The sequence below is a fragment of the Ptychodera flava genome, chromosome 13 (genome assembly GCF_041260155.1).
Source record: "Ptychodera flava strain L36383 chromosome 13, AS_Pfla_20210202, whole genome shotgun sequence".
Classification (NCBI taxonomy): Eukaryota; Metazoa; Hemichordata; class Enteropneusta; family Ptychoderidae; genus Ptychodera; species Ptychodera flava.
Genome location: NC_091940.1, coordinates 25,490,215 through 25,634,393, shown reverse-complemented (window position 1 = coordinate 25,634,393; position 144,179 = coordinate 25,490,215). Strand labels below are relative to the sequence as shown.

Genomic DNA, 144,179 nt, shown 5'->3' with positions numbered 1-144,179 from the left:
GAGATTGAACTCTTACGAAAAGAAAACCAGAGACTCAAAGAAAAGTTGAACGAAAAGAGACAACCACAAAAGAAACAGGGCTCCCCCAGCAAACCAAACAAATGTTATGCTTGCGGAGAGGAAGGACACATGTCTAAAGATTGTACATCACCGAATAAAAAAACTGTTAAGTGTTATAACTGCAATGGAGAGGGACACATAGCAAAGAGATGCCCTGAACCGAAAGCAGAAAAGAAGACTGAATCATGCAGGTTCAGACAATAAAACCAACTGGTCGCAGACATCCCTAATGCCGAAAGGCCAGACCTACACCCATTATGGCGACGAGATGTGTAAAGTCTGACAGGCTGGTTGGTGAGCCAAATGAAATGTATGCGTCTGTCAATGGAATTTCATGTAGATGTTTGATCGACACAGGGTCACAGGTTACCATGGTGAGTTCATCTTTCTACGACCAGAATTTGAAGTCATTACCAATTGACCCAGTTGAAGAATTGCTAGAGATCAGAGGGGCAGGAGGGCAGGCTGTGCCGTTCCTCGGTTGCATAGAAGTGGGTATATCATTTCCTAAAGAAGTATTCGGTGATGGGCAGGAGTTTACAGTCCTAGCATTGGTCGTGCCGGACACAGAGTACTCGAAAGAAGTGCTGGTGACAGTCGGCACTAATTTGTTAGGCCTGTACAAATACCACCACTGGAGGAAAGAGGAAACATGGCGTAGTGCAGTGCCATAGGATCTCGACAATTGGCCGCCAAGCACTACAAAGGTTAGAGGCCAGAGACAGATTCATTGGAAAGAAAGGAAATTTGGGAGTGGTGCGTGCTCTACTTTCAAGTCCCCTTAAGGTTCCTCCTAACCAAGCTGAAACTTTGTGGGGCAAGGCGAAGTCAGGCCCCCCAGGTGACAAGTATGTTGTAACCATTGAACCTAGTGGGAGATGGGACGAACATAGCGGTTGGATAAGTGGACCTATCTTAGCAGAGATGACGTGTGGGAGAAAAAGGTCAAAGGTACCAATAGTGATACAGAACAGAACTTCAAAGACTTTAGTTTTGAAACCTGGTGATCCACTGGGAGTGGCACGCGCAGTGATTGGTATCGAGTCAGAGCCCCCAGTTGTCATGGCGAGACAACACACCTGCGATACTCAGGGAGAGAAGATCATAAAGAGTGGAGGTCTTGAATTTGATATGTCTGAGTCAGTGCTGAATGGTGAGCAGATGTGTGCCGTCCAGCAGCTGTTCGATGAAAAGTCCCCTGTATTTTCAAAACATGAAGATGATTTGGACATTGCACTGTTGTAAAGCACAGGATCCCTGTCACTGATAACCAACCAGTAAGAGAACGTCATCGCCGTATACCTCCAGCCATGTACGATGAAGTGAAACGAGTTCTGAAGGGCATGCTTGATAGTGGCGCCATAAGAAAGTCGCACAGCCTGTGGGCAGCACCTGTGGTCCTCGTTCAGAAGAAAGATGGCACTACGAGGTTGTGCGTGGACTATCGTTGTTTGAATGCTCGCACCATACGGGATGCGTATCCCATCCCTCGCATAGAAGAAACTCTAGACTTACTTAAGGGTGCAAAGTGGTTCTCGTCTATAGACTTAAAGAGCGACTATTGGCAGATAGCTGTGTCAGAAGAGGATATACCAAAGATGGCATTCACGACTCCGCTTGGCTTCTTCGAGTGTTGTCGTATGCCATTCGGTTTGAAGAATGCAGGAGCTACCTTTCAGCGCACAATGGAGCAGTGCATGGATGGGTTGAACATGAAGATATGTTTGGTGTATCTTGACGACATCATTGTGTTCTCGTCAACATTTGAAGAACACCTTGACAGACTGAAAGTAGTGATGGACCGCCTCAAAGGCTACAATTTGAAGATAAAACACACAAAGTGCCAGTTCTTCTGTGATAGAGTTAGATACCTAGAGCATGTGGTGTCCGAGGATGGCGTAGAAACCGACCCAGAGAAGGTGAAAGCGCTAGAAACATGGCCAGTACCTAAGAATGTGCATGAGCTGAAATCATTTCTTGGGTTTACCAGTTATTACCGAAGATTTGTAGAGGGGTTTGCAAACATAGCGAGGCCGCTGACCAAACTCACAGCAGGACTCCCTGCAAGAAGAAAGAGGGGAAAGAAACCCACAGATAGTAAGCAAACACGACCAACATTTGTCTGGACTGAAGAGTGTCAGCAGGCATTCGACATGTTGATTCGAAAGCTAACCAACCCACCTGTTCTGGCATACACCGATTACAGTAAGCCCTTTGAGCTGCATACAGATGCCAGTACTTCAGGCCTCGGTGCAGCATTGTATCAGGAACACATTGTTGGCGGCAAGGTCGTGAAGAGACCAGTGGCCTACGCCAGTAGAAGTTTATCGCAAAGTGAGAAAAACTACCCCGCCCACAAGCTGGAATTCCTTGCGTTAAAGTGGGCGATGACGGAGAAATTCAATGAATATTTGTACGGATATTATGTAGAAGTTCTGACGGACAACAATCCCTTGACGTACATCACGACATCGGCAAAGTTGGATGCTACTGGGTACCGATGGCTAGCGGCGTTGTCAAACTATGACTTCAACCTAACATATCGGCCAGGCAGAAATAATGGAGATGCCGATGCCTTGTCAAGGAAACCCCAGACATGCAGACCAGCAGAGTTAGTCAGATTGTCTTCTGATCAATTCAAGACAGTGTGTCAGGGTCAGTTAGTGACACATTCACCATTAGTAGAAGCTGTTGCCCTCACCGCCACAGCAGTACCTGCTGCCATTGACGAGCCTATACCATGGCCGGAAGACAGTACACTGCCAGCCTTGAGAATGACAGACTGGAGGAGACTTCAACAAGAAGACCCAGTGATTGGCAGATTGTACGCGTGGAAAGCAAAGAGTGAACTTCCCACTGTGTCGGAGAGAAAGAAAGAACAGCCAGATGTTCAAATAGGTCTGAGAGAATGGAATCGACTGTGCTTTAGAAATGAAGTATTGCACAGGAGTCGTGTTGGAGCAGATGGACAGAAGCACTACCAGCTTGTACTACCCAAGGCGTACAGAGACATGGCCCTTGAAGGAGTACACGACAAGACTGGACATATGGGTCAAGAGCGCACCTTAGACTTGTTGCGTGCACGGTTTTATTGGCCACGCATGAGCCGAGATGTTAGTACCAAAGTAGAGACTTGTGCTAGATGCACACGCAGAAAGAATCCGCCAGGAGCGAAGTTGCGTGCGCCCCTAGTTAACATAAAGACCAGCCAACCCATGGAGCTTGTCTGCATGGACTTTGTGTCCTTAGAAGAGTCAAAAGGTGGCATCAAAGATGTATTGGTGATCACCGACCACTTTACGCGATATGCGGTGGCCATCCCACAAGAAACCACAGTCTGCCAAGACGACAGCAAGACATCTCCTTGATAACTTCCTGGTACATTATGGGTTCCCCAGTAGGTTACACTCAGATCAGGGTCGTAACTTCGAATCCAAGATCATCAGGGGATTATGTGAAATTGCTGGTATAGAGAAATCGAGGACTACGCCGTACCACCCACAAGGCAATGGTCAGTGCGAACGTTTTAACAGAATTTTGCTGGAGATGTTGGGAACTCTTGATAATGAAAGGAAGAAAGACTGGAAATCCTATGTGGCACCGTTAGTGCATGCCTACAATTGCACTAGAAATGACAGTACGGGTTACTCGCCCTACTATCTCATGTTTGGGCGACATCCAAAACTACCGATGGATGTGTATCTTGGTCTACAACCAGATGAACCTTGTTCAGACACGCATGAGGAGTTTTCCGATGCTCTTCGAAAGCGATTACAGTACGCATATGATATCGCGTCGAGACATGCAGAAAAGAGAGCGACTGATAACAAACAGCGCTATGATCAGAAAGTAAGAGGTGCAGTATTGGAAATTGGTGACAGCGTACTAGTGAAAAATGTCAACCTCAGAGGAAAGACAAAGATCGCAGATAGATGGGAAGAAGAACCCTATCAAGTTGTACGGAAGCTGGATCCAGATTTGCCAGTGTATGTCGTAAAGCCAATGTCTGGTAAAGGGCGACAGAGAATACTGCATCGCAATTTGCTGCTGCCGTATCATTCAAAACTGGAGGCACCAAAACTGACGAGTCCCACGAAACCTGCTGATCGTAAAAACAAACCTCGATCTATAGTTCCATGCAAGAGTAATAGTCAAGAGAAGACTGAAACTGGAAGTGCCCTTATAAAAATGAGGTCCTGGCAGGAGAGCGGCAGGAAAGCTGCAGGAGAGCGACAGGACTGTTCTGGGACTAAAGCTGCAGAGTTCCAGGGCAGATTTCTGGCCCGCAGAATCTGCCCCGCTAGCTGGGCAGATCACTTTGTTACAAATCTGTCCGGCAGAGCGGCAGCAAATTACTTGAATGGTGCAGCATCTCTGCAGGAACATTAGTGGCCTAATAATTTTGGCTGATCAGATATGTCTAACAACAAATCTGTCCCGTAGAGCGACAGAAAATGATAGGAGTGGAGCAGCATCTCTGCACTTAATGTATTTTGACTATCAGACCATGGAGGTAGCAGAGGACAGATCGACTTACATGTGTTCATAGTTGCACAGAGGCGATCAGAATTAAAGCTTAATATTTGCTGCGGTATTGTCTATCACAAATATAAAAAAAATAAAATAAAAATAAATGAAGTTTGCAGATGGTAGACATAAGCCCAAGCAATGTATGAACGTGAGCGTGGGTTTGCAGTGCTAATAGTTCATTCACAGTGTGATAATTAATAGACAGTAAAAGCTGCTATGATGTGATTGAGGCGATCGAGCTACAAACTGCTAAAAAGGGTATTCTGATGATTAACAATGCTGTTTCATGAGTACACTATAGGCAGCCACAAAAGATTCCTATGAAAATGTTTTCTTTGCCCATCAGGTTACTTTTTGAGCCAATGATAAATTAATCCGTAAGAAAATTCAAAATTAAATTCATGGCAGCAACGAAAATCTCTAGAAAATCGGCCGTAGTCCACGAAGGAAATAATAATTGATAACAATAACATTTCATTGCTTGCTTTTATTATAGGATTTACATCACGTCTGTGACAATATTTGACCTTAGCCTACAAATTATCTCATCGACAATTATTTCCAAAAACATCATTTTTACTTTGATCAGTGCAGTTACTAAATCGCCGACTTTTGAAGTTTTTAAGACAAGGAATAAATCTTGTAAATCCATTTTCATTATTGTTATTGTGTTCTCAACCCATGGATGCATGTCCGTGCACGTAATACGGGTACCTCAACTCTCCAGAGAAACACACGCGAACACAAGTTTACACAGTTGAACTGATGCGTTGGTTTTCGTATCTCACTCTGTCGCAAAGAATACAATTTTCATTGAAACTTGGGTCCCGTAAAACCGAAAAGGCACACTATAGATTTACGGTAGTAGTACCTTTGTACGATACACAGTTGTAACTTGTAGCACGGCGGCATATGGGAATGCTATACGTAGGGTTTCGCCACTATATTCCTGCTATATTCTGACATCGTGTCGCGACTTAGTAATGGCCACAGGAGCTCTCAATGTACTGTTGCTTGGATAGTCGATCGAACGCTCTAGGTTTTTTCAACGAACTTTCCGTCAGTGTACTTTTTAAACGCTTTTGAAGTCCGCTGTACTTCATGCTAGTTACACTGCAGCGATCGCGAGGACTTTGTACCGGAAGTAATAGTATCACGCATGATGACATCATAGATCATGTGAAGACTTCGTTATGATTGGTCAGATTGGTAAAACAATGAAAGGTCAAATCTCAGCGGCAATTATTGGACAGTTACGACCTTTGAATTACTGAGTAAATTGTCGCTGATTTTTCCCTATAAGTTTGACAAAATTTCGCGTAAATTTGCTGTTTGACATCGTCGTGACGACTTCATACACGCTAACTATGTATGTAAAACCTATAGGCAATGTTTACGACGCGTAAAAAAAGTCATCGTCGTCATGATCAGCTTGTGGAGATCGATCGGCTCGTCGATTTGAACAATGACCACCATAACATCCCCGTGGATCTAGGCGATCGTTTAAACTTCGGTAAGTACATTTTCGATTTGCCTTCTCTGTGACGTGAAGACGTAGTTTTTTACTGTTTTTGTTCGGCGCAATTCTCGAGTAATACTGTTCAATTGTATGAATTCTAATAAATTGGTATATAACTAGTGAGGTTGAACGTAGAGTGTACAACGATAGAGGGACAATGGTACAGTGTACACAAAAAATGGAGTACATGCCGACACTATTATCGACAATAGTATACTTCTCTCTTGCATTGGCAAAGGTAAAACTTTTGCTCATGTATACAAATTTCCCTCAATGTACGATATAAAAGGACAGATATAAAACAAAGAAGAACAATACATGTAGGAATTGTTGGATACGATTAAGTTCTCAAACTCTTGACCGAGTCTGGTACCTGCTACATGTATTCCAAAACGTACTTCTCTATGACATCAATATACATCTGTCTGCCTATAAGATCATTCTGAACGTGTGTCCTTAAAATTGAAGTTTATTTTAAAATTTTTATTAACGTATTTTGACATTTGTTTATATGTAACCTGTAGATATTTTGCTGGCATATTGTAGGGGAATCAGTAATTAATTTACAATATTTCATAACAATATTTCATTGAAGTTCTACATGAACTCTTACATCACAAAATATGCATACAATATTCTATTGCATTTAATGCTGCAACCTTTGATAAGCAACTTAGATATAAGCTCAGTACAGACCTACCTTTTTTCTAACTATGTTTCAATTTGGCTTTTAGAAAGTTCATGTAGGTATGCAATGAAGCGTACTCAAACCAAGCGAGTTTTACATGGTGAAGTCTACAATCTTAACGGAATAACTGCAGGGGATAAATCATCTGCAAATTAAATTTTGTTTTATGCCAATGATTCTACTTCTTTCCTAGTTTGAAGCAAATTGCAAGTTGAACAGATTGATACTAGACTACTGCTATAAATCACATTTTGTCATTCACAAGTTGAGGGAACATTTCTTTATTTTATGAATACATGCAAATTTCACAGTCTTCAATGTTTGATGGCTGTTGAACGAGTCAAAATTTTCAACTCCAACGAGGATTCTAACTTGCATACATAATTTTGTCATAAGTTTGATAAACTTTATATCTGACTTGAACTTTTTTATATTTTTTTCCAGCTTACACATAGGACAACTTCAAGATGACAAGTCAAGCAATAACCAAAGCTGTAACAGACAAGTACAAGTCTTTCAGAATAATCCGTCGTTGTGACAATATGAAGTTAAGGACTTTACGGACACTTGAACATTTTTTATATCGGTCATGTTGATTGGCTTTAAAAATATGGTGGATTAAATTTTATTCCTACCAAATTTTTAGCCCTTGCATTCTTTTTGGGGGGCAGCAGAGTGGTGTAGGTTGTGAGATGATGGCTTGGTAATGGCTGATTTTCAGCAGCAGTGATAAGTTTCAGGTTGTTGGAGTAAATGTTAGTCAGATTGCAGAAGGTAGGTTGATTTTTGTATGGCAGAGCAGCAGCTAGCCTGCCTGGCAGAGCAGTAGCTAGCCTGCCTGGCAGAGCAGCAGCTAATCTGCCCAGCAGAGCGGCAGCTAACCTGCCCGGCAGAGCGACAGCTAACCCGCCCGGCAGAGCGACACCTAACCAGCCCAGCAGAGCGGCAGCTATAACCGTCCAGCAGAGCGACAGCTAACCTGTCCTGCAGAGAGACATTAATCTTTCCGGGAGGGATCCAGCAAACCTAATTTGAATAGCAATGCCACGCTCTCCCGGAAAGATGGTCCTGGAGAGCTCCTGGACCACTGCGGGACCTTTTCTGGAGAGCTCCCGAAAATCTTGTCGGGAAGGCTAAAATTTTCATAAGGGTGATGTCAGTTGTGACGAAGAAGATGATGAGTACATGATAGGTCTCAACCCCTGTGCACCAGCTTTTATTCCCCATTGGATGGAGAAACAAGCACCTGTACAGAGAGTGGGAAGCAGAAATGTACCGTTGGAGGATAGTAGAACCAACAGTAGTGATGTTGTACACGAAACTAGTGTGCCTACCCTATTGGAGCCACGGGCAGTGAGCCCATTGTCAGTACCTAGTACACGGGGTGTACAAGGGCCATCATCATTTGATGTGGATACTTTTAACTATAGCCAGAACGAGTACAGACTGTCTGAAAGTACTCAGATGGGACCAGAAGTGATGAATGATTCACTGAATGTTGCAATGATAGAACCTGATGAAACGAGCGCAATGCAGCCAACGGACGATGAATCAATTGTTGATGCTATGATAGATGGCAATGTATCCCCAATCATAAGGAGATCAAAGAGACTACGCAAGAAACCCCAGTACTATGGATTTACTTAACAGTGTTGAGTAGTCTTATTGAACCTTTGTGCAAATAGTTGCATGTTTTATTTTTGAGTAAAGTAAGTGATCGTATGTGTTATGCTGATGACATACATGTCATTAAAAAAGGGGAAATCACTGTCGTATATTTATGATGTTATCCAGACTACATTGTTTGTATAAAAAGTCTTGGTATTTCTAAAGAGCCCTTTCTGCCTATATGCACATACACAGCATATAGCATTTCTCAATTTGTCTTATGTAATTGAGACAGGCACTCAGATGCCATTTAATTCTATGTGAGAAGTATTTCACTTCACTTACAAGAGTTGAGTGTAATTTTTGTGATATTCTATTGAGATGAGTATCATGCATTCCGCAAGTGTGCAAAAGTGCGGGACGCACTTTCCCGGAGCAGGGGAGAGTGTAACCAGTACATTTTGCTATGGTAATTATTTCGATACGACTAGCGAGACAATTGTTAATTATGACTCAGCTAGGAAGTTCAGTTTCAGAACTTTCGAGACTTTTTTGGTATGGCGTCAAACTTGGACGCAAGTTTGAGTGTCATTGTGCATTTTATCTAGATGTATCAGTGTTGTGAGTGCAAAGACGGACTTGCCTTTCCATGTCAGACTGTCGCCAAGTCTGACGGGTCTGCAGAAACCAGATTTCCGCGGGATAGACTGTTTTCATGGAACGAGTAGAGCTATCCTGGACAGTCGATAGAGCACGGCTCGATCACTACATGTGATACAGAAGAAGCCCTGCGCGGTGGTACCAGATGCCGACAGAGCGGAGAGGTAGTCGTTCGTCATTGAGAGTGAAAGCGGACAGTTTTCAGTAAGTTTAGTCAGATTGCTGACATTTTATGTGATCCATAGACACTGGATGTCATTGCGATAAACATTTAGTGAGACATTTCAGCGTATTCCGTCGATTGATTGATGTAAACTCTACAGAAGTATCCAGGATGTAATCGCCGATCCAACAAGGAATCCGACGGTTGCACGAAGTTTGCCGAGTACCCGAAGAGATGTAACTACAGTGTTCGTGTATATGAGACGTCGACCCGACGAGTGTTAACTTCAAGTTCTCTTCGTTGTTGCGGACTATAATGTGTGTGATCAATACGGACATTTGTCACATTCTTCATACAAGACCCCAAGTCGCATGTTGATATTCTGAGTATAGTTTCTGAGTGTTTTTATGAGTCAAGTCACAGTCCCTCTGGTCAAGTGTACCATTTTAGTAAAGTGTTGTGCGGACAGAGGTATTTCAATGTTTATTGATGAACACTTCAACGCATATAGTTTTCGATGACATAGTCTCAACTGAATGCAGTTTTGATAATTCAGTACAGAGATTTTTTACATCTTTTGAAGTCTGTATTCGATACTGATGTTTACGGTTTATCAGTACTAGAACAAAGCAGTTCTCTGACGTTGTTGTTATTGTAAACAGTGTTTGTAAACAATTTGAAGTATTTGTTTATCAACATTGCACGTGGTGCAATTAGTAATACAGAGTATATTTCATGTTATATGAGTGTGGTGGTTTCTCATTTCACACCCTGCTCCCTGTTGTTGTATACTTACAAAGCCAACGCCAAATTCGAACCAGGTGGCCCCAGCTCGAGAAATTAATTTGGCTGAGCTTCGGACCGGTTTGTTTCGATACCGTTGCCAGGAGCCGGTTACATATGTATGTATGTATGGTATTGTATGGTACTGTATGTATGTATGTATGTATGTATGTATGTATGTATGTATGTATGTATGTATGTATGTATGTATTGGCATAACTGTTCATCTTGCTTTATATTCATGAGTGCAGACGGGTCAATATTTCTAACTTTCTCGGATTGTCCCCCAAATAATGCGGAAGATAATGTATTTCGCTTTTTCAGCTACTTGCCCGTACACCGGTCATCTCAATTTCGGTCCGGCTGAGCCATTTTTCAATCCAAGAACCGGATCTTGCTACTCCTCGTTAGGCACAGCCGCTAGTTGGTCTGCATCAAAGGTGAATTATTGCGAGCCAACGTTCGTAAGTGTGAACAGTGGTCTCCTTGACGTCGAAGATGAGGATGAAAACTTTGTCATTTACGCAGAGATTGTGTCCCGCTCAACAAGGTAAGAACTGAGAGAGAGAGAGAGAGAGAGAGAGAGAGAGAGAGAGAGAGAGAGACAGACAGACAGACAGACAGACAGACAGACAGATAGATAGACAGACAAAGAGGAGAGGAAGACAGACAGAAGACAGGCACTATAGGGCATGCTGATGGTGTTTGTAGTTATAGTCATTGCTGCATTTAAAGATGGGGAATTCATTTTCTATAATCCATCCGCAGTTTTGGTATGATACTACTCAAAACATATGTCCCGGAACATTTACAGGCCGGACATTGCCACCAACCTGCTGGGGCTAGGGGTAACCGAATCCAGTATGTCAACGCATGCGTACATGTACACAGCATAATAGCGATTTGTAAACATTTCAATCTTTGCTACACTACTGTACTAATTAAAGCTGTGTACAACAAACAAACGAGCTGAGATACAGTTTGGCATGTATATCAGGACACTGCTGCATGCAGATTTGTATTTCACTGCACCTTGATGATGAAAATGGTCCGATTAAACTTTTTACCAACTTTTTAGATGATACAACGGTGCATTGAATAATTGCTTATCTGCATTCAAAGGACCCGCATGCGTCTAGATTGTGACACTTGGATCATCGTTCTTAATTCTAGATAGATATATCACGATTGTGTTAAGTCATAAGCTTCTGGAGAACTCACAAGTCCACGACTCTTTCCAACAGCAACGTTCCATGGTTAGGTCAAAACACGCGTGACCTCGACGGACAAGTGGAACTCTCTGACCGTTCGACTCTGGCCCAGTACACCAACATCAATCGCGAGGACCCCGTAGATAATAGCAAGGACTGTTTTTACATGTCCCTGGACGACGGAAGCACATGGCGAAGATACGCATGTGATGGTGTGAATAGGGCTGTATGGTGCAAGATCAGTCCAATTACACGTAAGTATACTTATCAACTGACAGGTCAAGATACATTGAACTTCTTTAACACCATAATCGAAATCAACAGCAATCTATCATCTGGCATTTCTTGCGTATTATACGAATTTTACGTACGTAACCGTGTAAATTTTATTTTTGAACTTCGCCTTAAAGGCAAGTTAAAATGGACGAGTTTGTATTTAAAATGCATTGCTCATGTTTTTGGCGTGTATGTTTCGAAGCAAAAACATTTATTTACAGAATCAAAATCATTTTAATCATATCTCTGATTGGTACTAAATGGACTGTGAACCACCCCTTCATATAATGATAGTAGAGTTAATAGGAAGAAGATTTCTTCCCCTTCTCAACCAACTCTAGAGGGCCAGTAACTGAACTTTAAATGATTTTTCACTATTTTTATTTGTATGTCAATCACAAAGCGAATGCAAAAATTAGAAAGTGAGTGCTGTTTTCGAAAGAACACCATCCATATGATTCAAGTATTCACAAAATATTCTACTCTTCAACGTTCATTTACAGCGATATGTAGCTCGGATGCGACATGTATTCGCGGAACATGCAGTTCATTAGGTGTGTGCAAATGCGAGCCGTACTGGACGGTTGACCCAGCTACCAAGACGTGCAAATGTAAGAAATGAACTTCTATCTAATTGCGTATTACCTTCCGTTTTCCTTTCAATGATGGTGTCTTGAACATATGTAGCCGATACTGGAGTCGATCGAAATGAATGGAAGATTCGATAAAAACAAATCAAATAAACAAACAGGTAGACGAACAGGGAGCCAGAGAGACGAACACGTTTTCAACAGGTGTGTTGTAAATCGCTATCGCCAAAGGGTTAAATCGAAAACTTCGTCCGGGGAAGATATATAATCGAAGTGCAGTTGTTGTGAGCATGCATGGAGTGTCAGCAGACTGTGGCTTCAGTATAGATAAGAACGTTGATATTCCTAAAATCGTCAAGAAAATAATGAGACATAACCCAACCTCTTATATTTAAAAATGCTGTAAAATTTTGTTTTCGTGACGCTAATGTAACTACATCAGCAAAACAAAAGAACTTTTATCATCTGTGGATGTAATCTTACTTACATTCAAACTTCTCATAGCTTGTAGCGACGACAGAGCTTGTGCGGCTGGTTCGTGTGTCGGCGGAGCGTGTGTTTGTGACGATCCTGGTGTTCCAGTCGATCCGATCACATTGGCCTGCACCGGTATGTAATAAGGTCTAGATATTAACACTTTGACGAAAAGACATGCAGCCTCGCAGTCCAACACAAGCTGGTTAATTCTGTCTGTGGGCCAGCACAGAAAACAACAAAACAAACCAATCAACCACCGAACTAACGGAAAAACCAACATATGTGCTTCACATAGAAATTGAGATTTATGATAAATCAATTCAAATTCAACAAATTCAAACAAAGGCTTATGGAAAACCATGAGGTACTTGTTTGTACCTCAATATGTGCGAACAAACACACACCACAGTTCAAATTAGGAGAAAGTTTGTGCTGTCCCTGCAGTGCACACAAATATATGTCGAGGCACCGCATTGTTACAGACCGTTTTCGTTTCGTCTACAGTATTTAAGGCGAAAACGAAATTACTACTCAAGATATAAAGAAAATGTCATGTTTTGCTTGAAGACTACATGTTTTTGGACCGTCTCGGCATTGCCCTCATTACGACGAGAAAACAGAGAAATGTTGTCATGCTGCAACACAAAAACGTTCCGCCATTTTCTTAAAGCTTACACCAGTCTGTGAGATTTTTTCTTGTCTTTTTATGCCCACAAAAGTTACTGAGAGACATGGTCTCTTTTGAATGCAACAAGTTTACCAAAGCAACGGTTTATTAATCGTCGGTAACGTAGTTTTGTTTTTGTCTGACGTTTCACAGCAGTTGCAACTGGTAAGCCAAAAGAATATGTTAAAATTTGAGAGTCCAACTATCTGTCCCCGGGACATATACTACTTTAATGTTGACAATTTAATATTAGTCCTGACGAGATTTATTCGTCAACTATAACATCGCATATTATATGCAATGCGTTGTTATGAAACATAATAATAAATAAATATCATCATAATAAAAATTTATAAAAATATAAATAATCATCATGATATCAAACGTCAAAGCCAGTCTTTTTATCGGTCATCGTGTTCCAACAGTAAATTAATGCTCACTTATGCCAGTTGACATATATTAAAACATTTTTATATTGTACATTCTCTTTCTTAATATTTTCCAGTACCTGATCCAGTGTGCGATGACGACGCGGACTGTTATCATGGAACTTGCTTCCTGAACAGTTGTATGTGTTTGGATGGTTGGGGTAAAGACGGTGACGGGCTGTGCACGGGTGAGTACCTAACAAATGACTGAAATGACGCGCACCTTGTACTTCCATGCGTATTTTGTCGGCCGAGTTCATATGAACTTTGTGTTTCCGTCTAGTTACGTACACGCAAACCTGAGGATATCTTGCGTCGCCATTGGAGGATTTGAATAGAACTGATAGCTACAATCAGTAATAATCTTTGGTGCCACCGTGTGTTTCAGGTGCCGCCAACTAAGCTGTTCGTGCAAAAAGGTGTTCGTGCGCAATTTTTCAGCGGGCGGGCAAATTTCAAAACTAATCAGCGGGCAGGGAGAAAAAGTTAGTATTTACTGTGGGCGGGGAAGAAATTTCATTTTTTCTGTGGTCGGGCAGAATATTTTTGACAGTGGGTAACGGAAAATACGGAGAGGGAGGGGAAAGTCGTGCTTGATAGAACTTGTGGGGAGATATAAGCGCCTAACTTAGAGGGGCGCAATGTTCTAAGGTATTAGTACTATCTGCTTTCAAGGTTTTGCGCTGTCTTTGATTGCCTAGAGGACATTAAGTGGGCAATGGGGAATGTCAGTAGTGGGGAGAGGGCAGTGGGGAGCTTGAATTGTTGTGGGGAGTGGGGAGCGGGCAGACCATAGATACTGGAGGGCTGTGGGCGTCAAAATTCAGTGGGAGGGCATTTTATTTTTCCCGTGTATGCTAGTGGGAGGGCAGTTACGAACAGCTCTAATTTCCCCTCCAAATTTTAGGTCAAGGTCAAAAAAAGTAAAATCGGTATATCAGCCTTCAAAACATGTTTTGTGATGATTTTGCGAAACTGATGAAATCTACCAGTTGGCGGCACCTGGTGTTTTCTGAACAAAACAGAACGGCAGCTACACAACTCAAGATCAGTTTCCGGTTGTGAAATGCTGTGAGCCTTGTCAAAGAGGGCGCATTGTGAAAGACACCCTTCGTCTTGTGAATACTGTGTCCAATAATGGTATTTGACAGTGGGACAGTGCTACTTCCAAGCAATGTGTTTCTGTTAATAACATGGCTGACTTACCCGTACGATTAAATTCTAAGAATGCTACTTGCTTTTCTGCTCAACCATCTCCGAAAAGCCTGAAATTGTCGAAGTCAATTTTCGTCTATTATGTCGTGAAATTGGCTCATATTGTATACTTTTAATCCGTGCATTCCAACCAGGATAAGTATCGATATGTGGAGCGTACGATTTTGTTTGCAAAGAATTGTAGACCTTGGAATGTGACATTGTTAAAAGTGTATGGAAAGATATGTGCAAATTATGGCACGCAACTTTAAATAGTCCAAACAATCCAACACAAAGACAGATTATTTTCGGTGAAAACAATTGGTCAGATTTACTCAATAACATAGTACTGGTGTACAAAAAGTATATTTATGACTGTAAACTTAAAAAAGAAGCACCAACGTTTCAGATATTGAGAATTACAGTCAAACATATTCAAAGACTAGCATTTTTTATTTCAACAAGAAAGAACACAGTGTCTATTTATAAAGATAAATGGAAGGAATTTGCCGCATAGTTCCTCCTATCTCTCTGAAAATGAACCCAGCTCTGTACAATGAATGTATCCATTTTAAATATTGTCCTTGCAGTATCTGTAGTTTTTCCTTTTTGCCTTTGGTTTAGACTTTTGTAACAGCCTTTGCCAGTCTTTGTCTTTGTTATTGATAAATAAAATAAAAATATTATAAAAAAAAGAATTGTAGACCTTAGGATTTGTGATAGAATACGGTGTTAAATCGATTGTAATTCCCAAGGTATACGTCACCACACCGACAATATTCAGTTCTTGTTATAATGCTCTCTCCCTCTCTCCCTCCCTACCTCTCTCTCTCTCCCTCTCTCTCTCCCTCTCTCTCTCTCTCTCCTCTCTCTCTCTCTCTCTCTCTCTCTCTCTCTGCAGCCTGTCTCTCAGACGCTCGCTGCGTACACGGATTCTGTGACAATGGTGTGTGTAATTGTGACGATACCTGGTGGGGTTACAGTGAAAGTGAATTGACTTGCACAGCAGGTGAGTGTAATTCCCAGTCAACCAACTGTTTTTGTTTAGTTTTGTTTTTTGTGAATTATTTATCACGAGCGACTGTCCCCCTCAACATTCATTTTTTGTGTAAAAATATCCTCCGATCATGAATTTATTATGCACAATTTATCGAAACGCTGTTTGGCCGTCCTTGTAAACTGAAACTTTCAAGTGTTTTTATCCGACCTAGAGATTTTTCTACATCGTCTCATGCACATAGGATGTCACAAAATGAAGTGAACTTTTTGCCTTTTGCTGATTGAGAAGTAAACTTTATATGAAAACTCCATTACCTGTAAGTTTTGATGTTGTTTCCACTTATTTCGTTCTATTTGTAAAACATAGTATTCTACTCCAAAAATCGTTTCGAAATGCCTGTTTTTCAGCTTGCCCATATAGTCAGTCCAGTTCGCTTCTACTGTCTGTGGTCTAATGTTATTATTGTTGTCAACAGAAGTTTAATCAGGTCTAGCATCTATTTGACGGGTGAGAAATAACATAACTTATTGTGCATTGTGTTCACAAGGGTAGCTTTTACATTAACATTGAAGAAACAGTACTTTCTGGGTCAAAAATGATGAATGCATCATTGTCAATAACTCATTGTTTCATAACTGGTGTTAACTGTGCGTGACGGACGGCTTATCATCATCTGTTATCCTTTGCTTCAGGAACACCACACAAAATAAAGCGAACTGCCAACTTTCGTAGTGGCCTATTTTACAAGGAAGGCGACGGAATGGTTGGACCGGCCGTCACGCCCTTGATACAGACGACTGCCTCGACCATCATAGGCTGCGCGAGCGCATGCACTGCAAACGACGGCTGTCAAAGTTTCCACTATCAGAATGTCGATAACCTGATTTCAACGGAGTCTGCTTGTTTCCTCTTCAACGAACTACTGACTTCTTCTGAACTTCTGCCCGACGCCGAGTATGAATATTACAGGGTAGATGGCCCGTGATCGAATCCACACATAGTCTAAGATGGACAATCAAGCAGTACACAATAAACAATAGGTGCTAAGATGAGACCCCAGAATAGACAGCCAATTCATGTTAAAATTGGTTTTCACGCAAGTTGACGTCTTTTGTGTAGTTATTCTTATTAAAAACAAAGTGGCGTCATCGTAGTTATGCATAGACAACGATTTATTCAATAAAAATGCCCTTTTTCGTAATACTAAATCGTCAGCCATAACATAAGGCAACGATAAAGTTGTTGATTTACTATCGGTGTTGCCGCAGGTTTCCACGTCGTCGAGGTTTTGGGGAGGGGGAGGGGAGAAAAGTGACATAAGGCGTGAGGTGAGAGGTCATCAGCGACACTGCACCTGGTGAAGATTTCAAGGGCTAAGGAAAAAGTCATGGTACATTCCTATCGAGTAGGAGAACAACAAACTCGTAACTTGGCGCTGAAATAAGTTGCGGGATTTGTTTTGACATTCCGTTCAGACGAGAGGGCACTCTATATTATGACCTTGCGTTGGTATTTCACACAATTCTCTTTCTTAGAAGTTTCGGCTGTCAAGGTAGAAGCAACTTAGTCATTGGAATTTGAGCAGCTTTCCAGCTTTGTCGAAAAGTGTTAGGTGATATTCTTCATAAAAGCAGCTTTACTATTTTCAGGGATGTTTCACCTGCAAGAACATATATTGTCCTGGTTGTATCGCATTAAATCGAATACAGCTAAAACACACTAGATTTCGATTAACTTCTTTTTGAAAAATAACGTGATCTATATTGTGTATGGCCATAAGAAAAATGAAATTACCTGGGAAATATATACAATGATTACCGGTTAAAAAGTACTTCTTTACAAGCTGCCTCTTCAGCAATCTGATTAAAATCAGATGTAGAGTACGGCGACGTCTACTTACACATACGCGGTATTCTCTTGCTGTCGCCTCTCACCTCTCTCTGTTATGAAAATAACGGCACTAGTGAGAGGCGACAGTAAGAGATACCGCGTATGTGTAAGTAGACGTCGCCGTACTCTACATATGATTTTAATCAGATTGCCTCTTCAGCTACCATAATTATCATCTGCTAATAAGCCACGCCAGGCTTTTGTCTTCCCGTGAACAGTGTGTGCTGTTTCTTTACAGGAAGCTGGTTCTAAATCTTGAGACGCACTTCACGATGTATATTTTACTGCATATCTTTTTAAAAAACTACTAACCTTCGTCATACACGTTGTTATATTCACCTTGTTTTTTAATTTAAATCTCAAACAACCTTTACGATTTCAATCCTGTTTCAGGAGTATTTACCTTAAAGAACGACGTTTTAAAATTAAAGACCCTTGAGAGATAAAATATGGTACATCAGAAGAAACTGGGACCAATCTCTGTTATGAAAATAACGGGGTTCTGTAGGGGCCTGTTTTGTATCTTTTTGAAAGAAACTGACTCCGTACAATACGCTGGTTTGTAAAATAGTTCACTGTGGACACAATCTTCTTCGGTCTTGTCGGAAATATATGCTGGTTATATTTTATCACTGAAGGGAAAGCTTTTGGACATGTTAGATTCAGACCATGTTTGTAACAGCTGTCTCCAAACAGCGAAATGTGGGACATATATCATACAATTTTGGATACCAGTGCAAAGGGTCAGTAGGCGTTTTAGTCGTAGCAAGAGTGTAAAAAATATTGTTTATGATTACAAATACTATGCAAAAGTATCCAATGATGAAACAGTGCATGAAGCACCTGTTGTCAAAGCCCACATTGAAAGTGAAAGTTTCTCTGGACTTTTACGTATAGGGATATGGAATTATAAAACTAAGGACATTCTTCTAGGTGAGGATGCGCTTGCCTCGCAGGATCACAGTGCATTAGTGGTCACAAGACGTCAAAAGAAAGCACAAGACGAATTTAAAGCTGTACTTAAGCGAAAAGAAATGGTGTTTGGCGTGAGAGCAATACCAGTCGAGGAATTGCCAACTCTCATTGGTGCAGAACAAATAGTTGATGACTTCGATGAGGAAGTAGAATCATCTGATGAAAGTAACAGTGCTTCAGAACACATTGACAAGGTCAATGAAATCCAAGAGGTAAATCGGTCACGTGACGATCACGATGATTCACTGGGTATCTCTAGTCTCTTTGATGAGGACAATTCAAACAATTGTGAAGCGGATGATGTAAACAGTGGGAGTGAGTATTATGATACCTCCCATGATGCATCAGCCCTTGGCAAACCGTTTGATGAGAATTCATCAGACCAGAGTGACACCAGTGATCATGAGAAAAGTGATGACGTCACTTCTAAAGTATTAAAGAACATTTAAAAAGAACTCAATACAGAAACAAGTTTATTTTTGTCATTTTGGATTATGCAACTCAGTATCCCGAGGCCTTGGCTATTCCAGACCGGAAGGCAGAAACTGTTGCTACGGCATTGACAGAAGTTTTTAGTGGTATGGGGCTACCCGGTGCAATTCTGACAGACCTGGGTACAAACTTCATGTCGCAACTTATGAATGATATGTGTGCTAAGTTGAATATCTCGAATATAAAAACCAGCCTATATCACCCACAATACTACGGGCTCACTGAGAGATTCCATGAAGCCTGAAGGCTATGTTACACTGTTTTGTAGCAGACAACTCGAAGGAATTGGACTGATATTTGCCGTGCCTTCTTTCTGCGTACACAGAAGTACCACAACAAAGTTTTAGTTTCTCATCTTTTGAGTTAATGTATGGTCGAAATATTAGTGGACCACTCGCTATCAAGGACCAGTGGGTGGAGAAAAGTTCACAGGAGGAAAATTCGGCGCAATACATAATACTGATGCCAGAAAGACTTGCAGACATGAGAAAAATTATCGAGAAGAACATGGCAAAAGCTCAAGCATGGCAAAAAGGGGGTACGATAGGGGAGCAAGGAAATGTTCTTTTAAGAATGGCAGTAAAGTACTTGTACTCTTACATTCCTCCACGCATAAGTCGGCATATCAGTGGCAAGGACCATTCATTGTGGTGAGGAAAGTCTCAAACGTTGATTATGAAATTGAGTGAGGTGGCCGTAGGTAACCTAAGCAGGTTTATCGTATCAACATGCTGAGAGCATGGAGAGAGAAAGAAACCGATGTATTTTTATTTAGTCAACACTGTTGATGCTGTTTTTAAAAAGGACATAGAATACTCTATGTACTTTACATGCTAAGATCAAAGAGAGAGACTTAGACAGATGTAGTACATCTGTCTAAGTCTCTCTCTATTTGATCTTAGCATGTAAAGTACATAGAGTATTCTATGTCCTTTTTAAAAACAGCATCAACAGTGTTGACTAAATAAAAATACATCGGTTTCTTTCTCTCTCCATGCTCTCAGCATGTTGATACGATAAACCTGCTTAGGTTACCTACTAGTAATTGCAGATTCGGTAACTGCAGATCAACGAGTGGAACCGTCATGCTTACTGCAAGAGTACAGTGATGTTTTAACTGATGTACCTAGTTGTACTGATTGGGTAGAACACGATGTTACAAATACTGACCAAAAACCAAGTTTGTCAGAAGCCATATGATCTACTTCAGGCAGCTAAACAGACAGTTAAGGATGAACTGCAGAAAATGCTGAATGCTGGAATTATTACTTAATCAAAAGTCCTTGGGCATCGCCAATTGTTTTGACAAGTAAAGGGATGACGGGGCTACATTTTGTGTTGACTATAGGAAACGCAATAGAGTTAAAGTATCTGATGCATACCCTATGCCTACACCAGATGAATTGATTGAGGAAATTCTTGGATTGATTTATATCTCGACTATCGATCTCACAAAGGGATACTGGCAAATTCCCCTCAGCAAGAGTGCAAGGGAGAAGTCTCCTTTTACCACTCCTTTTGGACTGTATGAGTTTACTATTATGCCATTTGGGATGAAAAATGTGCCAGCCACTTTTCAGAGGCTAATGGATAAGAAATGTAAGCACACATGGATGACTTGGGTCTGCAAGACCATTTATAGAAAGATAATGGCAAATATTTGGTTACCTAACTAACTTCTAGACCAACTAAATGCTATCTTGGTGGCAGTGAGGTTTCTTTTATAGGTTATGGTGTTGGGAGTTGGAAAATAAAACCGAGGGCAGTAAAGGTTAACGCTGCTGTCAATTATCCAACACCAGAGACAAAGCGTGACATGAGATCATTTTCGGGATTAGCAGGATATTACAGGAAGTTTATCCCGAACTTCTCTGAAATTGCGACCCCATCAACCCCATCGACTGAGTTAACATGTGAAAATATCCCGGCCAATGTACGATGGACTCAGAGCTGTGGGGTGCTTTGAAGAAGTTGAAAGACGCTTTAGCTTCATCACCAGTTCTGGCACTTTCAGACTATAATAATCCATTTGTAATGCAGACTTACGCATCTGATCATGGAATTGGCGCAGTTTTGTGTCAGTATGATGACAATGGAGATAAACATCTGGTTTAGCATATAAGCTGAAAACCTTTCCCAGGGAGAGAAATTACCAAACCATAGAAAGAGAGTGTTTAGCCATTGTTTGGGCTATGGAAACCTTGAATCCTTACTTATACGGGAGGGATTTGCTGTTCAAACAGATCACAATCCGTTGAATTGGTTAGACAAAATGTGCAGTAAAAATCGTAGATTGTTTTGAAGTTACACAAGCGTTTGGACGATAATAATCATCTTACAGCTACGCAGGTCATACACATGATATGCGAGAATATGAGTAGAACTGTAGAGGTCATAGCAAATGTCAGGTTGCTTTAGCAATATCTGATTCCTTTGTGTATGGCACTGTACATGTCGGGCCGGGCTTTACAGAGGAAATGGCGATCGTGGTAATTATTTTGTATATTGTCTTTTAAGTTATTACCGAAGGGTAGAATCACGATCCCTCTACAGGGACCGTGGTAGAATCCAGTCAAAAGATACAGTGTACATGAGAATATTGGCAATGTTTATTGCTAACTTTATTAACAGCTACTTATCCCGGGGATAAACACGAATGACTGATTAAAAAAGGTATGCTAAATCAGACAAAGAACCGCGACCAGTAAATTCAACGGAGAAGCAGTTGTGAGATCACACAGATCGGCCGTTGCAGTGTAAAAATAAGAAAGATGTGATGTAAAAGTATCGCATTGCAAAAATAATCGCATTACAAGAGTTCTCGAGTTAGAAAGAGAGTGTAGTTTCCAAAAGTCGTGAGCAAATGTTGACAATGTAATAAAAGTATCAGAAATTACACTTACGAATTGTATTTAACCTCATTGGCATGTGCAAACGTGAATGGTGCTAATATGAGTTTGCAGCCAAGGTATAATACGAAAAAAATGACACTGTTTGTGCATGAATAACATTCACAAGAAAATAGCTGATAGCCAGCTAATAGCCGTCTAACATTGGCTAATGGCGACTAAAACAGCTATTATCTTGAATAGCCGAATAGCCAGGGACCATATCAAAGTAGAATAGCCGAATAGCCAGGGACTTTAGTATCAAAGTAGAATAGCTGAATAGCTGCTCAACATCCCCAAGGCAGCTATTATTGTTTCAATCATGAGGTCCCGAACATAATAGCTGAATAGCCGCGAATTATTCCTTGAGTCATTGCTGTAAACCCTTGTAGCTGAATAGCGACTATATATCTCAAAGTCGGCTATTTCGGTGATCCAACTATAATAGCTGGAGAGCTGCTAATATCCTGAGTGTCGATGCTACAAACCCTCGTAGCTTAATAGCTGCTAAATGTCTAAATATTGGCTATTTTGGCAATCCAGCAATCCCTCAACTTTATGGCAGCAGCCGCAACGGTTGCCAAGAAACCAAAAACCACTTTGTCGTTGTCTTGGGGATGGGAATGGAGAGACTTGGACAACCTTCAGCGATGACATGCTGCAGAACAGTAATGACAGTTACGACGACGAGGATGAAATGAAAGTGGAAATGGCTGTCAATAAAGTGAAGTTCAATCACAGGGAACTCTGGCTCTTTGTTTGTTTGTTTGTTTGTTTATGCGTGTTTGTTTATTTGTTATATATGATTATTTCTATATACAATAAGGAACCAATAAGAGTTGTATTTGTGTTTATATTTGTCAATAAAGAACAGTGTTTGTTGTTTTGTTTGTTTGTTTACAGATATAGTCGATAAATGATACTTTAAAAAGTTTCTGATACAATCATACATATGAAATGAAGCATGATTCATTGCCACGAGGAGTAAGCACTCATGCCTTGTGTGTCTGCCACTCTATCTGAATACTCACCCCTTCTAAAGGTTGAGTGTTACTCAGTGGGTATTACATCATACTCAGTGGATAATTTTCCGATGAATGTTCTACAACATTAATTTCAATGTACAGAGCGTAAATATCGATTTGTTTTCGGAAATTTCAAGTGTTTTACTGTGCATGGGTCTTACACGCCGCTTGGAGAATTCAAACTGAACAGCTCGTTGTGCCAACGAGAATAGATGAAGTCGTTGTGACGTCACGGATTCGCATTTTCCCCGAGGGAGAAGGACAAAAACACAACGAGCGAGTATGTGCATTGATTTTTCAATAATGAATATTTCAGACATAGCTACAGGGCGCCATGCTTTTTAAAAATCTTTAATCGACGAGGATAAGTATACTGACCCGGACTAATTGTTGTTGTTGTATTCAGGTTTCCCTAAGTTCCCCTTATAAGCAAGTGACCAATTTGTCGACAAAATTGGTGGCAGATAACGCATGGCGCATCTTGCGTACTGCATGATCGTAGATATGTCACTCTTCAGTTGCAGTCGAGGTGACGAAAGTTTTCCACAGGGCGATATTTGCTTTATTGAAGTGAAATGACGGGAGTTGTGGGTTAATATTCGCTCTCTTTGGTCCAACAGAGTGAAGATAGTCAAGCGCGTCTCGTATTTCATGTAATGCTAGGTTTTTCCACAGTAGTTTTGGTGTACAGCGGTACCACAACCAACACATCCGAGACCAAAGTCGTCCCCAATCACGCACATGTGATAGAGAGACTAAAATGATGTATAACGCAATTTTGTTGAAGTGCATGCGCAGTTCTTCTTTCTGAAGCATTATGGATTTCAAAAATGTTTTATTCGGCGTCACTATTAGTTGAAATTAAAATTGTCAAAATGATGATTCGCTTCCTGTAGTTGTTAACATACTACTAGTACATATTTAGTTTGACAGTTTTCGGATAACCACCCGAAATTTTACCTTTACAAATAAATAGATGCCAAAATATACAAGGACCAGTAATAATACATACGATTATTGCCTTTGTCCACATGGAATGATATTACGGAATATTGGTCGAAGGTCCTAAATTTTGAACATACACACTCAGACGTTATATAGCGGCCCATATGGGGCCTATTTGCAGTTATCTTGAATGACTTTAAACTGGCAAACCAAGACTTCACACTTCAAGACAAGAATGTTCTGTATCTTTCGATTGGTATTCGTTTTATATTCTATGCATGGTATATTGTATCAAAATTTTGCTGTGCGAAATGTTCCGAAAGTTTTATCAATCATGCAAAACATCTACTGTCCGAAACGAATCCTCAGCAAACACACTTAGGTTACTCATATTTTCGATAAGTAAGTGAAAGAGTTTCTGTAAAAATCATGTAAAGCATTCTACATCAGAAAAAAATTTCAAATACGTTCGCAATTCAACTAGATAAATGAAGTTTTTTTAAAAAGAAGATAAAGAACTTTGCTTCCGCGATCTCTTGATATTTTCAGCGCTGCGGCGAGAGGCGACAATTTGTTATCGCCACCTGCACCCAACGTCACCTCAGCCTAACGAAAATCACTAAATATTGCAGTTGTATCACCCGATCGCACATGCGGTCACGTGTTTTATGAAAAAGCGGTGCCACTGGAAAAATACCCTATGAGCCATATCATCTTTGGTCTGGATGAGGACCGCTGGAAAACTTTTTCAATGAGTGCCGTAACATTACACACCTAGTAGCCGTAACTAATTAACATTTCGAAAGTATACGAAAACTAAGTGAGTAAAGTTGAGAGAAACACAGAATTTCAGCATTATATATGCTCTGACTCTTGAAATGTAATCATTGTCAATATTTGCAGGCAAACACGTTCTGCATCACAAGGAAATGCAGAAACTTCGCTTCGCAATGAACGTGTTTTGTCCACCTTTTCAATCTGTGATATTTGCAATAAAGCCAATGTATTAGCTATCAACAGTCTCCTCTCCCTTTGCAGGTGAAGGTTGAAGAGAATTTTGTAACCTCTGATTACTTGCCTATAGTAAGCAAATAACGGAATTTGAGCCAATAATGTCCTTTTGCTTGTAATCGTGACAAGCCTGTTTATCAATTGTGAAATCGTGGTACGGCATTCGGGCGTTGTATGGTTTTTACAAGCTTAATATTTGAGCAAATTGACTAAATGTGCGAAACTTTCAAAGAAGAGCACAGAATCAAAGTCAACAATTACTGGTGCGAGAACCAGGAATTGAGGACCCCCGCTTTAAAAGTTTTGTTCGATATACAATATTTCCAGAGCGGTGTCACTGAAATGATATTTTTGCAACGATGGTTTCTCTCTATTGATAAAACTATTCATGTAGTAAATCCAAAACGTGATTTGGAATTCCAAATCTAAGTTTATGAGCTATATGCAAAGTTCCGTTAAACTATAACAGTACCATGCGACAATTCTCGTTCGTTTGTTTTTTTTGATTCCGCAGAAGATGGTACCGTACACCAAAGCGTTGTAAGAACTGACACTATCGTGCATGGTGTTTGGATGTGTTGCCGTCACAACAACGGACTAAATCCACCATACCTAGTTTATAGTTTAATTTCAGATATCGATTGCAAAGTGTCGCCTTAATACTTGAGTAACAGCACTGTGGAGAATTGCACACGGCATTTTTCCGGTAAGTAATAAGACTCACTGTGCTTTCGCTGAGACCAAGATTTTTATTGGTGACTTCATTGGATCATAACATATTTCATTTGTAAAAGAAACAAACCATGGACCAATGATCTACACCGATCTATCTCAGTGAGAATCCTTGGGCGAAGCGTACGTCTTATTACGTCTTATTACGTATTGTCGTACACATTTCCCTTATTTTCCAACGGCGTATTAAAGTTTAAGTTTTTTCTGTGTCCGTTCAATTTCCTGACTTTTGGCTTTATCGATTCAAGACTTTGCCAGCTTTGGTTTGATGTATACGGCATAGCTTACAGGCGTCTGGTTGCCATGAAAGAAGTTATGCTTTATATGGATTTGAAATGCTATCCCAAGGTAACCTCAGCGCTGGTAACAAAACAACGGTAGCACAGCGACATGAAAGTGGCAAAGCTATGAAGAAAACAATCGATATATTGTCTGAATCCGACTAAATGGATGGCGATTTAAAGGAAACCTGTGGTATGAATCTACGTTCAGAATTTTACCAGGAGCCGACGAACAACAAAGTCGTCATAAGCGCACGCCATGTTACATTATCAGCTATATCTCATACTGTTTACCATACGCTTTACAGGTAAGTATCACATTTATTTGAACAGTTTTAACCCATTTCGTTGAGCCAATGTCTTCAGCAATACATACATACTCATTTATAGTGAATAAACCATTGATGAGAGAGAGAGAGAGAGAGAGAGAGAGAGAGAGAGAGAGAGAGAGAGAGAAGGGGGGACTGGAAGATTAGACCAAAAGTCACCGTGCGCGTGATAGGATTTTAGATATGTTAACCCTCTGAGCGCCAAAGTCAATTTTAGACACGTTTATAAAATATACCCTTGTCACTTTTTTCAGCTTTTTGTCAATTTTCTATAAAAACTGTAACCGATGAAATGTGATGTCCTTTTGGTCAAAAATTATAAACAATATCATAGAAAAACTCATAAAAATTGATAAAATGTTAGTATAATCTTGGTGGGAAAAATTACAGCACTCAAAGGGTTAAATATTCAATATTTGTGATTGCAAGACGGGTTCTCTAGTTCATAAGGGCCTTATTTTGTACAGCAATGATGAGAACGAATATGCAGGGTGATACATATTATAAATCAGACTGGCGAATTCACGAAATTTGTTTGTTTCTTTAACGCTTTGAGTGATGTAATTTTTCCCACCAAAATTTTAGTGCAACATTTTTACCAATTTTATGAATTTTTCTGTAATTTTTTATAACATTGGACCAAATGGACATCACATTTTATTGGTTACAGTTTGTTATCAAAATTTTGACAAAAATCTGAAAAGATTGACTGCAGTATATTTTCTAAAGGTGACAAAAATTGACTTTGGCGCTCAAACGGTTAAAATAGTCTTGCTCCCGCCTAAATTGTTTTGATCACTGCGGTGCCTAATATTGTATACCTGCTTCAATATTCGCAGCCGTCTACTGTGTGTGTATCCCCAACACTTGGCAAGAAGTTGATGGCGGCTGCTTTGCCTACTTCAGCGAGCCAAAACATTGGCTGGCGGCTCACTCAGACTGTATATCGAGAGGTGGTACATTGGCTAAGTACACCTCCTTATCTCAGAGCGGAATTTTTACAGGTGTTTGGTTGTTTCTTCCCCCTCTTGTATCATGTACTCCAATGTCGATATGTACTCGGAACTCGATCGACACGTGCTCTAGAAACCGTTCAAACCCAAATGACGTTCCATGCCACCGTTATTTTACTGTCTAAATCTGCAATATTTGGTCAGATCGTTTCTCAATGGTTTTTCTAATTGTAAAAAGTATGGATACTCTTGGGCCAAAAAAATGTTTATTTCTGGTAACCCGGCCAACCCTATTTAAAACTCTGCTACCCTTATTTTTTTCTCATTTTCAAAAATCATGCATTATTTTGCCCAATGTTGCTGGTTTTCTGGATGGGTCACATTAAAAAAATAAAAAGTTAGATTTAAATTTTGTCCTGACCGACCCATCCTATTAGCTAAGGGTTCGAAATCGATAAATTTGTAACGACAATATAAAACTAACTATGGAATTATTCTTCACCACTTCTGCTGTCCACTCTACAACTATAATTGCAGGAAAGAATTCCATTCTTCGTCATCGGCCCAAAGTTATCGGTGAACGATATTGTTGGGCAGTTTCAGTGGGCCAGTTTCCATATCCTGTCATATCTGTGAATTCTTTGTTACTGAATTGATTCATCTTTTATTCTATTAATTATATCATTTATTTTATCGATTATTAACATCATTGTCCGGATTATATAATATTATTTCGTACTTACATACATACGTACATGCATATATCCATCCATTCATCCATCCATAATACATACACATGCATAGATACACATGCATTGATACATATTGATGCATAGATACATGCATATATAAATACATATATATACGAAAATATAACATTTCCATACATATGTAATTTAAAGTATACTTTCGTTAATCCGTAGACAAACAGTCTCCTGCGTGGATCGGTGTCAGTAAAAGGTCTAGCGGCCAGTGGAGTTGGTTTAACGGCGATTCATTGAGCACACCTTCGCTTTGGGCAGCGGGCCAGCCGGTCTCCGACACTGAGAAAGTCTGCGTCCAGGAAGACAACGACGGACACTGGCTCAATGCCCACTGTGGTGAAGAGACTGGATATATCTGCCGTCTGGGTTACGCCCTCATCGACCAAGAGAATGCTGCAGAGCCAGCCCAATGGCTGAGAGAAGGAATTCTCTGTGAGTGAAATGCAATTATCAGTTTGTCTTCCTTGGCTTGAACAATATGTTTCTCGGAAACGGGGTAGGAGGTGTAAAGTTGTTTAGGGCCATACTTAATGGAAATCGTCTGTTATTTATCATTTTACAGGCAAAAACTCCGACCTAAATGAAAAGTGTTTTTAACCATGCACCAGCTTATTTCAGTCATTCAATCTGAGTCTAGAATATATCTCCAGGGTAGAAGGAGCGTTTTATGGAAAGGTGTTACATTTCTTGTTCGTACTATGGTTTTTAACGACGTGTCATCGTATATGGTGTTTAGAACATTCCGTCAATGGCGATACTTTATACGTTTTCATAATATATATATATATATATATATATATATATATATATATATATATATATATATATATATATATATATATATATAGAGAGAGAGAGAGAGAGAGAGAGAGAGAGAGAGAGAGAGAGAGAGAGAGAGAGAGAGAGAGAGAGAGAGAGAGAGAGAGAGAGAGAGAGAGAGAGATACATGTAGATAGATAGCAATTGGATGTTATATGGGTGACGAATAATATGGTATGATTTGGCATTTAGTGAAGTATACGCTTTGGGATTTGAACGAAAAATTGTATTTCACAATTTGTATTGTATTGTATTGTATTGTATTGTATTGTATTGTATTGTATTGTATTGTATTGTATTGTATTGTATTGTATTGTATTGTATTGTATTGTATGGGCATACTGTTTGCTTTCTTTCCGCCCGTGTGGTATACCGCACATGTCACCCTTATATCGAATGTCTTCATTAATCATCTTGCTATATATTCGTGAGTGCAGATGGGTCAAGATTTCTATATCTTTCTCGGGTTGTCACCCAAAATAATGTGGAAGATAATGTATTTCACTTTTTCAGCTACTTGCCCGTACACCGGTTATCTCAATTTCGGTCCGGCTGAGCCCTTTTTCAATCCACGAACCGGGTCTTGCTACTCTTCGTTAGGCATAGACGCTGGTTGGACTGCAGCAGGGTTCAATTGCGGGTTAACGTTCGCAAGTGTGAACGGTCGTCTCCTTGACATCGAAGATGAGGATGAAAACTATGTCATTTACGCCGAGATTGTGTCCCGCTCAACAAGGTAAGATCTGAGAGAGAGGGAGAGAGCGAGAGAGAGAGAGAGAGAGAGAGAGAGAGAGAGAGAGAGAGAGAGAGAGAGAGAGAGAGAGAGAGAGAGAGAGAGAGAGAGAGAGAGAGAGACAGACAGACAGACAGACAGACAGACAGACAGACAGACAGACAGTAGGACGGACAAAGACAGAGAAACTGATAGACAGACGGTCTGATAGATTGAAGAATTTGTTCTCAGGCATAAGTACACATGTCTAAAGGGCGCATAGACCACAGGGGCTCATAAGTGGCTATTTAAGTCAATATTACAGCGTTTTTCTTTCTTTTTCAAGAAAATATTACAGCTTTTTCAAGAGCACAACATTTGTGTAGCTGTCTTTTGTGTAGCTTGTATTGGCATGTATAGTGCGCCCTCAATGGGGAATGTGATCATATGTAAATACGACCTTTAGTTCCGTGACCTCTAGCCAATTCCTCTGGCCATGCCTTCTGGCCATGCGTACAGACGTCGCTGTGTTTACTGTACTAAATTAGTACAGTAAGCATAGCGAGGGCAGGGCAGGAAGTAGGCATGGCTAGAGGTCACGGAACTAAAGGTCACATTTACGAGGACGCACTATACATGCCAATACAAGCTACACAAAAGACAGCTACACAAATGTTGTGCTCTTCAGCTGGTTTATTTGTAACATTGAAAAAGAAAGAAAAACGCTGTAATATTGACTTAATAGCCACTTACGAGCCCCTGTCGTTGAATAGCCATTGCTGCATTTTGAAGATGGGCAATTTATTGTCGAGAATCTCTCCGCATTTTTTGTATGATAGTACTCAAAACGGATGGGTTCAATTCAATATATTTTAGAGGTTGTCCCGGAACACTTACCTGCCGGACGTTTCCACCCACCTACTAGGGCCACAGGCGGCCCAATCACTATTAATAACCTTATCATTCAGTTTTTCTCAGTTTGCTCTGTCACTGTCAGTCCCTCTCCTTTTCGTCATGCTCTGACTGATCGTAGCACAGGCGACCCATTAAGTATTAAGTAATGTAGTGTAAAATAAATAAAGAGTCACAGAAGCTAGGTTACGTTATATAACCATTTATTTTATTTTACTCCGATCATTCAGAGCATGAAGAAAGAAGAGAAAATGATAGAGAAAACTGTGAAAAACTCAGTAATACTTAATGGGTCGCCTGTGATCGTAGTAAATAAATTACTATATAGCCTAACCTATAGCCTCTTGACTCTTTATTTATTTTACACCCCATTACAAGGACGTTTATCTCTCATATGTACATCTTGTAATTAATTAGTCAACACAACTAATTATGCTAATCCGTGGACTTATCAAGGTGTGGTCTACATTGCAAAGATGGAGGTGTAAATGAATGAGGCTAGGTTAGGTTATATAAACCATTTATTTTATATACTCCAATCAGTCAGAGCATGAAGAAAAGGAGAGAAAATGATAGAGAAAACAGTGAGAAAAACTCAGTAATAGTTTTTTGGCCACCTGTGCTAGGGCTAGAGTAAACGATAAAGGTTGGAGTGTGCTGGGTAAATGTCCCGGCGGATACGTAACCGAACCAAGTATGCATCAAAGCGAACGCATGTACACCGTCACATCACACAGATGACGAACAAAATAGCGATTTGTAACCGTTTCATTCTTGCAACACTACTGTTACAGTAGTGCATAAAGCTGTGTACAACAAATACAACGAAAACAAGCTGAGATAAATTTTGGCATGTATATCAGTACACTGCTGCAGATTTGTATTTCACTGCAGCTTGATAATGAAAACGTCCCATGAAACTGTTTACCAACATTTTAGATGCAACGGTGTATTGAATAATTGCTTGTTTGCATTCAAAGGACCCGGTGTATGTCTAGATTGAGACGCTTGGAGAACCGTTCTTAATTCTAGATAGATTTATTTCCACAATCGTGTTAAATTGCAAGCTTGTGGAGAACTTACGCGTCCACGAATCTCTCCAAACAGCAACGTTCCATGGTTAGGTCAAAACATGATTGACGTCGACGGACAAGTGGAACTCTCTGACCGTTCGACTCTGGCCCAGTACACCAACATCAATCACGAGGACCCTGTGGATAATAGCAAGGACTGTTTTTACATGTCCCTGGACGACGGAAGCACATGGCGAAGACGCATATGTGATGGTGTGAATAGCAATAGGGATGTATGGTGCAAGATCGGTCCGGTGACACGTAAGTATACAACTGACAGGCCCAACAAACATTGAATTTCCATAACACTATAATCGAAATCAAGTGGGGACAAACTTGATTCTGGAAGTAATGAGCTAACTCCTATCTAGTGGTGTGGCCAGGCTATCATCGCCAAAAATCGCCAGAGTGAGAGTCAGTGTCAAGATGAACACTTACATGCAAGAACTGCTGAAAATACACATTCGATAACTGCTTGGAACGCCAGGGGTTTGAAAAAATACACAAATGACATCGGACTGAAACAGTATTTCTCTGCATTTTCTATAGCTTGTATAACAGAAACTTGGGCAAGATCCAATGATGATTTTGTGACTGGCTGCCAAACTACAAATGTTATTCGTCCTCGAGAAAACGTAAGGGAAATTATGGAAGATTTTCTGGTGGTGTGTGTATTTATGTTGCTAATTTTATTCTCGTTTTGTAAGACGCATTTTCAAAGATAACGAGAACTCTGTGTTTTTGTTCGTTAGCAGAAATGCTTTTAATACACCCCGTGATTAATTGTGTGTGGCGTGTACATCTCACCAGAGGGCGCCCCAATTTATAGAGAGGGTGAATTAGATGGCATTATTCGTTTGGAAATTGTGTTATGGACATTTGTTCTCAGTTTGAAAATGTTGATTTTATTTTTCTTGGCGACTTTAATGCTAGAGTTGGGGACTTGCAAGATTTTGAAGATGAGCACATTACTGATGATACGAATGCCACAGGTACTTCCCAGCCTGGCTATGAAATTGACCACTTTGATTTACCCAGAAAATCACGGGACAGGACTGTAAATAGATTTGGTCAATCCTAATTGAATTCTGTTATAAACAACATGTACACATAGTAAACGGGCGTTTTACCGTGACAGTGAAGGGGACTACACCTGCTATAAAATAACGGAGCAAGTTTGATTGATTATGTAATCATTAGCACGTCTTTGTTTCAATTCGTTGATGACTTTAGAGTTGACACGTTAGACATTTCCGATCATTTACCTATTCAATGCTGCTTTTGTTTTCCAAATGAGTATGACACTACAACTGACGGAGATATCAGTACAGATGTTATGCAGCTCAATGTATGGAAGAAATTTCGTTGGAATTCGCTTTTATCTGACTCCTTCAAACACAAATTACAAGACGAAGGTTTTGAATTTTTGTATAGAATTTTCAGTCAAGCTGTTCAGGACAAGGATTTGAACAAAGCTGTAACGACTTTGACTGATATATTCACAAGAGCTGGGGAGGACATGATGACTACAAGTGGAAAGAGACGTACAACAGACATACCCTCTAACAAACCATGGTGGGACAAGGAGTGTTCTCGCGCTAGAGACCGGAAGTTCGAACTTTTAAATACATTTCGTAAATCAAATAAGGGAGAAGACTTAACAAAGTACTCTGATTCCAGAAAACTATTTAAAGAATTATGTAAAATGAAAGCGGAAAACTATAAGAAGAAACACGGGACACTTTATTACATCACGCGAACGATCATACGAAATTCTGGAAGACAATTAAAGAAATAAGAAGCAATAAGTCGGTATCTACCGCTGATAACATCACAACAAATGCATGGTTTGATTATTTTAACACGCTACTAAATAATTCAGTTGTTGTCCAGGATGCCGTTTTTGAACGGAAAATTGCCCTTGATTTAGCAGACCACGATGCTTTTTGTGCTGCCTGCGACGATAATACTCTTCGGACATTAACAGAGCTATTACTATCGGGGAAGTTTCGAAGTGTATCGACGCCTTACAGAACTCTAAGTCTCCTGGTCCTGATGGACTTGTGAACGAAATGTTCAAGAACTGTAATGATGTCTTGAAACACTGTTTTTGTGAACTGTTTAATTTGATTCTTGCTTTAGGTGTATTCCCAGAGAGTTGGGGTAAAGGTATTATTTATCCCCTTCACAAAAAAGGTAGTTTTACAGACGTCAATAATTTTCGTGGCATTTCCCTTTTATCATGTATGAGCAAAATGTTTACTAAATTATTAACGAGCGTCTGGTCAAATGGGTAGAGGAACAGCATATCATTGTTGAATCACAAGCTGGTTTCCGTAAGGGCTACAGTACGATTGACAATATCTTCACGTTACAGTCTATTGTACAAAAGTATCTTTCTCAAAGAAGAGGCCGCATGTACTGTTTATTTATAGATTTCTCTAAAGCCTTCGATCGGGTGACTCACAGGTACTTGTGGCATAGACTGATATCCTATGGCTTACATGGGAATGTACTTAAAGTCCTTAGATCCATGTATAATAACATCGAGTCAAGTGTTCTGTGTAATGGCGGACTAACCGATTATTTTAACTGTAATGTGGGAACCAGACAAGGGTGCATGCTCAGTCCTCTATTATTTAGTCTTTTTATCAACGAACTTGCGTCATATATGTATATAGAAAATGGGGGGATTTCAATTAATTCGAACTTTGACAACGTTGGAATTCTCATGTTCGCTGATGATGTAACGGATGTTGCCGATTTGCCTATAAAATTACAGAGAAAGCTGAACAAACTTGAGATATTTTGTAATCAGTGGGGCATGTCGGTCAATTTAGACAAGTCAAAAATCATGGTATTTAGAAACGGTGGGATATTGAGGGGATATGAAAAATGGTTCTACATGGGTTCTCCAGTAAATGTTGTCAAACATTACAACTACTTGGGTATGCTAATGTCATCACGACTTTCATGGTCACCAGCTAAAAGTAATCTGTGCATGAAAGGAAACAAAGCTCTTTATCAGATAGAAATTGTTTTCAAGAAATTAGGAGGGCTCCCCCTCTCACAAGCATTTAAACTCTTTGACACATGTGTTGCTCCGGTAATTTGTTACGGAGCTGAAATTTGGGGCTTTGAATACTCACCTGTTATTGAGAATGTACATTTTAAGTTTTGTAGATTTCTACTTGGTGTAAATTCTAGTGTAAACCATGAAGTACTTCTTGGGGAATGTGGTAGATATCCACTGTCGTGTATTTACATGAAACGATGTATCGCCTATTGGCTAAAACTTGTAGCTATGAATAACAACCGATACCCAAAAGCTTGCTACGAAATGTTGAAAGATTTAGACCTGGCAGGCAGAGTGAATTGGGTAACTAAAGTGCGTGAGATTTTATTTCGATATGGTTTTGGTATCGTTTGGCTTGAACAAGGAGTAGGAGATCCAAAGTTATTTCTCAATCTATTTCAAGACCGTTTACGGGATTGTTATAGGCAAGAGTGGTCGGCGTCAATCAATGATTCGCCACGTCTTCGCAGCTATGTCCATTTTAAATCCATGCTCAATCCCGAACTTTATCTTTCGTGTATTAACGTTCCAAAATTCAAGGTTGATCTTGCCAAACTCCGATGTTCAAGCCATATGTTACAAATTGAAACCGGACGACACTGCAATCCTCCCATACCTGCGAATCAGAGATTTTGTCCATATTGTAGTAGTATAGGAAATTCGCTAGTAGAGGACGAATTTCACTTTGTTTTACTTTGTCCATTATACGCAGAACTGAGAGTTGATTTGATACCTTTAGGTTACAGAATACATCCAACACAAGAAAAGTTTTTTAATCTCTTAGCAAGTAACAACAATCGGGTTCTTTACAAATTGTCAATATTTATTCACAAAGCGTATAAGATTAGAGATGGCTTTATTAACCAACGAGAAACGATTTAATACTTCTCTGTGTAGTTTTTCGTAGCTGTCTTTTGTAAATAGCGTTAACATGTTTTGTCTTTCTCCTGATTTGTGTTCTGTAGCCTTAATATGCGATGGGCTGAGGCCTATGCATTTTGGAATAAACCAAACCAATAATCGAAATCAACAGTAATCTACCAATCTACCACCAAGCATATCAGGGTATGACTTTTATATGGGCACGAATTTAAATTTTGTTGTTGTTGAACTTCCGTTTAAAGGCCAGTTTGAAATGGATGTGTTTATTGTCTGATTCAATGATGCTTAGCTCATTTTTTATCGCGTGTATGTTTCACGAAGCAAAAACATTCATTTACAAATAAACAAAAGCACTTCAGTCATGTCTCTGATTGGTACTAAATGGACTGTGAACAGCCTGTGAACAACCCTGAATAGAATATAAGTAGAGTTAATTGGAGGAAGATTTCTTCCCCTTTTCAACAACCTCTAAAGGAGTAGTAACCGAACTTTTGCCTGTAATTTTTAATTTGTGTATGTCAACATCGAAGTGAAAATTTTGAAGGACAAAGCAAAAATTAGCAAGTAAGTACTTTGTTCGAAAGAACACCATTCATTAATCAGGTGTATTGACAACGAGGTTCACAAAACATCTGACTCTTCAACGTTCATTTACAGCGATATGTAGCTCGGATGCGACGTGTATTCGCGGAACATGCAGTCCATCAGGAGTCTGTAAGTGCGAGTCGTACTGGACGGTTGACCCAGCTACCAAGACGTGCAAATGTAAGAAATGAACAATCGCGTATTTCTTTCTCTGTTTTCCTTTCAATGGCGATGTCTTGAACACATATGTATTTGATATCTCTCGACATGAATGTAAGATTAAATAAAACAAATCAGATAACCAAACAAAAAAACAAGCAAGCAAGCAAACAAACAAACATACAGAGGGACAGAAGACGAACACAGTTTCAACAGGTGTGTTGTGAAAAGTGTTGCCAAAGCATTCAATCGAAAACTACGTCCGGGCACGCTCCGTGGTCCGGGTAAGATGTGTCATCGATTTAACATTATCGAAGTATTGTGACCAAGAACAGGTTGCCGCCAGACTGCGGCTACTTTATAAATTTGGACGTGATATTCTTGAAAATTGTCAACAAAATAATATGGTATAACCTGATCTTTTTGTGTTAAAAATGCGGTGAAATTTTGTTTTCATGATGCTCTAATGCAACTACATGATGGCAGCCATAACGCCAATTTATGTTTAAAACAACAAACCAAAAACGAACAAAACAAACAAAATCAGGAACGTTTATCATCTGTGGCTTTAATCTACATTCAAACTTCCCATAGCTTGTATCGACGACAGAGCTTGTGCGGCTGGTTCGTGTGTCAGCGGAGCGTGTGTTTGTGACGATCCTGGTGTTCCAGTCGACCCGATCACCTTGGCCTGCACCGGTATGTAATAAGGTTTATATTTAACACTTTGACCGAAAGACATGCAGCCTCACAGTCCAACACAAACCTGTCACAGTTTGTGGGCGAACACAGAAAACCACGAAACAAACTTATAAACCACCAAACTAACAGAAAAAAACATACTTCGTTATGGTTCAAGTAAACTTCCATTCAAACTTATGGCAAACGATCGAGGTGGTTCTATGTACATCGATCTGTGCAAACAAACCAACATATATCACACCGTCGAATTAGCAGAATTTTTTGTGCTATCCCTTTCGTGCACACACCATGCACACGTGTATGTAGAGGGACCGATGCGACATACTGTTTTCTTTTCGTCTAGAGTAATAGTCAAGAAAAAAATAAACTATTACTCAAGACTACAAGAAAATTTCGGGTTCTTCTTTGTGACTACATGTTTCCGGATCTTCACAGACTTGCCCTCATTTTCGACGACAAGCCGTAGAAATACATTTTCTCATGCAACACAAAAAAGTGAATAGAACAAGTTTACCAAAACAACGGTTTATTACATGTTCTTGGCTGATTACTTGATCGTTAACGTAGTGTTGTTATTGTATGATGTTTTACAGCAGTTGCTTTAGCTAGTACAGTAGGCCTTTACGACAGCTTATGTGGGTATAACAGATGTAGAGAGGCGCTTATATTGAAAATGTGTTGCGTGTTCAGACGCCAAAAGTTCATGTATGGCTGTTATTTCGCAAAATTTCATCCATGGCTTCATTGATTGTTTCACAGATCCTATCGAATTATCACATGGTAAAACCAAAAACCAGTAACGATGATTTTGATGATTTTCAAATTTGTGTGAATTTCATATATCATATGCCTAAAGTTGGGCCTGGGCCTGAGTTCTGGAGGCCGTTGAAACAGCGCCATCAGTGTCCTATGCTATGCTTGCTATACTGACTGACTTTAAAATCCAGTAGCCTCAACTGTGAAGTATTTTTCAATATTTTTGTTCTGTTTTGTTCTATTTGTAAAATACATTTTTGTTCTACTGCCAAAATGATTTGAAAATACCTTGTATTCGACGCGTCAAGACAACCTGTATGTGTGCAAAGACTTGAACTTTTGCTCAAATTTTCATCAAGTAAACTTTCAACCATGATTCTCTTTCAAGGGGTGACCGTGAGCAAATTTTGGTACTAGGCAAACAAATTACCAAATCTTTATCGATATTCGACATCAAAAATAGCTGCCATCCCTGTGTTATCTCTATGAGGGAAAATAAAATTCCTTATTTTCACAAAACTAACTTAAGCAGTTGAAAATTTAACAACCTACAAGTTGTAGGTCAATTTTTTTTTTAAATTTGAGATTCTAACTCTCTATCACCGAGGCACACTACCTTAATGTTTACAGTTTATGAATATTAGTCGTGGCTAAAATTTTCAACTATTACATCACATAATTATGCCCAATGCATTGTTATAGCAAGGCTAAATCCCTTTATAAAAGGAGAAGAAGAAAATGTATTAGATCTCCAGAATAAATAATGATCATGATATCAAACGTCAAAACCAGTCTTTTCATCAGCCATCATGTTCAAACAGCAATTTAATGCTCACAGATGCCAGTTGACATATATTAAAGCATTTTTTAAAATTGTGCCTTCTCTTTCGTAATGTTTTCCAGTACCTGATCCAGTGTGCGATGACGACGCCGACTGCTATCATGGAACTTGCTCCCTTAACAGTTGTATGTGTTTGGATGGTTGGGGTAAAGACGTTGGCGGGCTGTGCACGGGTAAGTAACTAACAAATGACTGAAATGACATGCATCTTGTACTTCTATACGTATTTTGTCCGTGTTAGGCTGAGTTCATATGAATTGTGTGTTTCAGTCTAATTACGTTCACGCAAACCTGAGGATATCTTGCGTCGCCATTGGAGGATTAGAATATAACTGATAGTTACAATCAGTAATATTATTTGGTGTCACCGTGTTTTCTCTCAACAAAACAGAACGGCTACACAACTCAAGATCAATTTTCATATTGAAGTCGCGTCAACTATCGTGAAATTTTGTGAGCCTTGGCAAAGAGGGCGCATTGCGAAAGAAAACCCTTCATTTACAATAAGTTCAATAACGCTCTTTGACGGAGGTACTGTCCTACCTCCAAGCGTTTACGTTAACATGGCTGACTTTATAGAAATTTACGGTCAAATTACTCGTACGATTAATTTTCAATAATGCTGCTTGCTTTTCCCATCTCCGTAAAGGGAGAAATTCGAAGTCAATGTTTTTTTTTCTATTTTCGTCTATATTATCGCGAGATTGGCTTATAAGTATATACTTTTAATCGGTGCATTCAAACAAATCAGGATCAGTGTCGCATGTCGATACGTTGCTATAGAGCACACGATTTTGTTTGCAAAGAATTGTAGACCTGAGGGTCTGTAATAGAATACGGTGTTACATCGGATGTAATTCAAGAGTTATACTTTGCCGCATCGACAACATTCAGTCCTTGTTGTAACGCGTCATCTCTCTCTCTCTCTCTCTCTCTCTCTCTCTCTCTCTCTCTCTCTCTCTCTCTCTCTCTCTCTCTCTCTCTCTCTCTCTCTCTCTCTCTCTCTCTGCAGCCTGTCTCTCAGACGCTCGCTGCGTACACGGATTCTGTGACAATGGTGTGTGTAATTGTGACGATACCTGGTGGGGTTACAGTGAAAGTGAATTGACTTGCACAGCAGGTGAGTGTAATTCCCAGTCGACTGTTTCTTTGTGTGTGTGTGTGTAAAGTATTTATCACAAGCGACTGTCCCCTTCGACATTTCATTTCCGTTAAAATATCCCCTGATCATAAATATATCATCCCTGTACAATTTATCAAACCGCTGTTTGGCCGTCCTTGTAAACTGAAACTTTCAAGTGTTTTTAACCGACATAGATTTTTTCCATATCGTCTCTAACATGCACATAGGATGTCACAACATTAATGATGTTTTCACAGCATTTTGCCTTTTTCTGAAGTAAAATTTACTTAAAAACTCCATTAGCTGTAAATTTTTATATCGTTTTCTCTTTTTTGTTCTGTTTTTAAAACATAGTATTATACTCCAAAAATCGTTTCGAAATGCCTGGTATTCAGCTTGCCCATATAGTCTGTCCAATTCACTTCTACTGTCTATGATCTAGTGTTATTATTGTTCACAACAAAATTTTAATCAGAACTAGCATCAATTTGACATGTGATAAATAACATTACTTATTGTGCATTGTGTTCACAGGGTTAGCTTTACATTAACATAGAAGAAACTGTACTTTCTGGATCAAAAATCATGAATACATTGTCAAAAGATGCAGTTGTTGTCCCGTTATACAGTCACTGTCACCTTTCATAATTTCAGTGTTCCCGTCACGTGATGTATGGCTATCCTTTTTATCCTTTGCTTCAGGAACACCACACAAAATAAAGCGAACTGCCAACTTTCGTAGTGGCTTATTTTACAAGGAAGGCGACGGAATGGTTGGACCGGCTGTCACGCCCTTGATACAGACGACTGCCTCGACCGTCGTTGGCTGTGCGCACGCATGCACTGCAAACGACGGCTGTCAAAGTTTCCATTACCAGAATGTCGATAACTTGATTTCGACGGAGTCTGCTTGTTTCCTCTTTGACGAACTGCTCACTTCTTCTGAACTTCTGCCCGACGCCGAGTATGAATATTACAGGGTAGATGACCCGTGATCACATCCACAGATAGTCTAAGATGGACAATCAACAAGTACACCATAAACAGTATGCGCTAAAACGAAACCTCAGTATAGACAGTCATTTCAGGTTGAAATGCGATTTTACGCAAGTTGACGTCTTTTGTGTAGATATTCTTATTGAAAACAAAGTGACGTCATCGCAATTATGCATAGATAACGACAACGCTTTATTCAATAAAAACATACCCTTTTTCGGAAAACTAAATTGCAGATATAACATAAACTTACAAACTTATGCCAAACAATTTCAATCATGACGATGACGTCAGCAAAGATCTCGTAACTTGGCGCTGAAATAAGTTGTGGGATTTGTTTGACATTCCGTTCACGCAAGAGGGCGCTCTATATTATTTCCTTACGTCATTAAATCCACGGGATTTTGATCAGCCTTCGAGATTTGTCGAAAACTGTTCGGTGATATTCTTCATAAAGACAGATTAATGTTGTCAAGAGTATTTCACCCACAAGAACACATATTGTCTTGGTAGTATCGCATCAAATCGAATACAGCAAAAGCATGCGCTCGATTTCGCTGCTACTTTTTTCAAAATTAACGTGATGTTAGACTAGTATTTGTATATGGAAACAAGGAAAAATAAACTTACCTGAAAAATATCTAGAATGATTACGTGTTAAAAAGTACTTCTTTACGAGCTGCCTCTTCAACTACTGCTGTTATAGTTATCATATCTGCAAACAGACCACGCTAGGCTTCTGTCTTTCCGTGAACAGTGTGTGCTGTTTCTTTACAGGAGGCAAGTTCTAAATCTTGTGACACACTTCACAATGTATATTTTACTGCATATCTTTTTGAATAAACGACTAAATACACCTTGATATATACACCTTGTTTTTTTTATCATTTAAATCTGTGACGGACAGCCTTAAAGATTTCAATCCTGTTTCAGGAGTATTTTACCTGCAAGAAAGACTTTAAAATTTATAGACCCTTGAGAGATAAAATGTGGTACTTCAAAAGTAACTGGGACAATCTCTGTTATGAAAACAACGGGGATCTGTGGGGGCCTGTTCTGTCTCTTTTTGAAACAAATGGACTCCCTATTCGTTGATTTGTAAACTAGCTCACCGTGGGCACAATCTGCTTCTGACTTGCCGGAAATATATTCATGGTATTTGGCGCACTTTATGATTTACAGGCAGACTATCGTGGTGTTTGGATTTGTTGCCGTCACAACAGCGGACTACATCCACCATACCTAGTTCATCGTTTAATTGGAAATATCGATTGTAAAGTGTCGCCTGCATATTTAAGTAACAGCACTGTTGGGAATTGCACGTGTCATTTTCCCACTAGGCAATGAAACTCACAGTGCTTTCGCTGAGACCATGATGTTATTGGTGATCTCATTGGACGGCAGCGTATTTCATTATTTGAAGGAACAAATCGTGGACCAATGGCATTCACCGATCTATCTCAGTGAGAATCCTTTGTACTCTTGTTACGTATCGTTGTTTCCGTTTCGTATATCTCGATGGAGTAATAAAGTTTTAGGTTTTTCTGTGTTGAATTTCCTGACTCTTGGCTATATCGATTCAATACTTTGCTATAGCTTTAGTTTGATGTATACTGCATAGCGTACAAGCGTTTGATTACCATGAAAGAAGTGCTTTATACGGATTTGAAATGCGATCCCGATGTATTACCTCGGCGTGGGAAACAAAAACAACGCTACGCAAAGCACCACACGAAAGTGGAAAAGTATGAGAAAAAAATCGATAATTTTTCTTAATCCGAATTAATTTTTGGCAAGTTAAAGAAAACCTGTGACATTAATCCGCATTAAGAACTTCACCAGAAGCCGACGAACAACACAATATACGAACACGCCATGTTACATTACCAGCTATATCTCATACTGTTCACTATACGCATTACAGGTTGGTACAACGTTCTTTTAGCCCATTTTGCTTCAGCAATACATAAATTCATAAATATTAATTTATAATGAATAGCTCAATTATTCTGCTTTCTTAAGTTGGAGTATTGAGAGAGAGAGAGAGAGAGAGAGAGAGAGAGAGAGAGAGAGAGAGAGAGAGAGACACACAGAATGGACTAGAAGATGACACCAAAGATCAACGTACACGTGATGAAATTTTAGATATGTTAAGTATTCAATATTTTGTAATTGCAAGACGAGTTCTTTAGTTCGTGAGGGCCACTTTTATAGCCAAGTACTGGTGAGAACGAATGTGCAAGTTGGTGCATATTATAGCCAAATAAACCAGACTAGCCTATTCCATAAAGACAATTTGATCCGTTGTTTCTGTAAAATAGTAAAAGCGTTTTGGAGTTTGACATTGGCTCAACCGGTTTCCGCTGTCTTGCTCTTGCTTCATTTTTTGGCACTTCCGCGGTGCCTAATATTGTATACCTGCTTCAATATTCGCAGCCGTCTACTGTGTGTGTATCCCCAACACTTGGCAAGAAGTTGATGGTACCTGCTTTGCCTACTTCAGCGAGCCAAAACATTGGCTGGCGGCTCACTCAGACTGTATATCGAGAGGTGGCACATTGGCTAAGTATACCTCCTCATCTCAGAGCGGAATGTTTACAGGTGTTTGGTTGTTTCTTTTTTTCCCCTCATGCATCACGTTAACATACGTACCCGCAGCTCGATTGAGACTTGATCTAGAAATCGCTCAAACTAAATGACGTTTCAAATCAGCGTATTTTACTTTCCACATCTGCAATAATTGGTCTGATCGTTTTAATTGTAAAAAGTATAAGTACTCTTACTAGGCCAAATAAAAAATGTGTATTTCCGGTAACCCGACTTTACCCTATTTAAAACTTCCTGACCCATATTTTTTTCTCATTTTCAAAAATCACCCATGATTTTACCGAATTTTGCTGTTGTTTTCTTTTATGGGTTACACTGAACTATAAAAAGTGGAAGTTCCTGACCTACCTACCCTATCGGCTTATCTTTAGTTCGTGTACGACTGCCTTCTATATTATAATCCAAACATCGCGTATTGATCTTATCCTAACGCTTGAAAACGTTTAGCTGTCGATCAATTTGTAACAATTGGAATATTCTTCACCACTTCTCATGTGCAAACTACAACTACATTAAATAATGTCATATTCTTCGTCATCGGCTCACAGTTATCGGTGGCAGATATTGTTGGACGGGGAGATAGACAATTTTACTTAATGATAATGATAGCTCATTTTGACATATCTTGGCCAGGACCGGAATGAATCCCAAAAGTTTCTATGGGGCAGTTTTTCTGTCCTATCATATCGGTTTTGTCAGATTTTATTATTAATTTCATTTATTCTATTAATTACATACATTATTGTCAGGATTAGATATTATTTTCATACATACATACATACATACACAGGGGTTTCATTAAGTTTTGAAGTAGGGGGCCATGATGGAAAAGTAGGCGGCTTGCAGTGGCCAGACCACAAAGCGGTCGGGTCGGGGAGGGTCCGGGAGGGGGTGTTCCCCCTCCCAGCCAAAGGCCGGAAACCCTGAAAAATGAGCTAAAATTCACTTTTTTACTACAGCTCACAGTCACTTGAATTTCTAGTTTTTTTAGGAGAATTATCAGCAGTATTCCAGGGCAATTTGTGTTCATATCATAAAAGCCATTTTGCCTGGGGGATTAGGCCTAAATATGAAAATTCATAATTAAAAATGATAAAATGTGGTAATGTTGACGATATTTTGAACAAAGAAAACTGACGTTTTTAGAGCCTCTATGCTTTTAGCAGGTAAACTATAATAATTTATAATTATTAATGATATAAATTTGATATGTAGATGACATTATACAGTGTTACATCTAGACAGGGGGATAGGGGATTCCCCCTCTAGCTCTGTTGAAATGTTGGCACCCCCAATTTATTTGTCAAGGAGGACCACTCCCCCAATGAAATGGTGCCAGTCACACCATAGAGGTACACGTAGAACACATGAACTGGTGAAATGCCCCTCGAAATTTTCTGGTAAAGAGGGAAAATCCCCCTCGTTGATGCCATCCTGGATGAAACACTCATATTTTAAGCACAGTAAATGAGAAACTTTTCATTAATGTATAATGTAATGCTTAAAATTAAGAACCTTGATGTTTGGTATGGAAATCTGCAGATGAAAATTTTTTATACCACTGGGGAGGTAAACAGGATAATTTATGAAACAATAATGATGAAAACGGACAATCATTACCATATTTTGCAAATAGAATCAAAGACCCTAAAGGTTAGTTGACTATATGGGTATGCAAAGTAAGAATCTTGATATAAGATGTGAAAATTTGTATGTTAATCAATATATGGATTAACCAGACGATCGTTTTTGAAGTGAATTTAGAGGTCTGATCGTATTGTAACCAATCTGAGCGACATTCTTATTGGCGTCGATAGACCGAAAAGTAGTACATATCATACGTCCAGCTGGTTATATACCTTCACATCTAAGCCTACCGCAGTGCAACGCACGTCGGCTTACTAAAATTCGAACTGTAATCGGGAAGTTTTTTCGTGAGAAAAAATCAGGTCATTGCCTTCGAAAACAGTTTAAATCCACGTAATTATCCTTCTCTTGTTTCTTGGTCCACTTCAAAACCGAGGATCGTAGAACGAAGCCTGACCTTGCTATCGCTTCCGTCTTCATTTGTTCATCGACCATTTTGAGATAGCTAAAAACGGCCGACAGGTGTAGTATGCCCGTTTTCATGGGCGTATATAAAGGTCACCACATAGGAATCAGCAATTCAGGTAGCCAATAGAATCGTTCTTTTCAAATCCGATTTTTATTGAGGCAGTATGCGCAAGATCGTGCTGCATCGTAGTACAAGGCGATCGTGGTAGTCGCTCGTCTTCTAAATTTTGTTTCAAATAAAAGCCATTAAAAAGTTTGATTACACAGCCTGTGAAACTTGTCCGTATCATTTCAGAAGGTACAAAATATTTTAGCTATTAAAGAGTTCAAATTTCCGCAAAAGTAGCCGGCGAAATCGTGTGAGTAACCGGTCAATTTCGCCGGCTGCCGGCTCTTAATGAAACCCCTGCATACATACACGTACGTACGTACGTACATACATACGTACATACTTATGCACATACATACGTGTACGTACATACTTACTACCTACCTACCTACCTACCTACCTACCTCCTACATACATACATACATACATACATACATACATACATACATACATACATACATACATACGTATGTACACACACACACACACACACACACACACACACACACACACACACACACACATGCATATGTAAAGTCTATACTTTCGGTTTTTCGCAGACAAACAGTCTCCTGCGTGGATTGGTGTCAGTAAAAGGTCTAGCGGCCAGTGGAGTTGGTTCAACGGCGATTCATTGAGCCCACCTTCGCTTTGGGCAGCGGGCCAGCCGGTTTCCGACACTGATAAAGTCTGCGTCCAGGAAGACAACGACGGACACTGGCTCAATGCTCACTGTGGTGAAGAGACTGGATATATCTGCCGTCAGGGTTACGCCCTCATCGGCCAAGAGAATGCTGCAGAGCCAGCCCAATGGCTACGAGAAGGAACTCTCTGTGAGTAAAATACAATTATCAGTTTGTGTTCCTTAGTTTGAACACCATGTCCCTCGAAAGAGGGGTTCAACGACATTTTATCATTCATTGCTGAAAGGGAGGGGCTCGTCGGCACTTGGCGTTTGCAACTTTCTTGTTTACAATCAATGTATTTTATGCATGATATGTAGACGCATCACGTCAACATAGCTGCAACATTTATAGCAGAAGCGTGGGCGGCATGAGGTTGTTGACACCATGCTTTATGGAAATCGTCAGTTATCTATCATTTTACAAGAAAAACTAAGGGAAAGGTGTTTTTAACCATGCTCCAGCTTATTTCAGTCTTTCAACCTGAGTCTAGAATATATCTCCAGGGTGGAAGGGGTGTTGAAGGGAAAAAGTAACATTTCTTCTTCATACTATGGTTTTTTCATGACGTATCATCGCGTTTTGTGTTTGGAACATGCCGACGGTGGCGATACTTTATACGTTTTCATGAGACAATATTCAATATTAGATACACATGACTGGGAAAACGGTAATAACAAAACACACATACATACATACATACATACATACATACATACATACATACATACATACATACATACATACAAAGTAGAGAAATCTGTTACTTAAGTTTCATTTTTCCTGCAATCTTTTGACAGAAGTGAAAGGATTCCTAGCAACACTCTCATTTATATGTTTGTTATATATTTATATGTTTTTATAAATGAGAGTGTTGCTAGGAATCCTTTCACTTCTGTCTGAAGATTACAGGATGCATGAAACTTAGGTAAGAGATTTCATTACTTTGTTCTTGAAGTAATTTGAGTTATTATCTATAACGCTCTGCTTAGCATCGAGCACTGTAATTTCCCACGAGGACATCTGTATACTTCGATATATATATATATATATATATATATATATATATATATATATATATATATATATATATATATATATATATATAAATGTGTGTATGTGTAATATAGATATTATAGGCGTGACGAACAGTGTGGTACAATTTGGTGTTAAGTTAAAAATAGGCTTTGAGATTTGAACAAATAATTGTATTTCACATTTCATTGTATTGAATTGTACATATGTATGGGCAAACCTGATTACCATTCTTTTCGTCTGTCTGTTTGGTATACCATACTTAATTGTTTCATCTGCCTATCGAATTTATCAATTCATCTTGCTGTATGTGCATGAGTGCAGACGGATCAATATTTTTATCTTTCTCGGGTTGTATCCCCAAAATAATGTGGAAGAAATATATATCGCTCTTTCAGCTACTTGCCCGTACACCGGTCATCTCAATTTCGGTCCGGCTGAGCCTTTTTTCAATCCACGAACGGGATCTTGCTACTCCTCGTTAGGCACGGTCGCTAGTTGGTCTGCATCAAAGGTGAGTTATTGCGAGCCAACGTTCGGAAGTGTAAACAGTGGTCTCCTTGACGTCGAAGATGAGGATGAAAACTTTGTCATTTACGCCGAGATTGTGTCCCGCTCAACAAGGTAAGAACTGAGAGAGAGAGAGAGAGAGAGAGAGAGAGAGAGAGAGAGAGAGAGAGAGAGAGAGAGAGAGAGGGGGGGGGGGCCAGGGAGACAGACAGATCCATAGCTCATTTACATAAATAGCTAGCTATAGGGCATGCTCATAGTGTTTGTCGTTGAATAGTCATTCAGTCTGCATTTTGGAGGCGGGCAATTCATTGTCCAGAACCTCTCCGTGGTTACGGTATGATACTACTCAAAACAGATAGGTTCTAGAAAAGGCAATTCAATACATTTCGGCGATTGTCTCGAACATTCACCAGCCGGACACTTCCACCCACCTGCTTGGGGCTCCCTTTTTTCCTCAATGGGCTAGGGTAAATGATTAATAAAGGTTGCTGGGCACATGTCCGAGCGTAGAAACCGAATTTTAGTATGCATCAAAGTGAACGTATGCATACATGTACACAGTACACGGACAAAATGTTAGGTGCTAATTTTGGCCTGGATTACGCACCATAACTTGACTGTCAAGGATCGGCGGTTTGTGCAAATATAGAAAATTATTCAATACACCGTTGAGTCATGTAAAGTTGCTCAAATAGTTCCGTCGGGGATTGCAATCATCAAGATGCAGTGAAATACAAATCTGCAGCTTAACTCGTTTTCGTTGTTTTTAAGTTGTTTTACACAGTTTTAATTACTACAGCAGAGTTGCAAAGAATGAAAACTGTGTTGAACAAAACAACGAAAACGAGCTAAGATTAATTTAGGCATGTATATCAGTACACTGCTGCAGATTTGTATTTCACTGCAGTTTGATGATGAAAACGTCCCACGAAACTGTTTTACCAGCTGTTTATTGATGATGCAACAGTGTCTTGAATAATTGCTTATTTGCATTCAAAGGACACGTATATGTACAGATTGAGACGCTTGAAGCATCGTTCTTAATTTTTAGACAGATTTATTTCCACAATTGTGTCCACGACTCTCTCCTACAGCAACGTTCCATGGTTAGGTCAAAACACGCTTGAAACCGACGGACAAGTGGAACTCTCTGACCGTTCGACTCTGGCCCAGTACACCAACATCAATCGCGAGGACCCCGTGGATAATAGCAAGGACTGTTTTTACATGTCCCTGAATGACGGAAGCACATGGCGAAGATACACATGTGATGGTGTGACTAGGGCTGTATGGTGCAAGATCGGGCCAGTGATACGTAAGTACACAACTGACAGACCAACAAACATAATCGAAATCAATAGTAATCTCTTATTGAGCTTGTCAGAGTATTACATAAATTTTATATGGCAATGAATTAAAAAAATGTTGTATCGTTTAACGTTAGCTTAAAAGGAACTTTTAAGTGGAGACGTTTACTGTTTGATTTAAATGCCGTGCTCATTTTTTCACGCAGATGTAACTTTCCGAGCACGCTGCCACGGTCCCTCCACTGCTGCACATGAGCAGAAAACATTCATTTGGAAATAAACGATATCAAAGCACCTATGACGTCGCTGATCGGTATTACATGGACTGAGAAAAAGTAGCGTTAAAAGGAAGAATTTTTTCTTGCCCCTTTTGACTGTTCATGGTTCACATCATCAAGAAAGTTTAAAGATGAGTTACTTAACTTTTGATGATTTCCACTATTTTTGATTTGTATGTCAATCACAAAGCGAAAATTTTACAGGCACAAAGCGAAAATTAGCAAATATTGGGTTCGAAATAATACTCTTCGTGAATCCGTCAGGTATATCGGCAACCAGGTTCACAAAACATCTGACTCTTCAACGTTCATTTACAGCGATATGTAGCTCGGATGCGACGTGTATTCGCGGAACATGCAGTCCATCAGGTGTGTGTAAATGCAAGCCGTACTGGACGGTTGATCCAGCTACCAAGACGTGCAAATGTAAGAAATGGAAACAGCACGAAAACAATTTCCCAATTAACGAAAACCACACTTTTTTGAAATATTTCCACTTAAATAACTGGTTATAATATTCAGTTCTGCTTTACTTGATAATTTCACCATAAATTTCTGATTTGATCAAAAGTGGTTGAACTTTCTTGATAGTTTAAGATATTTTTATGGAAATAACTAAATTTAATATATAATATATCCTTTAATATGATTTTCCATGGAAATATGTGCAAATATGCAAGCAACAGGCATTTCGTTATTTTTCAAGTCAAATTACACACCCACCCTTGCAAGAAATTTCCTGCAACTCTGAGCCATGTCCGTTGCAAGAAATTTCTTGCATGGATGGGTGTGTCAATTGCAAGAAATTTCTTGCATGGGTGGGTGTGCCATCGCAAGAAATTTCTTGCAAAGGACACACCTATCCCATGCAAAAAATTTCTTACAAGGGACACACCCATCGATGCAAGAAATTTCTAGCAAAGGACACACCTATCCATGCAAGAAATTTCTTACAAGGGACACACCCACCCATGCAAGAAATTTCCTGCAAGGGACACACCCACCCATGCAAGAATTTTTTACAAGGGACACATCCACCCATGCAAGAAATTTCGTGCAAGGGACACACCCACCCATGCAAGAAATTTCTTACAAGGGACACATCCACCCATGCAAGAAATTTCGTGCAAGGGACACACCCACCCATGCAAGAAATTTCTTACAAGGGACACACCCACCCATGCAAGAAATTTCTTGCAAGGAACACACCCATCAATGCAAGAAATTTCTTGCAGGGGACACACCCACCCATGCAAGAAATTTCTAGCAAGGGACACACCCACCCATGCACGAAATTTCTTACAAGGGACACACCCACCCATGCAAGAAATTTCTAGCAAGGGACACACCCACCCATGTACGAAATTTCTTACAAGGGACACACCCACCATGCAAGAAATTTCTTGCAAGGAACACACCCATCTATGCAAGAAATTTCTTGCAGGGGACACACCCATCCATGCAAGAAATTTCCTGCAAGAGACACACCCACCTGTGCAAGAAATTTCTTGCAAGGGACACACCCATCCATGCAAGAAATTTCTTGCAAAGGACACACCTATCCATGCAAGAAATTTCTTGCAAGGGACACACCCACCCATTCAGGAAGTTTCTTGCATGGATGGGTATGTCCCTTCCATAGCAGGAAATGTTTTGTCCATGTCTGAAGGCAAAAGCGGTTTTCCTAATTGTACGTTCACTTCATATTCACGAACTGTGAAGAATATTAATAAAGTACAAACATCAATCAAGAGAATAAATCTGAGGTTAAATTTTTTCATTGGGGACCAATTCTAGCAACCTTTCTGATAAAAAATGTATCAAGCATAATTCCAGACCCCACAGTGCAACTATATACTTCTGTTTACATTCAACTTGTGAAGGATATTGTTTCATTATAAACAAGACAATAAAAGATTTTTTTTTAATATTTTGCTTATGAAGTGTATCTTTTTGTGTCCTTTGCACGAAATTTCTTGCATGGATGGGTGTGTCCCTTGCAAGAAATTTCTTGCATGGATGGGTGTGTCCCTTGCAAGAAATTTCTTGCATGGATGGGTGTGTCCCTTGCAAGAAATTTCTTGCATGGATGGGTGTGTCTGTTGCAAGAAATTTCTTGCATGGATGGGTGTGTCCCTTGCAAGAAATTTCTTGCATGGGTGGGTGTGTCCCCTGCAAGACATTTCTTGCGTGGATGGGTGTGTCCCTTGCAAGAAATTTCTTGCATGGGTGGGTGTGTCCCTTGCAAGAAATTTCTTGCATGGGTGGGTGTGTCCTTTGCAAGAAATTTCTTGCATGGATGGGTGTGTCTCTTGCAAGAAATTTCTTGCATGGATGGGTGTGTCCCTTGCAAGAAATTTCTTGCATGGGTGGGTGTGTCCCCTGCAAGAAATTTCTTGCATGGATGGGTGTGTCCCTTGCAAGAAATGTCTTGCATGGATGGGTGTGTCCCTTGCAAGAAATTTCTTGCATGGATGGATGTGTCCCTTGCAAGAAATTTCTTGCATGGGTGGGTGTGTCCAAGAAATGTCTTTCAGGGGACACACCCACCCATGCAAGAAATTTCTTGCAAGGGACACACCCATCCATGCAAGAAATTTCTTGCAAGGGACACACCCCATCCATGCAAGACATTTCTTGCATGGATGGGTGTGTCCCTTGTAAGAAATTTCTTGCATGGTTGGTTGTTTCTGTTGCAAGAAATTTCTTGATTTGTATGAGAACTAACTTTGAATGACCACATAAACGAAAGAAGTCCCATGTGTTTTAGTGGAAATTCCTGTAAATCTATTTCATAATTGCCATCGATGCTTTTTATGCAACAATTATAGGCTTCACAGTACAAAACCCATTAAGTGTAAGATAACACACAAAAATTGGTTTAAAAACATAAATGTCACATTGTGATTTTTTCGTTGTGAATTTTTCTGTGATTGAGTACTGATATCAACATTTCTTTGAAATTTTTGAATTTTAATTTTAAACAAATTAGTGATCAGTTTTACATTTGTAATTTGGAAAAATGTTTACACCATTGATCAGTGTTGATTTTTTTCACCATACTTGAAAGTATGGGATTTCCTGCCAAATGCTTTAAAATTAATGTTTTCCTCATAAATATCAGCAATGGAATATGCAAAGGCAACTAAAGCAAAATTACTTCTCCAAATCTGAACATCTTCATAATTTAACTGATATTTTTACTTTTTTAAAATGAAAATTCATGAAATTTCAGGTTTTCGGCTAAAGGGAAATCGTTTTCGTGCTGTTTGGACTTCTATCTGTTTTCTTTCAATGAGTGTTTCTTGAACACGTATAGGCGATACTGGAGTCTTCCGACATGAATGAAAGATTGCAGTGGTTTGCTTTGACACGTTGGCATTAGACGAACTAGATATATTGTCTAAATCGAGGTGTTACCAACACTGTAGATAAAACAAATCGGATAAATAAACAAACAAACAAACAAGCAGACGAACAGAGAGGCAGAGCGACGAGGTGTGTTGTAAATCAGTATCGCCAAAGCATTCGATCGAAAACTACGACCTGGGAAGATGTGCAAATGATTTAACATTATCAAAGTGCAGTTGTTGTTACTATGTATAGATTGCTTCTAGACTGTGGCTACTCTATAAATTTGAACATGACGTTTTCGAAAATTGTCAAAAAATAATTTCTTATAACAGGACATTTTTGTTTTAAAGAATGCCATGAAATTTTGTTTTCGTGACGCTCTTATAATGCAACTAGATGATCTTTGCCATAATGCTAATTTGTGCTTAAAAACAAACCAAAAACAAACAAACAAACAAACAAACAAAAATACGAACTTTTGTCATCTATGGCTGTGATCTTATGTATATTCAAACTTCCTGTAGCTTGTATTGACGACAGAGCTTGTGGGGCTGGTTCGTGTGTCGGCGGAGCGTGTGTTTGTGACGATCCTGGTGTTCCAGTCGACCCTATCACCTTGGCCTGCACCGGTATGTAATAAGGTATATATTAACACTTTGACGAAAAGACATGCAGCCTCACAGTCAAACAGCTAGTTTTATGTCTGTGGGCCAACACAGAAAACAACAAAACAAACTAATAAACCACCTAGCCCTGCGTACCGAGCTGTGTGTTCCCGGTGTTCTACGCCCCTCCCACCACATAACCACCACCACCGTCACGGTATAACGGCGGGAACGCAGCACGGTATGCAGGGCTAATAAACCACCATACTCAGAAAACCCCAAAACATACTTCACATAGAAATTTAGATTTCTGATACAAGTAAACTTCCATTCAAACATATGGCAAATCGTGGAGGTGGTTCTATATACCTCAATGTGTGCAAACAGCCTTACATCAAATCAGCAGAATTGTTGTGCTGTCCCTCCGTGCAAACACATGAATGGGGAGGGAACGGGCCGGGATGCTACAGACCGCTTTCTTTTGAGTAACACTCAAGACGAAAAGGAAAGTGTTACCTAACACGAACACAAAAGTTAGGGTTCTATTTTATTTAATTTATTCGGATCATCTCAGGATTGCCCTCCTTTTATGACGAGAAAGCTTAGAAATAAATTCATGCTGTAGCACAAAAAAGTTCGTGTTCTTTTTCTGCCCGCACAAGTTACTGTGAGACATTCTTAGTCTCTTTTCCACGGAACAATTTTACGCAAACAAATTTTGAATACACGTTCCTGGCTGCTTACTTGATCGGTAGTGTTGTCTTTGTATGATGTGTTACAGCAGTTGCTTTAGCTAGTACACAGGTCTTTGCAATGGCTTTTATACGTTATGTCCTGTTCGTGACAGAGCGGCGCTTCTGTTGGAAATTTGTGCCGTGTTCAGACGCCGAAAGTATTCATACACAAAATTTCAGCGAAAGGGTTCATTTGATTGTTCCCAAGATCCAAACTTTCATATTTCATGCAGGCTACTGAGTTCTGGAGGCCATTGAAACAGCGCCATCAGTGTCCTATGCTTCATATGCTGTGCTAAGCTATGCATTGCTGAACTGTTACGTATTTTTCAGTATGTTCATCGTCGTAAACGACGTGCCTCTTTGCGGCAACAGCTTAACGCTACCCGTTTTGCGCAGGTCATTATGCTCTGGCTGGCGATAATGGAAAATATCCAGTATTCGACGTGCCAACACAACCTGTATGTGTACTACGTCCGAATTTAAGGGACGATTCAGAATTTACTTCCAGGGGGGGGGGTGGAGGATTTTCAGGGGGGGGGGCACCCATTTTCCCCAAGAAAATTTAGGGGGGCCAGACAAAAATACCACAATCTTTTAGGGGGGGGCCAAGGAATAAAAACATCAATTCAATATTTGCCTAGAATTTCTGATCTCTACAAAAGAGAACCATAGACGCTACCTGGGTGACAGATAAACTCAACATGTTTAGTTAAACTCCTTTAGCTGCCAAATTCGGTAATATTCACAGTGGTTTGTTTTATGCATCTATAGCAGTATCTTGTTCTCCTCCCTGAAGCGTTATGAAATGTCCAGTATTTAGCATGTCAATACAAACCATACAGTGAACAGTCAGGGTTGTTTTTGTTGAAAAGAGATCTCAGATCAAGTCCAGACTAGAATTCATTTATCAACAATAACAATGGTCATTTATGTTCACACTGGTATGTTGCTAAATACAGCATTGGGTGTTCTATGTAGTGATAGAATAACAAACAAATGCTGATACACAGAAATGAACATTGAACAAATGCTAAAAATTACAGCAAATGTCTTTTTAAGGTTGGGTTTACCTTGTAGCTTGTAAAGCAGTTGAAAGTTGCATGATAAAGAAGTGTTAATTTATGCAAATGTATGCAAATCACCCAATTTCTTGGCTTCTTTTGCCTCCCAATTTCAAAATTTCCAAAGAATTTAACTCCACTCCGGCTGGGTCAAATTTTCTGAAATTTCACATTATGTTTTTTAAATGCTATATAACACAACAACTATCAATTGGTTTTGTTTGGCAATAAAGCTCTTACATTTTTAACAAGAGGCATTTTGAATAAGAGGCATTTTAATTTTGCTGATCATGATTTCAATCAATTATTAGAGTGTCAGTCTTTAAACCCCTACAATTTTAAAATGAGGATGGATAATGCCAAATAAAATAGTTGTTTTTTCTACATGAATACTCTCCTTTCAAGTGAAATATTACATTTCAGAAAATACTGTCTAGATTTTGACTTAAATAAATTTTTATCATTCATACAAAAATTGAGGTTTTTTACCCCAAATATACACCCACTTCATCCTTTGAGTAAACTACTGCTACTGCTACTCTTCTTTTCTGCTCCTTTTTTCTATGTTTCATTCTCATCAATTTTACCCTTTCTAAATTTTTTAAATGTTCTACATAACTTTTTACAGTGCTTACATCTACTATAAACTTTTTGAAAATAAATTTATGGCCGTCTCATCTTCAAGGTGCTTTTCAGCGAATAGTTTTTTAATGTTGAAAATAAAAATATTATGTATTAATGTCAAAAATATATGGTGAAAAATTTACAATAGGGTTGATTTTCCAATAATCCTGTATGTGCATCCAGAAGATCATGTGGCACTGCGCCAATGCTATGGTGTCGGATTGTTGAAATATTGTGTACACAAGAAATTTGCTGTAGTCCAAGAAGTGATCTCAGTGTGTATGAGGCTAGGAGAAATGTGGATAGGCTTACACATTGTGTATTGATGCTAATACTTATGTGTCCCATTCATTCTGATATGTATAATCAAAGATTTCACAGTGGCGGCTGGCAGAAAAGGCAAAAAAACAAATTAACATTTATTGTTTCGTGTCATCTGAAAACATGCGCATCATGACTATTTTAAAATTAAGTTTGTTAAAAAAATTTGAAATATGCATGCTCTGTCAATTTTGAAAAATACTGCTGACAAAATGTGAATTTTGACTTGCACAGGGTTGTCTGCATTTTAATATGAACATTGGATTGTGAATGGAATGAGCAGAATAAAATGTGAATTCATGTTTTGGATAAGGTGTTTTGTCCAAGAAATGTTCTAAAATATTCCTCAGCATTTTTGCTTTCAGTGGCAGCTACTTGGTTTTATGATAACCAAATTAGAAAAAAAAGAGAAAATTAAAAACAAGTTGGCTTTCACCAATTTTAATTCCCAATGTTTAAAACTTTCACCGTGAGTCTGCAAATATTCAGCATCATCAAATGAAAATGTATGCTGAACCAGTGAACGTGTGCATGTACATGTACATCTCACTTTCCAGAAATATCTGGATATCTGCAAATGATGTACCATTAAACTTCAAGATATATATCACTTTGCCAATTATCTGCTCCCTGATTTTCTGTTCACCATTTCTAACTGACATCTTTGCTTGTCTTTGTGTGCATCATATGTATCAGTGAGACATAACGAAAAAAGTATTCATATTTAGTAATTAACTTTTCTTTAGAAATTTACAACCAGATATGTTTATTGCTACCTTTCCAAAAGTGTGCCACTTGCAGTCCCTGCAAATCATTCTTTTTATAGTCACATAACCCTGATATGATTTGTTATATCATCGATTAATGTCCACTAGGCCCTACAGTTCCTGCAACTTGTTAGACTAGATATGTCTATATTGTACCTATAAGCATGCATGTATATATTAGGGGGGGCCATGGAAAAAAACAGATAGATGAGGGGGGGGGCATAGATTTTTTCTATAATTTACTAGGGGGGGGCCATGGAAAAAAATCACCGAGAAAATAGAAAATCCTCCACCCTCCCCCTGGAAGTAAATTCTGAATCGTCCCTAAGGTAGTTCGCGCCTCGAAAGTGAAAGACTTGAACTTTTGCTCCAACTTTCCTCAAGCAAACTTGAAACCATAATTCTCTTTAATAATAAAGGGTGGCCGTGCAAATTTCGGTAGGAGGGAAACAAATTACCCAATATTTTTCGATATTTGAAATGAAAATAACCGCCATCCCTGTGTTATCTGAATGCGGGAAAAATAAAATTCCCAATTTGCATAACTTAAGCTGTTGAAAATTTCATGTACAGAAAATAAGCCCCAACAAGTGGTAGACTAAAAGAATATTGAAAAATTTGTGAGTCCGACTATCTGTCCCAAGGCTCGTTCTACCTTCGTAAATGTTGACAATTTAATAATAATAATAGTCCTGACTAGAAAGTATTCGTCAACTATTTACATCACATATTATAAACAATGCATTGTTATGACAAAGCTAGTTCCCTTTCTTTCAGCGTCTTAAGAGGAGGAGGAGAAGAAAATGTCTTATATCTCTAGAATAATGAAAATGATCATGATATCAAACGTTAACACCAGTTTCTTTATCAGCCATCGTGTTCAAACAGCAAATCAGTGCTCAGAGATGCCAGTTGAAATATATTAAAACATTTTTTCCACTGTACCTTCTCTCCTGATCCAGTATGCGATGTCGACGCGGACTGTTATCATGGAACTTGCTTCCTGAACAGTTGTATGTGTTTGGATGGTTGGGGTAAAGACGGTGACGGGCTGTGCACGGGTGAGTACCTAACAAATGACTGAAATGACATGCAGTTTGTACTTCTATACGTATTTTGTCCATGTTAGGCCGAGTTCATATGAATTTTGTGTCATCGTCTGGGTACTGAAATTAGATTAGAATAGAACTAATACTTACAATTGATAGTATGATTTGGTATCACCGTGTGTTTTCACAACAAAAAACAGAACTAGAACGGCTACAACTCAAGATCTGTTTCTATGAAGTCGCGTCAACGACTGCGAAATGCTGTGAGACTTGTCAAAGTGAGCGCATTTCGAAAGACAATTCTTCATCTTGTAAATACTTTGAGTTCAATAACAGAATAAAGGTTAGGTTATTTGACGGAGGGACTGTGTGCTGCTGCCAAGCTATGTGTGTCTGTTAACATTGCTGTCTTACAAATTTGGATCTCACGGTCAAATTTCTGGTGCGATTACTGTTTGATCAATGCTGCTCGCTTTTTTGCTCAACCATTTCCGAAAAGCCTGAAATTATCGAAGTCAATTTGTTTTAAATGTATATACTTTTGATCGGTGCATTCCAACCAGGGTGTCGCATGTTGATACGTAGAGGGCACTATTTTGTATGCAAGGAATCACAGACTTGAGCCGAGTTATACTTCGTCGCATCAACAATATTCAGTTCTTGTAGTATGCTCTCTCTCTCTCTCTCTCTCTCTCTCTCTCTCTCTCTCTCCAGTCTGTCTCTCAGACGCTGGCTGCGTACACGGATTCTGTGACAATGATGTGTGTAATTGTGACGATACCTGGTGGGGTTACAGTGAAAGTGAATTCACTTGCACAGCAGGTGAGTGTAATTCTGTTTCTTTGTGTGTGTATATGTATCTGTGTGTGTGTCTGTGTGAAGTATTTATCACAAGCGACTGTCCCCCTCGACATTTATTTTCGTTTAAATATCCTCAGATAATGAATCTCTCATCCATGCACAATTTATCGAATCGCTGTTTGGCCATACTTGTAAACTGGAACTTTAAAGTGTTTTAAGTAGATATTATTCTACATGGCCTCTAACATGCACATAGGATGTCACAACATGACGTGTTGTTTACAATTTTTGCCTTTTGCTGAAGTAAAAATTACATTTGAAAGCCCTAAGTTTTGATGTTGTTTCCATTGTTTCATTTCTGTTTATAAAACATACAGTATTCTACTCCAAAAATCGTTTCGAAATGCCTGGTATTCACCTTGCCCTCACAGTCAGTCCATTTCGCTTAGTTCTACTGTATGTTATTGTTGACAACAAATTTTAATCAAGACTAGCATCCATTTGACAAGTGATAAATAACATCACTTATTGTGCATTGTGTTCTCAAGATTAGATTTACATTAACATAGAAGAAACTGTACTTTCTTGGTCAAAAATGATTAAATACATTGTCAAGTTGCAGTTGTTGTACCGTAATATCAAATACAGTCACTATTCCCTTTCATAAATTTCAGTGTTCCCTTTACGTGATGTATGGCTAATCACCCAATTTTATCCTTTGCTTCAGGAACACCACACAAAATAAAGCGAACTGTCAAATTTCGTAGTGGCCTATTTTTTAAGGAAGGCGACGGAATGGTTGGACCGGCTGTCACGCCCTTGATACAGACGACTGCCTCGACCGTCGTTGGCTGTGCGCACGCATGCACCGCAAACGACGGCTGTCAAAGTTTCCATTACCAGAATGTCGATAACCTGATTTCAACGGAGTCTGCTTGTTTCCTCTTTGACGAACTGCTGACTTCTTCTGAACTTCTGCCAGACGCTGAGTTTGAATATTACAGGGTAGATGGCCCGTGATATCCACACATATATGTGCTAAGATGAGATCTCAGTATAGACAGGAAATTCAGGTTGAAAAGGGCAAGTTGACGTCTTTTGTGTAGACAACGATTTATTCAATAAAAGACACACCCTTATTCGGTAAACTAAATCGTCAGAATTAAGTCAGCGATATAAACTTAAATACTTATGCGTAGCAACCATTTTCAGTACATTTTAGTGATAACGATGACGTCACCAAAGATGTGAATGTTGTTGAGTTACTCAGTATCTGTATGTTGTCGCGGTTTTCCATGTCGTAGAGTTTCCGGGGAGAAGAATAAAAGTGACAAGAGGAGTGAGGTCGTCAGCGACACTGCACCTGGTGAAGATTTCAAAGGCTAGGGAGAAGTCATGGTACATTCTAATCGAGCAGGAGAACAACAAACTCGTAACTTGGCGCTGAAATATAAGTTGCGGGATTTGTTTTGAGAGACGGCACTCTATATTATGACCTTACGTTGATAATATTTCACACAATTCTTTCTTCGAAGTTTCATATTTTCAAGAGTGTTTTACCTACAAGAACACATATTGTCTTGATTGTATTGCATCAAATCGAATACAGCAAAACTTGCGCTACATTTCGGTGTACCTTTTTTTCAAAAATAACATGATCTAGTGTTTGTGTATGGTCAGAAGAAAAATAAATTAACCTGGAAAATATATAGAATGATTACCAGTTAAAAAGTCCTTTAAAAGTTGCCTCTTTTTGCTACCACGGCCATGGTTATCATCTGCCAACAGGCCAGGCCAGGCTTCTTTCTTTCCGAAAACACTGTGTGCTGTTTCTTTACAGATTATTGATTATATTTAAATGCATATCTTTTTAAATAAAAGACTAAACTTAATTGAACACATATTGAACACATTGATATATAAACCTTATTTTTTAATCTAAAGCTCTGACAGCCTCTACGAATCCCATCCTGTTTCGGAATATTTTACTTATAATTGAAAGACCCTTGAGAGATAAAATGTGGTACTTCAAAAGAAACTTGGACCAATCTCCGATATGAAAACAACGGGGGTTGCTTAGGAGCCCGGTCTATTTTGAAACAAATGAAATCCTAGGATTACGTTGATTCTTACAATTGTTTAGTGTGGGCATAATCTTCTTCAGTCTTCTCCGGTTACGATATACATTCAGGCTGTGTTAGGTTAAAGTACGAATAACTGTAAGAATAAAAAGGAACGAACGAACAAATATGAATGTCAATCATTAAATGAATGGTCGGACTCGTACATCTATGCATTCAGTTGGTAAAGCTACACGATTCTCGTGGAAGAACTGTGTTTTTCTTTTTCACCCTTTCCCCTTCATATAAAGCTGTAATTTTAATTCTATGTAAACAGAAGCGACACTTAAACGAAAGTGCAACCCCTAAATTACGGCGTGATAACATTACATGTGAGATCAATTTCATCTTTCATTCTAAGTTGGCGTTCACTGTAAAAGCAAAGCAAAAGAAAAAAAAACAAAAAACAAAAAAGCAGACAACAAAACAAACAAACCAACAAACACCTCTTCTCCCTCAAAGTTTTCCAACCCTGTCAGGATACTATCAACGGTTCCCGGGAACGGTCCAGTTCAGTGTTCCAGATGTGTGTCACTATAACTACACTTAATGACGCTGTCAGCCTGGGATGTGTGAATTCTCGTCTGAACCGTTGGAGGCGCAATTCGGTAACTCGGCGCCCGCTCCCCTCGGGTTACGACGCGGCTGTACCTGCCTTCGCCGCAGATAAATAATTGAACAGACAACCTAGCACAACCACTGGTTGTACTAGGTTGTCTGTAAAAATTCTAAACGTGGCTTGCCTGGAGGAATCAACTCGTTCCACATGAAATCCACTCTCATGAAAACATATTTCCTCAGCACAAGATGCTTCGCAAAACCCTAATGAATGAATGTTTGTGAAAGAGATAACTGGAAATGCATGATATGATGCTTGTACTGTCGGGAATAGTCAGATCTGACCGTCGTCAGTCTAGTGAAAAAAATGACACCGCGGCATCTCACACCCAAAATCCATACCTGCCCTGTGAAGCTGAAGTGAGTATGAGGATGACGCCAATTTTACACTCGCAAGTGTTTATCTCACCTGAAATACACACAGCAAGTTGATTACAAAGTTGCACATTCCCAAAAAGGCAATTAGGGTAAACTATTTTACAGAATCGGTTTGGAGACCATGACGTGATTAAGCCTCTCCATGTTTTTTCAGTTATTTGTGATTTTGTAATATACAGAAAGAGTTGGGGATTGATATCTCTCAATCCCTTCCATATTATACTATCATTTGTCCGAAAATGAAAGTAAGGTCGGGAAGAAATGATAAAATAAATAAAATTATGATTCTCCGGCATCTTTTGTTCATTGTGTCTCTTTGGTCACTGGCGGAGCTCAGACAACTTGTGGTTTGAAGGGTACCGTTAGATTTAGGTGGATGAGATTCTTGTATCTCCAGGTGAATACATGATGTTGTAGCTGAGGGACAGTTTCAAATAGGGTTAATAATAGATCTACGGCTTGCTGATTTTCACCTTGGTTATCTTATTTCAAACTGTAGTCCACAACATGGTATTCACAGCTAAACGTAATCATACTAAAATGTCACCTTGACTTTCATTCATTCATTCTTCATCAGTTTTGTGAAAAGCATACCAAGCAATAAATAATGTTTATTTAATATTTATTTCTGGGCACCCCTAAAAATTCAAGTAGATGCCAAATTTATTTCACACTATATTTGTACACTTGGTATTTCTGGATACACTGGTATATTTCCTATATCAATGATATACATGTATAGCATTGAACAAAATTTTCATCTATTGATTTTTGTCTGCATATTCATGTAGTATTTGAAATAAACAATCCTATGTGCTACACTGTTTTCTGGATATTGAAGGTGTCATAATTTCTTTCGAGAGAGAGTGGACGTACCATAGCCAAAGAAAAGTGACTATTGTGTTGAAGAATAAATTATGCAGATGTTAAAGTATGAGTCATTGCTAAAGGAACGATCGAGTAAAGTGTTGTATTTATGACCTAAAAAGATACAGACGCGTTGGAAATTATAACTATCAACAAACAACAGTACAAATAGTTATCCTGGATTTCATAGAAATGTGTCAGGACTTTCCCTCATTCAATCTTTGTCTCATCATCATGTTATTTTTTGTGAGTTAAAGTTGTCATTTATATAACTTTTGATGTTGAAAAATGATCAATTCATTAAAAATGTTCGTTGTCTGCTCGCAAAGTGATTCTTTTTCACCCTGGAGTGCGGAGACAAAACGTGGGACGCGACACTGTTTGATTGACAATCTTGTGAGACGAAAGTTGCAATTTGCAAACCACTCACAGACCTTGTTGTTGATGAACTTCCCCCACGTGGTATAAAATTGAGAAATATTCGGAAAGGACCAATCATTGCGCAAGTTTTAGAGAAGACAATCAACCCGAGTGATATGGGAGGGCTTTTTTTTTAAAATATCATCCAATGATAGTTTGGATTTATTTTATTGACATCCTGAAGGAAAGTCATTCATTGATGCCAAGTCGCAACTTTGAACAAAGCGAGCTCCTGGGGATGTTTGAGTACGATCACCCGGCCTCGACAATATTTACCCAGAGACCGGCGTTGGCGTTGATAGATCATACCATGTAAAGTTTTCTTACTACTATCTCGCATTACTTTTTTGCGGATATTTTGTAAATCACACATTTCCAAACGCGTAAATAATAAGCTAAGGCTCCATGCACTGAGAATAAACTAAGGGACAGACTACGTCGCATCAGAACATTTTCACGTCCTTCCGTGTGATGATCGACCTCCGCCACTCCATCCCGGCGGTGTCAGCCCCGGCCGGACTGGATATGTTTAATCACGGCAATTTAACAGCAATACTTGAAAAGAAATACTCTACATCCCTACTCATTGTAAAACTTTATCTTTCTGACATATCCAAACATCCTTTCACAAACTCCTCACTTTGCGCGATATGCACATATATTTTTCCCAGGCCAGGAGATACGGCGCGCCTTTCATCGGCTTGTAACATACACAGGAGTTCGTTGACCTCATTGTACGTCTGGGCCGCGACCGACTTGGCGACGCGCGCGAAATCGAAATATCTTTTAAAAATTGGAAGTTTTGAATAGTTCATGTTGTTTGAATGTTGTAATTTTTAAAAGCTCATGGCTCCCATCATATTCCTATCTATTGATCTAAATCTACGCCTCTTTTACGAGCGTATACCGTTTCGGTCACAGGTTCATGTTTGTTTGCACAGGTAACACATGGTCGGGGGTGCGACTCCGCGGCTTGTCCGGTGTGTTCGTTTGATGTCGCTAATTCACATTAAATCAAACCCATTCACAATTTTAAAGACGGGACGAGTAAACAAAGGTATGGCTGGAGTAAATTAACATGTTTCGGGACATTATACGCGTAAAGATACTTGAAATTAGCGGTTTTCGTTTGTTCTGAATTTGTTCCGTTAGAACATAGGGTAAGCGACGGGGGTCACGTATAGCGGTCGTGCGCACTTACAAACAAAAAGTCGGTCGCGAGCCCCCCACCGGAGACGGGATATTATAATTATTAATCGCAAACACGGAGATAATTGAAGCAAACAAATTAAATCAGGTGAATGTCAGAATGATCTGCAAGAAACCTACCAAAATGTACCTCATTAAATGCGACTGTGTTTGTTTATATTTGCCTTTATTATAATTTCTCGCGCGGGGGCACCGTCAATTGTTAGGGTAAGCGAGAGTACACGGGATTTTGCGAGAGATTTTGAAAAATCGCATTTTTTATCAAAATTATGAATTTTTATCAACATATTACTGTACCACCGTGTTCCTGAATGAGAAGAGAACGTGTGGCCACAAAACAGGGTCTCTTTACGATCATTGCTTGGAGAACGAGGTGAAAAAAAGATCCGGGCGTAAATAGGTCAACCTGAATTCTTTTTACTATATAGTAGTAATAAACGTCACAGTCCCTCAGAGTTCGAATGTTCAACAAATTTACATGACGTTGTACTCAGAAAGCGATGACGAATATTTGGCGGGAATGAATCAGCTGGTGAACAAGTTCATACTTGCTTCTGTCGTACATTATCTCTCTCACTCACGGTGGCTTTAAATAGCCAGAACTGTCAAAGGCTGACATAGCAGTTCTGTACCCTGATCGGTAGCTATGCCTCCAAGACGTAGGAAAGCAGGTGAATGCAAGTTTTTTAACGACAGAATTCCAATGAAATTTGGTGGTTTTGCGATAATTTACCATAAATTAGGGTCACCGTTCACCCAACCTGTTGATATTTACCTGTAAGTTATAATTATGTTGCCCTGGCTATGATAGTGATATTGTGACCAACAAACGTAACGGTATACGAAGACGTTCATAGTGCATAGTGTATATCCATGCCTTCACATATAAGCACACAGGTGTACCGTGCAGAACAACAACACGTCAATCGTCTTCGCCGCGTCATTTGTGCGACCGGCAGGCTGTATATATAGCTCGAGGTTTTGCCTGGGTATTTGGGTCGGACGGCAAAACGTCCGACCCAAATACCCAGGCAAAACCTCGAGCTACTGTACTGCAGCTATATATATACATGCATGTATCACAGTCACTCGTGATCTATTCAGCTCTTGGACTATTCGCCTATAGATGTGTGTACTTATGTACACACGTCTATAGGCGAATAGTCCAAGAGCTGAATAGATCACGAGTGACTGTGCATGTAAGTATATATAATACTCGTGGTATTGAAATTTAGTCGGATATGGACCATATTTTAAAAGAACCAGTTTGACATCCTCGACGTACTCCTTCTCGGCCGTGATATGCTGTATGCAAAGAATTATTTCCTATCAAGAATCAATTGAAAAAAAACCCCGATTTTCTTCCCAGCTGCGGCAAGTTCAAGTACAGCTGCAGCAGCGGCAGCACCGGTTGCCAAGAAACCGAAAACCAGCTTGTCGTTGTCTTGGGAATGGGAAGACGATGGAGAGACTTGGACCGCCTTCAGCGAGGACATGCTGCAGAAGATCAACGACAGTTACGACCAGGATGAAATGAAAGTGGAAATGACTGTCAATAAAGTGAAGTTCAATATCTTGCTTGACAAGATGGTGCAGAAAAACGCAAAAACGGGCTGGGAAAGGCGAATCCGGTGTCTTGTCAAGGATGCAAGTGACTGTAAGTATCAATACCTGTACATGGCACAGTCGCTTGTGGTTAGGTACACAGCAGACAAACACCTGTCACGTCACAGAGGCTGTCACCATGTACTGAACCACAAGTGACTGTGCATGTGGTACTTGGTCTTGGTCCTGTTTCAATTCAATGACTTACTATTAATTTTCACAGTGATGCTATTCGATTCATGTGTTTTGAAGATTGTCACTCAGATTTAAATTCACCGATTTGCTAGTTAAACATAAGAGTATTTGCTTTTAGCATTTTCAGCATAATTTAAGTCTGTGGATTACATTGATCATTAAAAAAATAGCAAAATTAAATTCCAATGAAGAATTGCATGTAATACTTTTTTGGTATGTCCAGTTGCCATGTTTCTGCTGTCAGCTAGTTCCTTTAGGGCCGTTCACATTAGCCAAAAAAGACTAGGCCCTTGTCCTAGCCAGGTTCGTGGCCGACCAAAAAACAGGTGTGAACGGTTCTGGCCGGCCTCTGTCCGGACAATTTCTGTCCTAGTCGAGAGGGGTGGTTTGTGGCCGACCCAAGTCTCTGGCCGAGCAGTAAACAGCGTATGTGAACGCGTTTTGTCCTACTCAGGTCCCAGTTGACGCCCTCTGTAGTTGACATGCAGTGCAGGGCTCGAAAATTCTCGCCGCCCGACGCCCGTGACAAGTGAATTTTGACTCCGGGCAAGTGAAAACAACATTCTCCCAGCCCGACAGACAAGTGAATTTCAATTAGGCCACAGTACGTACGCTCTGCCACTCTCTAGTTCTCTGAGTGTACCGCTTTAGATATGGCCGGCCGATAAAATAGCTCTGTTCTACTTGGTTACAAAATAGCAAAATATTGACGTCTTTGCAGCTCTTATGTTTTTTTCTTCTCATGAAATCATGTCACCATGCCTCCTCAACAGAAAACTACAGCTTACAATAAATGTTGTAAGCTGTTGAAACAATTTACCCTCCTTCCTACAAAGTTACAATGTATTGAAACACTTTACTCTCCTTTCTACAAAGTTACAAATTCCCTTGTACGTGAAGCAAACATTGTTGCTGTTTGATTCTGCAATCGCGGTCCCTCAGTACCTCAGACGGACCGTGCTACAGTACATCATGGAGGAATGATGAATACACTGAGGCTTGGCTTTGCGTCTGTGAGTTCCGCGTACCGGTCGTCCTTTTTAGTCAGTTTTATCTACTTTGCTTGAATCAAAGTTTGGCCTGCAATTACTCAGTTTGATAGTAAAAACCATTATTTCAAAGGAAACTTTCACAAACAGAGTCAGAATACAAGGAAAAAGGAGAAAAATTTGAGGTTTTCTGAAAGGTCAAATCTGGGTCATCTTATGTGATGTCATGAATGAAGACCCTTTAAGTACACAATTATGGTTCAAAAGAAACCACCTAGGGAGGTCCAATAGGTACAATCTTATGATAAAAGGTAATTTCTTGGTGCTTTCCAATTTAATGGCATTTAGCTTGACTGTCAGTTTTAAATTAAATTTTATTAACAGTTATGGCAAAGGGAAATTGTGACCTGTATAAGGTCAAAGGTCGGCTAGACGCTACCAAATGGTCTAGGCTAGGACAGCGTTGAACGTAATGTGAACGCGGACAAAAGATTAGCTTATCTTCTCACATTCTGCCGGATTAGTTCTGGCCGGCCCTGGGCCTAGATGTGAACAGGCTTCTTTATGGATATTTTAGAGAAAATCAGCTGCAAGATTAGCTAAACCAACGATTCAAAATTTTCATGATGCTGCCAACGTACCATTGCCCTCTAAGTTTGACTACACAGAGCAAATAAATTGCTTTTAAACTTGATTGAAATACAGTCAGAAATTTGGAATCACTCTATTTGAATGCCCAAATAACTTTCTCATTTTATGCCTTGAATGCCAGCATCTTCAGTTGAAGCCGAGATATATTTCCACAAATCGTAACTTATTCCTTTCTCCCAAGTTGTGTTTATTTCTATGGTTTGTCTATGGAGCCTGATAGAAAGAGGATTGATTTTAATTGTCCCCACGGACACCGTCCGGGGGACTTGTAGGTTTGGTCATGTCCGTGCGTGCGTGCGTGCGTCCGTCCGTGCGTCCGTGCGTCCGTCCGTTCACGCAGATATCTCTGAGATGCCTGGAGCGATTTCATTCAAACTTGGTACAAGGATTACTTCATATGTCATACAGATGCACGTCAATTTGTTTTGTGATACGATCCAATATGGCCGCCAGGCGGCCATTTTATTACGATTTTTTCATGTACAGAGCCATAACTCAGGCATGTTCCAACCGATTTTATTCAAAGTTGGTACAAGGACATTGACCAATGTCATAGATATGCACGTCAATTTGTTTTGTGATACGATCCAATATGGCCGCCAGGCGGCCATTTTATTAAGATTTTTTCATGTACAGAGCCATAACTCAGGCATGTTTCGACCGATTTTATTCAGAGTTGGTACAAAGACATTGACCAATGTCATAGATATGCACATCAATTTGTTTTGTGATACGATCCAATATGGCCACCAGGCGGCCATTTTATTACGATTTTTTCATGTACAGAGCCATTACTCAGGCATGTTTTGACCGATTTTATTCAGAGTTGGTACAAGGACATTGACCAATGTCATAGATATGCACGTCAATTTGTTTTGTGATACGATCCAATATGGCCGCCAGGCGGCCATTTTATTAAGATTTTTTCATGTACAGAGCTATTACTCAGGCACGTTTCAACCGATTTTATTCAAAGTTGGTACAAGCTTATTGACAAATGTCATAGCTGTGCACGGCAATTTGTTTTGTGATACGATCCAAAATGGCCGTTGTGCGGCCATTTTATTACGATTTTTTCATGTACAGAGCCATAACTCAGGCATATCTCAACTGATTTTATTCAAAGTTGGTACAAGGACATTGACCTATGTCATACATATGCACGTCAATCTGTTTTGTGATACGATCCAATATGGCCGCCAGGCGGCCATTTTATTACGATTTTTTCATGTACAGAGCCATTTCTCAGGCATATCCGCATGTTTCGACCAATTTTATTCAAAGCTGGTACAAGGACATTGACCAATGTCATAGCTATGCACATCAATTTGTTTTGTGATGCGATCCAATATGGCCACTGTGCGACCATTTTGTTACAATTTTTTTCATGTCCTGAACCATAACTCAGACAGGTATCAAGTGAATTCATTCAAAAGTATTTTTTATCACAGACCTAATGAAGAGGACTCTATCCTCTCTGAGGACCTGTAATCAAAATACCCATTAACAAGTGGGGACTGTGTCATCAACGATGACTTGTTTAATTGCAACAAACATGGTAAAATAGACGTAAAGGTTGGACATGCTAGTATGAATTGATGACAGTCGTCATGTCATAGTGCTATTTCTGTTTGCTGAACGATCAAAACCCTCTTTGCTTTGCATTCTTTGGCATTGGTTTGGGTATAGTACTCCCTATCAGAGGATGGTGATTTAAAGACCCTCTAAGTTCAGGATGATGAATTCAATGTTACAGTTTTAGACTCAAGCATAAAGTTGTGAACTTTTATAATAGTGAGGCATTTTAATCTTCGTAGCATTGGGCTTGTGCCTGTTGGATGATTGATCAGAAGTAAACAAATAAAATTGTGAATAATAATTGCCAGAGATATTCTTGCATGCTACAGACTATGTATGGCAGTGGCAGGATGAAAAGAACCGGTGGAATCCGTACACAGCGAATGATACAATAACCATAGAAATGTCATACCAGGCTGGAGAAGAGAGTGTTGGTATTGTCGCATTCCACAGATCATACACCATCGATTTAAAGAAGATGGATCAGTTGAATGATGTTACCAAGGTTACAAGAACTGTTGAAAGAATCAAAGTTGGTGAGTTGGTTTGAATTAATTTAATTCCACTGTTTCAGTTTTGTTGAATTGAAATGTCTTTATATTGCTGAGAACTGGAAGTCGACCCCATCAACAGTAGTACAGTCAGTAACCAGTGGATTTAACAAGTTTGAAAACATCAACTGGATCTGACAGCATGTAAGGTTTCTGGACTAATCCTATGTTTGAATGATATTGTGCACCCAGAAATGAATCCCGATATTTTTTTCTCACCTTTTTATTTCCCCCGTGTAGATTTCTTGTTGATTTTGAATTATCACTCTGCTAATGTTTGTTTGTGTGTGTGGTTTTGTCAGAGTTTATTTTGTCATCGACCATTGTGCCTGGTGATTTGCCGAATAAAAAATAAGAAAAAGTAATTTATAAATAACTTAAATGACATGAATTTAAATATACATCATTGTCAGATAATTATCGTATAATTTGCTGTCATGTGTGCAATCCATTTCTCTCTAGATCACAAACCGGCTAAAGCTAAGGTATCAGAGTCTAATGGCTCAGCGTCCACTAACACAGAGAAAACCAGCGGTAAGAAAAGTCAGAAGACAAAAAAGAAAGTCAAAGAGGAGAAGGTGGATGATGATGATGACGATGACGATGATGGTGATGTAAAACCCTCAACTTCAAAATCAGAAGCTAAAAGTAGGTATATTATTCAGGAGACTTGTTTATTTTAGTTAAATAAGAAAAACTTATGATAGTTACGTTACGATTGGGCACAATTTGCCAAACTGTTGGCCAAAGTTCAGTTATTATAAGATTAAATTGGCTAGCAACATGTCACTGTTTGTGCCCAAATATAAATGTTGCTAGCCAATTTAATTATAAGATTAAATTGGCGAGCAACATGTCACTGTTTGTGCCCAAATATAAATATTACATCAGCTCAAGCTCATTTTATGTATCCAGGGGTTTAATTACAGGGCTTGTTTTGCATGTGGTTGGATGATTAACCAAATTTCTTTCAAAATGAATAATGTTATTGATGAATATTTGGAATAATAGCAACAACATTTAAATGGTAAATACGAAAGTCAATTTTTTTATCCCTGTCCATGTACTTTATTTTGACAACCTGGCTCTGTGAGATTCCGTATCTAGGACAGTCAACCCCGGGACTTACCCACAGGACGCTTACCCAAACCCTATCTCTAAAACTAGTACCAGTTGATTGGTTGGAAATGTCTAGGTTGAAAATGTCCAGGGGAAGCCATCCTGATACTGAGATTCAAATCATGAATAGAACTTTAATAAACTGTTTTCAGTTTGGATTGTTATGAAGTTCACTGTCCTAACAGCTAACATAGATAAACGTTTACTGTGATGTCATGATTGACAGATATCAAGACAGTGGTGATGAAAGGCAAAGCACCAGTGGATCCAGAATGCCACGCTAAAGTTGGAAAGGCAGAAGTCTTCTGGGAAGGCAATGATATCTACGATGTAATGCTGAATCAGGTAAGTTTGCAGTCGCTAGTCGCCTGTCAGAAAGGAGAACTGTAATTTCATACACGTTCTAGCCACTTTTTTTGCCATCGCATGCCTCAAGGACAGATTTTAGACTTTCAAATTTTTGCAGTATTTTGCTATCCTGCTGCTTGTGTGTACGCATTTTGAAACCCTGTTGAGTAAATGAAGTTTTCACTGTTGTGTTTTTGTGAAAATCAGAGAAATTTACTTTTTCCCTGTCAAGTCAGTGAAAAGAATAATGGCCATATTTGAATTTGAAGTATCAGTAATTGTAGGCTCTTTGTTTTTCTAATACCAGAATTGCATGGTGCCCCTAACTTTATTCTTGATTTTGAAAAAAGAATGGTGTAAAGATTTCTTCAGGAAAGTTTGCACAAATGTCTAATTCTGTGAGTTTCAAAATGTGTACAACCATACAGAGGGCAGAAAGAGAAATAATTGTCACATTGATAACCTAACTCTGTCTCATAACACAGTGGCTTATTGATTATCAAGCATGAAGTGAGTTCTGGCTCATAATTGGTGTATCTCAGGCTTTTCATCAGAAGCCGGCAGCCGGAGAAATTGCACAGCTGGCGAGATCATTTCTCTGGCTGTAAAATCTCAAAGTTGCAAACATTCAATTTTCCTCAAATTTCATATTAAAGTTACATTGAGAGATAGAGTTCTGTGCTGTTCTCCATGAAGTGGAGTAGAATTAATGGATGTTTTTGGTGATTTTAATGATTGATTTTTAGCTTTAATTTTGCCATTCCTGCAAATTATTTGATCTGCAATCTCCGGCACACTGAGAGCTGTTTTTACCCTGTACAAATGTATTGTCATTGTTGGATTATTGAATATTGTGACTCAAACACTGATTTGCAAAAAAATGTAATAAAAATACCAGTGTTCAATGTCACTTTCAAACAGTCTTACCTAGTGCAAAACAAATTGACACGTCTTTCAGATTGCACTTTTGCTCACATCACAACGTCTCAAAATTTTTGATGCCGCAGGGGGGACACCCCTCTCATGTTCTCCCCATCGGCCTCTCACATTCTTCCCGTGGACTTTCAAATTCTCCCCTGTCAGGTATCATAGTAAAAACCTGTATCTGCATCATACTTATCATAAACATAGAGGAGATTCTTTGTTCAGAAACTCCTGATAGCATCTTGTGAAATATGACATTAACAGTAAACTTGTCCAATAATCATTTCCATTCAAGGTAATACATTACCAGGTTCGTGGGATGTTTGTGATTACCATAACAAAGTTAAGTAGGACCATCCTGAACCACTAATAGTTAGTGGTAGAATGAAAGAATGCTTGCTCTGAAAGAATTCATAATCTTTGATTTGTTACTGTGAGAGATGACTTTAAAATAGAGTCATGTTTTCTATTGCAGACCAATCTTATGAACAACAACAACAAATATTACCTTATTCAGCTGTTGAAGGATGAGGGGAAAAATGTGTTCAGTGTTTGGCAGAGGTGGGGACGAGGTAAGTGTTCCACAAAAAAGAATGGTTAGGCGTACCTAATGTTTTTTGTTTACAGAAATTTGAACAAAAAGTACAAATTTATTACAAGACTTTGTTTGAATGTTATCTTGTGTGAGTAGTAGGTGGAAATGCACTCATTGAATCAAAAGTGCTTATTAATCCCCACGGACAATGTCCAGAGGGATTTATGGTCATGTCTGTCCGTCTGTCCATTCATGCAGATATCTCAGAGACGCCTGGAGTGATTTCTTTTCAAACTTAAAACTTTCAAACTTGGTACAAGGATTACTTCCTATGTCATACATATGCACGTAGATTTGTTTTGTGACACAATCCAATATGTCCATTTCCGCTGATGGTTTTCAAATTCATAATCAAGTGGGGACTATGTCATTTACTATGACTTGTCTATTTAGTGAAAAATAATTTCACTTGATGATAAAGCTGTATTTCTATTGCAGTTGGGAAGGCAGGACAGAGTAATCTAGTTGCATGCGGCCCTGACCTTGACGAAGCTAAAAAAGTATTTATGAAGAAATTTCGTGACAAGACGCTCAACGACTGGGCCAACAGACACTCTTTTACAAAAGTCCAGGGCAAATATGATATAGTTGAAATGGACTACAGTGCCAAGGTGCGTTTCCTATGTATCTCTGTGTAGATTTCATTGTATCTTCAGCTTCGTGTATTTTAGTCTATAGAAGATTGCTGCTTGCATTGTAATGAGCATCGACTTTGACATTGAAGGGACTGTGGCTCAGTCTTGGTAATATTGTGCTGTGTACTTTCTGTTAAGACGACTGTGCTTTCCCAGCAGGCTACGTGAACTGTGTATGTCTTGTAGACCTCGTTTACCATGCAGTCTCATCCATTAAAAGTGGCAATGTCTTGACATACCATTGATAAGAAGTAGAATTAGAGACACTTTGTGCAAGCTTTGCAGTTTAAGTAATCAGAAGCTGAAACATTTTGTTTCCCTGATTGATTGAAAATGGGGTAACTGTGTGGTTCCATGTATTGAAAGTTTAAGTTTTTCCTCTGTTAATGATTTGAAATTTAGATACTGTGCAGTCTTAATCATTGAGAGATAGACCTTGCCGCTTCATTGATTCAAAGTGAAGACAGTTAGTGATGTCACTTGTTGGAAATTGACATACTGTCAATGACTGGAAGTAGGGATAGTTTAGCAGTGTCATTGATTGAAAGTTGAGGATACATGTACATTTCAGTATAATTGATCAAAAGCTGTGTGTCTCGCAGGACGATGTAACTGAAACAGACTCCAAGTCAAAAGCCAAGAAGAAAGAGACTACGATTCCGGACTCCAAGCTGGATAAACGACTCCAGGTAATTTATCACTGAATGCCGTGCCAGTTTTCTTTCCTTCATGGGTCAGAAATCGTCTTGTGACCATGTTGGAAGCTTCACCTATACAATCTGCTTTCACTTTGTCTGAAGAGGTCAGGCACTGTGTGTGTAAATGAATGAGGACTAGCAAAAACCTCACTCTTGGATTTTGTGTCTGCTGCTATAGTTGAAGCAATGTACTTCACAGTTGATGGCTCTTCTCAGTCAGTATATCATGACATAATATTTAATTGAATTGACCGTTTGACACAATCTACTACAACAATATTCAGTAAATCTGAATTGTGTAATTTTCAACTGATATAAAACTATCAAGTAGTTCAATGAATTAACCCAGATCTTTGCTCATTTACCTTTGGAAATACCTAAGAATTCATTTTCATGGGATGATCGCAAGACTCGGCAGTGATTTATAAGTCTTTTTTGTTGAGATATTAAAAGAGAAATCTTTCCATTTCAGGCTCTTGTTGAAATGATTTGCAATGTCAAAGCCATGGAAGATACCGTGATCGAGATGAAATATGACGCAAAAAAAGCCCCGCTCGGCAAACTGACTGACGATCAAATAAAAGCAGGTCTTGGTGCCTTGAAAGAAATTGAACACTGCATCAAGAACAACATCATTGGAAACAGACTCATCCAGGCGTGTGATGCATATTATACCAGGATACCACATGACTTTGGGTAAGTTAGTGTCATCTATGTGGATTGCATTATGCTGTGCAGTGTACAGCGTGATTGGCATGGCGTGTCATAGTACATACCCAGGTGCATGTTCATTGAACTTGACTGTGGTCTTAGCTTCGGAAATGACAGTTGAATCTCTGTAAGTCCAGTTGTAAGGATATTTGACAGGATATAATGCACTGAACTTGTACAACTTCCCCATGTTTCTGTTTACCTCCTGCACGGAAAAGAGACTCAAATGGTACATGGCTTGTCACAATGTGCTTCAGACAATTTCTGTCATCAACTGTGGAGAAAATAGATTTAGCTTTGTTAAGTTGCCAAAACAAGCAAACCTTCCGAATCCGTTATTTGATTCTTTGCAGATTTCAATAAACCTATATTATATTATGTGCAGTTGGTTTGCTATGGGTTTATGAATATAAATATTGGTTTGAGAAACAGAGTACCTTGCCTCTGACTTTTCAGTCGATTGCATTGTTATATCATAGGGAATATCACTAATATTTAACAAAAACTATTGTTGTGATCTGTGTCCAGTTGTAATGTTTTTTCACAGCTGAACTTTTAGTATTTTGTTTGCAAGTGTCAGGCAGGTTTATTTTGTTGTTTCTTCAAAACCATTGATGCGCACTGACTTGTGGGACTGTGTTTGCCAAGTGATGCTACTGTTTGTACATCTTTAGACAAAAACTGAACTAACTAAAAGAATTCTACCATTTGACTGAATTTTTCAGAATGAAGCGGCCCCCTGTGATACGCAGTGAAGATGATTTACAGAGAGAAATTGACCTTCTGGAAGTAAGTTGGCATGTTGTTTCCTCCTTTGATCTGAAAAGACATTAAAATAATAATTTTTAACAGTAATGAACTGCATGTAGCCAATTATAATATTATAAATGTGCCTAACTTTTCCTTGTAAGGACATGGAGTTCTTCAAATTTTGGACAGTGTTGTGAAATCTAGTGAGGTATTTTTTGTACAATAAAACAAAGGGTTGTACAGTTTGAATTTTGCACAATCAAATGTACGTAGAAGACTATGAACAGTGTATAAACTTAATATAAAGTAAAGTAGTTTGAGGGCTGGCATGGAAATGGCTTGTTAAAAGTGGCACAATGGATCAAAGTTCCTTTTACAGTATTTCAGCATCAAGATTTTACTGAGGTTTTCCTGAAAATGTGTATTTCCAAGTAGGCATATTTCACACATGATAACATGATGCATTTTAGCACACAATGACTAAACCTGGACTGTGTTGTTCACTGACAGGCACTGGGTGACATCCAAATAGCTATGAACATCATCAAATCGAAACCGGAGAAATTGCTAATCCTATTGACAGACATTACAGTGCAATGAAATGTCAACTCAACCCATTAGAAAAAACAGATCCAGAGTTTAAGGTAAAAGGTGTTTCTTCTTGTGTGACATTTTCATTTCAGTGTGTATTTGTATGCATGTCCTTATCTTTCCAAATATCCTGCATTATGTAGACTTCTACGTTAGGTCATGTGATGAAACTTATCCTGACAAACTATCTTGTGACCAGTGTCAGAGTGTAGATTTTTGAGCTGCTCAGACAACAAGTATTGTGCTATCAATCTTTCATTCCAGTTTTTTGATCCATTTTTCCTTATCGATATTTACATATTATTTACTCAAGAGAAATGACAAGTTTGGATTTCTGCATTGTTTACAGCTGGTGTGCGACTATGTCAAGAACACTCACGCAATCACACACAATCAATACAAAATGGAAGTCCTGGATGTCTTTGCCGTGGACAAGGACAAGGAGCAAGAACTTTTTAAAGATTATGGAAACAGGTATTCTCTTTATTTCATGGGAGAAATAGACTTTGTAATGTACATGATATGGTTATTTTATAATGGGATTCGAAGTGACACCCCATGGTACCCATTTACCTACACGATACCCATTTACGTCTGTGGTACCCATTCACCCACAATTGTATCCATCCTACACAGTACTCAGTCACCTAAATTGGTACCCAGTCACCTTACATGTTAATCATTCATCTACACTACCGGTATATTCAATCACCTATATGGTACCCAGTCACCTTCACTGTACCCAGTCACCTACACGGTACCCATTCACCTACATGGTACCCATTTACCTACATGGTACCTAGTCACCTACACGGTACCCAATCACCTACACAATAACCGTTCACCTACATGTTACCCAATCGCCTTGCAAAGAAATCTGCATCCCAAACAGCAACAAACTGACCGGGTGCAGTCATCGTCACATCAATCTAAGTACTTGATGTAGAATTTCATTTGTTGTAGTTCTATATTTGGCTGGAAATTTGGTCCTTGTTCTCCACCCATTTGTCTTCATTCAGATTTTGGCAAAAATTTTGGCACAGCTGAAAACCCCATGTATTTTGTTTGTATTTTATTTATTTAGAATGTTGTTATGGCATGGATCACGTCTGACGAATTACATGGGAATTCTTAGTAAAGGCCTGCGAATTGCTCCACCTGAAGCTCCAGTGACTGGTTACATGGTAAGTATATTGAAAGTGCGCCCCCTATGTTGGAAATACCATGTATTATTTTTACCTGATACACAGAAGATGCATCATACATCATGGCTGGTAAGCTGTGGTTTTCCTATTACCTTCCTTTTCACATAGGATGATTGCTTTACCTGTATTCGTAATTTTTGGTACTCTTAATCTTGAACTCACTGTGCTGTGCAGTGGAACAAAAAGAAAATGCAATGGCTATTCACCTTTTCCATGAAAAAGCATCACATTTTGCTTCAACAGGCTGAGCCAATATTGTGTTTGACTAGAGGTTAATTCTGTGTATGTAATGTGATATTGAAATGACACAGTCAGTATCAAGTTGTGTAGATGTTGGCACTCAGAGCAGATAAATCACTCATTTTGACAGGTGGATATTACTTTTCACTGTGTCATGTTACAGCAGGTCATTGTACCATCTGCATTTCTTAGTCTCCTATATTTGATAATCAAACCATACCATGCTGCAGAAAAAGAGAATTATTTTGCACCATCTGTTGGCAGCCAAACTTTCCAGTCCATTCCACTTGTCGGGCTCCAAGCAAACTGATTGGAGTGTAGCTGGAACTCACAAGGTAATGCTCGGTGTTGCATTATAAGCTGACACGATGTATTTATTTTGCCTTCAGTTTGGGAAAGGTGTGTACTTCGCTGACATGTCATCAAAATCAGCCAACTATTGCTTTGCAACCAAGTCTAAAGATGTCGGACTTTGCCTTCTCAGTGAGGTAAGTCAGATTATTGTAATGGCAGTTTCACTGTACATGGTGTTTGAGAATATGAGTAGGTATATAGCGATGAAAATTATACCATTTTCTTCAAATGTTTGGCCATTTTTGGTGAATATGTAGCCAATCTTCAGTGGCAGTCAGGAATTCTGCTGATGAAACCGAGGAGATATATTCAACTGATTTATATATATATAGCTCATCCTGTATGTGTAAAAGTTGTCCTGATTGGAAAATTGACAAAGTGATGAAACTTGCATTCAGACAGTTTGGATGTAAATGATTTTGAGTACCATGTATGTTGTTATACTGTGGGCCAGTACTTTAAAACATAGGGAAAATGCAGTTTTGTTCAACAGACAACATTATTTTAAAAGACTGACCTGACTTGGTCAAATTGATCTACTAAAATTTTTTGTGTTAAGGAAATTCCGCACAAGTAGGACATGAGTTTTATTGTCATAAGATAACACTTGTCATGCCCATGTTGTCTGTACATGAATTTTACAGGTATCACTTGGTACAGCAAATGAACTACTCAATGCTGATTACAAGGCTGACAAGCTGCCTGCAGGGAAGCACAGTGTCAAGGGATTGGGACGGATTGCACCAGATCCTTCCAAAAATCACACTACGTGAGTATGAATGGTATCCACAAAAGATAGCACTCTTCAAATAAGAACAAATTAACCCTTTGAGCGCCAAAGTCTATTTTTGTCCCCTTTATATAATAAACCCCAGTCAATTTTTCTCAGATTTTTGCCAAAATTTTTAGAAAAAACTGTAGCCAATGAAATGTCATGTCCATTTGGTCCAAAATTATAAAAATATTACAGAAAAATTCATAAAAATTGGTAAAATTTTGCACTAAAATTTGGGCGGGAAAAAATTACAGCGCTCAAAGGGTTAATACTTGTTGACATGATGAGCACATGACATGGAGCAATGCTTGTGTCAAGGATGATTTGCTGGTGGAAGGACCAGCTTTCCTCAGCCATGGATACAAAATGTATGACACCACATCATGATGTCACCAGAATTCCCTATGAATGCAGCAACATTCTTAAACTCTAGAGGGAAACACCTGTGACTATTCTCATGAGTAATTTCTCGTTTTGAAATATGAGGTAACTGAAGCAATAAATGCAGGACAGCCAAAAGAGTTGTTTATGCAATTGTGCAATGGGGCAGGTCACTGAATGGCTGCTAGACCAAGTGTTAGCTACATTGGGAAAAATAAGTTTTCCAATTTTTACAAAAACAAAAGAGCAAAAATATAATTTATTTTCTCAACAGGCTACAAATTGGCTCCACACAAGCAATCCTAAAAAGTATTGTAAAAGTTTTGGTTCAAAAAGTGTTCCAAGGTGCATTCAAGCAAGTTATTAGAAATTTTTTTCTTTCATTGTTGATATTCCACAGGTCTGATGGTACAGTGGTTCCGCTTGGCAAAGGCATCAACACTGGAGTTACCAACCCACAGGGCTACACCCTGAATTACAATGAGTATATTGTATACAACACAAATCAGATTAAAATGCGATATCTTGTGAAAATCAAATTTCACTTCAAGTAGAAGGTTCCTGAAAGCAGTCTAGACTCACAGATTTACATTTTAGTATGTTTTCTTTCTTCAGTGTGTTTTATGGTTTGTCCAGCTCTTTACATTCAGAATCTATTCAGATTTTACCGATGATTTTGATTATGGACAAAACTTGTCATTGGGAACAGGGTAATATTACCAAAGTTGAGTTGAGGTTCTGTATTAAAAACCCTTTGAGTGCCAAAGTCAATTTTTCTCACCTTTATAAAATGTACCCCAGTCAAATTTTTTCAGATTTTTGCCAAAATTTTGATAAAAAACTGTAGCCAATGAAAAATGATGTCCATTGGGCCCAAAATTATCCAAAAAAAATACAGAAAAGTTCATAAAACCTAGTTAAATGTTGCAGTAAAATTTGGTTTGGAAAAATAACAGCACTCAAAGGGTTAAAATGTTGGATTTTTACCAAACTGGTTGTTTGGTATCAAACTGCTGTTGTTGTGTTGTATGTAATCAGAGTAACGTAATATCAGTCACAGAGAACCATTTTGATCTTGTTACCGTCCTCAAATTACTTATCAAAAGTGTTGAGTAATAATTTCAGTGTTTTATTCAGTAGCATTAAGTTATCAATCAGGCTTTTAATGTTAATCGTACGAGTTCCAAGAAATACTCAAGACTATGTGATGTCTTTTAAAACTCATCATATTACTTCATCTCAGAAAGAAAAAAGACCTTTTCATGTGATTTTTCCCATTATGTTTTGCTTCATGATCAGCTTATAGATATTTGAAATATCATAAACAAATTGTAGTTTTATATAATCAATTAAGAACTGCCTTTGATACTCAGTACTTGCCAGATATACCAGTATTCAACTATGTGTTAGTTTATTGTACATGCAGCTTTCAACTTTTTATAATAAAACTTGGAGATGCTTCAACAGTTGTCAACCATGACTTTTTGTTTTTTACTCATACCTACATGATCATTCACTGTAGATTGACAATATAAAACACTTTCAGTAACTCCTATGATGTGTCCCCATTAGAACAGTTTTCTCAATAACCATTTCTGTCAATAATATCACCTTGACCGTTCACTAACGACCATTCTCAGCCTATGGCCACTCCATGATGACCATTTTGAGACTGAAAACACACTTCTCAATGGCCAGTCTGAGACTAAGGTAACCCTAAATACAGATGGATCATTTACCCTTTTACCACCATGATTTGGCCCAAAGCCCATTGTTTTCAATAGTGATTGGGGACCATTTCACAGAGAATGGGGATGAACAGGTTGAATGTACTATACACATGTAGCCATAAAAATTTACATCCAAAGTGGTGAGATTAATGTACTTTGATAATTTTAAGTTTTTCTGCATCTTTCAAATATTTCAATGTTGAATTACAGCATTCAAGTACTATGATTCATGATCGGTTACACTTGATCATGAGATATTTTGAAGGCTTTCTTAGACATACGCAGGAGTCTGCCTGCCTTGCCTTTGGCCAAGACCAAATATCGAAAGTGGTCAGGATAATTAAAATGTTCAGGAATTATAATGACAATCATAACTATGATAGAAAAATTAGATTTCAGCTTTCCACATCTTCCACTGTATTGGCAACATTTGCATCGTACAGTTCCCTCAGTTGCTCTTTTAACTCTGCGATATTAGTTCCACACTGAGCTGATATTGGCATTACTGGCAGCATTACATGCTCCACGAGTCTTTTCAAATTCTCCGCAGCTTCCGGCAGATCAATCTTGTTCCCGAGGACTGTGTGGGGTCTTTCTGACAGACCCTCCTGGTACTGTTCAAGTTCAAATTTCAAATCAGAGAGTTGAGTCCAGGGTTCCCCCACCGACAAGTCTATCACATAAAGCAGACACTGGCAGCGTTCTATGTGCCTCAGGAATGAATGGCCAAGTCCACGGTTAAGATGCGCGCCACGTATGAGACCAGGAATGTCAGCCACTGGAAAGTAAAAAGATATTGAAGAGACTCCGGATAATTACAGTTGCATGGTACTCAAATTGAAAGATCCATCACTTAAGGGCGCTGTCTATGCCTCACCCCCTTACTGGGGGTACAGAGTGCCCTCGAGCGACGGATCTTTCAATCTACATGGTACTGAGTGAAATTGAAAAGCTATTGTCATCTCTCTCTCATCACTGAAAATTATTTCTTGAGTAAATATCCCAAGCGTTCCATATGTTTATGTTGTATCTATGTTTTTCCGTACAGATGCTCTCTGTCTTTGGTTTTGATATATAACAGGATTTCAAAAAAAATTAGAGCTTAACTGGTGACTTTACAAACGACGCATTCACATATTTGGCACATCTCACATTGCACAAGTTACATAATTAGGATGAAGAGTGAGCTACCAAAATCTCCATTTGTTTTTATGTAGATTACGTTGGGCTATTTTAATGTCATGAACTAACTAATAGGTTGACATGACTTATGTGAGTGGGAAATTATCACTATGAACTCAAATCCTGCTGAAGACATAATTTGTAAATTATACTCTGATGGCATAATTTTCAGTATACACCACACATTACATCACAGATATATTTTTATAATACATAGGCAATGAACTTGCATGATTCAGTCACCGTAACAAATTCTCTTACTCTGATGAAAGCAAAACAATTAAACATTTTGAAATGATAGGGAGTGAGGATTGTCATGAACACAATTCACGTCATTTGTGACTTTCATTGCAAGATGTGTGGTACAACAGATGAAATATGCACAGAGGTCCGTCTTAAATGTCTTGCGACAATTCTTTACCCACCTGCTATTTGTTCCAAATCATCATATTCCACAATACCAACATGCGGATTGAGTGTTGTAAACGGATATGCAGCCACTGCAGGTTTTGCTCGTGACAACGCTCTCAGTAGAGAAGATTTTCCAGCGTTTGGAAAGCCAATCTGACAGAGATTACAAAACAAATCTGAAGTCTTTCAGGCTATTGGTGAACCAATGAACTAAAATGAAAATGAAGTATTAAAACAATCCATTCACCAAGACAATGAACCATTCAATTTTATTTTCAACCTGTGAATCAATCAAGACCCTAAATAAGTATGGATGAAATTTCTCTCTTCTGTAAACATACTCTGCTGATAGACAGTTTGCTATTTCAGTTGCAGGGTTAACTTTGGAATACCTTAGTAGCAATGAACACAAAATTTCAGATATCAACACAAATGTTTAAGATGTTCTTTAAAAGATATTCTTTAGCTTGACTAATATCACATATACCTGCTTTCTCCCTGAGTTCATCATCCAAATAATTCAAATTGGCCCTTCATTTGATTTGCACATGTCACCTTGGTTGGAGCTCAAGTAATAGTGAAGAGCTCTATTTTGGTCTCAAATATTGCTACCTGAATCAATAGTATTTTATAGGTAATTTCTCCTGTGTAGATGTTACTTTACATGGTCATCACTAAAAACATTAATTAATTAATAAACCAACCTATTTTACTCTGATATGAGCTGTGTTTACAATCCAATTTTAAAAGTCAGTCGTTGAACTCACCAGTCCTGTGTGGGCCATGATTCGAAGTTCAACATCCAATGATCTTTGTTGTCCAGGTGACCCCTTTGTGGCATGCATTGGTGACTTGTTCTCATTGGATACAAAGAAAGAGTTGCCTTTGCCGCTGGTTCCTCCATGTGCTGCTATGAACTATGGGTAAATACCACACATATACATGCAATGGCATGTTATATGGTTATCAGCATAATACATCAGTAAATACCAAGGTATAGGTAGCATGGGAGGTGGGGGACGGAGGCGGGGGAAGAGGTGGTGGTGGTGATGATGGTTGGGGGCGGGGGGTGGCTGATGAGCCAAGCAGGTCATTGCTTCATCCGGCTATTTATGGTCGCTTCACTTTATTTATGGTCTCCCTCTATAAAACGGAATGACCATGAGCTATTTTAAATTATGATGTACTTGGTTATTACCAATTTGCATATATCTGCATATGGTAAAAGAGGCTTGTCAGTAATGTTCCCAACGGGAACACTAGTTAGCTATAGACAGCTTTAGTGGTACACTTCTTTCATTTGGCCATCAAATGAAAATCAGTTATTGACTACTGCTTTCCATACAGCTGACCACTACTGTTCAATATTTTTAATGAAGATTTTTTAAGGTCTTTCTTTTGTTGTAATGTGGTATATCTAAAGAGCAACTGATCTCACATTACAGACATCTTGAGAATGTTGCTGCTTCCTGATGTGAATTATGCAGATGTGAATGACACAAATGTACCTTGGCAAGTTCAGCATTCTGGCAGGATTAGTGAGCTTCCCTGTGGTAGAACTGTCAATATGGTCAACAGGTCGGAATAAGTTTTATACGAAATGATTTTCTTCCTAACCAGAATTTTCAACTCAAGTGTCTCATTTACCTGATCACCTTCAGTTTTCAAATCAGTCAGAACAACGCCGTCCTCTTTCACCATGGTTCCAACAGGAACCTAAACAATGAGAAGGATAACATAAATGACACAAATTGTAAAGTAGATACAAAATATTCAATTCCTGTTCATGTGTAGTGATTGACTACTTCATCATCAAATTAATAAATAGTAGCAAATCAATGTCTGTTGCAATACTTATTGTCTTTACTATGTTAAAGATTTACAAAATGCTATTTCTAGGCTGAACATGACAACATTTTGCAAGTATACAGAACAATTACCAAGAAAACATTGAACATTGAACAGAAATTGTAAAAATACATTCCCACTGCACATAAAAATGTCAATTAATGTACAAAACAGATAACTGTACGTAACAGTCTGAAAGCTTTGATTCAACTTGGACCTGAAAATCTAACATATAAGGCACCATATCAAAGAAATTTAACTGTCTGTTTTTAACTTTTCTTCACGTAATATAATTTGTTCTATTTTATGCACAACCATGCATTATTTTCAGTTTCCAGCAAATAAGCAAACATATAATCTCAGACGTTCCCTTCTGACACATTAATTTTGTTTCAGGCGTAATAATGTGCCATTGTGTTAACACTAAACGCCACAATTACCAAGTACACGCTTACTTTGACAATGGTAGGTTTGGCATTCTTGCCGTCGCAATTTTGTTTGCCGCCTTTACCACCGTCATCACCCATGTACCGATGTCTTACGGACTCCAATGAAATTATCTTCTTTTCAGCTGTAAGGAAAATCAGCATTATGATGAACTTAAACCATCACACAAACATCACTGCATTAAAGGACTGGATTCTTATTCAGTGAAATAACATAAGTTAAAGAGTCAATGGGACGTTCTACTTTTCACGGTGCCCTTGCGGAGAGGCTGTGTATACTTTTCCACAGGTCATATATCACTTTTGCAACCGTACCAGATATACAGCAAAACATTGAGGCAAGATCCTAACTTTTGATCGAGAGAATGGTAGTACATCGTACATGCTTTTTTTCCAGAGAGCACAGTCTTTTTGTAATGACTAGAGTCAAATGAATTTACATTATGATTTATATATCAAAGAATCTTGTGAGAGGTTATACACACCCAAGGTATTAATTTACATATATTAAACCATCTTTACATATTAAACTGAAATCAAACTTGGGATACGACTTCAGACACTCTTTGTGAGTATTAATACAGTCTGATGAGTTTAAGTATGGTAACAAAGTTTGTACCTATTTACTAAAATACTATTCCTGGTGGTGAATAAAACATTACAAGGCTGCATGGAATACACGTTCCTTATCACTGGCTGTTTCAAGGCATCCCAAGCACTGAGTGCCAAATTTGCAAATGCCTCTGCTTTTTATTATTGAACAGTGGCAAGGGACCCACTAAATGATTGTTAGGATTTGTCTTGCATTTTGAATGTTCCATACATAATCCATCCTTGCATTTGAAATTGAGAGAAAAATTGTTCTGATCAGAAGATAGCCACAACACAACCAATTAAGCACCCAAGTTGTGAATGTGAGATGTATATATGGTAGTAAGTTTGTTATCAAAATACTGAAAGGTATGCACTCTGACAGTTGTGTCACACGTTGCCCTGTACTATACGTCAGGCAACATGCTTTGCAATTGTCTTGTGTTTACCTTAAAATTTGTTCCCAGTAGCATCACAGAATTCCATTTCTCCTCACCTTTAAAAATGACATGACCTCCGTGTCCACCGTTGCCTCCATCTGGGTATCCAAAGTGGCTTCTTGAGGAACGCAGCATTGACGCACAGCCATCTCCACCTGTGCCGCCAGTTACAGTAACACGTCTCCAGTCTATGAAATGTCTACTCTGGTATTAAAAATGAAGGAGTATCTTGTTATCTTCAACAAAAAAAATTGCGGTGTTCAACAATAACAGCTACAACTGCAATCTGATTAATATCCGATGTAGAGATAGGTTGGTCTTTTATGCTATCGTATTACTTTTTTCTGTGAGGGGAGAACCGTAGAAAAAAAGTAATACGACAGTGTACAACAATTTACCCACTATTCAGTTTGATTTCAGTGATTTGTACCAACAAACGTTAGTTTTCTTATAACTTTTTTAGCTCTGCATAAAAGCGATAATGTGAAGTCTCAAGATAATTGATTAATTATATTCATTAAAAGTATGTTCCGATATTTCAGTATAAATTTCAAAGAAACTGTTAAATGACCATAAAGTCACATTCTGCATTCTGTGTGTACTACAAATGCCATACTTTTGGGAAGCAACTTATGAGAAAATGAAGGGGTCATTCTCTGAAAAAGTCAGCATGTAAATTTCTTTAATCTTTTGTATTTGGAAAAAATCAATATCCATTTGTTTCATAAAACAGGTGCAACTGGTCTCCCTATTTTCCATCATATTATTCTGTACAGCTGAGGACATAATCAGTGGAAAGTTGTACAAAAATGCTACCTCCTCTCTCAATGAAGCATACTTTTCAAAATCATTTAAAATGGGAAGTGAGAAGAAAGTATGTGTCATCCAACCCCACCCCTAAAATCAAATGGTTCTCCCCAAGGGTTCCTGTAGAGTGTTCACCCAACATCCCTGACATGTTGGCTGTTGTTGCTGTGATGTGATGCAAGCTCCCATGTGTGTAGCTTCTGACAGGTTTTTCAATATTATTGTTCAGTTTTGTATAGATTGCTGTTTCTTGATGAATTCATGCTCTGCATCAGAGTTACTCTACTGTGTTTGCATTTTTTTCAACAAACCATGGTACAGCTATTCAAGCATGGTCAAACACCAATACTGTGATCTGATTGGTCGAGACATGAAAATAACTGTGCTATATGCACAATACAGCACATGTGCAGTTAGAACAGGCTGGGCACGAGCTTTCAGCTAAGGAAAAATTCCCTTTGTGTATTTCATGCCAGAATTTCAATTCAATATTATGATGTAATAGCAAGAAACCACCTCAGCATCAGGAATACCACTAAATTTTGACCTTTCCTATCACTTCACATGTGCACTTGCTATCGCTCGTGCACATATGTTGTGAACTGGTCAAAATCTCGTGGTATACTGTCACTGGGTGTGGTATATTGCTTAAATATATGTTGTTAGCCAGTTGTTATTGTTGACCACTTGTTATTGTTGACAACTGAATTCAACTTCAGACATGATAATTTTAATTGTTTTCAATATTACTTGTAAACAACTTGCAACAGGCTTTGTTGATTAGCAGAATGCAGGATATGTCCACATGTTGTAAGCTGAGGACGAATACTTTGTTGTTCAGGTAATATCGAGAGGAATAAAATAATTGAGTAAAATATACCAAACTTCATGCGGGTAAAATAGAGAGAGCTAAGTTACTGGGGCTGTCATGTAACGAGCTGGAGAACCTATTATTATTGTTACTGTTTCGCCACAGAATGAAAACACTGTCAATTTGATCTCCATCACAGACAGTAGCGGGGCCAGGAAGGGACTACTTTATCAGTTACTTCTGATCGTAAATGAATCTATTGTTTATTACACACACTATAAACGAATGTATGTACCTTTGGATTACCGGACCCGCACTTAACACCTCTTTCCCACCTCTGCAGTTATGTTTACATTACGGAGTTTACATACCAGCTGCTTCTCGGTCAGTTTCCTTTTCGTCTTCTTTCGCTTCGTCGAGTATTTCCTGACAAGTGTGCAACTGGCTGTCACATTTACACAGTCGAACCAACGACTTGCAATGTCTTTTGGGTGGAAACATCGCCTCAAAACGAGATATTTTGTCAGTTGTGAACTCATCATCAGAATAAATGAAGAACGACAGCGAGTTGTATTTTATGTTCGTGAACTACTAAAATGTATAGGAAAAATATTACTTGTCTGAATAAAAGCCACTTCTGACCGTTGACGTCAACCTTGTTGCATACTCTATAAAATTTGGCACCTCACCCTGCACGCTCATCTAGCAGAAGACGCGTGGTTGTAATTTACGGGTCAAAGGTTACCAGCAACTTCCCTTGCGGCGGGAGAATTTTAGGGCAAATTTTTGTATTGTGCGAAAAGAAATGTACTGAATAAGTGTTTCCGAAAATCTTTGCGATGGCGTTACTTATTAGGTTAAAATACATATTTTGTAGTTTATGTAACTTACATGTTTCATAAATAAATGTAAATAATATATTCGGGTATGCGTGCGCATACGATTTAAATCAGGTGATAATTGAAGATGGCGGAGCCGGTCGTGAAGAGGAGTGGTGTGAAGGGGGACGCTATGAGAGAGGACGATCCTAACCTAAATCAGGTTAATGGAAAGTCGCGTGACAAAGCAAGATGGGGTCCTAGTCATGAAGGTGCGAAAGAGCTGGCTGGACTATATTCCACAGGTGAGATTTTGAAAAAAACACGTCGATGTACGTACGATGACAGGAGACAAAAGGCGAGTGTGACACAGTGATGTAACAGGCGACCTAGCATGAACCCGCGTACCCGTTACGTGATATTAACAACGCGCAAGGTGGAGTTACACTTGTGTAACTAGCATGTTTCCTCGCACATACTTTTTTCACAAATGCCTGTTATGGAAAGCGTTTTCTGTATACTGCAATGTCTGTAGCAACGTAAACAATTACAATGTATCTCACGACCTATAGGCCTGTCATCGCACGGTCGCATGCAATAGCCTGTATCATGGAAACCATCGGTATCACCGATGCAGCGTGCAACATAAGCATAAGGAAGTAGTTCCAATAAAGATCTAGATTTTTAATGAAAGACGCATGAACACATTTTAGGAGTTGGTTACACGGTCACTCCACATCGTGGTTGGCACTGTAGTACAAGTAGACTTTGACCTTGCACTGCGATTGTAATATTGCATGTATTGTCTGGACCGAGGACGTACCACAGTACGTCCATGTTAAACTGTACAGCTGTCAAGAAAGAGAATTCTTACAATACGTAAATTTTCAGTTTCTCCCCGGTATTTTGCTTGCAATACTTTAGCTTAACTCAATTAAAAATTTAAAAAAAAATAGTTAACAATTTGTATCAGTTTACACGGCATGCATAGCCTGTTGTCAGGCATGCAACAGAGAGACTGTTTGGGCGTGGTTTGTTGCAGACTCATAAACATTATGAAAGTGGTGACTGTAGTCCATGATTTTTTTGAAATTATAAGAGATAATGATATTGGGTAAATGATAGTGCAAGTACAAATTCAGATCACTGTCATTCTGTGCTCAGATTGAGGAAGAGAAATTATTACAGATACTGTTTGGTAAATATTTCCCAAAACATTTCTGATATGGCATGCGATGAGCTAGCCTACATGTGTTACATAAATGATTAACAGTTTAATGTCGGAAATTTCATATCACACTGGTGTTTTGTTTTTTTCAGGAAAACGAACACAGGAAGTGATTTGTGTAGCTGTCTACATAGTCCTTCTTTGTTATGTGTTTTTCCAAATGGGAGTCCACTTCAGGTTGGACAATATAGGCGCTATTTTACCCGCAACAAGTAAGTATCACAGAGACAGCAAAGGATCATTGATAAGTGATTCTTCAACAGCGCATCTTTCTTCATACTGTATTTTTCTCCGAGAACAGCACAACAGATTAATCCAAAGATATGCCAAGGAAGATTTTTTGTCATTTGATAAATTTTGGTAATATTCTTCTGCAGATTGAAATGCCAACTGTTTGGGCTAACATTTCTAGGAGTCGTATCCTATCACTGTCTATATTCATGTTGTTGCCATGCATGCAAAGGTTTCATGAACTGTAGAAACCTTAGTAGGTATGCATCCTCGTGGAAAGTCGTAACATTTAATGCCTCCTGGACAGTCCTTGAAAGGTCCTTGAAAATGAAGTTGAGTCCTGGAAAGTCTTGGAAAACTGATAATCCAGCCATAATTTAGATGATCAGTTGTGATATTGTGAAAGTATTATGTAAAATAATACATAAAAATGATATAATGAAAAAATCATATCTTGAAAATGGCATTTTTAACCTCAGAAAATCCTTGATAGTTCCTTAAAGGGTCCCTGAAAGTCCTTGAATGCCAAGGTGAATTTAGTGTATATTCCAATTTCCTAGTTGTGAAGATCGTTAAAATTAGAACATCAAGAATATGAAGGGTCAAATTAAAAGCTGTGTTTGTTGTGGTTTTCCATGTCAACAAATGCTGACTTGGTTTTAATCATGTATGATATCATGCTTACCTATTGACTGACATTTGCCGTTGTTTTGAGCGGCCATTAGGTGATAAGCATATATTTCAGATGCTACATGGCCACCTCTTTCTTTAAATGTCTGACTGTAGAAGAAGTGAATGTCAAACCCTGTTGATTACTCTGTCAGCATGTTCATCAGTTCAATTTATTTAACAAATAATTTTTTGAATGCAAAATTAAAAAAAAATGCTCAGTCCAGACTCATGACTAGCTTTTATAGTTGGTGTAGATATATATTATAATCAACATTTTATTAAATTTTTATTTATACTTGTCTAAATTTATTTTTTGTATTTAACTTTGTTATAATATTCCTGGTTCAGGAGCTTGTAGCAATACTGAAAAATAGTGTGGCTTGAAAAGAAACGTCATAATCAAAGGCTAAAAATGCATGTAAAGAGGCAGCCAAAGTACATGTATTAATATTGCTTATTTGATTGATGTACTTTGATCTCACTGATTTTCTTTTGTCTCTCTTTGATTGTGTGATATGCCCAATCACCTCATGGCTCTGAAAATTTATGGCAGTCATCTACTGACTCACATGTAATAAAAAAATGGTAGTTTAAGACATCTCAGACTCTATTAAGTTCAGTGTTTTTATTTGCACATTTGGTTACTTGTATCTTTCTGCCTTGTCTTTGCAGTTCTTGGCATCTTGGCAGCAGACCTTGCTTCAGGTTTAGTTCACTGGGGAGCAGATACGTGGGGCTCTGTGGACATGCCTGTCGTTGGTGCAGTGAGTATCAATTACATTGATCGTACTTAACATCTCACTTTCTTGTGCAGCAAAATTGAAAACTGTTGTTTGTAATTCTGTAATTATAGGTATTAAGAAAAGCTGAAATGAATGTTAAGTCTGATTTTTTTGTGTATAACCTCCATTGTTATTCAGCTTCTGAAGTACAAGTTCTTTGTTTTGAAATTCTATTCTCAGCCCTTCGACCAATGCAATACCATGTTAATAGAAACATGTTTGTCAGTTTTAATGATGAGTTAACCTATGTTGAATCACGGTCCCTCCACAAAATGGAGGGACGGTGGTTGAATTATTAACTCATCTTTGTTGCATAAGCTGTGATTGAAAGGAGCAAATGTATCCACTTCGGATAACACTTGATTTCAAACCCTTTGAAAGAAGGCTTCTTTCCAGATCTTTTTAATGCATTGTGAGAAATACCAATGATAATGTGGATAGAGTTATCAGAATGAGTTGCTTCAAACACATGTTAATTGTAAAGCTTTGACTGTTTTTGTTTAACTCAGGGACAGTCTTGTAACCTCATTTCTGATCATGATCGATCAACTTACTGAAGCCTTTCTTTTCTCCACAGGGTTTTATTCGTCCATTCCGTGAACATCACATTGATCCAACATCCATCACCAGACACGATTTTATTGAAGTCAACGGCGACAACTGTGCAGCGACTCTACCTGGATTAGTGTGGCTGACATACAAATACATGACACAAAGCCCAGAACAGTTGCAGGAGAACTATAGTTTTGACTGTTTCCTGGTGGCCCTGGTGATCTTTGTCACCCTGACGAATCAGTTCCACAAGTGGTCGCACACCTACTTCGGACTGCCAAAGTGGGTGACCTTCCTCCAGGACTGGCACATCATTCTTCCGCGACAGCATCACCGTATCCATCACGTCTCCCCGCACGAGAGTTACTACTGCATAACCACCGGCTGGCTTAACTACCCCCTCGAAAGCATCAATTTCTGGAGGGGTGCTGAGTGGCTTATTGAGAAAGCTACTGGTTCCAAACCAAGATCTGATGACATGAAGTGGGCAACCAAGTAGTCACAATCCACGTATATCAGCGGCTACTTTTATCATCATTGCAGTCTACAATGCAAAGAACATGAGCTTATGATTCCAAGTCATCGTCTGTGAGATGTAAAAAAAATGGAGCGAATTTGTCTAGTATCATTTTCTTTGAATTTTACTCCCCATGTCATCAACATGATAGTCTGACTATTATTTGGATTTGGGAGCTGGTCATATAAAATAATGTAACGAATAATTAAAGTGTAAGAACTCCAGTGATTTCTTTTTTTCAAGTAGGAAGTAGTAAAATGCTTCAGGGGTTTTCTGTCCAGACCTCCCTCACTTAACAGCAATCACATTGTTTTGTATTGAAGACAAAATTGTTATAGAGGTAGAAAAACCTATCACTTGTGTTCCCATATTGAAGCAAAAGCACTGTTATATGTGATCTCAAAATCAAGTCTCCCAAGAATGGGTAGAGCTTTTTTTACAATGTCATCTGGATACACTTTACAAAAATTTACGAGTACCTTGAAGATTTTCAAAGGCATCTTTTCAACAGTGATTTTTTTAATGCTACCATTTTCTGAACAAAAAAAATTTTGCTCTACCCAATTATGACATCTCTTTTCAAAGAGTTGTTTAATTCATGTCACTGCATTTGCACCGTACATCCCAATTCAATCAAATCTTATCTATCTTAGATCAGGTAGATTATGGAAAACAAGGCGCAAGTCTTTAATTTTTATACAAACGATGTGTATTTATTATGAAACTAGGTAATAGGTAACACACGCTTTTTATATTTGCCCATTGAAACTTCAGTGTCAACTGCAGATTATGTTGTGTTTTTAATCCTCTATCGTAAAAATAAAAGCCCCAGACAGAAAAAAAAGCATCACAGACATATTTAATTTATGCACACTTCAGAGAAGGAATATGACAATTGTTACCAAGCAAGCATTCAAGATTTTCAAACCGTTACAATGCTGATGAACGAGTCCATGTGTGACTTTTCGAGTGATATTGCTTGTATTCTTTACCGCTTTCATTAAGTACCATTACAAAAAAAAACAAATCTATTATTAGAGTACGAGGGAAAAATATTTGGTAAAAATATTTTCCAGTTAAGAAAGCTATCCTTTGAGCTAGTACTCTGCTTGACCCCATTTTGTAATTTACAACAGGTATTGTCTTCATATAGATATTTCAACATATTTAATTTTGAACTGGTCTTTATGTAAATTTTAATAAAACACTAAACTTCACAGGTATTGTTAAAATGACTATGAAATAGAAAACAACATAATGAGATTGATAAAAATTTCCTCATTTAAGGTGCAGGATCAATTTTGAATTTAATAGAAATAAAAACTTTTGGGCTAATCTAATCCAGTGTAGGATTAAATTGAACATACCATAATCCAGAATTATTGATTCGCTTAGATGAAAATGTAGTGTACAGATAATGTTTATTGTATGATTGTTGTGCGAGTTATTTATTTTGAGTAGCTTTTACTGAAAATTCACCATAGAGAGTAGCACACAATGTTATTGTCCATCGCTGTATGAGAGAAACACATTTAGTTAAGGTGTTGGTATAGGCCAGTTCTGCTGTCACTACATTGTCTATGTTTTGCTTAGAAATGTGAGAAATAAATAAAAATTGATCACAACAGAATACATATGAGTTGGTGTGATCTCAGTTATTTACAGGAAACAGGAGTAGAACGTCAAAGTGTCATAATTTGACACAAATTATCAGTACTCTTTGTACGTGTGGCCAGATGGCACAAAGTGACACGAAAAGTACAGTGCAAACAATGCATTGTACTCACAGGGTTTCAAATTCCAAAAACTGATATACCTGGTACAGAACTGTCTTTGTGACCTTTGACATCCAGTGAGGCATGATTACGTGACACATGTCATGTTAACGTTCCACATCGCTTGAGAATGGGACAAAGCCTTACTAATATTTAGTAGATCAGAGGTGATACCGATAGAGCCCAAAAAAGTGAATGACTTACTATGAGTGCAAGCTGAAGTTAATTTGGTGCAAATGCCAGATATTGTTCGGGACCAGAGCAGTTAGATTATTTGTCTGACGTTTTGGTTTTTGTATTTACATTATACAGTGTGCTCAAACAAACATATACACATACATGTATATGTACATGTGCACACACACACACACATACATTTACCGGGTATCTGTCTTTACAGACACCTCTCTGATTAGGAAAATCATCCTATTGGGGCAGAGGATAATTAAAGAATGCGCTCAGTAAACAACTTATTGCATTACTGCCTCAACCCCCTCCCCCTCCCCCTTCCTCGACAAAAATTTGGAAGAGTGAAAATCCAACTAAGCCTCATTCTATATCAGAATACCTACAATTGGTAATTACATCACTTAGAAATCATGCATATGCTCCAACCACTCTCGCATATCCCCTCTAAAACAATCTTTGTTCAGCGCCAGCTCGACAATGATACAACCAACAGAATGACAAGAACTGAAACTATTCAAAATGATTGTCATATGTAGAAACACAAACGGACAGTGTAATAATGCAGCCATTACAAGTAACTCGATTTAATTTTTTGAAAAGATCTAAAAATATCTGCAACTTGTCATTATATTGCAACACAATCCTTGGAATAAAGTCTGCTTTCATGCTGAATCTGCAATATATGTTACGGTGTCCGAAGTCACAACTGCTGCATGTTGATGGATATCAAAGTTAGGAATGATAGAATCCCAATGACGTGAGATGGAATATCTCATATGATACACATGCAATTGAGTGTAGATGTGGATTGTATTGTTATCAAGATCCACATAATTGAATTGTAATTGAAATTACTCAAGTTTAGATACAAGATATTTTACACATGCCAGAGCTCTATTTCCAGTCACCACCAATCTAGTATGCAAAAGTTGTAATGCATGTAGCTGTAGCTGCTGTAACTTTTGGTGATAAATAATGCACAATTCTTGTGTGTGTCAACTGTAAGTTCTTGTTTTACTCCCCTAGGCATATCGAAACACCCATTATTCAGCTTTTCAACAAGTTCAACACAGCTTGTATGCATTTACATGTATAGCACACCTTTATTGTTCATGTTTGAAGTTAAGTCCAGCCTCATTCACTAATTGTCAACAATAACAATTAATGCAACCTATACATTTACAGGGGGAGTTTACAGGCTGTTCAATACTGTGTATCTCAACGCGCTTTGGGGAGTAGATTAAGAAACTAGTTGACATATAAAACAAAAATAAAAACAAAGTCATCAATTGAAGTTGCAGCCAGGGGCAGTCAATGATATGAGACAAAAATCTATACAAAGCATTTTGTATTTCCATCGTTCCATTAAATTCTTTGTTACCTCAACATATAAATGCAATGTTTCTGCACAAACACCATTCCATGTTATATTGATGACAAACAAATTCTCAGTTGCGCTCATCACCTCTCATCAATCATGTGAAGAGAAACCTTACTTTTACAATTATAATACTAGGGGGTCCAATGGGAGAGTTCAAAGGTTAAGCGTGCAAACTCCTCAGCTGAGCGAGGCGCTTCGCTGTCAATCATACGCGCAGCTGTCCACTTTGTAACCAGTACAGGTCATCGGTCACTGACAAAAATAACACACCATGTTTCCTTTACAGCATCTCAAAAGGCTTGCCAAACTCCAACCTTTGGTAAGTTCTAATTTGGTAATTTCTCAGTTTTAGAAAGCGAAATGCAAAGATTGTTTCAATCCGAGTAAACTTTTTTTCAGGGCAACGATATTACACTACAGGACTCAGGATAAGTTGATGCCATGCCGCCATTGCATGATACATTGTGTACGACCTACATTTAATACGGGGACTCTGTGTATGTGGCCACAGGCGTACGGAATGTTTCCTAGATCGTCGTCGGATGGGAAGTGACTGACACTGTACTGTGAGGCCGAAGGCCGAACCTCGTACTGTATAAGAATTTTCGGCCTTCGGCCTCACAGTACAGTGTCAGTCACTTCCCATCCGACGACGATCTAGGAAACATTCCGTACGCCTGTGTATGTGGCTGGCAAGGCATCAATAGTGAAGCAGGTACCATAAACCATTGTCAAGAGGTGTGAATCACCTACACTGTCACAGTCCGCGTTTCGCTGAACCGTAGGAACTTGAAGTTGATGAAGTCATAGTCCTGTAAGGGGTTTACCGTTTGATATCGAGGGGGGGTGGGGCGGAGGGGTCTGGAGGATTTTCGACAAAATCTGTTGCAAGCTAAATGTGAAAAAAACCCCCAAAAAACAAAACAATTGTCATAAAAAGTAGAATCTTGAAAATACATTTGGAAAGGGAGACAAAAGTTTGTGTTGTGATTCACACAATCCTGTCTGATTGGTATGGCTTCCATGGGCTCTGGAGCTGCCAGCTACAGGGAATTTGTAAACATTACATCTTTCATTCCGTATGGCCTAGTTTTGAGGAATCAGTTCAAATGGATGTATATCCTGAAAGGGTTAATGACAACATGGCAAACAATTTGTGTCTATACTTATACTTTCAGATTGGTAGAAATGCATGACCACTAAAACTTAACCAGTTTAACAAATAGATCGTTGTGTCATCTGTAAGTCAGGATAGTTACATCACATTACTAGGCTCTATTCAAAGGGGAAAAATAATGATAAACTCAAGAAAGTACAAAAGTACAATGAAGAATTACTTTTTTCTGAAACTGTTGAACTTAATTGCAAGTGCCAATGCTTTGCACCTGAATCATTACGATCAAATATTAAATAAGCAATATACAATATAAGGACTTGCAGCAGTTAAATGACTATCATCCGTGTGTGATCCACTAGTGAGTCATCTGGTTTACATATATTTATCCAAGCCCTCGCAAGCATCCATCCCAACCTTTACTGAGATTTTGAAATCAAGGTGATCTTTGAGCAAGCGCCTAGCAGAATTTTTCTGGGGTTGAAAAGAATGGGAAATATACAATCATTGGGAGATTCTCGTCCATTGTACGTTTTTTATTGTGTGAGTAGTATTCAGTTTGATATTTGGTGGCCAATAAAAAGGCTATTTACCATGTGTTAACATTAGACAAATTTTTAACAGTTTTCTCCCGGTAGATACACACTGCCAAGCATTCAGACTGCCAAGAATTTCTCAACCACCAATCAGAATGGTCAAGTGGACAAAGTCTATGAACTTCGAACTTATTCCATCCATCCATCCAAAGTGACCAAGTTCATGCAGTTGACAAAGGAGAATTTTCACCTGAGAACAAACCACTCCAAACTCTATGGTTACTGGACATCTGAGTTGGGTGGCCTGTGTGAAGTTGTTCACATTTGGGAATATGGTATTTAGAAAAAGTATTAATTTATTGGTATTACAGATCTGAAGTCTATACTTTGATTGCATCAATATTTTATGATATAGAATATCAATTGTCCATTTCTAGCAAAGCATCCTAATTATTATGAATAATTTTTGCTAAAGAGAGTGACTGTGTATTATAAGGCCTCACTACAAACAATGCATTATGAAATGAATGTACCATTCATATGAAAATAAAACAATACTGTCATCAAACTTTGGGTATTTGAAAAATATACAAAATTTGGTAAGTGCTATGCATTTTAGGCAAATTAAGTCCTACTTCAAGATGCAATGAATTCTTCAGCACAACTGTCTGTTAAAGGCCCAATAGCTGTATCTTTTAGCATAATTTTTGTGATTTTACTTCCAAACTAAAACAAGTTCGTCAGAATGTACTCATTGAGGGGTGTTTCTACAAGTATAAGAAACTGTCCACTTGGACTGCATATGAAATTTTGAGCAAGAGAAATAATAAATGTTTGCCCAAACTTAAAGGGATAGTCCACCCAAACATCAACCTGCCTTTAAAAGTTGAAGAGGATTATTTTTGTAACATTTATGATGAAAAGATGAAAAATGTGCTGTTCATTCTCCTAAAAATAGATGTTTTATGAACTGATGTGTATGACGCCATTTTAGCGATATGGAAACGCCACCTATCGGAATTCCTCAGAGAGGCTTGACATTTGATGACGTAAAGTTTTCGTGTTTGGTTGAGGAAGTTAGGGGTATCGCTAGGGGGTCTGATCTACCGTACGTTTGTATGAGCTGCTGCCCATGGATACACTTTGCCTCCAACCTTATAACTTTGAACCGGAATTCAGCGTTGCCGAACTCTAGATAGGATTTCGAACTTGGTGTTTCCGACGAATACACAGACACATCGATAAATTCAGAAGTAAAAAGAGGGCACATGGCTCAACCAGTTACCGAAGGAAGCTGTACAAGCATGGCTCTTTTGGTAGCTCCATTATAAGTAACAACGTTACGGGAGGCCATGTTTGGAGCTGAACCACGGTCCCCCACCGTGGTTGAACACATCTTCAATATCGCCTGGTGACAAACGAACTCAACTTGCCAAAATGATTGCCTATTTGGGCAAAAGATTTTGATCAGCATTGCAAGCTAGCTGCTATCACTTGAAAAAAAAAACGATGTTGGATTTCAAACGCCCGAAGAAAACTGTATGACGACATTGCTCCGCCTATTTAGCCATTACAACGCTGGTTTTAAAATACGGTTAACTCTTTTTATGACAAAGAATGGTTATCGAAAATTGCCGATTCAAAGTATAAGTTTTTTTTCAGTTACATATAGAAAAAGAATGAACGAATGACGAGATAATTCAAAGCACCGTTCTCCATTGGAGAGGGAGGAGACACAAAGCGGACGACCGGAAACGACTCATCTGTCCGACTCTAATGGAGTGTCCCTCATCTAACAAACAATAGTTATATATACACACTTTCATGTTCTCCGGGGCACTAAATTAAACTTCAAACACACTTTCTTGTTCAAGGGGGCACTAAATGAAATTTCAATTTATCCTTTCAAAGTACAGTTATAAAATTTTCCCGTTCTCACAACTCACATTGAACAGTCTGGTTACTTCAAACGTAAGTTACCGGTAATTAGAAACCGCCACGGAGGTAAGAAGAGATCGCGAATCCGAGTAGCCGTTTTCTGCTGTCTACTTGGTGCAGTATTGGAAAAAATAATTGAGTATTGTCAAAATCTGAAAGCCACGACCAGTTATTAGGAAAACTTTTGGGAAAAATTCAACACTTTACAGCAACGTCCGGGCGACAGGTCGTGGAGAGTAACCGAAAAAATCACAAGCGTGAAAGTCTACCCCGACTTCACCACCAGTCGTGGACAAAAAGTCAGAAAAAATTCAACACTTTACATTCATGAACTGGCCAACGGTCATGAAAAAACAAAAGAAGAAAAAACAACAACTGAAGGCCTTGACCTGGCGACCAGTCGTGGAGAAAATTACTGACAAACGACTAAATCTGAAAATCACGACCTCACAACCGGTCTTGTGGAGAAAAATTGTAAAAAATCAATGGCACTTTAATGCCACAACCTGGCGATAGATCGTGGAGAGAAAATAAAAAAACAGTCATTAACTTGAAAGCCATTTCTTCACGGTCGTGGAGAAAAATTACTGAAAAAAGTCTAAAGCCTGAAAGCCACGACCTCGCGGCCGGTGTCGGAGAAAAATGTCGGCAAAAATTCAACACGAAAAGTTGCAGCCACGAACGTGACCTCGCGACCGGTAGTAGAGAAAAATTACAGAAAAAAGGAATGAAATAAACTGCCTTTCGACAGATTGGGGTGGGAAGGTGGCAAAATTAAAAAGTCATGTACTATTTATAGCAGTATGGAAAGAAAGTAGCTCTGAGAAAAAAAATCTGAATCACGGTTACTCTACGCTTCAAGAGTAACGGTGTCTGATTAGCCTGACTGAGAAACGTAAAATATATTCGATCACACATATTGAGTATCTGATTCCATTTTCCACTCTTGAACTTAAAGTTTTAGGCTAAATGATGTTATTATAAGTGCTGCTGAGGTTGAGTGGCGTGTTTGAATTACGATACGATGCATTCTGATCTTTGGCGCGGCGTAATTACGTGGAAATTTCTAGAAAACTTACAACAGAGAGCCTCGTTTTCAGTACAATCCAACATGGTCGTAAGAACGGTCTTGTAGCGTGCTTATATAAAACGTTGGTTCATTTGGACCATGTGATTAGTTATTTCGGGAAAATCCCTTGTAATTCCGCACTAGCAACGAAGTAACGAACTTCACTTACTGCTTCTTGTTTTATTGATAATTTAGTGGCAAATTGCTCATTATTTTTTCGACGCCACAAAAATATGGCTTGCTGCCGTGGTATCGTCGACAAATTTAGCTGTGGGTCCATAGCTGTGGTGTTTTCAGACGGGGTTCCTGCCTTTTACGGGCTGGTTTTGAATTTATGATTTTAACCCCGCCAGCCCGTAAAAGGCAGGAATCCCGTCTGAAAACACCACAGCTATGGACCCACAGCTAAGACAAATTCAACCGACAGCACTGATGTCCGATAATAAATTTACTTTGACGTGTCTATTTTTTCTAAAAGGAAGAAAAGACTTATTATGTCTGAAATTTTTCCGACATCAATGAAAGTTGTCATCAACGCATCTTCTTCTTTCTCGAACTCTTTTGCACCAATTCTTGGTTCCAGATAACGTTCAACATACGTATCGTTTCCGGTGACGTCACGCGTGGGTGCTAGTTGCGTTGATGCGGTTAAACATTCCCGAGCAAAAATAAAACTTTCTGATTTCAACTGATCACGCAAACTTTATTATGTTTTAAATATCAATGCTATGTCATCAACAACAAGAACAAGAATAATAAGACTAGTAAACTATTTGTAGGAAAGAGCTAGATGATCCCAAAAAACTCTCCGGCGGTTCAGAAAAATCATAAATATTTAAAACATTAACCTCTTTCTTTTATGGAAAGTCTCTCCCACAATCGCCCTTGATGCCTCCTTTTCACGAATGTATTTGCTTTCCAGTGTAATTTTGTGGTACAGCATCATCTTGAAGTCTTTTCCCAATCCCAATTTGATTAGGGATCGTCAAACTGCCGACGAAGTCCTTCTCTTGGAAACGGCATTCGCATACGTAAAAACATGCACTGTGCTTATAATTTTGAACATTTATGTCAGTGCCAATCTTCACCAGCAACAATTTCTAGAGGCGGTGTTTTCACCTCGGGTTTCGAATCATGCAGAATGCCTTCTCGAAATCTCGCGCACGATCATTGGTACACCCGTAACACTTACGGGCAGGCACAAGCTGTTAATGAGACTCCCTAGATCAGACCCTCTAGCCAATGCACCAAAACACGAAAACTTTACGTCATCATCCGGGTATTTTTCCCGGCATGCTTTGCGATGAAGTAGACAATATGGCCACGCACAGTCAGTTATAAGGGTCTCCATATTGCCTGATTTTGATACTTATTTTCATAGATAACTTCAACAAATCGCTGTTTCTGAGCAAAAAGTAATGATAAATGCTTTTATAACATAAATATAAACCTGTATAAGGCTGATTATATTTTGGGTGGACCATTCCTTTAAATGGCACATTCATGCAAACAAAGTGCAAAAACACTGCACGTCGTGAATATATGCATTGGAATCTTCACAGAAACAACACAGTAGTCCAACATAATACATAGTGCTGAATGTTTTCCACTGTGACATCATATGCTTTGTTTTCTTTGTAATATTACCAGTTTTTAAAAATGGCGGGAACAAAATAACAGTTAAAATTTAAATTTACTTGTCCAAATTTTCAGTAGTAAGAGACTATATCCTTTAAATTTGTAGAATTTATAGGAAACCAGAGAAAAATAGAAAGCCTTTTTCTGGTCAACAAATTTCAAGAGTTACTGCTACAGGGGCTTTAACAGTACCATTTAGAAATTCAGAATTACGGAACGCATGATATTGTTTTGTATATGAATGTCATTGCACCTAAAATGTGATAAAATTTTTCATCATTGTGTATCTGACTTATCGATCTTTATCTTAGTTGTATATGTCACGGATGAGATCTCTTGCCATTTCAGACAGCTTTGCTCATCGTACAGGAGTGAGAAAGGCTTTGTCAGAAGATCCAGAATGGATAAGTCGGTATCTTTCCAAGATGACCAAGCTCATTGTGAAGCAAGACAATATTGTCCTGCAAGCAGTGCCTTGGCATCCCGTACATGAAACTCCTCTTGTTGAAGGCAGTGAGTTTATTCAAATTTCAGAAGGGTGATACAGTCCCAGTCAATGCTGTTCATTGGCCAGGAAGGGGTCAATATTCAATGCATAAATTAATTGAACCAGTACTTGAGAGAATCATAATTACAGCAGTGAACAGATCATTTGTGTAAACATGTCTCCATAAGGAGTCAAATTAACCCATTGATGCTCTGACATGGTCCAATTACTTGTCAAGTACAATTTTCAATCACATGACAGGACGAGGAGACACAATATGATTTAACAAACATGTAAGAACATATGATCAGTTAAGGAGTAAATATTCTGCTTCTTGACATGAGATGATCGATAGACCATGCAATGACTTATGATTTGGTCAGAAGTCAATATTCTATGTGTGGTCTTGCCAATATTCAATGCAAATTGACATGATCAGGTCGGAAGTCAGTATTTAATGGACTGACTCAACTGCTGTAAAGTTGTGCGGATATACCTGATACTAGAAAAACAAATGTTAATGTTATTGTTAACAGAATAAAGCCAGTCAATATGTGTTTTTATCACACCTCAATAATTTTCTCACTTTAAAATCGAGAGATTCTTTTGCTATTACCAGGCTTCATCTTTGTGCACAGACAAAGCTTTCAGACTTGCCCAGTTAACAGTTGTAGAAAATGTTGACCAGTAACTGGCTCTCAGTGCATATATCAATGCAAAAGTGAGGTATACCATGTGACTATAGATTCTAGATGAGATGTATCACAATTTTGAATAGACTTATGTGGCAAGAGACTCTAGGAAAAAATTTTTTGTTGTATCCACTGCTTGATGTGCAGGTGACTGGTAAATTGGCTGGTCTTGCTGATCTGTGAAAAAGCACAGGTACTTTCACATGGAGAATGAAAACATTGTTGTCATCTGGCAATATATTCCTTGTTTGTGTTAGAAAACTTCATTCAGTTATGAGTGGATCTCATCTGTTCTTCTGTTCAGGTGTCTACGAGTTGAGATATTACGTCATGAAACCAGCTGTAGGTATGAGCTGGCTTGAGGCAGTGAAGGCAGCATTAGAATCCCGAGCACAGAAGTACGATGAAAACAAATTGTGCAAAATTATGGGTGTGTGGTTACCGATGTTGGACCTCTTAATATGGGTAAGAATCAGACATTCTGTAAATCCATCTCTGTTCTGTTCAATGAAAGCCTTACTATCACAAATAGATACGTTATCATATTAAAGGGGCAGGTTATTTTTCAGCTTCGGCTACAAAGCAAATTGGCAAACATGATAAAAAATTCAAAGGAAAACAATGGACTAACACCATGTGAATACTCAATGTCACACTACAACTAATGCAAAAACCAGGGATTGAGAATTGCCCCTTTAAATGTTTGGTCAACCATAATTGGTAAGAGAAAAATTGAAAGTTTGCTTGAGGAAAGTTTGAGCTAAAGTCAAAGTATTTCAGTTTCACAGCATACTACCTTCAAGACAGTTCCATCATCTAGGCATTAATATTGATCAATAACAAAGAAATCAACTCTGCAAAGTTTAAACATTGTCTGAAAGGAGGTAACGAGTAGTCAAAACAACACCACACATCCCGCTTGGAACAAATTGATTGCATTAGGATTATTTGTGCAGATCTGGTGATATTGTTTTGGCAATGTCTGACCACCTTCCAGACGATGTTTCAACTTTTGCAGAGTTGATTTCTTGTGATTGACAGATATTACCGCCAGACAACAGTTACACCTGACAGTCTTGGTATGTAACTCCTCAATTTAGACTGTATGTCAATCCTGTATTGCCAACAATTCAACACAAACCACTGTATGACCTTGCGGCATTAAACTTATCACACAATGTGAAGGCAAAACTTTACAGATTTAGTTTAATCAATTACCATATTAGTGTCTGGTGCTTGCTAAAGTATAAAAGTTTTGAATGTAGATCACTATTTTACAGTAAATATTGCCTACGACTGCTGGACAATTATAGCTGTATTTGTGAACTTGTGCAGATCACTTTTCAGATAACATATAAAATGTTTGGTGTATATTCCTCCAGTGTATCATCTTTGGAACTGGACAAGTTTAGATGATAGAAGAGTAGGCCGAGAAACAGTCAATGCTACCCAAGAAGTAAAAGACGCATGTGAGTATATATCAACCTTTCAGACTGTTTCCAAATCTGAAAGTATCACACACACACACACACACACACACAGACACACACACACACACAATTCCTTGCACACATTACAGTCAACTTTAATCATACAGTCAAAAAAATCACATTTCTCAAGGGCAGTTGAAGCATTTATCATAGAAAAAGGCACACATTAACAATATAGAAAGATGAAAAACCAGAGAGATATTCCTACTGTCTCAACAGTGATCTGAAAGAAAAGACAGTGGTATTTGTTTGGTGTTTCTGTTGAAAAATCTAGCTTTTACAATACTGGAGTTCTTCTGGTGAAATGACCCTTCTGAAGTTTGAATATTCATGTACAATGAGGTCAATTGCAGTCAGCTGCCTTTTAACCCGACACATGCCAACACATGCCTTGTATTAGATGGACCAGAGCATGATTTAAATGGCCAGAGCAAGTTATTAGTGACACCACAAAAGTGAGTGACGTTACTCAGGTACATGAAGCACGCCAGATAGTATTCACCCATGCAAAGTAGTATAAGTTAGTGTGACATGAATGTGGACATCCATCAATAACACTGTGAACTTTGCATATTCCTCTGCTGCAATCATGCACCATAAAACTGAATCAGTGTTGAGTGACGACCAATGTCAGCGATCACATGCATGGAGTGTTCTACCGAATTAATTTTCTTTATCTCTCTTTTTACAGCTGTGAGTCTTTTTGAGCAAGTTGTACGGATGGACAACAAAATACTGCTGCCGACTTCCTTCTCACCAATGAAGTAGTTAGCTTTCTACTTATCACCTACTTAGCTGGTAAAAAAAATGCCTTGTACTGCAAACCAGTACATTTGATAGTTTAGAGCTAGGCGAGAAATATCTACACACAAAGATTTTAAATTCCAGAGAAAAGTTTTAATTTTTATGGGTTTATTTCGTAATTTGGTGTCACAAAAAAGTCTTCCATCATGCTTTCAAATTAAATAGAAAAAGTTGAGAGACAAGGCCAAGTATAGATTTTACTTTCTGTAAGTTTTAATTCCTTTTCAATTCTAATCATGTTATCTGTGAATAAACATGTGATGAAGGAACCCTAGAATGTATAGTATAGCTAAAGACAAGTATATGCTTGCATCAGTTTTGAAAGTCAAGGTCATGTTTCGTCCAAAGAGAAAGTGTGGGAGTCTGTCATTTTGTCAGTCAAAGTTGACTGTGATAAAAAAAATAGATGAAAAGAGCTCTTTTTGATCTTGATCTATTGTTTTCAATAGCTATAGACTAGGAAAAGAACTGTGAGAGTTTTAGAGTGTGGAAATCCGATCATGATACCTTTTCTACGGGAGGAGAAACTACTGTTAGACTGACCTTTTTTATTAAACAAATGAAACACAATTGTGTAATATCAATGGGTTTCAAAGACTCCAGAACCAACAAGAGGGTCATGTCACGCATCAGTGAACTTTTATTGAAGGAAAAGAATTAGAAAAAGGCACTTGTGCATTTATGTGTAAGCCTTGCATTTCACCAACGTCAACCGCTTGTATGTTCAGATGTTTGTTCATGCAGTTAACCCTGCAATGCCACTGCCATGTTACATCGAGAGTACAGCCACCACTTCAGATTTCAAATATTTTTTTTCCCCACAAAGATGCAGGCCATACATCATGTACAATGACTGATGTGATCACGTGTACTGACTGACCCTGTCTGACACACACAAATTACAGAGCTTGTTATTCCAGTCCAATTTAATTTTTAGAGATGATTGGAGTACCAGAACTTGACTGTAGACTCTCACAGGCTCTTGTTGGCTATGCAGTCTTGGCCTGTCTTCCTGCCTTCTATACCACAGTCTGCACCTAGCGATCTAAGTGAGCCTTCCTCAGGTTGACCGTTTTGGAAGCATTTATACAACACAGAGAATAGGCACTGCATGGCAAAGTGGAAGCAACAAGAGGGTCATGGCCAAGCTTTAAAATGTGCACTTGATAATTTAAGATGGGCAGACAACAGATCTGACAAGAACACCACCAGATGCAGGCTACTTTGAAATATTTTAATCATCAAATAATACTTATGTTGATGTCAATATACCAGATGATCACAGAAGTCCATGTAGTAACTGGTATCGTAATATGTCAGTGTTATTAATACAGATATCTGATGGCCGTGCTTTAAAGAGAAAAGTTGTGGAAATTACATGTAATGTCAGTGGTTTTATCAACTTCATGAAAACAAGAGAAATTTCTCACAATAAAGAAAGTCTTCCAAACTTATGTCAATGATATGTTGTGCATTGTGCCTTGAAATAAATAAATATGTATCTATATCATTCATAGACTTGTTGCTGGCAGGTTCACGAAAATGAAATTGTGTGTGTGTGTGTGTGTGTGTGTGTGTGTATATATATATATATATATATATATATATATATATATATATATATATATATATATATATCCTTTTTTTGCAAATGTAACTAAGTCTTTGAATTATTAAATGTGAGATGCCACTAAATGTAGACTTTTCCCTACATTTACTACAGGAAGTCAGTCTTTTAAGCTAAACGGATTTCTTGCTGATTGCAATCAACATCTGAAAATGCTGGAAAAAAACCACGCTATTTATTCAAGTCTTTTACAGTATATTCTCCTACAGCTGTGTTCCCTTACATGGAACATGAATACCACACAAAAGCTCACATTCTATTGTGACAGAGAGTTCTCAACAAGCAGATCTTTGGGGTTGGTCTACCCCCCTGGTTTTGGAACAGTGTATTCATATGTTAATAACCGTACAAAAGAATTCATTTTCACAACAAAAGAATATGCAAATTATGCATGTTATATAAATAGTACTAGAATTGGGTGACGCTGTTTTTTCCAAGCCAAGGAGAACATTGTGACAGAAACATGTAAAACTCAAAATTGCAAAATCCTACAGAGTTTCAAAAAGACTTATGAAAACAAGATAGTAGTTCAACACATGCCTAAAATGTCACATGTATACTTTCTGAATTTTACATCTGCAGAACAAAGAGTATGTACAAAAAGATTTGGACACAAAATAATATGCTTTAATTTTAGGATTACAAGGTGAAGACTTAAAAGCCCTCTTTGCTAGCTGTAACTCTTTCATATTTTTTGATAAGATGGTTTGAAATCAAAATCAACTTGTGTAAAAAATGCTTTAATACATGTACTGAAATGTGACCGCAACGTTTTTCACACTTTGATGAGACACATAAAACTCTGAATTTTACGAGTATTGTTTTGTTGAGGAAGTTGTGTATACCCACCATATACAAAACACAAAAGTATACAAGTACGCAAAAACTGAACAATCGACCAAATCCATTGCCAAGCATTGAAATAGTAACATTTTTTATAGGCCGTATGGCTTAATAACGGGAATCAAAAAGTCTCTCTGAAGAAATACAAAGAGATCTAGCTAACAGGGCTTCAATTTTTTCCTCAGAATGTGTACTCTCATTCTGCCTCTACCTTAGGTTGCATTGTCATAAGATAAATAAATCTATCTCCTCTGTCTTCAATTTATCTTCAATAGCCTTTCTGAATATTAATAGGGGCTATAGCTTACTTGATACCGTTAATAATACTTGATACTGTTTATTTAAAAAAAAACATTGATAATTCTTTGAAAGTAGAGGATGTTATAATTTTAACACCGTAAAATATGCTAGGCTTAGCCTATTCAATATATTCAGCACTTTTGCTTGGATGGCTATTTCTGGCCGGGAAAACTCTCTCATAGCTCAAAAGATCATTGTTCAATCTGAGCTCTGTTTTGAAGTCCATATATAATAAATATTTATCCTGTACAAAATATTTTGGAAATGATTCTTCTCAAAATAGCAAAACACCATTGTCAGTTTTCACTGATAATTTTATTCCATATGCCACCACAATGGCTTCCAACAGAATTGGAATCAAACAGAGATGGCACGCACACAGACTCCAAATGTTCTGCACTTTTCCTTTGAAGATTTGCATGTTGATTCCTGGTAAGTCGCCGGTTTTCGAGGTGCCGTACTTTTCCCTTCCGTCTTTTCTCTGAGAGTTCCTTTCTGGCAGGACTGAACAACGTGACGTCACCATCGCTACCTCTAGTGGCATCATTGTTGCCCTTTCTAGCCTCACTGCCGCTTCTCTGAACATCTGAAATTCTCTTCCTTGGTTTACAGATGGCGACATTTTTGTTTGCCAAGGATGGATGCTGTTTCATTCCCAGGTCTTGCGGTTCATCTGTCATCTCTTTCCACACACTTTTGTCAAGGGTGGATTCTCTGACCTTTTCATTTCCTTTCATCTGTAGTCTCTTCTTGGAAAGCTTTGACGATGCACCAGTTGCTGCATCGGAAAACTTCCGTATTTTTTTGCCTGAAGTACAAAGAGGTGATTGGGAGACTGACTTTGACTCCAGATTATGCTGGACACTTCCTGATTTCACAATTCTGCTTTCCTTTTGGTCTGGTATCATTCTATCATGGCGATGTGACTGCAGTTTGCAATGTTGTTTGAGATTTCTGTTGAGATTTAAAATGGCAAAGTCATTGTAGAGAAGTGAAATAAAAAACTAGAAGGCCACGGAAGTAATGGAAAGCCACAACTTCAATCACTGTGCACACATTATACCTCATTAGTTGAAAGCTCTTTGAAATAACAGAATCCACCAATGTTCAAATACACAAAAATGGCAATCTATCACAAACTTGTATGCATCACTGATGAATATGTCAGTCACTGTGGTCCAAATCTCATCAAAAATCAGAAAATAGTACTTTCGGGGAGGATACTGAAATGGAAACGGTAATCTTAATTTTAGGGAAATTAATCCTTCATCTTCCAAAGGGTTACATTTTATAATCATTAGATTGAGAATTTTAGCTGAAGGTACAGCTATTGGTAGTCTTCAATCAACTCAACAATGAAAATGTTTTTGAAAAGTTCGACTTGATTTAACAGTGGTCTCTTTGTGGAGTGACTGATTTGACAAGATGTCATTTCAATAATTCCTAACACTGTCATGCTTGTTTTTGAAATGTCAAAGTATTATCACACTGCGTCTTGTCACTTGTTTCGTACATGAAGAGCTAATACATTTATGACAAGTCATGGGGTACCCAAATACTGTTACATTGCCTGGACCACTGACTTTGACATTCTACAGGTCCGGTGGACCAGTTAACACTGATGGAGGTGTGTGACATAGGACTACCAAACTATGCCTATAGGACTACCAAACTATACCTGATAACCACACATTGTACTTCCATCTTTTGACCACTAAATAATCACAACAGTCCTTCACCAATCAATGGTATAAAGGGGATTTATATCATACCTTTTCAAAATGACAGGAAGTGTGTCTCTTTCTTTAAGAAATCTTCTGTACACTGCTGACTTCTTGGCAACTAACCAGATTCTGTCCACATTCAGTCTCCGGTACGATGGCTTTGTTTTCCTAAAACATATAGTTCATTGTAAATTGCCATTGTTCCTAGACAGTTTCACAAGAAAAATCCCCAGTTTCCATCCTGTAGTCAGACTTTGTTACTTTCTTTATAAAGTTCTACTTGAAAGAAATATAGGCAGGTGCCAAAGATACATCATTTCATCAAATAATGTCTAAAAACATGAAAACTGCTTCTTTGCTTCGTTTTCCAACATAATGGCTGACTGTTCATGACATGCAACAAACTGAGTAAACCAATCTGTTGTGGAAAAGGCTTCCACTACAAGAATGAGCAACACTGCCAAAAATCAAGTCATTATATTATCTTGTTTTCAACTTTTGACAAACAACAAATTCTGCTAGCTACAGCTTGCTTCATTGACATAACATTTGCTTCATCTGTTCAGAATACTGGGACATCTACATTTAATAATCAAAAATTTTTATTTTCTCAAAAAATTTTCATATTCGTGGAAAGTGGACTGCATCATATGTAAAATATCATTACCTATTTGGTCTTGGTCTGTGAAACGAAAAGATCTGACTCTCTAGCCACATCCTCTTATCCTCACTGTCTTTCACTTTCCTGTCATCCAATGTGTGTGATTTGCTACAGACATCCTGACTTGTACCAGCACTCGAAACGGCTGACTTCCCTGATATCACACTCCAATCCCGTAATTGTTTGTCGTCTCCATCGTCTTCCTGTTCAGATTCAGGCCCGCTATCCAGACTCACATCTTCATCTTTCATCTCGACATCATCCATTTCATCACTTTCCGTCTCTCCATCATCACTCCTCTGTGCATGCCATCCATAATCACTGACGTGTGTTCCCACTCTTCTCACTCTTTGAGACGGTTGGAATCCATCAACTTCATCGCTCCCTTCTGCATGACATTCAGTATTCCGGATGTGTTTTGTCACTCTTCGAGACGGCTGGAATGCAACAGTATCATCATTCCACTCTGCAGGACATTCCATAACCCTGACATGTTTTTCCACTCTTTTCACTCTTTGAGACGGTTGCAATGCATCAAAATCATCCAAACTCTGCCTTCTCTTCTCCCTTTCCTTCTTCTTTATCGTGACTGGCGCTTGTTTGAATCCACTCTGCGCATCTGCACTTCTAGCATTGGGCCATCCAGGTGGTAGCAATGTCGGAGGTGAAGCGGATTGCCTGAAATCATCAGCATGTCCGCCATTTACCAGCCATTCATACCTGAAATTAAGACAGAGTGATAAGTGCAACTACAGAAGGTCTTGCTCATGAATGGCTTGTAATGTTGCTCTTGAATGGCTTGTAATGTCAGTAGCATATTAGCAATAGTCCACAATTATTTTGGGGAACTTTAAAAGACGCACAAAAAATAAAACAATCTTAAATATTAGTGAATTTGTAAATATGCCAGCAATTGAACGACAAGAACACACATGTAATACAATGATGTTAAGGTATACTTTTTCAATAAGTAATATAGTTGATTGATTCCATGATTCAGTGAGCAGCAAGAGTTGGCAAACTGCAACATTTACATGTACCGTACACGAGAAGGCCAAGTTCCCCACAGTGCTCAAAAATTTCTTGAATAAAGTATTTCATCATGAATTTTATTGAAAATATGTTTAATCCGTATTCAGAAGAATTGTTTCACCACCAAAGTTTTGTTGGAAGGACAGGTACTGGATATTCGTCAGGGGGAACAGTCATCTGAAACTTAGACTGCAGTTCCCATAGAGCGGGCCACACAGTAATGTGATCTTGGCGCTGGCTAGCTAGCAGCAGTGCTGTAGCTCGATGATTCGCCAGTGTGTATGTGGGTTGCAAAACAAACCGTCCGACCACGTAAACCAGAAAATATATACAGTGCAGTTTTATTCAGATAAAGTGGTATGGGATAATGGGACGAACTGGCATTTGCATGTGAAATGCTTCAGGAGAAGTGGCACATAAGACACTTCAAGCACCTGTGGCTGTGGTTTTGTCACTTTTGACAATGTTTTGATACTACCTTATTGGCACCCGACAGAGCGTTGCACGGTGACTTCTAGTGTGAAAGTAAATGACTCTCATCGACTAAAACGTTGCCATTAAGTTATATTTATATTACACTATTTATAAAACTTACAACGAGTCGAATCTTTGTTGTACACTCCCATACATTGTCCGTGGGATTCGAATTTGTGAGAACGCCTCTCGCACATGATTTGAATCAGCCGCCATCTTCGTTAGTTGCAAGGGTTAAGGGTCAATTACCAGACCCTTTAGGTTATTCAGGTTTTAACGAGTTCTTATTTATCTGAAGGTGAGCTGATGACAAAAAGTCATAAATTTTGTTGCATTTGGCATTATACTTAAATCGCAGAATATCTCAACTAAAACAAACTATTGTGAACTAATTCCACAATTTTAGTCAAAGAAGGAAACAAGTTTTTTTTATTGCATGAGAATATTTAGATAGTTAAAGGGTCTCATACCAAGCGAAAATGGCCGCTTTGTGTTGACAACATCGAAGAGGTAAGTGAATGTTCATGAAATGACTGTTTCCATGGCTTCATATAGCACATTAAATGATAGATTTTGCATTCTTTGAAATCTCTTAGATAGAGCTTTATGGAAAATTCGTGATATCGTCTATTTTTGACAAAAATCGTTTGAAAATTACTGTTTATGTGAACAGTATGCTATGATATTCGGCTCCGTGTTTACCATGTACCAGAGCTCCACCGATATGTGAGGCATGATTCACCAGCTTCACCTCACCATCAAACTGAAAGTCGGTTAAAATCAGTACTGTTCTCTGTAAACCAAACTTTTACTCCCGTTGCATGTCATGGACATGACGGATCTCCATAAGCCCGGGAGCACAAGCGCTTTGCTCACTCAAAGAGGGAGCAGAGATGGTCCAATCACAGGGCCGTGCATGAGTGAACTGGGCGCCTGTGGTGGCGAGCTCAATGTTCATATGCTCCATCTCAGTCCCTCCATCACTGTGGCTTTACCTTTATTGAAGTAATGGTGAGGAGCAAGAGAGATTCCCACATCATATTACAAATTTTCATGACTTGGAGATGATTTTTAGCAACAAATTACCAGGAGGTGGAGGACATTACTTTATATAATTGAAGGATATTTATGGTGGTCTCCATGGTAACCGACCTCAGTAAAATGAAGTTCAAGAAGCTGCAGAACAGGCAATCCCTTGTAAATGGTTTGATTCGAAAATCATATTATTCAATGTCTTTGGGGGTGCGATACAAGATGCAGTACACTGGAATTTTGTTTTAGGTATTCAATATCATGACAATCTTGTTTTTCATAGTTGATTTCATCACAATCTGAACAATGGCGGAGGAGGACCTGCTTGCAAGTGTTCGGCAGTTGGTGAGCAAAGTAGAACCGAGTATCCGAGCTGCCAACACTGTGTCAGAAGCAGAGGACATGCTGTTACATCTTGAAGAGACAGATGAAAATTTCCACAGGTACGGTCTGTCCTAGTGTCTGTCCTTGCTCTGGCAATAAAGTGCATGTGATCTCCATTGATGATACCAGTACCTAAGATAATAAAAATTCACACGCAGGCTGTGTTTAGTTTAAAATAAGATAAAATGTGTCCAAAAATTTTACAGTTTATTTCTGGAAAAGAAAGAGAAGAACTGAAAGTCAAGATAGTTCGTTAACAAAAGTCAAAATATCAGCTTCTTGTGATTTAGACTTTTAGAGGTCGGAAATGACTATTTCTTTCTGAACCATGCATTCAACATTTGATATGCTTGTTCTCATTGCAATGCATTTTGCAATTTCTTTCTGCATTTGTCACAGTAAATAATGTTACACACAAATATTTTTGACACATTTTAAACTGATGCAGGTTTTGCCATAACTTCCCACGGCATGAACTTCTACATTCTGTGGTAAATAGTTTTAATCAAATTATTACAAGAAATATACTATTTATTTATTTATTTATTAGTTAAATAACTTATTTATTTATTCCCTGCAGATATGAGTTTGTCAAATATCTTAGAAGTAAAATCAGTGACTCGCTGAGTACTTTGATGGATGAAGAGATTGAGAAGAGTATGTTGGAAAGTCGAGGAAAAGGCGGTGGTGAAGAAGAAGTGATTACAACAATCACTGAAAGGATTGTCAATTCACCAGAGTGAGTCTCAAATAGTGTATTGTAATTTATACACTTTCTTTGACTGCATCTATGATGATAGTTTATGGTGAAAGGTCTTGTCTGTGGTGACCCTTAGTGAATTCAAAAAGTTGTCTGTGTCTGGCTATTCAAATAAAACAGTCAGAAATTATTGTAATTTCTATTGTTATAAGACATCAACAGTGGTTCAATAGTCAATGTCATTCAAGTTAATAAGTAATTTACCAAGCCCAAGGAACAAATAGAATATGACAATAACAATGGGGTTTTCATCTTGAACCATTGCTCAGTGGTGGCACCATGTGGCTGGAATGGGTAAGTGTACCCTACTAGCATAGCATACAACACCCATCAGGATTGACCCAATGTGACACATTTCATGTAAATTGTCAAAGCCACCAAATTGCTGTTGTGAGTTACGGCCATAAATTCCTGTCAGACCTGTCATATTTGATACAACATCTCCTTATCTACCATAGAATTTTTTAAATAATCTAAATAATGTGCTCTCTGAGAATCCTAGACAAGCAAAAAGGAGCGGGTCTGTTTGTGGACATGCCATGTCCAGGATTGCATTTTTAGATTCCTGCATAAGTTGATGGACAAGTAACAATACAGAGTTTGTGAGACTTGTAAGATGCATGAATTGTTTCTGTATTTCTTACAGGTATTCAAAACTCACTCAATCTCTCAAGGAGCAGACAAAAGATGCTGTTGATAGACTTCTTGAGACGTTTGATGAAGATGTTGCCAAGGAGAGGAAGATATTGGAAGGAAGTCCGAGTCCTCGAAAGACAGCGTTTCCATTCAGTGATGACAGTTCATCCTTTGATGCTTCTTTCAATCAGGTCAGTTTTCAGGAGGCAAAAGTTCATATGATTTTGTTAAGTTTCAGCAGTACCAGTTTTCACTTACCCTTTGAGTGCCAAAGTCAATATTTGTTGCCCAAATATAAAATGTACCCCAGTAAGTTTTTTCAGATTTGTGCCAAAATTTTGCACAAAACTTAGCCAATAAAATATGGTGTCCGTTTGGTCCAAAATTATCAAAATTACAAAGTCATGAAAATTGGCAAAATGTTGACTAAAATATTGATGGGAAATATTGTAGCACTCAAAGGGGTAATCAGCTTCTGTAAAACCGTTTTCAAATGCTGAATTTTCACTTCAGCATTTTATCTGGCGAAGTAAATTTAATTTTCATGGCCAAACACTGAAAAGTCAATCAACAAAAATGATCGCTGTTTTAATAAACCTGGAGAACGCTGGGCCCATTGCCTCTTCTGCTGGCAATGAAGAGAGACAACACACTCCAAGGGGACAGTGTGAATTTTCAACATGGTATGGTGTCGGTCATTCTAGTACTGTACAGTCCTATCTTGAAAAGGCCAAATATGCAAGCAGTGCAAAGAGACTCCTTCATTAGTTGGTATTATTATTAGTATTGTGTTTATAAGTCACTGCGACAAAAATATAGTTACCGTAAAATTCCCGATTGAAGCCGCGGCTTGTATTAGAAACATTTTCGAGGGACCCCTGGGACCACGCACTGAAGTCATGGTGCGGCTTCAATTGCGTACATTTCCTGTGTTTCGATATTTTTCTCAATGCTCACCAAGCATTGCAGGGGCATTCGCTATTGTTATGCAAATTAGTACCAATGAATTTTGCGTGAATAAATTACCCGCATAAAAAGCCCCTACCCTAGTGTAACTCCAATATAGAAACGTTAGGAGAGTGTATTTGGTCGTTAAACTTGGTAAAATTCCTTTTAGATTATAAGGAAACTATTAAAAGATGTTGAAACAATGGGAAACTGGAGTTCCCTTGACAGCATCGTAAGGAAAATGACACGTTTTTTTCAGTACTTTCTTGATTCTCTGACCCGGTCACCCCGTCCTTTAAATAGAATAGTCTCACGGCAGTTCATTATGTCAATATGATGCAGGTGGTGTTGCTGTACGTCAGGCATCGGTAAGGGTACGTGGGTATTGAATGAAAACTACGTATTTGAAACATGGTATCTCAATCTCTCTTCACGCAAAATTCATTGTACACAAACACCGTTGCTTCAAAATTGTTGCATCAGGTATTGACTATGGCGTTGTTTACCACACTGACAAAAACTTTGGCCGTGTTCAAACATACACACAAACGTGCTGATACATGGGGCATTGTTTGTACTTTTGTTACTATCAATGACAAAATGCACAATGGTAGAAGTGTTAAAAAGGAACTTTTTATTGTGAATTTTTTCTGTAAGAAAGACACCTGCCAATCATTAGCACAAGTCAATGACGCGAGGAAAGCCAGCTGGTGTGAATTTCAGCATGCATTGTTTCATGATGGGCTCAGAGAAGGGGTGCGGCTTCTATAATGGTACAATTCAAAAACCCAAAATGGGCAAACAATGAGCCAAGACAATGTTTCAAAGTCAGGGTGCGGCTTCAATTAGAGGTGCGGCTTCAATTTGGAATTATACGGTACTACTAAACTATAGTTACTGCTACTATACTGTAGTTGCCAGTTGTTTATTTCTCTCTGTGCCATAATCATAACGAGTGTTTATTGTTCTAACACATTATTAAAAAAATCATCACATTGTTCACATTATACACCAACTGCTGTCGTAGGAATGGCAGTTTTAGCTGCTAAAGTGTGGCACAAACTAAGACAAATTAGAATTTGATACCAGCAATGATAAAGTGAAATGGTAAGATATCACATGTTTTATTTATGTTATTGTTTCTTGCAGCCTGATTTGGTATTTCCAAATCAAGAAAAATTTCAGTTGATTGCAAGTAACCTGGATGTTAGTAATCCCCTACAAGTAAGTCTGTTAATTTTCTTAGTTCCCCAGTGTGTGAATTTTGATAACAAACTATTATTTCGATGATCTTCTATTAGTAACTGAAGGGTACAAAAATTGGTAAGGCATTGTGTTCTTGCTGCTCAGTTCAATTGATCCTTTGTGAGGAGATGATAAAATTCACCAATACTTTCTGGTTGACAAGGAAAGGTGTTACATCAGTTTTGACTATTTTAAGTCCCCACGTACTATGTCCTAGGGACTTATAGGTTTGGCCATGTCCATGTGTGTGTCGGTCTGTCCATTCACGCAGATATCTCAGATATGCCTGGAGCGATTTCATGCAAACTTGGTATAAGGATTACTCCCCATGTTATACATATGCACGTCAATTTGTTTTGTGATCTGATCCAATGTGGCCATGTGATGGCCATTTTCTTTCCTTTATTTTCTTTTAAGGTACTGTAGTATGTGCCTCGAAAGTGACTTATACTTTTGGTCAAACTTTCCTCAAGGAAACTTTCAACCTTTCTCTTCCAATTTCAAAATTGAAATCAGGGATTATCCGCTAAAGTTTGGAATTAGATAGGCAAATGAATCAACATTGAACAATATTTGATATTGAAAATGGCTGCCATCTGTGTGTTAACACAAAAGGAAAAAAAATGAAATGTTCAATTTTCAAAAACCTGAGAGTGTGGAAATTGTTCTACTCCAAGAGCTTTAAAATAAGCCACCGCAAACAATAGACCAGCAAATTAACATCTTGTTTCTTTCTAGACAAGACGAGAAGCGTTACGTCAGTTATGTCAGATACCACCACCAGATGTCATCGTATGTGACCAGTGGTCTAATCTTGAGCAGGGACTGATGATGGCCCTGGCGGATGATGACGAAGAGTTGGCAGTGAGTACAAAATTTTTCTCCGATCTCACATCATGCCTTCCACATGTGCATCGACTTCTGGCAGGATTGTGCCATATTGCCCTTCCTCTGTATGTATGTAGACTCTGTTTGAAATTCACCACGAATTTGAATATGCTGATCTTGACCTTGTACTTGAAAGACTCAGGTTATCTTCAGAAATGTACAAAGTATGTGAAATTGAATTAAATTGAATGATGACTTTTTCTCCAACAATTCTTCTTCCCAAAAGTTGTCACAAATGATTTAATTTTTGAAATTGACACAGGGATGTTGTGTATCTACTATCGTAGAAGCTTCAGTTGAATATGTAAAAGCCTTTTTCTTCAACTTAGATTATTTCTCATTGACAGGACAAGAGTTTACAATTTCATGCTAAGATGTTTTCAGCCAACTCACACAATGTTACCAAAGATGTCTACAGCAATCTTGGTAAGTCTATATACAATATTTAATATTTAAAATTCTTCAACTTGGTAACATCGAGTCCTGAAATTTGTGTTTATTGACAAAATATTGGTGCCATGAGATTGTATTTTCATTGTTTAGATTTTGCACCAAAGTCTCCATTACAAAGCTCCGTCAGCGATAACTGTTGATGTGTTTTTGGTTGTAAAGTACACTTTCTTGTTCTTCTCCCAAAGTCGTGTGAGTCAACTTGTCAACAAAGCCTGATGTGTGTGGAATGTCCAATGTGATTGTTGACAACCAAACTTTAATCAAGTATTCATTTGTCAACAGTAATGGTTAATATTTCATACACTGTGTTGTGTTGTCAAGATTGACATGACAAAACTGAATTTCGGCATACTTTTAGAAGTCTATATAATGCATGTAAAATATGAAAAATGGTTAATGTAGAACTACATAATGTTTTCACAGCTGTTGCAGTCAGCTTGAGTTCTGTGGCCATGGATGACTTAATATTCACTGTTTTTGTTTGTTTTTTTTGTATGTGACATTTCACTACAAGCAAGTCTAAGTCATGGTACCTGATAAATTTTTGTTTCAGCTGCTTACCTTGAAACACTGTTCCAAACACATCAAAGTAAAGCCAGCATACCCATTGCTGATGGAGTCAATACAGCAGACCCAACAGTTCAGAGAATCCTTCGGAAGGTTTGCTGTTGTTTCATTAAACTTATTTCGTTTGTTCTGTGTTTGATACCACAAAGTATAGTTGCTGTCGTGACAAGCATGCAGGGAAGTCATTCAAAAGTCCACATGGATGCCCTACAGCTCTTTTCATTGTGAATCCATCATTGATTGATTTGTTTACATGTAAATTTTGCAGCACATTGGTCATATAGTGAGAATTATGTGAAATGTTTGTGAGCCAATATTTTTTTCGTATAATTGTTGGCTGAACCTTTGTAATTGTTATGGACTTTCTAATGTTTTTTTCCTCAACAGTTTAGATTAGTAAATGAGTTTCAGCTGCAAGTCCCGTCATACTGGGTCAGATATCCAGAAAAGTAAGTTTAAATCCTAGTGCTTTGTTAGAAATTCATTTTGAAGAAGGCAATATTTTGTGACAGAACACTATGTTTAATGGTTGCATGTAATATTTGTTAAAGTGGAGCATATTTGACCTGCATTTAATCACACAAACACCTTTGCAACCCATTGCTAATACTAAATGTGAAGATCAAACTCGAACTGTTTTTATTGCTGGAGAAGTTGAAGAGGACAATTTCAGTCAAGTATGGGATTTTAGGTCACTCTTTCGAGTCATTATCAGCTGGTGTGCATACTAGTATTCAAATAATGCATAAATTAATACATTTATTCAGGAAATTGAGCATCAGATGCCAATTTCCAAAAATCCAATACCATTTTCAAGAATTTCAATACATGAAAAACTCAAAATTATGTTTGTTTTCACAGGTTTTTGGATGACGTCATAGAATGTACTCTGTCACTACTGTCCAGGAACAGTTCAGTTCCCACAGGCCCTAGTGGTACTCTCACACCATTGCATTATCTGGCTCTACTTGATCCAAAGGCCACCTGGTTCAGGAAATGGATGGTATGCCTGTGTACACTTAACCATCCTTATGACCTTTGCATGACGTTACATCGGAGTATTTTGATCAGTGTGTAGTGTTTGAATTATGATATGTTTTCGTATGCATTATGCAAATTTTTGCTTGAAAGTAAATCAAGGAGGCAATGCTACACAGAAATCAATGAATATAATAGACAATTAAAAAGTGTTCAGTTAGATTTGCGGACTAATACAAAGATACAAGGGTGGAAGATCATGAAACTTGCCCATCCCAAAATGCCAATACAGATGTCAAGTTCAGAATTTATCAAGTAGTTGCTAATGTGCTCTCAAAACTTCCAAGATATCTGAACTCTTTGAGCTAGTTCAGGAATATCATTAAATTTCCTGGATTTAAACCAACACTGATAAGTGATAAATTTGGTAATGTGAAATTTTCTTGATTCAGTCAGAACGCTGATGAGTCAATGTCAGTAGTTTCTAACAGCAAGAAAGCTTTAAATGTAAAATCTATGCAAATTGTTTTGTGGGCAGAGTGGATGTAGTGCAAGTACAGATAATGACAAGAAATTGCTCAGTGCAGAATTGTCCACAATGACACGACTGAATATCAGATCATTTCATTTCAAAACAATTTATGAGCAGAGTGGTTTGCTGCAAGTAACCTTCATGGCAGAAGAAAATTCCTAGTAATGACGTTACTTCAGTTTGCATTTTAGTTATTGAAATGGAGTACTTTTTCGTCTCTGCTAATCTGTGCAATCTCTCTCATTTTTTTGTACATTTTCCATACACAGCACGGAAATTACAGCAGAACAGCAGTGCTTAAGATCTTAGAGAAACACAGGAGTTTGGTAAGTCCATCTGATGTCAATGGCTCAAACATTTCAACCTCAAAGTTTTTATTTTTGTGTGAGAGATTTATGTATATGATCGATGGAGTGTGAGGAAAACAATGCTGTTTATTAATGCTGATCAGATACTTGAATACAAAGAAATCTTACGGTGTTGAAATTATTAAAATACAAATTATTAATTAAAATATGCAAATGAATTAATTATCATAAATTGTGGAATTTATATTGACTATATAGATATTCTGTACAATGCTTATACAACTGCAAGGTATTTCACACAGGACAACAAAATTCACATTTGTATAGATTATTTTATGGATGGCAGTGTGATGACTTTTGTTCTATAAACATTGCAGATTGATAATAGCGTGAGATTTCTGATGGATTTTGTATCGGAGAGGAAGTCATGTCTAGACAGTGTTAGTGACATCACTGAGAAAATGAAGAAGAGTAAAATAGGTGAGATAACGAGTTCTCGTTGGTTTAGTGTGTTGTCACAGTGAGAGGTGAAAGTTTTACTGTGCAGAAACTTATCAAAATGGTTACCCACTGATGCCAAATCAATTTTGGCTAGGGCATAGGGTTATTGGAAGTGTCCAGAGCTTAATTGTCTGGTAGGGGGAGCTGTCATAGAACCTTCAGAATTGCTCCGTGGAAATGAAAAAAAATAAGTCAGTTGATCATACCTCATTGCTAACAATGAAATAGAAGAGTTGACTTTATGATTAGAAGGATTCTATTTCAGGAAAAGTAGATTTCCAATGACAAGGTCCTGTCTCAGTACGAGACAGCAGCTGTACCTTTTTTTAAACAAAGAAATCTGCACTAGTTGAAAGTCATCTTGGTGAATGAGTTGATCTTCAGCAACCCCGAGAAGCAATTGAAATATTGTGAAGAGTAATACTTGTCTGGTAACACAAATAAGAGGTACATGTACATATATGGCCCATATGTAATGTCATATCAGATGTCAGTATATGTGTGCAACATTGACCTGACAAGCCAAGTCATGATATAGCCAGTTAGGTTTGCAGTTTTTATGAAGCCTGGACTGATTTAAACTTTTTAAGAAGTGGTTTGATAAACTTTGTGCATGATTTTAGGTTTTCCATTACTTTGTAAAGTCAAACCAGTAGACTTTATGTCCAGATTAATACATCAACAAAACCATGGATTTGAAAATCCTAGGTTAAGTTGACTAGCAGAAATTCTCCGCTGCAGGATCCTACCTTAGCAAATGGAAGGAAACAGTTTAAGAGATCCACCTCTGCTGGATTGATCACAACTTCCATATTTCATGTAGCATATCCCGTTCGTCCATGAATATCTGTCATTGATTTCATTGATGAATATCTGTCATTGATTTCATTGATGAATATCTGTCATTGATTTCATCGATGAATATCTGTCATTGATTTCATTGGTGAATATCTGTCATTGATTTCATTGATGAATATCTGTCATTGATTTCATTGATGAATATCTGTCATTGATTTCACTAATGAATATCTGTCATTGATATCCTGATGAATATCTGTCATTTATTTCATTGATGAATATCTCTCATTGATTTCATTGATGAATATCTTTCATTCATTGATAAATATATATCTGTCATTGATATCACTGATGAATATCTGTCATTGATTTCATTGATGAATATCTGTCATTGATTCCATTGACGAATATCTGTCATTGATATCATTGATGAATATCTGTCATTCATTGATGGATATCTGTCATTGATTTCCTTGATGAATAGCTGTCATTGATTTCATTGATGAATATGTGCCATTGATTTCATTGATGAATATCTGTCATTGATTTCAGGTGAAGGAATTAGAATGCTATTCACAACCAAGGAGTTGGAATATCTATATTTTGTACACAGTCTCAGCATTGTTGGAGCTTTACTACTCTACAGTAACGGCAGGGAGTTCTTTCCCATCAAACAGAGAGATAAAGAAGGTAATAAGAAATACAATAATTGTCTGATCTCACCAGATTTTTGAACTCTTTTACATATTTACAATCACACAAAAAATTCATATACAATGCAAGATCCGAGGTACATGAATATTCCACATTGATTAAGGGTCATTAGCATAGAATTTGAATACCGAAACAATGCTCATTAGTGTAATCTGCATATTTGAATATCATTATACCTCGCATCTTGCACTAATAAAAAATTCAACACAAAATTAATATGCTCTTACTTGAAAGTATTTTCCTACAACCTGCTCATTTCTTTAACTATATGCTCTGAAGGAATACAATTTTACTTCACCTTTGTCTGTGAGAATCCACCACTAGACAATAGTTAAAGCAATCACAAAATATTTTTGGAAATAATCTGTATGACTAATACAGTATGTTAGCAAATAATGTCTTGTTGTCAAACTTTCACTGTAATTGTCCACGTTGTCATTACTCGACAAAAAACTCAAAAGAGTGTTTTCCATTTCAGTGTCTATTTCAGATTTGTTGGTGTTGTTGATTACACTCTTGTCAGACGGTGGGACTGAACTATCAACAAAAGCAGGTCAGTGTACAGTGATAATTTCATTTATTCCAGGTGTTACTTTTCAAGAAAAGTCTTACTTTTCATCTCTCATTCATAGCCATGCCTACAGTATTTTTAAACTGAATGAAGAGTCGTTAGTTCACACAATTTTTAGGTATTAAATATCTATCCATCAATTTGCATATCTTTGTGTCCATCTGTTTTTATCTGTCTATTTGTATCTATTTGTATCTGTCTATTTGCATCTCTTTGTGTCTGTCTATTTGTATCTGTCTATTTATATCTATTGTGTCTGTCTATGTGTATCTATTTGAATCTGTCTATTTGTATCTATTTGTGTCTGTCTATCTGTGCATCTATAATGTCTATACAGATATGAATGATGTTCAGCCAGCCTGTACTTCATACACCTTTTGGAGTGTCTATGGCCATTTACAGGTGGTCTGTCATACACTCTAGGAACTTATCATCGCAATGCCAATGGAGTTTTATCATAGTCCTACCATATATAGCAATGAAATGGTGAAACAAGTTAAAAGAACTTTAGAGACATAATCATGAATACATAGAGATGTGCAGCTTTAGAACTTTTGGTCAGTTTATTCATCCAGGTCTGTTACTATGCGAGCAATATGACAGTATCTACTTTCATATAAGAAGCTGCTTTACAATTTTCTGATGTGATCGCCAGGTGAAAATATTATTACTCTGTCAACATCACAACCACCCCTCTGATCCATATAGTTGTAAAATTTGTAAATGCATTTGGATGTCTAACCATTATGTTTGACTTAACAAAGTAAGCATGGTGTTTTTCCCCCCTCTCGACAGCGACCTTTGACCCTGGAAATCTTGTCACAGATATGTTGAAGACGCTGTCCGCATTTCAAGCTGTGTGCTCGGCATGCATGTGGAAAAACAAAATCATCACTGAACTGACTAATCCATTGAAAATGTACCTCAAAGGCAAAAAGGTGAGAGACACAGATTCAGACTAACAGTGGCTACAACTGAGTGTACATGGGTTTATATACTAATGTAAGGAAAGTGTAAGTGCAAATGTACAAATTTTTTGTCATCTGAATTTGATGACTGATGACAAACCAAGTAGAAGATCAATCATTGGAAAACATTACTCTGAACTGTGGCAAGCAATCAAGCAGAGGAAAGTTGACCACCGGAGTCCTCTTCAATAATACCTCCATGCACAAGTCCAAGGTTGCCCAAGGTACTAGGTATGACCAGCAACTGAAGGTCATCCACCACACAGTCAAGTGATTACTATTTGTTTAGAAACAGAAAGTCTCACCTTGATGGTATGAGGTGTGAGAAAGATGACGCTTTGTGGCCGGTGTACACTGTGATAACTCTTCAGGGAAGAAATTGTTGATTTTGACTAAAAACAAGATGGTGAAAGGTTCATTTTCTCCACAGGGTTCAAAGTAAATCCACACAGCAGCTGACAAACATAGCACAGTCCAGTCATAGCTGAATGGCACTGCAGAAGGATGGAAAATAGAAACAGCCAAAATTAAATTTTAAAACTTTTTTCAACAATTGTTTCATTTCCCAAGGGACGATTGCATCATCAGAGAGGAGTCATTATTTGTCCTTTCTCTTTTACAGATTAAAGATGCAACATTACTCCACATAGCTGATATCTTGTCAGTGATGGCGTCGTCACAGTGTGGAAGACAAATATTGCTGTATGGTGAAGCCAGGGGAAGATTACAGCATAACAAGTATGTGTTCCTTCTGTTGCGTGTGGGATGATGTCTTTTCAAATATGTGTTAATGTGGCAAATGTGTGGAGCTTGTCTCATATAGTGGTGGAGTACATACATGCATATATGATGATAAAACTTCAATATAAGGTACTTCAACATTAGGTACTTTCATTTTTGATATGTTTTGCCTTTACAGTGATAGCAGTATCACAAAATGACAATCCTTCTTAGTTCATTATCATTATCATGGAACAGAGAAATCAAACAAAGCAAAACTTGATACAGTGGCTGAAATGGCATTTATACATCTTCTATAATGATGTAACTTTTGCTACTGTTCAGTTTTTACTTTGATCTGACACTATTGCTTCTGCATGACAGAAGGAAGTCAAGGTAGACAGACACAGAAAACTAGGTGATATTTACTTGCCTACTGTACAGAGACTCCAAGACATGTACAAGTTTCATCCAGATACCCGTTTTGTTTTTAAAAAATTCATGATAAGATATATACTGTATTCCACTTTACAGGACAGCGGCAGTCCATACAATAGCTGAGTTTGCAAAGAAAGCACTGAGTCGATCGCTGCCCAGTCAGTGTGGTCCCTTGCCATCCAGGGCTGTCATTGGTGCATACGTGTTCATCTGTAGACAGCTGTACAGTAACTGTGAAGGCCTGCACATTCTCTATCCATATGGACTACACACGTACATTGCTGATGCCTGGAGGGAGGTAATGGAAAATTGGTTCTCCGGAAAAATATTGCACTTTTCCATATAAACTCCTCACATCACCGATGTGTTCAGAATCCATATGATAGTTTTGATTCATTCGTGACAAGTGGACACCTTGATGTCAAGAGTAAACAGACTGTTGTTGATATTGGAAAAAACAAATCGCTTCAACAGATTTCAACGTATGTTTAATGCAGTGAAAAACTAAGGCTGCCAAGTTGTGAGCGAGATAAGTACACAGGTAGAATAGTAGGGGGACCAAATCAAACAAATGCCCTTGAAGGTGTACATTTTTACATGTCCTCATAATATTTTTCCTAGCAGTCACAACTCACACTTTTGTAAGCATTTATTTTTGCCGTGTTTCAATGAGGATTGCCTTTATCAGCATATATTTCATGAGTTCAATGGTCTGTGTGTGATGCAGAAAAGATACAATATTATTGAACATGGTATGGTGTAACTAAATAGATCAGTGTATGCCATGTACATTGTAGGCTAGCAGAGATGTAGAGAGAGTGCCCACTCCGAGACCGGAATCCGATGGTGAAAACAGTTCTCAGAGCAGTAAACAGGAATCCATCGATGCCTTCGCATGGGAAGAGACATTACTCGATAATCTGTTGAACTTTGCAGGCACACCAAAGGTGAGTTATGTTAATGCATGGTTTAACATTCACTGTCTCTGATGCCAGTCTATTATCACGTAAAAACTACGCTAATATGAATTGATGAAGACAAGCTTTGGGAGGAGGACCAGGACCGTGATGACGATGATGATGATGATCATGACTTCAGGAGAAGATGGATTTCAAAGTTTATTGTACTGATGATTAGACGGGGGCCATGATGATCCATTCTCAATTATGGATGGCATAACTGAAAATTTTCTCTCAATTTATTCATTTGAAAATGCATACTGCATAACTGATTTGCAGAGAATCCTTGCTGATTCCAACCACAACAAATATCATCATTCCTTTTTTTTCTGGAAAAGTTCTGGTATAAATGAAATCTTAGCTACCTGAATGGGACTCACAGACCACCGTGTACACAGCGCCCTCAACGGTCTAAAAATTAATGACAATTTGCAATTTCACAAACCCCAATCATTCTCACAAACAATTTTTCCTATTTTAACACTTCATTGAAGAAGATATCAAAAAGTTTTGCTGATCACTGTCTCATATATATTCAGATTATCTTGCTTATGTAAACCTGAAACTTTTTAAAAGGCAGTGATAAAAAGTATGACAATGTGCCAGTACATGTTTTCCTAACTGTGTGACCTACCATTTGCATTGTATTTCACAGGGATTGTTGATGTTGCAACAAACTGGAGCCATCAATGAATGTGTTGAATACATGTATGTGAGATATGCTAAGAAATTGCAGGTATGTTGCTACAGCCTGGTGCATCATATTGTTCAACCAGAAATGGGTCCCGTTCTTCTCTCCTGATTTGGTAAAAAAATTTATAAAGTTTTTAAGTGTCTTGTACTTCATCATCCACATGTACATTGAATAAGAAATGTTCATTCTTCAATATGTCAATCTTTGAAGATACATGTGTAGAGGAAAGTTGCCTCTTGAATTGAAAGTTGTAGACTTTTGCTCGTGCCTTACTCAAAGAAACATCAAACCAAACTTTTTCAAAATCAAGAATTAAAACTAAAATGACAGTGTGCAAATTTTGATATAAGATTTAACATCATACCTAAAATTTATCAATATTCTGAATTTGAAATGGTTGCCATTCCATATGTTAACTATATGGGGAAGAATGTAAATTTTGGATTTCACGCAAACAAGACACAGAAAGCTCCATTCGCTTGACAGGATTCAGATTTAAAAGCGTTTGTCTGAAAAATTCTGATTCCAAAAGGCTCATGTTACATTAAAAGCAGTTCGACAGAACATTTTCTCTTTGAAAGGGCTTCTTTGTGTCTCACAACCTCAAAAGATCAGATCTGAAATCAGGTCTGTGCATGTCTGTGTGTCTGAATCACTGTAGTGTACTCCTGGTGGAGAAATTCACTATTCAGTGACTGTACTCAAAAAACAGGGAGCTCTGATGAGACTTGTGTGTAATGGTTGTTTTATCCTAGGTGAGCAAACATGAGAAGTTTGGTTATGGTACAATGGTGACACAGTTAGCTGCCACAGCGCCAGGCATGGTTGCATTGCAGAGTGCAGGTATTATCAATCATTGAAATTTGTGTGTCTTCGTAAACTCTTTCAGTGTGGTGCAGTGTCTTGGAACAGTGTATTGCAGTTCTGTAGGCCAGGGTGATGTTGTTGAAGTAAATTCATGTTCTTTTTTCGTGTGGTTTTTGAGCAATTCAACTAAAATTTTTTTAAGTTTATATAAGATTTTAACATATTAATACAAGAGCATAGTTCCTCAACATAATGAACAGAGGTAGAGTTCAGAATAGGGCAAAGGTAGCCAACAAAGCTATTCATGCTTAAAGCTGTGCATTACTGATTTCGTAGCTGATGGGAAGGAGGGGAACATTTTCAAATTGTAGCGGGAGGGTAGTTGCAAACAATTATTCTTTCCCCAAAAAAGTTATTTTGTTCAAAATACATTTTAAGTGCATATCTACACGTAATACCACCTCTGGTTACAATTTCCCAAATTTGGCCAGTTGGCCACCCTTGATAGAGTCACTGACTGTGGCAAGGTCATTGCCATATTTGACAACCAGATACAGATATCTACTGCATTCAGTGTGTTCACGCCTGTTTGTTGCATGAATTGCAGGATTCATCAAGGCAGTCCTGGCTGAATTATGGTCAGTCTTGGAATGTTGTCCGGATGACAAACGAGTCATTAGACCAGTTGCTACTCCTGTAGATCCTATAGACCGGACTGCTCACAAGGTAAGCAATTTTTCTACATCAGATACTGTAGACTTGACAGACCACTCTTTCATCCACCGTCATCCTATAGATAGAACTGCTTATATACGATAGTGTTCTCCACTGCTTAGGAAATGAAAAGGCAGTCAATTTACATAACAATTTATAATTTGCATATTATTTTGTTGTGAAACTGTTATTTTGTATTGTTATTAACAAATTCCCCTTGTGGAAAACCCTGTATATAAGGTAAGCAGTTCAGCTAAATCAGATACTGTACAGTTGACATCCTATCTACATGAATATTCACGTTATAAGCTATTCTGGTATATCTATCATTTGAAAAAGACTGCTCTGCTCACATGATAAACAATAGAATTATATCCTATAGAAGCCAGAGTTAGGATTGATTTTATGCATAGCAGTAGATAGAGAGCTTTGCATTCAGAACGTATGATTGTACATTTGTACATGAGAGGAAATAAAGAGCAATAGGTTTCCAATAACATCTTATGCCTTTTTTTTTATTGCTTGATATTATTATTATCTCAGTATTCATTGTTCTGGTTTTATTTTACTGCCCAGTCTCTGATGACATTAGTGAATGTACTATCAGCGTATCCAGCTGTCTATGAAGTCATTGCCAATCTGCCGCTGTCCAACAAAGAAACGTATACATTCAGAGAAATACCAGACACCATACCTGTAAGTCTAGTCACTATGTCTGATGTGTTTCAGGTGCCATGTCTGTTAAATCAACTGCTAGTGAACAGTTCATTTTATCATTCTGTTCTCTTTAATCTGTGCCTCTTATGGTTCAAATCACGGAACATTTGCCAAATTCAGTGTCTTTCCAATGTTTGCTGCTAATTTTCCTGGAAAGTGACAGCTAATAATTATTCAAAATTCATTTTTTGTCATTTGTTTATGTAGACAAATCTAGTTTTGCTATTGTTGGGACATTTGCTGTTCTCTTTATGCAACGTGTTATTGTTTAATGATCATAATTTTCATCACTTCTTTGATGAAATTTGATGTTACACAGGGTTTTATAGAGCGGCTGATCATGGTCGACACACCGGGCAAAATACATTCCCTGTTCAATGTGGAGCAGTCTCAAGTGTTTGGTCTGAGGTAAGATAGACTTTCATTTCAGTGAATAGGTGTATATGAGGCAATGATGTTAAATTCTTGACTCGCTTTAGATTTGTAGTTTATAACAATGATCTGTGTATAGGTTTGTATTGTACACAGTGTATTACATGTGAACAAAGGTGAACTAATAATTAATATGAAGTATGGAATTACTGCACTATTAATATTTAGTTGTGTTTCTCATTTCTCACATTCGTGAAGGCGATTACATTCTTACAATGGCAAAGACAATCACTAACATATACATATGTATGTTCAGTCAAACCTGAGATCAGATATGGTGACCACTATAGAGATGTGCTCTGTCTTTACAGGTTTGTTTTACGACACACACACACACACACACACACACACACACACACACACACATATATATATATATATATATATATATATATATATATATATATATATATATATATATATATATATATATATATATATATATATATATATATATATATATATATATATATATATATATATATATATATATATATATATATAATATATATATGCATGCACAGTTGTTTTGGTGTTCATGTGTTACAATTCAATTCTAGGGCACACATTAAGAACACTTGGTTCAATCTTTAATACCAAAACAAATAGGCTTTCTTAGGGGGCCTCCCCATGTTTATTAGCTGCTTTGACCCCCTGAAATTATGATGATATGTCAAATTGTTATAATTGTTCTGTGTAAGTCCAGTATACCCAGTCTTTCGAATTCTGGTGACCCTCTCCTTATTATAATGAAGGTTCATGTATGGTATGTTGTCATAAAGAAAAAAATCCATCGTTATTTTGCCTGATTTGACTTTCCAGGGTTCTGAGTATCTTGTCCTGTTGTTTGGACTCTGCACTGCTGCTTGAGAAGCAATACAAAATACAAGACATGTTACTGCAGAGTCAACAAATGAATCGAAGTCGACGAGACGAAGGGTGAGTATCTAATTAGATCACGGTATTATTCCAGATGTCCATTTCTGTGTCACCTAAATTGTTTCCTGACCTCTCTGACTTTAATGAGGATTTAGTGGAAATTTGAATTGGTCATTTTTACTAGTACCGGTACATATCTTAATCAAAGAGAATTCTCGTTCTCTCCATAGTTGATCAATTCAACTTTTTGGGGACACATTGCTGGTAATAAGAGGTATCATGGCCCAGTGGATAGAACACAGGACTTGTGATCAATGGATGGCGAATTCAAGACTTTGTTGTGGATAGAGTAGAGGCTTCATCATGAGAGGACAGCGAGTTTGAAACTCAAGCATATCATGCCCTTGAGTGTAGCACTCTGATTACTAATCATTGGTAGCGTGTGATGGATACCTCATTCTGCGAATGGGTTTCTCACCTTGGGAGGATTGACTAAACATCAAAATATCAGTTTTTGACAGCAGTGTTAATAAGCAATTGCATGAAAAGAATGCAAAAATTATGGGGACTGTTTCTAATACTTTTGGTGTTAGACTGATTTGTCTGCACAGTTTCATCCAAGGGTTATGTAAAATTAATGTCGTTTAAATACAAATATTAGTGAAGTTTTCAATTGTTCTGACAACAGGAGTGATGAGTTTATCATTGATATGCCATCAGTGGAGAGGAACCATGTCTTGATACGTAGTTACATCGTTGGAGGTCCGTCAGAGAGAGTGTTACCGCCCAGGCAACTCTCCGACTCTGACCAGCCGTACCCATGGCCTCTATTCTCACAGTTTCCAGTACCCAAGCAATACACTCCACAGTTAACAAGACCGTCTGCCATGAAACAAGGTACTGTTTAGACATTCTACCCTGTCACCCCTGTGTGTCAGTACATTGGTCCAACTTTACAAAAGGAAATAATAGGGCTGTACAAAAATTCTGTGAAGAGAGGTTTACTTTGTGATTGTATTATATTATTATATTGTGTAGAAAGCTTGGATGACATATTATTGATAATACTTGCTTGTGTGCAGAGCATATTTTTATTTACTTGCTAGTTCATTTATTTATTTATTTATTTATTTATTTATATTCATTAAATACATGATGCAGCAACCACTTCCAGATGTGAAAAACAAATTTTCCAATTCACTTTAAAAATCAAAATACTTCTCCTGGAAAAGAAAATTAAAATAGTGTAACTCATAGTTTCCATTCAAACTAGTGTCAGATGTGCACTGCCGAGTAGATGAAGTGTTGATCAACTGTGACTTTGACTCACCTGACAGAGCATGAAAATTTTCCAGTCTGCAGTGTAATCTATTGTGCTTTCATGGTGGTTTGATTTTGACAGAGAATGAACTGACCAAATTCCTCGCTAGCGGCCGAACAGAGGATGTCAATATGCTTTGGTTGGATAAATGCAAGAAAGCGTTTTGTACTTTACTGACAAGAAAAGCTGATCTGGCAACTGGTAAAGGTAAGCTGCAGATCAGTAGATCTTGTGTGAACTGTTCAATGGTGTGGACCTACTCACCAAAACTGTAATCAAAATACCTCACTCTGCCAAACATCAATAAAATATTCCAAAATTTTGTACTTTTCGCAACTCCAAAAGACTCGTGGAACAAATTTTCCTACTCACAAATACATACCTGTAAAAAAAGTAATACAATTCAATAAACATACTGAAAATTTGAAGATCCCGAAAAATTTCCATTCTTTGCACAGAGATTGTAGGGTGGCATGGAGTATGACCAATAGCCACTCTAGTCAGATTAGAATTATCCAAGATGAGCTACAGTTTCTATCCTAATGTGAGTTTTCCAAGTAAAAGGTATTATTTTTCTGGTCTTTGTAGATTGTTTTCAAAGGAGCTACATTTAAAAATGTATTGCTAGTTCATTCAGGATATGAAAGCATTCCTAAGTTTCAAAAACTTCATCAGAAAGTTCTATCTTTCAGAGTGTTTATTAGCAATAATTGCACATTTAAGGAAAAGTGGGTAAGATTTATGTGTCTGTAATTAAATGCATATAAATTCAAATTTTTGCATTTTTTCCCATGATGCAGTGTTGGTTGATATGTTAGAGAGGGTGATAAACACACTGCATAAAATCCCGGATGAAAGCATCTTCCCGTTGAAAGAGTACTCCGGACCAGACAGCCTGCTGAAAGGTCACAAACTGCCAGAAATTCAAGTACTAGGAGTCAAAATGGCCGTCAGGTAAGCCATCAGCAAAGGAGAGTGTGGTATTTGATGCTTGCTGATAGTGACATCATCCTTTTCCAACAAGTGAGATCTAGGCAGTTGATTTTTCTGCCTTCTCTCGAAATATACAAGTAACTTCCATAGAACAGTACCATGCATACAAGTCATTCATCAGTATAAAATTACACTTCACTGAATCATGTCATGCATGATATCTCACACTCCTACACATTTAAATTTTCCACATATTTCTCCAACGAGTGAACAAACATTGTTAAACTCCCAAGTGAAACACACCAAAATCAGCTCATTATTCTACTCACAAAACAAGAGTTGTCTTTTAGCAAACAACTTGCAGACTATATTTTCAAATTACATACACTTAGAAATACCTATTTTTAGTCCCCACGGACACCGTCCGGGGGGACTTATAGGTTTGGTCATGTCCGTGCGTGTGTGCGTCCGTGCGTGCGTGTGTGCGTGCGTCCGTCCGTTCACGCAGATATCTCAGAGATGCAAGAAGCGATTTCATTCAAACTTGGTACAAGGATTACTTCATATGTCATACAGATGCACGTCAATTTGTTTTGTGATACGATCCAATATGGCCGCCAGGCGGCCATTTTATTACGATTTTTTCATGTACAGAGCCATAACTCAGACATGTTTCAACCGATTTTATTCAAAGTTGGTACAATGACATTGACCAATGTCATAGATATGCACGTCATTTTGTTTTGTGATACGATCCAATATGGCCGCCAGGCGGCCATTTTATTACGATTTTTTCATGTACAGAGCCAGATCTCAGACATGTTGCAACCGATTTTATTCAAAGTTGGTACAAGGACATTGACCAATGTCATAGATATGCACGTCATTTTGTTTTGTGATACGATCCAATATGGCTGCCAGGCGGCCATTTTATTACGATTTTTTCATGTACAGAGCCATAACTCAGACATGTTTCAACCGATTTTATTCAAAGTTGGTACAAGGACATTGACCAATGTCATAGATATGCATGTCGATTTGTTTGTGATATGATCCAATATGGCCGCCAGGCGGCCATTTTATTACAATATTTCATATACAGTGCCATAACTCAGACATGTTTTAAACGATTTTATTCAAAGTTGGTACAAGGACATTGACCTATGTCTTACGTATGTACATCAATTTGTTATGTGATACGATCCAATATGGCCGCTAGGCAGCCATTTTATTACGATATTTTCATGTACAGAGCAATAACTCAGACATGTTTCAACGGATTTTATTCAAAGTTGGTACAAGGAGATTGACTAATGTCATACATATGCATGTCAATTTGTTATGTGATACGATCCAATATGGCTGCCTTGCGGCCATTTTATTACGATTTTTTCCTGTCGAGGGCCATAATACTCTCAGGCATATCTTAACCGATTTTATTCAAAGTTGGTACAAGGACATTAACCTATGTCATACATATGTATGTCAATTTGTTTCTTGATATGATCCAATATGGCTGCATGGCAGCCATTTTGTTACAATTTTTTCGTGTCCTTAGCCAAAACTTGGGCATGTCTCAATTAATGAAGAGGACTCTATCCTCTTAGGACATGTAATCAAAGTACCCATTAACAAGTGGGGACTGTGTCATCAACGATGACTTGTTATTATTACTATTATTATCATATTTATTTTGTTATGTCTGAAAAGTTAAAGGTCTGGTGAAATGGTCCCGTTCTTGTGACTGAATATCTTCCAGGGGGTCAATACTATTACACTCGCAACAGAATTGCAACCTAAAAGTACACACGAGTGTTAATTTTTACGCTCCCATATATGCATATGTATATATGCAAATGGGAGGTATTCGTATAAGGTGGAAAAATGGCCTCTGTGTGTATGTATGTAAGTATGTATGTATGTCTGTTAGTCCGTCCGAATCAAAAACTCCTAAACCGTAGCACCTACTGTCCTAGTATTTGGTGTACAGGTGCACCTAGGGGTGGAGATGTGAATTTGTTCAAATGAACATGTCAGTGCCAAAAATATGCAAATGAGGGGGAAAAAAGGAAAAATCTTACAAATGGCTAAAACTCAGTAAGCATTGGTCAGATTTGGTTGAAACTTGGTATGCAGATTTCTTTAGGTGTTCTAAATTATGTGTGCAAAAATTGGGATGAAATTTGCATGTTTGTATTTTTAGGGTATTTTTTCCGTTTTTAGTCAAAAAATCTTGTTTTCTGAAATCGCTCGTCTGAATGCTATGAAACTTAATATTCATGTTCCTCAGAATGACTTCAGTCATGCTTGTACAAATTGTATTGATATTGTCATATTTGTAATTTTGGGGCAATTTTCCCAATTTTTGATAAAAATTTTCTAATCCAAAAACTGCTGATTTGATAGCTTTGATACATGTATTTGGTATACAGGTATCTAAGATTAATCGCAATATAATGTATTGAAGGTATGTTGAAACTGGCAATTTTTTTTATTTTTGGGGCAATTTTTGCCTTTTTTGGTCAAAAAATTTTTCTCCAAAAACTTCTGATCTGGTAGCTTTGATATCTAGTGTACAAGGTTCCTAGGGTTTATGTTGATTAGATATATTTAAAATTAGGATGAAATCGGCAATTTTGTATTTTGGGGGCAATTTTTCTCATTTTTGGTCAAAAAATTTGTTTCTCAAAATTTACCAGTCTGATTGCTTTGATATTTAGTAAACCGGTCCTTAGGGTTTTTGTTAATAAGATATATTGAAATTAAGTTGAAATCCGGAATTTTGAATTTTTGGGGCAACTTTGCGAAACTTTCAGTTTTACTGGGATATCTTTCATTTTGTATTTTTAAGATTTTTTTTGGTAATTTTATACCTACTGGAACTAAGAGTATATAATGTGGTGATTTAGTAAGCATTTGATATGGTTAACTGTATTTGGTGTTGAAATGCGGCAAAAAAACCTCTGGCAGATTTTGAAAAGATTCCTAACAAATGCCAATAAAAAAAATTCAGCCAGAGAAGGTTTGACAAAAAGAAAAGGTGAGAGAGTGGGGAAAAAAGAATGTACAGTGGATCGGATAAAAAAGATAATGTACAGGTCTCATCGATCTTCCAGACGCCATCCCTTATCAAATGGTCCACCCCGATGTATTTTTGTGCACAATTAACCATGCAGTGTATTTTAGTTTAAGATGTCAAGTTAGGTAAGGATTTGAAAGGAATAGTCAAGTTCATCACAGTTTAACTTTATCTCTTGTGTCATCATCCTTGTGTAATTGGTTAAGTTTGTAAGTTGTTCCAGATGTGGATGTACCAGCTGTTCTGGAAGAAAACAATGTTTACTTTTTCCTGTAGGGTTTCTGAGTTGATGATTATATGTTGAAATTTCTCCATGTATCTGGTGTATAGGCAAAGTGTAAACATTGGTTGCATGTCATGTATTTCAGTCTATGTCAAATATTGTAAATGAAAAATCAAGAACAGTTTACTGTGTGCTTGTAAAAGATAACATATTTGTCAATACATAAACTGCCTTGCAGATTGATTGTCTTAAAAATTATCACAGAAGTAGAAAAGGAAAAGAAACTATTCAAATTGCTGTAACATATTCACCTTCAGTGCCTGTATAGGCCTATACTTAACTATTTTATCATTACATTCAGCTGTTTGTTATATCTTTATCACTCTCCATGGGCCAAGGCACACTTGGGGTCAATGTCATCACTCTGTGCCAGTCTGTGTATGTCAGTCTGTCTGTATATGTATGTCCATGTTTCATACAATTGTTGACTTGTTTTGATAACTATATGGGAGCGAACAGTGATGTTGTCACTATTTTTTTTATATTTCTATGCGTGGTTTTTATCGGGTCATTTTGCGACACCCAGGTCACGCGCTCAGCGGGAGTCATGGTTGGCCAACTGTGACGTCACAGTGGTGTGCATTTATATTGAATAGCAGTCCCACGCCGCCTTATCTCAGCCCGGTATCCGCTAACAAAACAAAGTCAGTTTAAGTCTCTTGTGCTATCAGTGCAACCCACCTGTGTTCACGCTGCCCATTCGCCACGTTCGCCAATGCCAATTGAAATCCGACGTGGCAAAAAAATTGATCCTAATTTGCCACAGTGGCGAAACTGATTTTTGTCTTAAATATATGGCAAAATAAAGAAAAAACGTGGTTTTTTTTGTCTTTTGTTTATCTGCGCTTCTCTCTCGGCGATTCGCAAAAAACTGTGTGTACTTCCGCCGTGTTCTTTCCGTCGTGCGCATTTGCAATCGAGCCACGTCTTGCGAGACATTTGACGGCATTTAGTCTAGTGTACAGCATGCATAAATGACTCTCGCGAGAATTGAAACTTAGACACACGCAATCGAGCCCTCGCAATAAATTTGACGTCATTTTGTCTAGTGTACAGCAGGCATAGGAACGCTCGCTAGCGAGAATTGAAACTTTTGCTATACATAGCAGACATACGCATTTTAATCGCGGCCACAACGTTCGGTGTTGCAGTTGATTTGCATTGCGGTCTATATGTTCCGTGTTGTGCATTTTAATCGCGGTCTTAAACGTTTCGTGTTGCTGTAAATTTGTATCATTATGGTAGAAATCTACCATGAGATTTGTATCGCGATCTCTTTCTGTGTTGCTGTTCATTTTAATGATAGTCCCAACCACCGTGTCCCAACGTTCAGTGTTGCTGTTCATGCAGTTGATTTGCATGGTGGTCCCAACCTTCTGTGTTGTAGTGCATTTTAATTGCGGTCTCATTTACGTTCCATGTTGCTGTCGATTTGCATAGCTATCCAGAATCATGTAATTTTCAGCGTTAAAATAAAGACAAGTGGATACAGGGTTGATGTGTTGATAATTTATTCTTGTGCATGCAACCGACAACGTCTTCCCATAGTGAAGAAGGACACTGTACTGATCATGTAAGCGGAAACCCTAGAAGTTACCCCCCGTGGGGAGCTTACAGAGGTGTGAGATAGTTACTTCCCATTTTGAGATACGGCGTCGGGCAAACTTCGGAAAGCCGAAAAAAGTCGACTGGAGAGGCTTGGGGACACACCCACATTGCATTTTTGTTTTGCCGTATTTCATAATCACGCGTGCTAAACGAAAAGAGAAATGAACATAACTGTTTATAGACCATCAACTGTATTTCTGTGATTTTGCAACATGGGCGTTTCACCAGACCTTTAAACTTAACTTTTTGTTACAACATGTGATGTAAATCCTTTATTTACAAACAAGCAATAATTGTTGTTGTTGTTATTGTTGTTGTTGTTCAGACATAAGACAAGATGTGTCTCCAACTTTACGATATTTCCAAACAAACAAATCAACAATGTAAAAGGTTCAATCAAGACTTCGTGGACAAAGGAATTCCTCTATCCATCTGCCTGTATGACTTACAAATACTGGAAACATTGAAGTTACAAGGATGTACCCTGGAATCTGACATAACGATAAAAAGAGTAAATTTATGGCAATAGATCTATATCAGCAGTTTGTGGGAGGCATTTACAGAACTATGAACCTCCATGTGGAAAAAAATAAATTTTTGAATATTTTCCTTTGCAGATATGGTCAACATTTGAAGATTCTGAATAATATCAGTGAGAGCACTGAGAAGCTGACAATGCTGATAAAACAATGCAGACATTATCTCAAACAACAGCAAAGGAAGACGGATTCTGAGCTCTGTATCCTTTGAAAGAATCAAGCTTGAGACATTTGGACCAAGATATAGATGTCGTAGAACTTCATAGAAGTGCAATGCAGATGCTAAAATCAAATACAGTGCAAGTTTTCTGAGTGAAACAAATTTTGAGTTTTATGAAGCAGTTGGTCGACATTTCGTTGTGTGTTTCATAGATTGGGAATGCTTTCTTACAAAGTAATCGTTGATAAAAATTTTTATACTTAGCTGAAACCAGCTTTTCGGTTTGTTTTTATGGTAACAGGTACTCTGCAAACTGTATCATACAGTTAACTACCAAGTTATTACAGTTAGCTTTGTGGAACGTTGGCGTTTGTTACATAAACATGTATGTGTAACAAGAAAACCAGTGTCACACTAACTAGACAAAAATCAGGGGAAATCATGTAAATAAATTAGACTTATCAATTGATCTGTGTGATTTACTGGCTATTAAAGTGTAAGGAAATACTCTGCATGATAATGAAGTCAGCAGATGCATTGGGAAGGTAGCCAATTACATGTCTCAGAAGGGTCCGATATTTGCCATGTGTTGCTGGCCATGTGAAAATAGCATACAAACTATCATTAAAGAACAGCATTCATCATATAATCTTTGCATATATTCCTCAGTATGTAAAAATCATGATACTTTGTATAATGCATACTGATTGGTCATAGTGTCACGTTTTCCCTTGACTGTAAGCCAACAGCATTCTTACAAGACGACTATATGGGACACGACTGGTTTGTATCAACACTTTTTCTCATGATGTCTGGAAATAGAGACAAGAGCTGGAACTTTCTTCACAAGTTTTCCACTCTAGTCGCATCGGCCTACCTCTGGTTGCCAAGGTTACACAACTCGGTGAGTATCAAAACCATCACGAACTGTTTGGCTTTTAAAAGGAAATCATTTGGTGTGTTTTGTCTTGGACGATACGTTCAGGTGTTGCAGATAGATTTGGCAGTAGTGCTGTGCCCCTCCTGGCTATTCTTAACCATTTCAGGCCTAAACCCTATATACATGTAAAAGTGTAGCTTTACTGTAAAGTCAGACCAGAAAGGGTTATGCTGTTGATAAATGTATGAATTTGTTTTTGAAAAACAATAGTAAGTAATGGTTCCCATGCCTCAAATTTTTAGAAATTGCAATTTTATGAGCGTATTCTATTCTGATCCTTGGATTTTAAACCTTTCACAAGCACCCTTACAGACTCCTCTGGTTGGTTATTACATCGCCTGACACCTCTTTATGCCAAATGCAGTGTTTACTTTGCTACGGTTAATTTCTGAATATTAGGGTTAAAAATGACAAAACATTCATAAATCACCAATCTTACATTTACCGAAGCTTTCAAAACTTGAGGAAAGTTCTCAACTTCTCATACACTGTGTGAATTTTACACACTCCAGATGCTAGTGCCACCACAGCTGACAGTGAGTGGAATTCCACAGTTATTCTCAACTTCTGGACACCACATTGAATTGCTCCTGCAGACTGAAGTACCTCTGGTGTTCTCCGCATTCAAGATGAGTGGATATACTTGTTCACAGGTAAACCCAAACCCCCAGCCTTTTGTATCCTTATTCACAGGTAAAGTCAAACCCCCCCAGCCTTTTGTACCCTGATATCACCGGTACCCTGACATCATCGGTACCCTGAAGTACCCTGACATTGACTCAATCTAGACTCAATGTCTATACTTGTGTCTCAACTTGTTCACAGGTAAAGTCAAAACCCACCCTTTTTCACTCCATTGACCTTGACTCAATGCAGACTCAATGTCTGTACTTACGTCTCAACCAGTGAAAACCATCTGGTCATCCCATGCAAGTTGTATGCCAATGGAAAGTATTCACAAAACAATTTTGTTTACTCTGTCATCCCTATATCCCTGTGTATAAACCCACCCATCCCCCACGAAAGCAATGGGGTTTTACCAACGTCAGGTGCTAGGAGGTAAACAGGGTTAACCAAGCAAACTTTTTAAATTTATGAAACTTTTCTACAGACACTACCGTGTGTGACCATGAAATCTCATATAAACATTGCATTGTATCATATCCTTGGATTCTAGGGACAATTGATGCAATCCATCAGTTGAGTCAGTAGTTCTGGTCTGGGAATGAAAATCTGGATCAACGGAGCAGCAGAGGATGATTTTCTGTGCCAATTTTGGCTGAGACTAGTTATTTCAGAGTCTAAACCAAGATAACGCTACAGTAGCATTAATTTTTTGTGTATTTTCCGTCATGGTTGTTCTGTTGTAAAGTGCGGTATCTTTTTATCGCACTCCCAAAACGAAGTTAATGTGCAAAGTGTACAACTTGTAGACACAGCCTGTGTGTGAAATGTCCAATGTTATTGTTGTAGACTATATTCGCAAGACTAGTATTGTGGGAGAAGCACGATTGTTCTTGTTCTCCTGAAAAAAATATATAATACGATAGGAATTAATCATTTCCATACACACTTTTCACACAAAAAAAATCACATTATGATCATTTCACAGATTTGTCAGCACTGGTTACGTCAGTGTTTCTGGAACTACCTGGACTGGCAGGACATCTGCCATTACGTCTGTGTGTGTCTTCTCATGGGAACAGACTATCAGGTCTACGTCTGTGTGGCCATCTTCAAACACATGCAGCAAAGTATCCTGCTCCACGCCCAGCATAAAGATTTACAGGTGTTCCTCAAGGTAAAGTCTTCTTACGAATATTGGTGTGAGATCATTGACATGTGGTCTGTTAATTTGGCGTGATATTACAAACCGCACCAACATAATGACTGAACACATGTCAGTACAAACTTGTATATTCAGTGTACAAATCTTAAACGTACTGGTGCATTATGTAAATTAGATAATTTTGTTTTTCATTTCAAGGCTCAAAATTAGCTTTTAAATCTGCTTTTAAATCTGTACCGTTTTTTCCGATTTATGAAATATACTTGTGTGTCACAAATCAGGGACAAGCTGTTCCGAGTCACATATAAAAGTAGCTTGTTTACATGAAACCTCTTTTCACTCTTGTCTAAAAATAGCTCAAACTAGCATGGTTTGAGAAACCTTGAACAAAGCACATTTACAACAACTGACTTCACGATATTGTGGCAGATTTATTCGTCAAAGCTCTGTGCATTTGTAGTATTATTAATTGATAAACAATGATAAGAGCACTGGTAAATGTTTTTAATTTTTCCTTTAATTTCCTGCAGGAGGAACCAATCAGGGATTTCCATGTTGGAAACTACTTGGAATTCATGCAGGAGCTGGAACAGAAATACCGCAAGCTGGTTCTCGCTGACATGAAGTGCATCACAAAGCCATAAAAACACTTGATTGAGGAGCACTTCAACAAATTTGGACATTGAATCTTTTGTGACCATGAGTTCAGGGGTCAATTATAGAGAATTGTGGGAACATGGCAAGAACTGGCAGTGAGTGAAATCCACGTGTTCTGAGGAACCATGGAATGTGAACGCTCTCTGATCAAGCGTAACATTTACTTAAACAGTCAGTTGGACGTCAGTACACTTGAATCTGACAGCTTATGTATGGACACATTACAGCTCTCAGTACAAGACTATCCACATGTATGAAGAGTATTACAACCCACGGACTTCCCTCCTGTAAGAAAATGACCTTATGTATGATGGACCATTACAAGAATTCTTGGCCTTGTAAAGTATTGATATTTGGTTGTCAAGCAAGATGAGGACCACTGTATGTGGGCCCTCTGACACAAGAGAGTTCCAAGATCCTTCCAGTCAATCTTGAAGTTTGATTCAACAAAATCAGTCCTGTGTATGTATGTACATGAGTGCTGCTGAGTGGTGTGAAATTTTCAACTGTCTAGACACCCTAAGCCCATCACAGCCTCTCATATTGTTCTACCAATCAATTTATCACTAATTTGCCAGTTTTTACTTACTTACTCTGTCTGTATATACACTTTTATGTTTGGTGCTTATACTTATGTATGGAAAGTCAAGTGTTGAGTCGATCTAGATATGACTGCGACCACCTTCATGGTGGACAAGTTTGTATGATTGAAGTTTTTTTCTGAGCGTGCTCAGTGCTTCAGATACCAGCAGAATAAAAGCTTGACATGTTTGAAGCATATTTCTTTGTGACAACAGGGGTGACCAAATTTTTGCTGAGTCCACAGAATTTACCAATCCACTGGTCCAACCAACCAGTGAATGATGTGCCTGTATGACTGTATACTACAGAAGTTATGCAGGGACGAGCAATCTAGACTGCATGACTGGTGAATTAGACTGCAGGACAGCTGGGCTTGTACTGATACAGGTCCTGGGACTACCAAACACGATGAATTTGTTCACCCACAGTATATCCACTCCTCGTCTGATACACTGTGTATAACATGCCTTAAAACACTCAATGCAAATTGCTTTATCTTTTCTCTTGTGAATTATTGAAAATTTACTTTCATATCAACAATTTTCAATACTCATTTCTTTATCGTGAAAATGCTGTGATTTAAAAGCCATGAATTATGTGTACAAAGTGTATTAATATGAAAAAAAGATTTATTGAGTAAAATGTACATATTTGTGAAGTTCAAATAAAAGACACCCATACCATAAGATGTTGTCTGAAAGTCACTCAGTAAGTTCTAATATTGCATGTTAAAATGTGAAACTCAAAACTGAAATTACCACACGCACAATAGCTGTTTACATCTACATGTAAGCCAATCTATTTGGTTTCATGGACACCTGATTATGGTAGATATCTATCAGAAAGAAGAATGGGGCTGACTACCAATTTCTGTATAAGAAAAGGAATTGTTAAAACCTGCCTCTTTGATCATGTAGTGTTTATGTACCTTTTGCTACTGAGCTATACTTGTGTCTTTGCTACTGTCACCACAGTTCTACACTCTCAAGGCAAGGTGCTCCAATCATACCAATAATTCATTTCAAGTCATACCAATAATTTAACATCACCATGCTCAGTTTATACACAATTATGGTACATTTGATTCAGCTGATCAATACTGTCTGGCCAAAAAGTATCTAAATTATACAGTATATTGGCACAAACATGTAACCTGAGTTGTAATCACCAGAAAATTACTATACAGTATATTTTTACCCAGGTTGAAGAATAAATGTACACTTAGGGTATAAAATTAACACTCCTACAACTAGTCCTTCATTTTGGTCCACTGAAAGAAAATATAGACCCTTATGGACCATCCACCGTTTACTCTCAAGGATTTAGAAACTCTCATAAATATTGATTGGTCTTTGAAATGCATGAATATAGTCAGCACTCTGCTAAAGCCATTTCTGCCCCACAGTAAATTCTAAGTGGAAGCTAACTGCTGCAAAATACCAAACTGGAGTAACTTTTTAAACAACTATATCCAATGCATAATAAACCAATTACATTAAAAAACTGTTCTCTAGGTTTTCTCACAGATACTCAAATTTATTTTCTAATGCTCACTACTTTTTTCATCGTGGTCACCTAGATGTCTACATGGGACGCACTAACACAAAAATTTCAATT

At 38.2% G+C, this 144,179-nt stretch overlaps 7 protein-coding genes and 2 long non-coding RNA genes across 10 annotated transcripts in view; 7 read left to right on the top strand and 2 right to left on the bottom strand.

The window, feature by feature from the left end:
• LOC139148727 (uncharacterized) overlaps positions 1–17,653 on the top strand; it is a 25,708-nt gene extending 8,055 nt beyond the window's left edge. Inside the window, exons 4-10 of the mRNA XM_070720199.1 lie at positions 10,336–10,561; positions 11,256–11,476; positions 12,002–12,109; positions 12,593–12,697; positions 13,738–13,848; positions 15,756–15,863; positions 16,547–17,653. Of these exons, the coding sequence (XP_070576300.1) occupies positions 10,336–10,561; positions 11,256–11,476; positions 12,002–12,109; positions 12,593–12,697; positions 13,738–13,848; positions 15,756–15,863; positions 16,547–16,839 (1,172 nt within the window). The 3' untranslated portion in view covers positions 16,840–17,653. The remainder of the gene's footprint in view (positions 1–10,335; positions 10,562–11,255; positions 11,477–12,001; positions 12,110–12,592; positions 12,698–13,737; positions 13,849–15,755; positions 15,864–16,546) is intronic.
• On the top strand, positions 5,837–7,436 carry LOC139147962 (uncharacterized). Its single transcript, XR_011555842.1, has 2 exons — positions 5,837–6,103; positions 7,242–7,436. It is a non-coding gene; the product is annotated as an uncharacterized lncRNA (long non-coding RNA).
• Positions 17,654–53,246: 35,593 nt separating the features above from the next.
• On the top strand, positions 53,247–59,760 carry LOC139148725 (uncharacterized). The gene is made up of 4 exons (XR_011555985.1): positions 53,247–53,345; positions 57,794–57,892; positions 58,595–58,702; positions 59,409–59,760. It is a non-coding gene; the product is annotated as an uncharacterized lncRNA (long non-coding RNA).
• A 5,041-nt stretch (positions 59,761–64,801) lies between these two features.
• LOC139147960 (poly [ADP-ribose] polymerase 2-like) lies at positions 64,802–80,652 on the top strand. The gene is given in 17 exon segments (XM_070719214.1): positions 64,802–64,964; positions 65,663–65,950; positions 69,641–69,847; positions 70,325–70,510; positions 71,208–71,326; positions 72,729–72,825; positions 73,287–73,459; positions 74,086–74,172; positions 74,654–74,877; positions 75,618–75,681; positions 76,153–76,204; positions 76,207–76,286; positions 76,583–76,707; positions 77,318–77,417; positions 78,068–78,166; positions 78,677–78,801; positions 79,589–80,652. Coding segments are annotated over 17 exon segments (2,205 nt in total). The 5' UTR covers positions 64,802–64,939; the 3' UTR covers positions 79,743–80,652.
• On the bottom strand, positions 79,429–88,178 carry LOC139147961 (mitochondrial ribosome-associated GTPase 2-like). Its single transcript, XM_070719215.1, has 7 exons — positions 87,826–88,178; positions 85,893–86,040; positions 84,815–84,930; positions 84,159–84,227; positions 83,279–83,428; positions 82,526–82,664; positions 79,429–81,696 (listed from the first exon to the last, which is right to left on the bottom strand). The coding sequence occupies exons 1-7, from the start codon at positions 87,994–87,996 to the stop codon at positions 81,314–81,316; spliced, it is 1,176 nt and encodes a 391-aa protein (XP_070575316.1). The 5' UTR covers positions 87,997–88,178; the 3' UTR covers positions 79,429–81,313.
• A 208-nt stretch (positions 88,179–88,386) lies between these two features.
• On the top strand, positions 88,387–93,886 carry LOC139147959 (plasmanylethanolamine desaturase 1-like). The gene is made up of 4 exons (XM_070719213.1): positions 88,387–88,577; positions 89,593–89,712; positions 91,076–91,167; positions 91,763–93,886. Exons 1-4 carry the CDS (start codon positions 88,421–88,423, stop codon positions 92,234–92,236), a joined length of 843 nt encoding a protein of 280 aa, XP_070575314.1. The 5' UTR covers positions 88,387–88,420; the 3' UTR covers positions 92,237–93,886.
• Positions 93,887–95,773: 1,887 nt separating this feature from the next.
• On the top strand, positions 95,774–105,640 carry LOC139147957 (protein NipSnap homolog 3A-like). Its single transcript, XM_070719211.1, has 6 exons — positions 95,774–95,918; positions 97,338–97,584; positions 102,243–102,407; positions 103,378–103,538; positions 104,456–104,542; positions 105,255–105,640. The coding sequence occupies exons 1-5, from the start codon at positions 95,871–95,873 to the stop codon at positions 104,483–104,485; spliced, it is 651 nt and encodes a 216-aa protein (XP_070575312.1). The 5' UTR covers positions 95,774–95,870; the 3' UTR covers positions 104,486–104,542; positions 105,255–105,640.
• A 1,513-nt stretch (positions 105,641–107,153) lies between these two features.
• On the bottom strand, positions 107,154–112,278 carry LOC139147953 (uncharacterized). Of its 2 annotated transcripts, none has more exons than XM_070719208.1 (4): positions 112,150–112,278; positions 110,529–111,242; positions 109,910–110,029; positions 107,154–109,091 (listed from the first exon to the last, which is right to left on the bottom strand). In XM_070719208.1, the coding sequence occupies exons 1-4, from the start codon at positions 112,242–112,244 to the stop codon at positions 108,434–108,436; spliced, it is 1,587 nt and encodes a 528-aa protein (XP_070575309.1). In that variant the 5' UTR covers positions 112,245–112,278; the 3' UTR covers positions 107,154–108,433. The 2 variants fall into 2 exon arrangements, with proteins under 2 accessions (XP_070575309.1, XP_070575310.1); XM_070719209.1 differs by lacking the exon at positions 112,150–112,278 and adding an exon at positions 111,557–111,603.
• Positions 112,279–112,480: 202 nt separating this feature from the next.
• On the top strand, positions 112,481–143,248 carry LOC139147952 (protein broad-minded-like). The gene is made up of 32 exons (XM_070719207.1): positions 112,481–112,538; positions 113,344–113,503; positions 114,025–114,183; positions 114,851–115,031; positions 116,938–117,012; positions 117,772–117,897; positions 118,269–118,347; positions 118,928–119,034; positions 119,329–119,390; positions 119,803–119,944; positions 120,721–120,777; positions 121,137–121,239; positions 122,611–122,748; positions 123,251–123,325; positions 124,139–124,281; positions 124,934–125,049; positions 125,566–125,767; positions 126,267–126,416; positions 127,084–127,164; positions 127,878–127,965; positions 128,537–128,655; positions 129,220–129,339; positions 129,680–129,768; positions 130,615–130,731; positions 131,360–131,568; positions 132,074–132,199; positions 132,793–132,946; positions 138,513–138,634; positions 139,344–139,498; positions 140,047–140,187; positions 141,147–141,335; positions 141,854–143,248. Exons 2-32 carry the CDS (start codon positions 113,367–113,369, stop codon positions 141,965–141,967), a joined length of 3,876 nt encoding a protein of 1,291 aa, XP_070575308.1. The 5' UTR covers positions 112,481–112,538; positions 113,344–113,366; the 3' UTR covers positions 141,968–143,248.
• The last annotated feature ends 931 nt before the right edge of the window (positions 143,249–144,179 follow it).

Bases quoted from the DNA above. Each gene is read 5' to 3' on its own strand.
- LOC139147961 (XM_070719215.1), bottom strand. From the start codon at position 87,996: ATGATGAGTTCACAACTGACAAAATATCTCGTTTTGAGGCGATGTTTC. The intron at 86,041-87,825 runs GTATGTAAACTC...TTTTAATACCAG, and splicing joins AACTGACCGAGAAGCAGCTG to AGTAGACATTTCATAGACTG. The intron at 84,228-84,814 runs GTAAGCGTGTAC...CTCATTGTTTAG, and splicing joins CCAAACCTACCATTGTCAAA to GTTCCTGTTGGAACCATGGT.
- LOC139147952 (XM_070719207.1), top strand. From the start codon at position 113,367: ATGGCGGAGGAGGACCTGCTTGCAAGTGTTCGGCAGTTGGTGAGCAAA. The intron at 123,326-124,138 runs GTCAGTGTACAG...CCCTCTCGACAG, and splicing joins TGAACTATCAACAAAAGCAG to CGACCTTTGACCCTGGAAAT. The intron at 132,200-132,792 runs GTAAGCTGCAGA...CCCATGATGCAG, and splicing joins TGATCTGGCAACTGGTAAAG to TGTTGGTTGATATGTTAGAG.
- LOC139147953 (XM_070719208.1), bottom strand. From the start codon at position 112,244: ATGGCGGCTGATTCAAATCATGTGCGAGAGGCGTTCTCACAAATTCGA. The intron at 111,243-112,149 runs GTAAGTTTTATA...TCTTAATTTCAG, and splicing joins CAACAAAGATTCGACTCGTT to GTATGAATGGCTGGTAAATG. The intron at 109,092-109,909 runs GTATGATATAAA...AAATCTCAACAG, and splicing joins CTTCCTGTCATTTTGAAAAG to AAATCTCAAACAACATTGCA.
- LOC139147957 (XM_070719211.1), top strand. From the start codon at position 95,871: ATGTTTCCTTTACAGCATCTCAAAAGGCTTGCCAAACTCCAACCTTTG. The intron at 102,408-103,377 runs GTGAGTTTATTC...TCTTCTGTTCAG, and splicing joins AACTCCTCTTGTTGAAGGCA to GTGTCTACGAGTTGAGATAT. The intron at 103,539-104,455 runs GTAAGAATCAGA...ATATTCCTCCAG, and splicing joins TGTTGGACCTCTTAATATGG to TGTATCATCTTTGGAACTGG.
- LOC139147959 (XM_070719213.1), top strand. From the start codon at position 88,421: ATGGCGGAGCCGGTCGTGAAGAGGAGTGGTGTGAAGGGGGACGCTATG. The intron at 88,578-89,592 runs GTGAGATTTTGA...TGTTTTTTTCAG, and splicing joins GGCTGGACTATATTCCACAG to GAAAACGAACACAGGAAGTG. The intron at 91,168-91,762 runs GTGAGTATCAAT...TTTTCTCCACAG, and splicing joins ACATGCCTGTCGTTGGTGCA to GGTTTTATTCGTCCATTCCG.